This window comes from Alosa sapidissima, chromosome 9, assembly GCF_018492685.1.
Source record: "Alosa sapidissima isolate fAloSap1 chromosome 9, fAloSap1.pri, whole genome shotgun sequence".
Lineage (NCBI taxonomy): Eukaryota > Metazoa > Chordata > Actinopteri > Clupeiformes > Clupeidae > Alosa > Alosa sapidissima.
The window spans coordinates 17,426,504-17,569,015 of NC_055965.1; the positions used below are offsets into that span (position 1 = coordinate 17,426,504).

The window sequence follows — 142,512 nt, forward strand, 5'->3', positions numbered from 1 at the left end:
GGGGACGTGCTGTGTGTAGTGTGTGCAAAGCTAAAAGCCTAAGTGCTGCTGACTCAAGTCTCAGTTTGCTGAGTGAGCAAGGGTGCTGCTGTTTCCCCCTCATAAGTGTGTGTGTGTGTGTGTGTGTGTGTGTGGGTTTGTGTGAAGGAGATTGGAACTGTGTGTGTGTGAGTTCCAATCTCCTTCACACACACACACACACACACACACACACACACTTATGCACACACATACACACAACCTAGCACCTATGCAAGTGTGCACGCCCTCACACACCCTGTCTCTCTCACACTTGCACACACGCACACACACACACACACACACACACTTATGCACACACATACAAACAACCTAGCACCTATGCAAGTGTGCACGCCCTCACACACCCTGTCTCTCTCACGCATGCACACGCACACACACACTAAAAATCTCGTATCATTCTCTAGCCTAAACCCCTATGGGAGTTTTGAAAACCTCACCCAAAAAAATCCCCTTCCTTAATAAATAGCCCCTCCTAGATAAAAATAGCCTCACACTTAAACACAACAGATACTTAATAGCTGAACTGCCCTGTTAAAAATAGACCACCAGCCCATCGCAATTCAGACACACACACACACAAACACACACACACACACTCATATGTATGTGTACATGCTGTCATCTCAGGATGGGTTTTTGCTGGTGTAGGAGTTCACATGTCCTGTAAACACAGTGCATGATGGGAAACATTGCTGTTGTTTTTAATGGCACAGCGAGGTCAGACTCCCCTGAACGCCTGTAAGAGGATGTTCGCTTGCCATAATGCCAAGAAATAAAATGGCTACTACTGTAAAATAACTTTCTATTTGTTCCTCGTAGTTTCCCCCCTGAGAGTTGTTGAGTAACAGTATTGTTGAATCTCGGATGTCAAAAATAATATGAAAAGGAAGAAGTGTGTTTGTGTGCGTGTGTGTGTGTGTGTCTTGAGAAAAAGAGAAAAGGAGTATGTTTGTATGTTTGTTTGTTTGTTTGTATGTGAGTGGGTGTTTGTGTGTGAGTGGGTGTTTGTGTGTGAGTGGGTGTTTGTGTGTGTGTCTGGAGAGAAAGAGAGGAGTATGTTTGTGTGTGTTTGAATGTTTCTTTTTGTTTGAGGGGTTGTTTGTGTGTGTGTGTGAGTGGGTGTTTGTGTGTGTTTGGTTTGTGTGTATGTCTGTTTGTGTGTGTTTGTATGTTTGTGTGAGTGAGTGTTTGTGTGTGTGTGTGGGTGTGTCTGGAGAAAAGGGAGGTGTGTGTGTGTGTGTGTGTGTGTGTGTGAGGCTGGAAGATGCTAGCTTGTGACACCCTTACACACTAGCCTGGAGCTAATGTGTCAGAGTGACGCTGTCATTCAGATGATTCAGTCTAAACAGCTTGACTTTTGCTGGTGCACTTCTCGTCAGCACTGTTCGGTTATGTACTTCAGAGGGTGAGAGGGTGTGTTTGTTATTGTCAGCGAGTGTGTTTGCGTGTGTGCTTTTGTTAGTGACACTGTGTGTGTGTGTGTGTGTGTGTGTGTGTGTGTGTGTGTGTGTGTGTGTGTGTGTGTGTGTGTGTGTGTGTGTAAGAGGAAGAGTACTGTGTAAACTAGCAGCACAGGCCTATTGTTTCCTAACACTCGCTACCCGGACACATTACAAAGCAAAAGCAACACAGTCGCCCCAATTAGGCCGGCATTCTGCACACACAGATCTATCCAGTTCCTGTAGCCCTGGAGTCATGTGGACCTTCCGACACACATACTCACTCTCTCTCTCTCTCTCTCTCTCTCTCTCTCTCTCTCTCTCTCTCTCTCTCTCTCTCTCTCTCTCTCTCTCTCTCTCTCTCTCTCTCTCTCTCTCTCACACACTCACACACACACACACTCACACTCACCAGTGTTGTGTGGTTCGCCCACGGACGACCGTGGTCACCTGTGAACGACCGTGGTCACCCTCGGTTACAAGTCATAAAAAATACTTTAATGATATTCGGGTCATATATATATATATATATATTAGGGCTGTCAAAATAACTGATTCATTTCGATTAATTAATTTGAGAAAAAATAACTGATTAAAACAATTTGTGCAGATTAATTGATTCTGTATGACCTTTGACCCCGAGTTCTAGTCAGTAAAAATTAGACTGTAAAATGGAGAGAGAAGAAAACGTGCTGGATCATTGATTAGAACATTTACTTTTAAAAAACGACCTGATGGTGTTGATAAAAATAAAGTGTTGAAAATGAAGTCCTCTGTAATGTCTGCAGCAAGGAATGTGCTCTATATACATCAATGCAAAGAAATAAGTGTTGACATTGAGGGGAGTGTTTGTGTGTGTGAAAAAAAAAAACTTCTTCCCGAAGCACTTTTGAATTTATTTCCTCAGCATATTAGGTCATATCATAGATTATTATGGCAATTATTTGAAGAGTGAAAATAATAATAAAAGAGCTTTTGAAGTTAATATCACAAATGCTGATTTATTTGAATTTAAATATTTAAAATACTTTCACAGCAAAAATGATATATGCGATTCATTTAGATTAATTAATCACAGAGTATGTAATTAATTAGATTAATTATTTTAATCGATTGACAGCTCATATATATATATATATATATATATATATATATATATATTAGGGGTGTAACGGTTCATGTATTCGTATTGAACCGAAACGGTATGGGCGTCACGGTTCGGTGCATGAATTTACACGGAGAATACAGGGTATAAAAAAAACATTAAACTCGAGTGCGTATTAATTAATGTCATGCGCAATTACTGTTAAGTAGCGAGAGTTACTGGAGTTCTTTAGCGACACCTAACGCTAATCTGTAGCCTCGCCTTAGCTCTGAAGCTCTGATTGGCGCCTATGTTTTTTTTGTCAGGTCGTTGGTCGAGTCAGTCAGTCAGAGATAGTAGCACTAAGGTGGCGACACACATTAGGATCCGCTGGTCTCGCAAGTTTGAGAACTTCAGTTACAGTAGTACAGGCGAGAGAGTGGTGGATAAGAAACTGTGTGTCGGCGTTGTTCAGCAGTTGTTGGGTATGTGAGTGGAAATATATGCTACACATGTTCGAAGCAATCACCCAGATGATGTAGGCTACCAATCACCGAAATGAGAAAGAAAAAAAAAACTTCCCCTGCGCTTCACCAGCCTTTGGATACACATACAAATAGAGCCAAAACCTATGGCTTAAATTAAATGATTTCGTAATGACAGAAAGCCATGTAAATCGCGTGGTAATTACCTTTATGTTGGGGTAACTTGTAACTTCTCACATGAGGAGCTGGTAGTGTTAAGTGCATAGACAGTAAGTGTCAACGCTAACCAGGCTAATAAACAAACCATGCTACGGTGAGTTAACGTCGAAGGGCAAAGTAATGTGACTTCTAGTTGTAGTCTGTTTATGAAATGAAAGGAGCAATTTTGTTTTTTAAAAGAAGGCAAAATAGTGTGATATTTTCAGTTAGTAGGCTAGATTATTACTGTACACACACTGAAAAATATTGAGGCAAATTGTAGACCCTTCCATATACAACTAAACACAGATGTTGAAGGTCTTGCTTAAGTGGATTTTTAAAAATCATTATTCTATGTAATTTACAGAAATAAGAGATGCTGTAGGCCTATTTTAAGTTTTATAGCTGATTGTCTTATTTTGTTTACAACTTACAGATGGAGTCTGGGTACTTATTGTACTGTTTAGCCTACATCTTACACACTTCAGGCTGTTGCAGATAGCTCAGGGAAGAGACTGTATGACACTAGGTGGTACAGCCTGATACATGCACAATAAAAAAAAATTGCTTTCTGCATTTTTGGTTTTGCTTTTCCCTCCATTGTACCGAACTCGTACCGAACCGTGATGTCCGAACCGAGGTATGAACCGAACCGTGACTTCTGTGTACCGTTACACCCCTAATATATATATATATATATATATATATATATATATACGCTGCGCGTCGGGGTCCGGTTCGCCCTGTCGGGACTTATTTTCCCAGTAATGACCGGCGTTCTATACATTATCCCTTACATATTATGGATTATTACCTTTTATTTTACATTGTGTGGGGTAGGTCACCAATGACTGGGCCTTTTATTTTGAAACCGCTTTTTATTTTGAAACTATTCCTACCGCACCGTTTTCAAACAGAACAGACATTAACATGAACATAGTGAAATGAAACAACACAGAATGATAATTTGAAACAATACAAGAACAACAAATTGGAGGGCTAAACATTTATATTAATACACGGTGCATCCACACATGTCCATGTCAATGCACGGTGCCTCCAGCAGTACACAGCAGAAGCTGTGTGGTTGTGCTGTGGCTGTGTTGTCTGAAGCTCTAAAATGTGCTGACTCATTCTGAGTTTGTCAGCAACGGTCTCCTTGTTGGATTTGTTTCTAAACCCCCTCCCTGCCTTTTTTCTTTCTCCTCTTTCCTCATTTCAGGCAATGGTGGCCTGTTACCCAGGCAACGGGACTGGTTACGTGCGGCACGTGGACAACCCGAATGGCGACGGTCGCTGCGTCACCTGTATTTATTACCTGAACAAGGACTGGGACGCTAAGGTGAGCGAGGGCTAACGAGGTTTCGGTAGTCTTGCATTTCCCCTTTGGCTGTGTGTCGCAACACGGAACCACTTGAGGTCATAATGGGTTCAGTTTCCTTGGAGACTGTGCTTAAAAATACATGCCCTCCCTGTAATGTTTTTTTAGGAAAGGCTTTCTATGTAGACTCCCTATCATCAGTGTATAGTCAAGCTGCTTCTTTTATTTGAACTGTTAACAGAAAAAGGCTTGTGGACATGTGTAATATGCATGACGAAAAGCATTTGTCACAGTCACTCTCTCTTGTTTCTCTATTTTTGTCAAAAGGAAAAGGCAAACAATTTTAATATATTGACATTAAAAGCAGATCTGGCCTCATACAAACTTTCTGCACCTGTTGAACGTGCATGATTTTCATAAAAAACATATTTTCCCGCCGACAGACATGGAAGGTGAGCTACCAGTATAGTTCCAGGTCAAGGCTATACATTTCATTAGCGTTAATCAAACCGTGAACTACACTCATATCCATTTTCTAAATAAAACCTTTGTGAGACGTTCTTTTAGCTTAACGTGTTGGCTACCCTCTCCCCACACACACACACACACACACACACACACACACAGCCACATGCCGTAAACCCCTTCATCTCAATGCCTCACTGCACTTCAAGCCCCCTTCCTCGCAAGCTGATTAGACCTACAATGGATTGGTGTGGTCGGTGGGGGCGAAACATATCCCTCTGTAAACAACTAGTGTTCTAATCCCCTTACCTCCCCTAACACTAACCATGTATGCCCCCTCCCTCCTACACACACACACACACACACACACACACACACAAAACCACCCCTTCTCCACCGTCCCTGTCCTGAGCACATACCACCCCACTGCAGAATTAGAAACAGGAACATGGACAGTAATCATCTCTACTGACCTCTCACACCTGGCCGTCTGTGCCCTCTGCTCGGTGTTTTCATCGTGCGTTTTAGCTCCTTTGCACTGACTACATGTCAAAAGGTGCGTTTGTTCTTTGGACTCTTTGGACTGTCTACTCCCCAACCACACTGTGCGTCGTGGGACATTGTTTACCACAGTCACATACATCTAGTGCTCATAAAACAGAAACTGAAAATAACCTATGGGATGCATTTTTGATCATATATCGCTCCATAGCCATTGAGATAATTAAGGTCTTTAAGATGCGTTTTGGGGCATAAAGGACTGGACTGTGAGATTGGACTGCTTCTCTAAGCAGGCTTTATTTTCCCCGTGGGCCTACTCTGACATCCTGTGTAGCCTTGTTGTGCGCTCGCTCTCAGAAGATGTTTATGGTTGCACGTTCAGACAGATTAGCCATCTAAACTTGGTGCCATTTGACAAGAGTTGATTAGCGTATTAGCTTGTCTGTTAGCTGCTAACTGGTGGGCTATTTTGGGCTGTGTTGTCATCTTCAATATCCAGCCTAAGAGGTCAGTGTCAATGTCTAGGTCTTGTTCATTGTCACCTGGTTAGCACATAAGACACACAGTCCACACAGGCTCAATCCCAAAGTCTGAACTCACAGACTCACGGACTTTGCTGCGCATTCTCGCAAAATTCATAAGTGTTTAGGGCTGTCCCAGTGTCGCATTTCAGAGGGAGTAAGGGTTTGAGTACACACTTACCGAGCCCTTTCCATGAGTCTGCATCGGTGCAAACTTCACTTAAGGGAATTAAGTATAGTATATATTAGGGCTGGGCGATAAAACGATAGCGATATGTATCGCAATAGACATGTACTCGATATCAATAAAAATGGGTTCAATAGAACATTCAATAATTAAAAGCAACACACACCTCCCGCCTTACGTTGTCCATAAATAAATAGGCTAAATATATCTTGCATTGTAGCTAGTATGTGCAACTCTACCAGAGTACACAATAGAAGTAGGCCTACCTCAACACAGACTCTCAATGAGTCCTTGCCCCGTGCACTCTCTCTCTCTCTCTCTCTCTCTCCCTCTCAAACTCAACAGGCGCATCCCTCCTCAGCATGCACATGTAATCCAAACATTCACAATCGTGCAAGACGACTGGCTAAATTGCTATTAAATCCGGTTAGCATCATTAGCACGCTGCACGAATTTGTTCAAAACTGCTGCATTCAAATTGACTGCTAAATTCTAATCATCTCAATCCCGATGCAAATGGAAAAGTATTTTCCAAGACTCAAACGGGCCTGTCCCAAGGAGAAAAAGTATTCATTTGAAACTTAAACACACGTGGGGAAACTGAAGTCTAACCAGTAGACTATGATAAACTAGCAAATTCAGCTACTTTGTTTACAATATTTCAAGGCTTCAACCAGTGCTGCTCATTCAGGTAACCAACAGACACACGTGCATGGGCACTTCAGCCGTAGATGTGGGCATGGGAGAGCAGTGCTCAACCACTTGCCCCGCCCACATTTTTCCTTCTGGTAGGGGATCGAACCGACAACCCTTTGGTTACAAGCCCGAAGCCCTAACCAGTAGGCCACGGCTGCCCCCACAGTCCAAAGCGTTGTGACGTTTACCGCGGAGACGATAGGGAAATCCAGAAATTACAAAGGTAACCAACAGACACACGTGCATGGTGCAAGTGTCCGCAATGTCTTTGTTATTAAACCTCGCCAAGGTGCATGTGACTCATGAAGTGTCGTCCCAATCCCATTTATACCTATATGAGTCCATGTGGCCTCACACACTCACTCACTTAGCACCTGAGATCAATTAAGTCTGTGAGCCTTTAGTCCCTCTTTATCATTATCACTGCACTGAACCTTTGATAAAATTTTTGCATTTAATTAATTTGCATTAAATATTTGCAACAAAAAACAATTTGCCATTTTTAGGTATGTTTTGGAGGTAGGTTTACACACACACTGCATCAGGCAGCCTACTTTACACTTCTCAATCTGCAGTTCAGTTTTAGGTTCACCAAATGTTCCAGAATCACCAAATGTGGTGTTTGAGCTCAACGGAGCTTCCATGCTCTTGAAGGACAGTGTTTATGTATGTTTCCCATTTCAATATTTCCTTCATTACATACAGTCAATGATGAAGCAATGTTCCACTGGACCAACAGTGTGCGTAGATAAATAAATAAATAAATAAATAAATAAATCATAATAGTATGAATTAAACGTTAGCATTAGGGGGGGAAAGCTGAGAGAGAGACTGGGAGAGGAAGGTGTCTGATTGGTCCAAAGCTGCAGTGGCATGTACTCAATGACATTCCAAGGCAGACGGCCAATCCTGGGAAAGTATGTTTTCTTCACATACGTATGACTGCTCCCCATTGAAGCCTTCCGCATGCCACTCGAGATTAATCAACTTTACTGGATTACCCTCCAGACGATTATCTTCCTTAAAGAACAGGATTTTTAAACTGACTTTGTCTAGACCGCCACTAGTGCATTTGAAGTGGTAAACATTTGCGGCTGAACAAGCTGGGCTGTGTTTATAAAATGCGTTTGTTTTGTCCAGAATGACATAACTCTGTCAACATGGGTCAGTGTAAGATTTCACACTGTGGGAATTGATGGCAGTTAAAAAGAACAAATAGTACATAGTAAGTGCAAAGTACATACAAGATCTGCAAGCCTGCATAATGCACAGTGCTGCCTAGTGCCTACACAATAGCAGATTCACCAAGTGCGGTTCAGCCTCTGCTTTTTTTGCTCCAGATGTCCTTTTCACCTTGAAGTGGTATCCCTTTTCATTTTATGCTGTTTGTTATTCTTAAGGAGCTTGCACACTGCTCCAGCAAACACCAACAAACTCCAACATTCTAAAGTTCTATTCTACATTCTACAGCTGTTGGAAATAGTCTTTAGAATGTTCATAAAACCAACTGCCAGTCCACACTGTGGTGTCTCCATCCAACAAATGCCAACAAAGACAGACGACCGGCCCACACTGACCCAACTGTTGGTGTTTGTTGGAGTTTGATGCCGTTTGTTGGAGCAGTGTGCAAGCTCCTTTAGACATTGTGGCATTTTAAGAGGGCTTTTTTTATCCAGTGGTATCCATTTTACCTGGACATGCTTTTAGCAAATTGAACCTGTGACCTACACATACCCCCCTGTGGTATGTGCATAAAAGGTACATAAGACAAATTCCTGTTAGTTGTCAATAGAATCATTGGCATTTACTGGCTGAGGTTTATAAAACTAATCATGTAATGGAGGCTAAATAGATTTTCGTGTAAGTGTGTGTGTGTGTGATTTCTCATGAACTTGACATGAGCTGACATTATGTGCTTGTAGTGATGCTTTGATAAATGGGACTCCCTGAGTGATGTTCTCATGCACACGTACACTTGCACATGTACACACACACACACACACATGCACACACACACACACACACACACACACACATGCGCTAAAACCCACACATCCCCTTATTCTCTTGGACCTTCCTCTGCTAATTTAGATGCCAGCATTGTACATTGTAGAAGTGTGCTGTTGGGCCTTTGCTGGTAGTGGCGGTGATCTTTTGTTTGTGTGCGTGTGTGTTCTCGATCAATCGCGCTGCTGTTGCTGCATCTTCCCCTGGGCATACATGTATGCCACGGGAGTCTCACGCAAATCACCGCTCGCTCCGGTTATGTAAATGTGTGTCGATCGTGCATTGTCGCTTCGTTATTTTTGCCTTTGGGCAGGAAAAAGCATTCCACTTCTACCCCCCCACCCACCCCCCCCCACCCCCCTGGCATTCCTCTTTGTTTGCACATTTGGGAGTATGTCTGTTGTTAAGTGTATGAAAGTATGTTAGTGAGATGCCTTGCTCTCTCTGTCACGGTCTCTCTCTCTCTCTCTCTCTTTCTCTCTTTCTCGCTCTCTCTGTCCCTGCTCGCATGTTGCCTCTCTGTTGTATGACCCCTAGATGCATATAGGGTCATTCAGTGTGAAATCACCCAATTTCAGCACAATTTGGCAGGTGACCCTCTCCGAAAAAATCTGAAAAAAATCACAGGTGTTTGTAGACCAAATCCATGCATAGATCTTAAATAGTATATCTGTATAACTAATCGTTGCAAAACTACAGCCCTTTGAAACTTCAAGTAATTTTAAGCATTGTGGTCAACAATCCTTTTTGTTCAACTTCCAACATTATTGGCTCTTTTGGTATTTCACACACATTAGTGAAACTATGTGAATAGAAGTACATTTTCCTGTTGAATTAAAAAATCCAATCGGATCAGACGTATCTTGTGTACTTTCCCCTCTGGAAAGCTCTGAAAATGGCTATAAATTCATAATGTGAAAGACATCATCACCTTTGAGGGCTTCTCATTCAAAAAGTATGTGACACAAATTCATCAGATTTTTTTTCCTACTCATCTAAAATTCAGTTCATCAAGGCATTTCACTTGATGAAGATGACCATGTGCGTTTCCATCACAAGTATTCATAACAAGGTTTGAGGACTCGTGGATCCAAGAGGCAAGGCCATGGAGTTGTATAGATATGACTTACTAACGAAAGCCAAAGCGACACCTTACTAACGTAAACCCAAGCTCCACTCTTGGCCTCTTTCTCACCGCAGGCGGTGCGGTTTCATTGATGCCCTAGGTACACTTAAGAAACTATGTAGTTGATAAACTATGAACTTGAATGTTGATGACCGAAGCCAAACACAGTCAGATTACCAATGAGAATATCCATAATCTAAATCTGGTTAATGCATGTTTTGGCATTTTGCATGGTATTAAATGGTGATATTCTTTAGTTTCCATGTGTGTACTTGGTACGTGTAAAACTGAGAATGCAAGATTTGACCACCAGAGGTCTCGTGTGTCCGACATTTGAATGAACTAAAAGACAAATTTGGTTAGGACACGCTGTCACAGTAAAGAGGTGTCCCACTACTTTGGTTTGCTTTGCAGGACCATGGAGGCCTACTGCGGATCTTCCCAGAAGGAAAAGCACAGTTTGCGGATATCGAGCCCAAATTCGACAGACTTCTGTTCTTCTGGTCCGACCGACGGAACCCCCACGAGGTCCAGCCAGCCTACGCCACACGGTCTGTGCGAATAGCTCTCTAATGACCGCTTTACTACACGTAGGCCTACGCCACTAGGTCTGTGCTAATAGCTCTCTAATGACCGCTTTACTACACGTAGGCCTACGCCACTAGGTCTGTGCTAATAGCTCTCTAATAACCACTTTACTACACGTAGGCCACTGTGCGGTCATCTGCATTGTATTTGTTGACCGGCACCATGGTGTGAATGTCTGAAACGGTACCTTGTCTGTGCAGGTATGCCATCACGGTTTGGTATTTTGATGCCGATGAACGGGCTCGAGCTAAAGAGAAATACCTGACAGGTAAGGCCTCATCCAGACCGTGTGTGTGTGTGTGTGTGTGTGTGTGTGTGTGTGTGTGTGTGTGTGTGTGTGTGTGTGTGGTATCTCTTACAGGTAAGGCCTCATTCAGCCCAGCTGGTATAAAGCACTTACTGGGGCGTGCCACATTGGTCTAATGGGAGCTCTAGTGTGAATTAGGGTGGAACTTATCATATGTGGAAAATCTATTCCAAATCGATCTTTAGATGCATTCTCATACAGAGCATAAGAAAGGATGATTGTTGAACAAACAACCTCAGCTCTGCATATCAATGCCCTCAGTATTACTTGAGCATTACTGTGTTGTCATAACACCCTGAGAAAACAAGTTAATTGAGTTATGATTAAGTCGTGAATTACTAACACAAGTCTATCAGTCCATCGGATCTGGTTGGGCGCAGTCAAGTAGCCCAACACCTGCTTCAGTTATGGCTGACTTCGCAGCACCCACATCCGGTCATGAACAGACTCTTGCTATGTTTCTCTGCAGTGGATCATGCCATTTGATTGATGCCATTGAGGTTACCTCTGTTTGCTACAGCAAAAGTGTAGCTGTATTCATGTCCTTATACTCTCTCTCTCTCTCTCTCTCTCTCTCTCTCTCTCTACATCCTCCTTTCCCTCGCTCCAGGTGCAGGAGAAAAGGGAGTGAAGGTGGAGTTAAACAAGCCGTCAGAACCCAGCTAACGAGCAAGGGGAGGATGCTATGGGTGGGGGTGGGGACTTATCTCTCATACACACACACACACACACACAGACCCTTAACACACCGTTACTTCCTACCTCTCACGAAGGACGTGGGGAGCAGGGGAGAAGAGGAGAGGACAGTTGGAAGGGGGGATGGAGGAAAGACTATTGATGTTTTTTTTTTTTTTTGTCAAACCCCCATCTATTCGCTCCTGTCGTCAGCAAGCTACATTTTTTCACTCTTTTGTTCGATTGTTCGTTCGTTGGAGCGGACTAACAGCAGAAGCGGTCTCGGGACTTTCACCAGCTCATTTTCAAGGACAAGGCTCACCGTTGTGCTTCTTTTTTTTTGGGGGGGGGGGGGTGTTTTGTTTTGCTTTTGGTTCCCCCCCCCTCTATAATTTTGCTTCTCAAGTGAAGAACATGGCCTGAGAGCGGCCCTGGAAAACATTGTGCATGTAATGCATATGTGTGTGCGTGTGCGTGTGTGTGTGTGTGTGCGTGTATGTGTGTGCGCTTGTGCGTGCATATGCATTTGATACATCACACTGTACGTATATCCATATTTGCTAATCTCACAGGAATCGAATGAGGAATCTTGTACGATATCAACTAGTGGCTGAGATTGCAAACCTCACTTGCGGTTATTTTTTACACCACCCGACACACTGTCCACTTGTCCATCTCGGACCTAAAACCTCCATCCCTCCCTCCCTCACGCTCTTGTCTCTCTCTCTCTCTCTCTCCCTCCTTCCCTCCCACTCTTGTCTTTCCTTCCCCTGGTCTTTCTCCATCCTTCTCCTGTCATCCGCCCTTTCAAAATCCCTTTACTACCACTCGCTCTCAGACACTATGGCTGTGTTATCTTTGCCAGTCTGTTTTTTTACCCAACCCTGTTATCTCTTCTCCTCCCCTTTGTGCTGCAGACTGTTTTCTGGAACGCGTTTCTGATGAAAAGGTACCGTTTGACCGTAAAGGCTTGCCAACTGCGGCACCTTTGTCACATGAGCAAAACTTAAAGGTTTTTCCCCCCCCACACACACACACACACACACACACACACCTATGCTTACACATACACCCTCCCTCACACACATCTGCGTGTGCACACATATCTGTGCACACAAACCCACCTGAGCACCTGAAGTTGTGACGAGTTGAGTTTCTCGCATGTTCCAATTTTTTTTCTTTCTTTCATTTAGCGGAACAAGTGCTTTTTCTTTCCACAATTGCAAGCTGCGTGGGGAGTGTTTGTCTGTGGTCTCTTCTCTCTATCTTTTTTTCTGTTCTTTCTCTCAGCTTTTGACTTTTTTTTTGTTTTGTTTTTGTTTTTGTTTTGTTTGTTTTTGCCTGAGTGGCGGCGTTGCTGGAGCTTCCCTGCCAGTGATCAGAGAATCTCGTGTCTGTTGTTGCAGACGTAATGTCTCCGTTGTCTTAAGAGAAAGTACCGGAAAACCAAAACTGACTACATCTACCTGCCTTGCAGCTCTGGATTTTAAGGAAAAAAAACAAAAAATAAACATTTGCAAGGTTTGTAATGTGCATTTCCGACTCCGATGTGGTTTGTTTTATGATGTGGTTTTGTGGTCTTCGGCGCCCTCTTGTGGATAAACTGAACTTTTAAATTTTGTAGCTGTCGAAAGTGTTGATAAAGAGGTGGTAGTAGTTCAATTCAACATTTGTGTGTTAAGAAGGTCTATCTTAGCCTGGGAATACCCATACGAACCTTTGGCAAATTTGGGACTTGCAAAAGAGGCCATTGAAGCCCATTTCCAGTGTCCCTAAAACTTGGGCACGCCAATTCATTGGCTAATCCTGCATGAACATGTATTTCTTTGGAACTGAGTTAAGAACTGCATTTAACCCCTCTGTTTACGTGAATGCTGCACTTCTGAAACAATTTAGTAAGAGTCTAATGCACTAATTTAAGTTTAATTTCACTGCTAGTTACACCCCTGCTAGAAGTCGTAAGTCAATTAACCTTTTCCAGACCCACTCTCAATTCTAATTGAGAAGGTCTGCGTGCTAACCAGGCTAGGTCTGTCTGACAGTCGTGAACATCATTACCACTTTTCAAAAGTTCATGTAGTTGCCTTTCTTTATTGTTGCCCCCCAACAGTCGCAGATTCTCCCAGTGACGAGGGCAGCAATATCTAATAAGATAACGGAGTAGCCTCTTCTGTAGGATCAGTCCTCAGTTTCTTCACTCATCAGTTTACTGTACATTTAGAAGGAAACAAATCATCCCAGTAAATATAACAGCCTTGTAATAAATAAACTCAAACATGACCAAATGTATATTAGATACATGTATGCTATTGGTTTAGATCACTCAAACATGACCAAATATATATTATATAAATGAATGCTATTGGTTTAGATCACTCAAACATGACCAAATATTAGATAAATGTATGCTATTGGTTTAGATCAGTGTTTCTCACAGTGTGGTCCGGGGACCACTGGTGGTCCGCAAGATATCCCAAGTGGTCCGCGAGCAGACGTGATAAAATATAATATAGATGAGTTGTTTGCAATATTGAACCAACTAGTATGTAAATCCAAACAGTTCTACAACACTGCCTGTGTAAGCTATGCCAGTTTAAATCATATGAATCATCTGACACAATAAGCATGGTGGTTCATTGAGTAGGCCTATTGTGTCATATACTAGTAAGTGTACTCTTTTTTTTTTTTTTATTATTATTATTGGTTAAGTGGTTCTTGGTCTGAAAAAGTTTGAGAAACACTCAAACAATGTATGCTATTGGTTTAGATCACTCACCACACTCATACAGTCTGTTGATCTTCACAATGTCTGTCTCTGACATGTCAGTCCTCTGACCGATCTGCACATTGGGATCAGGAATCGGGGTGATGGTATCCTTGCCATAAGATGTCGAAAAGGCAGTTCTGTATCACACACACACGCAAAATAATCTGTCAACAGTGGCTCACTCAGAGGTATTATGAAGCAAAACTATTGAGCCGACCAGCTAACAACCAATAGACTCGCCGTGCAGACATCAAAGCCAAGCCCAGGCTGGAGGTTGCTGTTGCTATTTCTGCTGTGCTAGGCTGCATCAGGCGTCAGCATTTGGTCAGTGGACCACAGTGACATCATTGTAACCTAGTTATACCTGGGGCCCCTCTGTGGTTTGATAGTCATATTTCAGCTCACCTTCCGTAGTGCATGACGGAGCCGTAGTCATACTTTGTGTTCAGGTTATTAGTGTCCTGTTTCTCAAAGTTGTAGGAAGCACCTGTGAATAGAAAGTGGGATTGCTCAATATGAAGTTTTCTATAAACACAAAAAAAAGTCAAAACCGCCATCCCAATTGGAATATCACAATCAAAAGTATGAGAAAAGGTGATTTCAAGAAGGATATGCGATCTAATGTTTTGTGAACTTTTGAGCTTAAAACCAATGATTTCAATAGTGTTTATAATAAAATCCAAAAGAAAGGATATTTTCCCACCCTGTGGGACGTTCTCCCAGTTGATCCTGACATACTCGTCCCGGTCGCTCCTGGTGTGCTCGTGGTGGAAGCCGAGGGCGTGAAGAAGCTCGTGCTGAACGATCCCGTGGTAAATGCAGCCATTCACACTCAGGGAGACCATCTGTTTGCCACCAGTGCGCCCAATGGACGACCAACACCTGTGGAGATCAGATGGGACGACACACCAGAAGGCGTGCAAACTTGTTAGTTGGTGTGTTAACCTAAGTTAAAGGAACGCACCAACCGAATATGCAGTATGTATATGTGTGTGTGCATAATGCCGTAATGTTCTAATCTTTTTATCCATATACTGGTAATACAGGTGTTGAAACATGGGCTACATAATTATACAGTACGGAAACATTAGGAACAAACAAAAAATCCACCTTTGTTGCATTCCTGCCATGAATTCCAAACTGTTCCACGGCTGCACTCACCCAGTTTTGGACTCAATGCTGAGGTAATGTACTTGTTTGTTGTAGGGCACAAATCGGATGCAAGTCTTCTCATGGAATGCCTGCATGGCCTTCTGAATAGTAGCTCTCTCACTGGCACCTGTGGCAAAGGGTGGGAGCAAACACCAATGTGTTAAATATTATAGTACAATCATACCTGTAAACAAGTATTACTGTATGTATATTTGTCCAAGCACTGTCACATAAGAACATCCTACAACCAATGTATGAAAAAATCTACAAAACTCCAATGGTTAGAACATTAAGTTCTTTGGGTACAAGGTTCAATCATCCACAAATATTATATTTCTGTTTTTGCAACTCACAGAAGTAGTCATTGATGATATATGGTACTTCCACATGTCCTGATGGTAACTTAATCCACTTGCAGTCAAGGAACGAGAAGCACTTCATGGCGTTCCTCCCTCTCGGCATGGCAATGTCTCCCTCTACCAGTAACCCAGAGATCCCTTTGGGGGTAAAAAAAAACAAAAAAAAATCAGAATTCAAATCAGGGGTTTTCTTTTCTCTTCCTCATTAAGAGTGCAATCATAGTCCAAAGAGAAGCAATCGTAAGCGCCATGGCCTACCTCGGTTTGCATCCAGGATTCTTGAGGAGATGTCGACAAATGCATTCAGTTCTGCAGGTGGAACACGAAATACACAAAGTTATCCTCTTTTGGCCAATCAGCAACCAGGTCAGTATAGCCAATAGTGTGCAAGTTTAAATGAAAGTGAATCCGAGGACAAACTTACCCTCTGACTGGTCCTGTTAGTGAGGAGAACACATATAGAGTGAGTTCAGGGGTATTATGACATTGATCATTATGTTAAGGGTCAGTCACCACGCTTCTAACAATTTGATGATTTAAGTTACATTTGAAATGGAATGTATAAAATATGAGACAATTACAAATTAAGTGATTAAGATCTGATCTATGAATACAAGGTATTATATACAGTACGGTAGTGTAAGAACACCCGTGTGCAAGACTCCAAGCACTGTGTCTGTACAGGTTGTGTTAGAATGGATCAGGTAAAACGTTCAATGGGATGGAACAAAAACAGCCCCTCCGGGTCTTACCCTTTGAGCCAGAGCCTGAGAGAGGCCCAGCAGCAGAACCACAATGGAGGCCAGTTTCCTGTACATGCTGTGTTTGTGCTGTCTGGAGATGCAACTGCAGATGACCCTTCACCAGGAGCTGTTGAGAGAAATTGTGCCTGGATCGCTGCCAAGTAAGAGCTTATATATTGGTCTCCTCAAGGAGTATCTACTGGTTTAGGTTAACGTCAACATCAAGCACTTACATATACTTTTAAATTGGGGGGGATTACCTGATTATGCAGATCAACTGTGCCCAGGTTTAGACAAGGACATTATGACTGAGACCAAAGGAAACGTGACCTACAGAAGATGGGGACAAAGCACTTTACTCATCTGTCATCATCAGATTTAAAATGTACTCAATCTTAAGACAGACACCTACTGTTATTTAGGCCTTCAAGTAGTGTGTGTGTGTGTGTGTGTGTGTGTGTGTCCCTTAAAGGTTTTTCAGTAACACCTTTGTTTGTGAAGCTCCCTCTTAGCAAGCAAATGTCTTCAGTACTTGGAATTAAGGGCTAGTGGTTTGTACAGTATATTTTACTAAGTTAGTCAACCAGCCCGTGTAATGTTACATTAACATTAACATGTCTCTCCAGAAGAGGCCCAGAGATCCCTTTTGAGAAGAAAAGGCCAGGGGGTTTCTCTCACATATTTAGGGTATTAGTAGTAGTAGTAGTAGTAGCAATATTATTATTATTAGAAGTAGTAGTAGTAGTAATATTATTATTAATATTATTATTATTATTATTATTATTATAGAATGTCAGTTCAAGGCAATAACAAAACACAAATGGTTCAATTTCAACTGGTTACATTTAATCAATTTATCTTATGCATTATTCCATATCAATTCAACACAAAAATATTGTTTCGACACCATCATTTAATTTTGTCCAGTCTCCCATATGTTTGATCATATGTACATTATGATTTTAGCCTGATATATTTTTGTTGATGAAATTTTCTTATGGATAGACAGCCTTAAAAAAAAAAAAAATTATACACTGAAATATGAGGAGATTTCTAATATCTAATTGGAGTTACTGTCCTATCCAACTTTGCAGAAGTTCAGTCCATGAGGAAATATATGCTGAAGATGTTTGAGATAGTTAGTTGTCTTATTCAAAAGCTATACCCTCTTGAAATTGGTCTAACAAGTGATTTTCCCATAAAAAAATTTGTTATGTGTGTGGATGGACAGCATGAAGTGCAAATTCATTTTCTTTTTTTTGCAACAGTATGCTAAATAGTAGTCAACTTAAAATGTTAGCCAAATGTTTTTTTTTACCATTCCCTCAGGACATGTCTGATGTTGGAAAGAAATAAAACAAATGTCAACATAGGGAGTCAAAATGGTAAAATGTATTACCCTTCTTGAAGAAGAACATGGTGCAACCCCGATTTCTCTGTTAATGGGAATTATATGCCACCCTGTAATCGACAGCTTAAAAAATATTGGATCTTACTTTTCTGTTTTGTCATCCCCATGAAATGGCTGAAAGTTGGGGGGAAAAGGCAACTAACTTCAGTGCAATTCCAGGTCCATATTTCACACATTTAAACAGTAAAGTTCAGCCATTTACATTTATAGAAAGAGAAGTAAAATGGCAGGAGGAATGAGAGTCAGTAGCCTATCCTTGCTCTTATCCTTGCTCATCCTTGCTCCCATCCTTGCTCATCCTTGCTCATCCTTGCTCCTATCCTTTCTCCCATCCTTGCTCCCATCCTTGCTCTTATCCTTGCTCCCATCCTTTATTCTTATCCTTGCTCATCCTTGCTCCTATACTTTCTCCTATCCATGCTCTTATCCTTGCTCATCCTTTCTCCCATTCTTGCTCTTATCCTTGCTCATCCTTGCTCCCATCCTTTCTCCTATCCTTGCTCCCATCCTTTCTCCTATCCTTGCTCATCCTTGCTCCCATCCTTGCTCCTATGCTTTCTCCTATCCTTGCTCCTATCCTTGCTCCTATGCACTTATCCTTGCTCCTATTATATCATCCCCATGAAACGCCTGAAAGATGGAAAAAAAAGTAACTAACTTCAGTGCAATACCTGTCATTCCATGTCCAAGTTTCACACATTTAAACAGTATAATCAGTCATTTACACTTGCAGAAAGAGAAGTGAAATGGCAGGGGGAATGAGAGTCCATAGCCTATCCTTGCTCTCATCCTTGCTGTTGTTAGACTAGCGTGAAACACTGAGTAGCTTACTCAAAGATTCTGTCCCTTCAAGAACAGGATTATGCAATATCCCTGCTCGCTCGCCTTGAAACTTGACCCACATGCAGGGTATGCATTTTTCTTCTTGCTGTTGCTGTTTTTTTACTTTGGAATGAGTCACCCTCTTGTTGTACCAAATAAGTACCACCAACATTGTTTTGTATAACGATGTATTTTGTCTCATCTTATCTATTTTGGAAAGAACAGTTGTATGGAAAACATTTATTTTCTTTATAACTTGTTGATACAAATACTTGTCAATACAGCAGATATTTTTGTATACAGCCTGTTAAACAATTGGACATTTAAACAGCAGTCCATTAGATTACTAGTGAGCTGATGCACTCTAAATTAATTCTGCTTAATGAAATTATGACAGCACAGATTGAAGATGGATGTTTTATTTCACTTTAGCAGTTTTAGTGCTTTCCGTACATAGAATGACATACTGTAAATATCTCAATTTTATTAGAGAAAATCATTCACATGGTGTGGAAGAAGTGGCCACTGAAAGTATTGTGTCTGTTCCCATCAGTGTAGATGCCTCTACTCACATGCATCTCAATGTACACCTGGTCGGATGGTTCCAACAGAAGAGTGACCGAGTTAGTCGTAGTGTCGTCCTTTTTAGGTCCATTATCTGTGCAGAGACATCCATTTCCCCGTTCTGCATCAGCTTTACCCCAGAAGCAGTTTTCCGCCGTGTGTTGAAAACGACAAAGGTGAAAAAGTAGACCCCTTTCACGGCAGTTGAGAATGTGCCTGTAAAAAAAAAATACCAGAAAAAGATTGAAAAAGCATCCCAAAAAACCTAACCCCTCACTGCTCCTCGAGCGCTTTTTTTTCCCCAACCTTCTCGGATGTGTTCCCAGTTGATCTTGACATACTTGTCCTGATCACTTCTCGTCTGCTCATGGTGGAAGCCGAGGGCGTGAAGAAGCTTGTGCTGAACAACACCTCGGTAAACACAGCCATTCACGCTCAGTGAGACGGTCTGTCCGCCAGTCCTTCCAACGTATGACCAGCACCTGCATAGATGGGACACATTTCGATCACATACAGTAGGCCTAGGTCGATCAATGTATCTATCCAGTAATCTGCAAGCAAGGAAGAGCAAGGAAGACAATGAATTTAGATATGGGTGACATGAGCAGCCACCAAGAACACCATTTTTTGAGAGACAATATGGGTGGTCCCGAAAAAAAGTTTAATTTGCACACGCAGTTTTGTAGCATTTGCGCGATTCCGTCTTCTCCGTGATGTCGTCTTCTCTCTGCATTAACTAATTGATGTTTGAAAACTCACATAGTTGAAACATTACTGGCCAGTGTAGTTTGTAATCTGAGCATATATTCATCTGCACCAACATAGCACCATGTTTAATTTATTTATATATATATATATATGACACATTATTCATTCCCACAACTTACAAAAAGCATCAGAAATATTGTATGGCACTTCCACAAGTCCCGATGGTGACTTCTTCCACTTGCAATTACTGCACTTTCTGGCGTTCCTGTGTCTTGGAGTGGCCATGTCCCCCTCCATCAGGAACCTAGAGATTTCTTTGGGGAGAAGAAATTAGGGGTTTCTTTTCTCTCTTATATTGATTGTACACTAAGCATCTAGAACAGGGGTGGGCAAACTTGGGTTTTGAAATTGAATTTCAAAACCCAACACACACACACACAAAATTATAGTGTATAACACACACACACAAAATTATAGTGTATAATTTAGTATGAAAAGTATTTGTTTTAAAACATTAATTGCTTAAAAAATACTGCTAATTTCATACTGTTTAACAAATGTATAAATTCTGGACTGTAGCTTTAAGACAAACGTTTATTTCTCAATGATCTTCTGCCTGCACTATGGCTAGTGCTGTAACTACGGCTGTGCCCTCTCACAGTTTATAAATGGTCAGTATTGGGAACTACTGTTGCCTCCATGATTTCCTTTTAAAAGTTTCTTATAAGAAGGAGATATCAATTATCAACAATGACAAGCCAGCTGGAACCTGCCGCTCTCTCTCCCTCTCCCTGCAGACGCGTTCCCAATTAAATGGATCGCATAACGTTAACGTTAAATCGGCTGCAAAGGAGATAACTAAGAGTAGGCCTATCATCTCTATTTAACATGATGTTTTGACATTGACATATAAAAGTCCTTAAGTAAACCAGTATTTTTGGTTACAATACATATACTGGTTTGGGTAAGAACTTTTATGTTGAAAAATCTACATGGTGGCCATATTGGATTTTTTTCATTAGTGTCGCTAGCTTCACACTGCTGGGGTTCAGTGGTTCACCAAAGCTTCATTTGCCCATCACTAGACTAGAGCAGTGTGTGACAAAGAAACTCAGAAGGTGATACACTTAACCCCCGTGCTGGACAGGTCCTGGTGATGAGGAGGACATCAAATGGAGTGAGTTCAGAGGCATGAGAGTTGGATAATAACAGTTTGTTAGTGTCAGTCAATAGACTCTCCATTAATACTTTGCTACTGACTATTGAGTGGGAAAGGTAAATACGGATGGAAATAAGAAATAACATAGTAGTGTAAGACAATAGCAAAACAGAACTTGTAAACTTGTAAGACTTCAAATTCTGTGTCTGTAGACGTTGTGCAGGTCCTCTAGGTCTTACCCCTTGAGCCAGGGACTGAGAGAGGCCCAGCAGCAGAACCACAATGGAGGCCAGTTTCCTGTACATGCTGCATTTGTGAGATGCAACTGCAGATTATATTTCACCAGGAGTGAAGCTGTGTCTAGACCACTGTCCAGTAAGTGTACTGTATATATAGTGCCCTCCTAAAATTTCTTGTTTGATTGCTGTCGATGCAATGCTGTAATGATAATGACAATAATAAACAGCTGGTTCCAAATAAATTGATTGAATTATGATATACAAAAGTTAGAGTTGCTGCATCTCAAAGCTGATAGCCAACCATTCTGATAGAGGGTGTAAAAATGATTATCTACAGTATGAATAAATCATTAAAATGTCCTGTTGCCTCCCATTGGAATCTTGCCAGGTATATCTGGTAGCTGTTTTAAAATACAGCACTTGAGTCCGTAGGTTACAGTGATTTTAGAACAGCAGGTGTGTGTGTGTGTGTGTGTGTGTGTGTGGGGGGGGGGGGGGGGTAGGCACTCATAACAACTCACTGTAACCTACTGTATCCAGCTTGGGCTTATCGCTTAATTAACCCATGGACAGCATGTGTGCTTGTGTGTGAATTGTGAATTAAAATGGAAGGTCAAAACGTGTAATACTGAACAAAACTTAAGTTGATAGATATGTCTATCACAACATTAGAATAATATTGGTATTACTATGCAGTGGCCGTGCTGAATAGACTTGTTAGATAAGAAGACTGTGGTGTGTTGGAAACAAACTAAGTCCTCAAAAGGTCATGTGCATCAAAAGCCCTTGCTCTTTCAGAAAAGGGGAAATATTGTGTTGCACTTTTTACCAGCCAGTTTGTTCCTGCTCATGATGTTAGAGTGATGGGCAGAGTCGTGTTGAAAAGCATGTTTTGAAATGTAGAGAACAACTTACACTTAACACACAATAAAGAACAGGAACTTTGTTAATGACGCCCAAGTGAGACAAAGGTATTGTTATATCCACGTCATGTTAAGGTTATGAAGGATTTGTTTTGTTTTTATTTTGAGTAATAGCGATTCGTTTTTAAGAATATGGATGAAGTAAGAGTGAGGCGGGTCATGGAGAGAGAGAGAGAGACAGAGACCAGAAGGAGAGGGCAGCTCACATGGTCTGTAACTTGTAATTTAACGTATGCTGAGGCACACCTGCTACATTGCTAAACTTGTACAAACAGTTATGCACATACTCTGTTGAGCACACAATTACTGTAGGACTATTAGTCCTTAGTCCAGGCCTAATGATTCAAACAAGTATCGCTTCAGGTTTATAACGCATCAAGAAGGAAAGGCAGCTGAATCCGTTGATTCCTCTCCCCATCTCTCAGTTGCAGGTGATTTAAATGAATAAACGAACTGTCTATAAATATAGTGCAATGGTTTTTACATGATTTAAAGACACAGAATACACCAATACAATCTTGTTAAGTGTGCTTGCAAGCACACTTATTGTTCTTCTTAAGTTTTATTAAGTGTGCTTGCAAAGCAGCACACTTATTGTTCTTCTTAAGTTTTATTATTATTATTCCCATCTCCCTAATTTTTTGTCAGCTCTAGCGCCTAGGCCCTTTGAGACAGAGACACCGTTCCAACTTTAAAACGTCCGGTCAGTACCGGTGTAAATTGGTCGCGAAGATGACATCAGGTGGGCGTGTCGTTCGTCCGCCATATTGGATTGAACAGAAAGCGAAACTAAATTTTCACAGGTCACAAATTTGGTCCGAACGCCACGAAACTTGACGTACATTATCCTTGGACCAAGCCTCACAAAAGTTACCGGAAGGATTTTTGATTTTCGAAAGCGTTTGCCCGTCACAGCCAAACGAAATCGGCGGCGAAGCTCCGAAACAGGAAGTCGTCCATATCTAAGGAACACTGTCACATATCGATACCAAATTTTGTGTTTGAACTCGGGACTCCAATGTGAGGGTGCATAAGCTAAAAAAAAAAGAGAAAACATTCCAAAAGTTTCCAGCATTTGGCAAACCACTATCTATCACCTATCACCTTCGCAGTTGTTCTGGTACATCTATCACAATGCCTTCCAAGTACGCACAATGTCTCTGGGCAGCCACAATGTCTCCGGGTAACCTTGCCCAATCATCAAATCCTTGCTCTGCCATGGGATAGTATGGACTTACGAACTGAAACAGGAAGGAGAACAGTAGCTAGATATAGCTTACATAATAGAGTTGTTTTCACATTGACGGAATTCAAATAAAATTTTTCATTATTGTTAAATATCATGATGGGAGAGTATTATTAAAAATGTTACAAGTATGCAAATGCCTATGTTTACGGGCATTTAGGTTTTACTGTGTTGTTTTGTTATAAAGACATGCAAGGCATTCTGGGCCGTAATGAACAGTGGTCGGCAGCACTCCATAGGCTACGTATTAATATGAATAGGTGTTTCTGTAAACCTAGGGACAGTAAACAGCTATCTCTGTTACAAAAACAAGCTGGTAATCGCTCATTGAAGAGGGAACTATGATAAAAAGATTGTTTTCCTAAAAGCATGGAGTTGACGAAAGAATAAGCAAGCAATGTCACGTTAATGTTAAATAGCCTACATCTGAACGCTAGGTGGCAACGTTGTATTACATTTCACTAGTGTACTTGAAATACGGTGTGGTGAAGTAAGGAAGGTGCAAATATTATGCAATTTATCATGGGAAATTATTGGAAATGTTATTTCTTGTTTATTCTAATTGCAAACCACACACATCCATTCGTAATCACTCGTACACTTTTAATACCTTGAAAAGATTCTCATTTCGTTTATTTGATGTTGCCTAGCAACTCAGTGTTCAGAGCAAAGATTCTAGAACAGAGCTTCAGAGAGACACGTTTTGAGTTCGTGGCCAAGTACCTAAAATATCGGTTTCCATGTGTATGTGCGGGATGGTGTGCTTCCTTTATGAAAGTAAGTGTTTTATAGAGTTACAGACATAATGAGTCATGTTGTAGTGGCTTCTGTTATTAGAATGCTAAGCGGAGATTTAACATCATTCATTTCTTGTGTGGCTAGAAGCTAGCTAGCTATGTCATAGGGAGGAGAAGTTGCTGTAACGTTATGGGATTTATGTTGCTTAGCGTAATGCCATGGTCATTTGATATGAGATGCTTGTACTCGTAACTTCGTCACTCGTAACTTTAGGACTCCTATTTTTTTTTTTTTACTAAGAGTAATTCATGAAACATTTTAGCCCTAAAAGTAGCGCCTGAGTCTGTGACAGCTTAAGCGAGGACTCCTAATAAGACCGATTCACAAACAATGTTTTGTGGTGGCATTTCACGTTGCGATGTTTTAAAATGCGTCTAACAATCACGAGGGAACAATTTTGCATTGTAGGCATAACTAAGGGATGCAGTAACACCACCAACAACAACCAAAACTAGCCTACTCATTGTTTACATGTACATTAAATGTAACGTTTCATTGTGAATCAAATTAAAAGATTCTCCTCTTTGCAAACGTTGGCATAGGCATATGGTGACAGATTAATTTAATAATGTTGCTGCGTGAATCACGCTAAGCGCGAATGAAGTGGCCACTTCTTAATGGGACTCACTGTATGGAAGTAGGCTAAGTAAAATAGAGATGTTTAAAATAAGATAAAGTTAGGATATGCCCGCTTGACAACGGCAGAGATAACTGGCCTTTGGCCATAGCAACCATCCATTTAGAACGACTGGCCTTCATAGCAACCAAGGATCTTAGCTGTGATTCATGTAGCTACAGTATGCATGCAATGTGATGCAAAGTATAGAGTGTCCCAGTGACTTCCGTTTTACTTCCACTACAAGGGACCTAGCTTTCAAAAAACTATGAACGGGAGTTAATGGAGAGATAACAATTATTTTTTGGTCCAGTTTGAATTGTGCCACGAATTTCACATACAGTATGATGTGTGTGAATTTAAAAGATAATTTTTCACGTCAAGAAAGTACTGTTGTTCGATAGACTTCAAAAGTTATGTTGGTTTTGTGCGAATCCGCTCAGTGGACTAGGCCTACATCTCTCGTCTCGAACGATGTACGTCACCAACGTAATTAACGATAAGATTAGCTGTTATGCTAGTTAACGGTTGCATCTTGCTGCCTGCTATGTCACTTAACAGTACAGTCTAATGTACAGTCTATGGACGAATACAACTTACCTGATGTGTTTAATCCTCTGACTCATGGTATTTTCATCAGCAAGGAAAGCCCAATTAAGACCTGTTGCTGGTATGCTTGTACAATCTAGTGTGGCTGTGAATGAGCTAACGTCACTAGCGCGACTGATGGGTTTGTAGTCGTTGGAATTACGATCTTTCACAATGCTGTAATTCAATAGTTACGAAACAAACTGCAAATGTCTTTACATGAAAAATCATGGGTATTCATTCAAAAATCATATGGGTAATTCAAGGCACAAGTCAACCGGGACCAGAAAATAATTTCTTTTTCGCCATAGACTGGCGTTCGAAAATTTTTGAAAGATAGGTCCCATGGAGGCAAATGGAAGTGGCGTCACTGGGACACTCTATAGAAAGGTGATGAAATCCGGCATCTTTTGTGTTTATTTTTTAAATGTATTTGTCATGTCTTGATGTCACGGGCACGCTGGTGACTACGCCGCTCCACCCAGCATATTTTGTCTTTTTGTTATTTGTTTTTGGAGCGCTTTGGGTTGCACTCTGTGCATGTTAAATGCGCTTTAAAAAATAAAACTGACTTGACTTGACTTGACTTGAAATATACAGAGACAGGTCAAGAAATATAGTGCAATGTAGACAGTAGTATACAGTTGATTTACAGAAGGTGGTTTAGAGTAATATGAATTAAATATAAATATGTGCAGTGTATTAGCAGTTATCTCATACAATAAGTAGAATAATGTATGTAGATGTAGCAGTAACATTATAATAGTAGAAATAATAATATAGATATATGCAGTGTATTAACAGAATATAATAAAACAGAATAAATATGGATATTCAATATGACAAATATATAACGGATATGTACATAACATACAGCTATGTGCAGTGTTTCCCACAGAATTTAATTCTATTTGTGGTGGTAGGTTTGCAGAATTAACTTGAATGCAACCGTTTTTAACAAATTAGCGCAGCATGGTTATAATGCTAACCAGATTTAAGCATAATTTAGCACAACCTGGAAAATCATTGTGTGGTGGTCAATGTTGATATTGTGGTGGGCCACCACAAATAAGTCAATGTATGGGAAACACTGATGTGCAGTGTGGAAACAGTAGACGTCTGAAGAAGGGTGATTACCCGAAACGTCACGGTAAAATAAAAACAAGTGGGAGCAGAAAACCCTGGTTGAAGCGGACTTTTTCTCTTTTTTGTCCAGTGTGGAAACAGTGTCATTGTAGTGCAGAAACGACATTATAAGAGTAGTAAGAATAAGTCTATGTGCAGGATGAATAGTATAAAGATCAGTAGAATAACTATGTATAAATGTAATTAAAGTAGGCCTATGTACACTTGTAAATGAATAGAAAACTATGGGTGAGAGGGATAAATTAATTTTATTTAATCGTAAAAGTAAATTGCAATTAAAAATCTTTCCAGTAGGCTTTAATGTCACGCAAAAAGTACAACCAAAGCTGAGCTTGATCAACTAGAACGTCTAAAGAACCAGAACTTGAGTGTAGTTTTTTGCTGGGTCCGAGGCCATGTTGGTCTGAGGGGAAATGAGAAAGCGGACAGTGCTGCTAAGCAAGCCCTCAATAAAGAAGTCACAGAATGTCAAATCCCTGCCCCAGACCTTAAACCTATGATGAACTCTTACATCTCAGATAAGTGGCAATCAGGGATTAATGTACCAACAACAAGCAAGGAATGTGAATTTTGGCACATTTTCATGATCCACTGGGTCGTTATGGGCCACACAAAATACGGTGTTGCTAAAATTACTCCTATTGTGGCTATTAGAGACATGCGTTCATGAGTATCCAGCTACATTCAATGAGTTAAGTAAAATACATTCACACACACAAAAAAAACATCACTAATGTTGTGGACATTCCTTTATTCTGAGATACATCAATAGGCTCTCAAAACAATCCCAAACAGACATAAGGTCTTTATAGAGCAAATCCATATAGATTATTTGTCAAATAAACCAGTAAAACAGAATTAGGAGATGGAATATATAACATTCACACTCATAGCTCATATAAAAAAAAAAAATAGTGAAAAAGTATCTTCATTATTTATTTTTGCAGCCAATCACTGCTGTTATTTTATTGATTTGATTTTAGTCATAGAAGCTAAATTCGAAGGCAGGCCACAGATAAAATCGCATTCACCCCGCAAGGCAATAGTTGAATAGAGCTTTTGAGGTATTGCCACTGCTCCAACACTGAAAGGCACTGTTAGAATGCTTGGATCAAGCCAGGTTCAGCGTAGCGTATGTCAATGTCTGCTCACGTTGGTGACCGGACCAGGGCAAGCACACTTTCGCAGTTCCCGCCGGAAATGCAATCTAGTTTTCTTCAGAACTGCAAGTACTGGTGGATCCTGCAACAGTGAAAGAGGGAGACAAAGTGACACTGACCTGCAGCACCACCTGCAGTCTGAGTAACAACCCCACCTACATCTGGTACAGGAACTCACAGCCTGTTAATGATCTACACGCAACTGACAACAGGCTGGATATAGACTCAGTCAGCATTGAAGATGCAGGAGCATACTCCTGTGCTGTTAAGGGACATGAGATTCACAGTTCACATGGAATTAATCTCAATGTCAGATGTAAGTATGTGAGATTTCTCTAGTCTTTTGTAACACAATTCTATAAAACTAAAAAAAATATTTTCTGGTATCTCATATCGATGACACTTGCACTAGACACAACTGCATGACAGTTCACTTAAAAATGAATATATTGCATCCAATTGTGAAAAGTTTGCATGTTTAGTTCTTTGTTAGCGCAAAACAATTGAAGTCTTAAAAAACACTTCTGTCAGATGGGCCAAGAAACACTTCAGCATCAGCCCATCCTTCTGGAGAACCAGTGGAGGGAAGTTCTATAACTCTGACCTGCAGCAGTGATGCCAACCCACCAGTGCATAACTACACCTGGTACAGGGAAAATGAACATCACTCTACACCGGTTGGGTGGAGTCAGAATTACAGCCTTGTGGACATCAGCTCTGAACAGAGTGGACTCTACTATTGTGAGGCTGAGAATGTGATTGGACAGAACAGATCTTCAGTGCTGCAGATAAATTTAACCTGTAAGTGTTGAACACAGCTTTGATTAGAAATTAAATATCAAAATGTACACCTTAATGTTTAGGTTTTATGAGTTAAATACATAAAGTACAAATTCCTGTATTCTGTATTTTTTTTCCATTTCAAATATGCAGATGCCCCAAGAAACACCTTAGTATCAGTCAGTCCCTCTGGTGACATAGAAGAGGGCAGTTCAGTGACTGTGACCTGCAGCAGTGATGCCAACCCACCGGTGCACAACTACACCTGGTACAGAAGGAAGCATGGGTCAGAATCCACATGGATCAGACAAAGACAAACGTACAGCATCACTAACGTCAGTACTGAGCACAGTGGGCTTTACTACTGTAAGGCAGAGAATAAACATGGAGCCAGCCAATCCAATACAACATTTCTGGATGTGTTATGTGAGTACTGTTACATTCTACTAGACTGTTTCAGTACATACAGGAATTAAATCCACAAATCAGAGCACAGAATCCATTTTTATCGATAAAACATACAGCTGATGAGACACCACCTGTCATGCTTCCTTTTTTCACTGTGAACATCTTCCAAAAACATCCAGACAGTCATGAAATCAAATGTATTTTAGAGTACATACAGTAACATGATGTTGTAATCAATCTCATTGATGAGGAGTTTATTGATCAGATGGAGATTGTATTACATATACGAATGCCTTGAAATATCATTAATATGTAAGATTTTTATATTCCTTGTGCACCAGACTCCCCCAGGATGACCTCAGCATCCCTTGTCCCCTCTGGTGACCTTCAGGAGGGCGACTCAGTGACTCTGACCTGCAGCAGTGATGCCAACCCACCAGTGTACAACTACACCTGGTACAGGAAGACTGGAGATGAAACAGCTCTTCTGGGCACAGGGAGGATGCCCAACCTCACTCTTAACCTTGTTCCTGGTATGGATGGACTTTATCACTGTGAGGCTTGGAATAAAGTCGGCTTGAAGAACTCAACTGCAGTCAGAGTCTTTTTGCCAGGTCCAGTGCAGTTTTTTTTTTACTTTCATTTGAAATAGTAGAGTTACTCTGTCAGTAGAGTAGTGGTGTTTTTGGCAACATTAAAACACATTTTATCTTCCCTATAATTATGTTGAGGTGCATATTTGACATATAATATGATTTTGTGGAACATCAGTGCATTTGTAAATGTCTCTCTTCAGCTTCAGGCTTGCACAGCACAATACTCTTTAGTGCCTTGGGGGCCATCTTGGCTGTAACTCTCCTGCTGGTCATTGGTATTGTATGCTGGAGGCAAGTAACAGAGAAATACTTTTAATATCAGATTAATGTCAATCACAGCAACTTCTGATTACAGAAAAAATAGTCTGCAAATAGTATTTTATAGTTTATAGTTAGAGTTTTTCTATCTATCTTTTAACATACACGTCACAACTACAATATTTCAAAATGTGTTGATGTGTTTGGAATATAGGCGACAGAAGACTAACTCAGCCAAAACCGTAAAAAAAACACTCACAGCAACACAAAGGTAAGCATTGCACTTACACATATCAACACACAGTGAATTGACTAGTAAGCTTGGTAGAGGATTGAGATGTCTGTCCCAAACCTCCTCACTAAATCTTGGCCCATAATATACAATAATATAAAATGCATCATGCCAGACAACCAGAAAAATGCTTGAGGAATTTTCGCTACTATTGTCACTTTGACACTTTGTCTTTCACAGGAAGTCTCCAATCTTGCCTGCTGTGACACTACCATGGACTGTGGCACTGGCCAGATAGATGCGGCAGATCGTAAAGATGATGATGATGATGATGAAGTCCAGTACGCCAGTGTCCAGTTTAAGCCCAACAAACAGCAGGAAGTGCCCAGCCAGGAAGAGGACATCCAGTACGCCAGCGTCCAGTTCAGCAAGTCCAAACCAGAGTCTACAATCCCTGAGCCGCCTCTGTCTGGCATTCCACAGGAGGAGACCAAGTACGCCTCACTGAATCTGCAGGGACTCAGTGCTGCCCCCCAGTGAGTATTTACCCTCATTACAGAAACCTTTTACACAGAAGAGACAACATGAGTTATTCTGAGCAACTTCAGCTTGTTTTAATTTGTTATGAGGATGGTAAATTGCACTATGGGGGCTGCTGTATTTGCACAAATGCTGTCAGAATCTGAAGGAATGAATATGGCTGGAGGTTCTACATTCTTAATAGCAGCAGCTTATCTGTCATTTAATATAAACCTTGTCCTGTCTCAATCTGAGTACATTTTCCAACAACTAAATAGAAAATACTCATGTTTCAATGTCTATGGTGTCCTAAGACACACATTAGCCCATGCCAATCTCTGGCAGCAATACATACTGTACGTCACAGTGAAATTCTCTGATAAATCCGCACGCTAAACAATTCAGACTTAAAAGCTGCCACTAACTGAGATGTTCCTTCTCCACAGAACAGAGGCTGAATCTGTGATCTACAGTGCCATCAATACACATTCCAAACCATAACAGCAAGAGAGCACGGTTTGAAGAAGACTACAGCCTGATTTTAAAATTGTCTGATGATAACTAGTGTTTGCAGTGATGTGTGTATTTATTAATCAAATGTAAAAAATAAATCTATTCTATTCTTTTCTATTATATTCTAATCTAATCTATTCTATTCTATTCTATTCAATCCCATTCCATTCCATTCTATTCTATTCTATTCTATTCTATTCTATTCTATTCTATTCGAATCTATTCTATTCTAACTTTAAATGGGTGAAACCAGAGCCATATAAAGGTACCTTTATATGGCTCTGGGTGAAACCATTGTCAGTGTATTACTGAGTTTATTGATCAGGTGGACAATATGTGCATGTGTACATTCACACACTGTCACACTCAGTAGAAAGTGTGATATGATTATTGTTATTCTGCAGTTTTGTGAGCATGCATGAGGTGTAAAAAATGTTAGAATATTTGAACAATGGGCGTGCTGAATAGACTAGTTCGGTATGAAGATTGTGGTGTGTTGGAAACTGTGGAGTGTGCGTGATGAGAGGGAGACAGACAGAGGACAAAGCCCCTCTGAGGGAAACATGTTAATTCATGAGCCTCAAAAAGAGCCTCTGAGAAAAAGAAGAAGAAGAAGAAGAAGAGAAAGAAGAAGAAGAGGAAGGGAAAGAGGAGGAAAAAAAGAAAAAAGAGAGTCAGAGATGTGTCAGTGTGTGTGTGTGTCTATGTGTGTGTGTGTCCGTGTGTGTGTGTGCATGTGTGTGTGTGTGTGTGTGTGTGTCAGTGTGTGTGTGTGTGTGTGTGTGTGTGTGTGTGTGTGTGTGTGTGTGTTGTGTTGTGTTGTGTGTGTGTGTGTGTATGTGTGTGTGTGTGTGTGTGTGTGTGTGTCAGCCTGATTTCCCCTCATCAGTCCCTCTGCTGTTCATGTTTCAGATGACCAGATGAAGGCTGCACAGCTTGTTGGAACTTTCCTGCCTCCATTTTCTTACATCTTTATTTTCATTTATCTCTACCTACAGGAATATGCACATGTTTCAGTTTGGTATTTTCACCCCAAAGTGTTCTGCTGAATATGCTTCAAAACTCTTATGTGTATGTGTCACCTAATATTAATTTCTATACAAACCAAGACGGCAGATTCCTAAAGAAACGCAAGCACCCATACCAAATATCTGTCCATTTTGCAAAACCCTGGCTGGGTGTAGTGTGACTGACGGTTCCCAACCAAAAGAGATTAGTACTACAAATATCCTGTCACTCAGACGCAAGCCTCTTGTCAGGGGATTCACATGTACCTGTGGGTAATGCTCACTCATGTCCGAGTAATGACTAAACAGGGGAATACAGCATGATGACTCAGCGACTGTCATCAAAAAAAACAAAATGCCTCATCTCATCAATAATCAACTGGACACGGAACAGCAGCCAATCGGCCACATTTGCTATTAGCGAACTGACAAAGGTCATGTGCATCAAAAGCAGGGATTAAAGTGAAAAGAAAATCGTTTGACTGAACTTTTTTCAGGCCATAAGTCATACGTTGTTCATATCTACCTATAGAGATAGCACCCCTTTTGCAGTCGCGACCTATTGGTTTTTAATGTACAAAAAGATGCAAACAGCAAAGTAAAGGGAGTATTCGCCTTATTCACACGGCGGCCATTGTTTAAACCAAAACGAGGCTACAGGGTACACTTACTATATATTTAATGCCACTTACAGGTGAATGCATAGAACATAAGGGCCTGTCCACACGGAGACGCTTTTTAGGTTAAACGCAGAGGTTTTGCTTAGTCTTGGCCGAGCGTCCAAACGAATCCTGTAAGCGCACTGCCCGAAACCGCACTTTTCTGAAACCTGGTCCCAGAGTGGAGAAATCTGAAACCGTAGCCCGTTTGAGTTCGTTTAGACAGCGAAACCGCACATCCTGCTTGCGTATCGATGATGTCATCGCCACACCTCAGCTGCCCTGGACTTGCACTTATAGTATTGCCTAACAATACTAGTTTTCATACATAACATTACCTACGATTACACTCCGTAAGATAAATATCACAACTGGTGCTGCGCAGCGCCGATAGCTTATGACTTGGTGGACTGAACACTGTTTTTCCCGGTGTTTTTTTATGCATTCTAGCTACTGTCAGTGACGCGAGAGAACTTAAGTTATTAGGAAAGTGCAGTGTAAGTTTAGGCTACATTAATTTGTGCGTAGTGCCAGTGTCATTCATTTATTTTACATGTCTTACAACATATATACTGTACATGCATTCACAGTCGAGTGAAATCAGATATAAGCATACAAAGACGCTTAGAACTCACGTTAAGCCGATGGTAGCACACTAAATGCGAATGCACGATTTGATGCAGGCAAAAGTATTGACTGTTACTAACAAATGTTTTATAGCAATATTATAAATGTGGCGACAGAATAGCCTAGAACTTGGGTAAGCCTTGCGTTTAGTAGCCTAATTGCGGTGATAGCCAAAACTAATGTGAATCACGGACTATCCTACAACCAAAGAAAGTAAAGGTGATTAGTAGGCCTACCTGCGTTAGCCAAATAAAGGACGGGACTGCACCCTTCACAAACCGTAAAATAAAGTTTATTAGTTTTACAGTTGACTACAGTTGACAGTTCACCATCAGTCCACACAAACAAATCTGGTTTCCTTGCATTAGCCATTTCGCCGTAGCCTATTCTTTCTGTTTTTAAGGCGCAAGTTTTGCAAGTTTTGGTGAATTTCTGTAAAGACACAGTGCCACCTATAGGCCTGGGGTATGAAGTAACGTGTTGAGTCGTGTTGAGATGGATCCGTTTGGACGCAAATATTCTGGATACGGTTCCAGGGAAGACGGAGGAAAAAAAGATCGGTTTGGTACGTGTGGACTAGGCCTAACAATCCTATGGTTTGCATACCCTGTAGCCTCGTTTTAGCCACCAATGGCCGCCATGTGAATAAGGCGAATTGAGAGTGTTCTTGATTGAGATTGAGTTTTCCTGATGAACAAAAATATATTTTAGTACCATCCCTGACCATTGCTGATTAGCCATTGCTGTTCTTTTCTACTGCAGCAATATTGTAGAAAGGCTTTAACTTACACTCTTATTTAATTACTTCAGGCCAAAAGTGTTTAAAGGGGAGATTTTTTCTTGTTAATATGCAATTCAACACCAAGTAAAATCTATAAAATCAAGTTTGCAAGACTTCCCATTTCCTCATCAAAGTAACGAAGAACATTCTAGATATTGTTCATATTTCCATTTGTTGCCTCGTCCGCATTTAATGAAAACATGGTAATTTTTAGTTTTACAGACAACTCAGTTTTCCAATGAGCAGCAATACTGTGTGTGCTCATGCAGGAGGTCTGCACATTTGATAACGACAATCTGGAGAGGGCGCTTTTGTCTTCAGCAACAGATTGTATAAGGTTGACAAGAGGTTGTGATATGGTGAGAGACAGGTCGTGTTGCGCTATGAAAGAACATGCGTAGCCTGCTTTCTATACGTAAAAACGGTCAGCCATAGATAAACGTAGCCAACCTCTGTCGTGGTGGCTAGTTGCACCAGGTAGGGAAGATGTCCTGAAGTGCACGAACGTTAACCTTATGGCGGTCTTCTGATTGGTGGCGTGTTAAAACGTTTTCCTATTGCATCCATAAACAATTTTCTTGCAGCGAACCGCACAAAAGCAAACCCCTGGCACTCTAATTTCTTTACACCATGGCTTGTTAGTTCTCCCCCGTTTCCAACAGCCGCCCATCTCCATTTATTATGACCGCCGTGCAGTGGAGCGGCGGTCATATAGGTTTAGTCAGATTTTTTTTTCTTTTTTTTTTTTTCCGCATGCCCAAATTTCCGTCAATGATTCCCGGGACACTGAAAGACCGGGGTACACGAAACTTGGTGGGCATGTAACCCCACATGGATAGCATGGAACCATCGTTTTTCGTTTTGATCTGTAGCCCCCCCGCTGGACTGGACCCCCCGAAAGGAGGGTAGGGCAGACACAGTTTTCTGTGAATATCTCGAAAACCGTAGGGTGTAGGAGAACCATTTTTTTTTGTATGTTGATCTCAAGGGGCCATGTCAACCCATTCCATAACCACTCATTACATGTATAGCGCCACCTAGTTCAACACAAAAAAGTAAAAATGAGGTGTTGTAATTGAAGGTATCTGTGACCTAACATAGTCAAAACTGCACGAAATTGGAAGTGTAGGATCATTATGACACCCTCTGTATGCACGCCAAGTTTTGTGGAATTCCGTTCATGGGGGGCCACACAATAAATTAATTTATATTACTATACACCAACTGGCCTGTAGGTGGCCGGAGACAGTTTTCTGTGAATATCTCGAGAACCGTAGGGCCTAGGAGGTCGACCTTTTTTATGTATGTTGGTCTTAAGGGGGCATGTCAACCCATCCCATTACCACTTATTTCATGTATAGCGCCACCTAGTTAAAAATTAAAAAGCAAAAAATTAGGTGTTTTCATCACAATATCTCTGGCTGACAAGGTCAAAACTGCACGAAATTAAAAGTGTAGGATCATTATGACACCCTCCGAATGCATGCCAAGTTTTGTGTACTTTCGTTCATGGGGGGCCTTACAATAAAATAATGTATGTGTACATTTAGTGACGTACACCAACAAGGATTCCCGGGACACTGAAAGAACGGGGTACACGAAACTACTGTGATGTCATAATCGCCAATGTTAAGTCTATGGGGAAATTTTTAGTAGTTTTTACAAGGATACAAGGATACAAGGAAGTTTATTGTCACATGCATATAGTTACTGGAAATAAGAAATGCAGTGAAATTATGTCTGGTGTCAGCCTATTTGTGCAAAGTGGGGGGGTAAAAAGTGCAGTAGAAGAGGGGTTTAGTAGATTAAGTGGCAAGGGCTGCATAAGAAAGGTGGGGGAGGATTGGAATTGGGGGGGGGGCACCAACAAGGAGCACCCAAGAGCAACAGGGGCAAGGAAAAACTCCCTTACCAAGGAAGAAACCTTGGGCAGATCCACGGCTCAAGGGGCTACCCCAACTGCCAGGGGTCTTGGTGTGTGTGTTGGGGGGATGACAGGGGAGATGGGATAGTGTACCGTGTATGTGGGGAGAGGGCAGTGTGCAATATGTGTGTTGGAGAAGCTTCCTCATGAGACAATGTGCTGTGTATTGGGTGGTTGGGCGAGGTGCGGAGACTACTAGCAGCGTACACCGACATCTTCACCGCAAGAGATGAGGACTGCACCCAAACGAGCCTGGTCCAACACGATATCGACACCGGAAATGCCCGGCCCATTCGACTTCAGCCTCAAGACAAGCAGCTGAAGAAAAGATCAAGGAAATGGCCGCGGCAGGAGTGATAGAGCCAAGCAGTAGTCCCTGGGCTGCGCCGGCTGTACTCATCCGGAAGAAGGACGGCTCGTGGCGGTTCTGTGTTGACTACAGGCGCCTTAACCAGGTAACCCGGAAAGACTCCTACCCGCTCCCCCGACGATGCGCTGGACAGCATTGCCGGCTCCTGCTGGTTTAGCTCGCTGGACTTACGCAGTGGCTACTGGCAGATTGAGCTAGCCCCAGAAGCTCGGCCGAAGACAGCGTTTACCATCGGGCAAGGGCTGTGGCAGTTCCGGGTACTTCCAATCGGCCTATGCAACGGGCCAGCGAACTTTGAGCGGCTGATGGAGCGTGTCCTGGCGGGCATTCCACGAACATGCTGCGTGGTTTACCTGGACGACATCCTGTGTCATGCAACAGACTTCACCGGTGCCATAGGACATCTGGAAAAGGTGTTCGACGCCATACGGGGTGCTGGGCTCAAACTGCACCCGAAAAAGTGCCACCTGTTCCGGAGGCAAACCAGATTCCTGGGCCTTGTCGTGGGGGCCGCCGGAGTGGCCACCAACCCAGCTAAGGTGGAGACGGTGAGACGTTGGCCTGTTCCGCGCAATGGTGCTGAGCTGCAGAGCTTCCTGGGCCTGGTGTCATATTACCGGCGTTTCATCCGGGACTTTGCTACAGTCGCCAGCCCGCTGCATCGTTTAACGCACAAAGGCCAGCTCTTTGAGTGGCTGCGAGAGTGCGACGCAGCATTCCGGCGGCTGCGGAGGGCGCTATGTGAGGCCCCAGTGCTCGCTTTCCCTGACCCTCAACTGCCGTTCATCCTGGACACCGATGCCAGCGACGTGGGCGTTGGCGCCATCCTCTCTCAAGCAGGCGAGCCCGTGTACTGGAACAGGTACATGGGGCAGTGGGGGCGGCTCATTTTGGCATTGCAAAAACTCTTCGTCGGCTGAGAAGCCACTTCTATTGGCCGGGATGCAGGCTGGACGTTGAACTGCATGTTCACTGCTGTGACGCCTGCACAGCGAAGAAGGGCCCCACTCGACGCTCGCACGCTCCGCTGCAGCAATACGCAGTCGGGGCTCCCATGGAGCGGGTAGCCGTCGATATCATGGGCCCACTGCCAGTCACAGAGCGGGGAAATCGCTACGTGCTCGGAGCTATAGACTATTTCACTAAGTGGCCTGAGGCGTATGCAGTGCCAGATCAGAGCGCCCAGACGACAGCGGACAGACTGGTCACTGAGATGTTCTGCCGGTTCGGGGCACCGGAAGAGCTCCACAGCGACCAAGGGCGGAATTTCGAGGCAGAGGTGTTTGCTGAGGTTTGCCAGCGCATGGGCATCCGGAAAACGAGAACGACACCTCTGCATCCACAAAGCGACGGGCTAGTGGAACGGTTTAATCGGACGCTAGCAGTGCAGCTGGCCATATTGGCCGACCGCCGACAAAAGGACTGGGACTTACACTTGCCCCTGGTGGTCTTTCGTGTGAGACTGATTAAGCGTCGGAGAGTTGTGGCTCTCCACCGTGATCGACTGGCCCCGTATCGACCCCTGGCCTCAGCTGAGGGTCGTGGAGACTTGGACACTGATTCTGTTGACCTTGGTGACAGTGGAGCTGTGGCTCTAACACCGGTCACCGTGCAGCCGTCCCCGGAAGTCACCTTGTTATGTATGTGTTAGCTGGTATAGTCTTTCTTTATGTTGTACCTCATGTGTTTACCCCGTGTATTGTATGTGACTACCCTGTTTGTGTTTAGTGCTTGTTTAATTGATCTCCTTTGTTTTGCCTGTGTAATGACGTTCGTGTGTTTTGGTGCGTAACCAATAAAACCATTCTTTGCAAGATTGTTACAATACTATTACCACATATAGAGTACATATCATTATACAGCTTATTCTAGCAGAATCATGTCATCCTCAGGTAGGCCTAAGATAGGCTAGGCCGTCTTTCTACCTGACAGGGCCTGGCCTCATTTGCAACTACATTTCGGCTGATCCATTATAACCACTTTTTTGGCTACAAGGCAACAATTGGGCTATTTGGCGACGCAACGCAAAGTGCTAGCCTAGTCAACGTGTGTTAACGTGGTATGAAAGGTAGGACTAGACAACGATAGCAATGTTTACCGTTCAGGCCTGTCTGTGAACCCTTGGCTTGGTAGCCCACAGTGTCAAAGTCTCTCTTAATTAGCCTACCTTCAGTTCACGAAATCGACATCACTTGCCACCTCTGTATTGGATTACAACCTTAAATTCAACTTACAATGTCTACTTACCTCCTTATAAAACGTTTAAAACATTCTTGCACACAACCGGTCTCGGTTCCTTGCTTTACATTTACTTTCGTTTTCCTTTGTTCCGCGTTCATCACGTGGGGAACGCTAGAGTGGGAGGGGGAGGGGAGCTGCTGGAACACGCTACGTCTTCAATCATGTGGTTACTTGGGCCTACATCTTTTCTTTTACTGTCCATCTATGGGCTTCACGCATCGCATCACATCGACTTCCAAGAATGAGCGTGGCCATTTCTATACCACTAAAAATAAGGACACTTTGTGGCATTTAATGAGGCAAGAATAGAGAATAGTTAGTGTACCTCCAACTGCAGTATAATTTTGTCAATGATAATCTGACTCTTAAAAGGAAAGCACGACCCTCGATTAATTTATCAACATAGACTTACAAAAACACAAGTAGGCCCATGCTGCATTTGGTTTAAATTGGTCTGTAAATTGTAAGAAAATATACATGCAACAAATACATAAAAGCAGATTTTATACATGCAACAAATACATAAAAGCAGATTTTACAATTTTGGTCAGTATAATTTTGAATTGTGAAAATGTGCAGTAGCCTACATGTAAAGTATAGCAGTGACAAAAGTGAAATGCTTTTTAAATTAATTTTAGAATCCTGTTTTGTGTATTCTTGAAAAAGTCTCAGCTTTAGTGTCCTACCACTATCATCTGCTTTTGCCCGCAAGAAAAACAATCTCTCGTTTTTGGAAAGCTAAATGTTGGCATCATGAGAAAGATGAATCTCATTATAAAATGTGACAACCCAGTAGTCTAGCATCCCGATTCCTGCAGTGTAGGCCTACCCTACAGATTGTCCTGCAGTAGTAGGCTACTAATGTAGGCACATTACTCATCCCTTTCTGCTAGTCCACCATACAGGACACATCAGGGAGAGAAGTAGTGGGCAACAGTATCAGAAGTCCAATCTTTCGATTCTGCCCGTAAACTAAACCTGATCATTTTGATCAATTCATCAAGATCAAGCCTCAATGCTATCTCTCTCACATATGACAGAGATGCTCTTCGAAATCTTCCTCAGCTAATGTGCCCACATACAAATCCTCACAAATGAACAGAAGGGAGCAGTGTAATTTGCTCAAGTAGCAGTGCATGCCTTCACATGTGAGTGCATGTGTACACACACACACACACACACACACACACACACACACACACACACACAATGCATCTGAACTTAGTGGCGTTCACAAAGCAGTCTGCACTTGTCACTGGCTGTCTGCTGGTGCATTGAGTCCTCTTGCATAAGCACAAGCAGAGCACCTCTTTGTACGAGACAATGCAGAAGGGCTGTAAACCGCTTTTGTTCGTCCCACAGTGTGAGCCTCCGTAACGCCTGTCTGTCCTTACCGGTGGTGCTGGTCTCTCCCTGAGCCTCCATCCAGCCGCCACAACCTGCTACACTCCACCCTCTGAGCCAGCAGCCTGGGAGGGGAGGGCGAGAGGTGTAGGTTTGCTCGTCTCCCTCTCCCTGAGACAGCACCCTCTCTCTCTCTCTTTCTTTCTCTCTCTCTCCCTCCCTCCCTCCGTCCCATTCTGCCTTCTCCCTCTCTCTCCCTCCCTCCTCTCTCTCTCCCTCCCTCTCTCTCCCTCCCTCCTCTCTCTCTCCCTCCCTCTCTCTCTCTCCCTCCCTCCCTCTCTCTCTCTCCCTCCCTCTCTCTCTCCCTCCCTCTCTCTCCCTCCCTCCTCTCTCCCTCCCTCCGTCCCATTCTGCCTTCTCTCTCTCCCTCCTCAAGCTTCATCACCATCTGCCTCTTCCCAATTAGACACATTCCACAGTAGCTGCCAGCTTCATGCCAAGCCAGTGCTATTTGAATGACCTAGCCAATAATAACTGTCAAACAGATGGAGTAACTCAGTTACCTTTATTTACACATGTAAGTTATAACGTATGTTCAGTTCAAAAACAATAACCCTTAGATTGTTACTCTCACAGGTATGCCTGAAGCTCAAGTCTCTGCATGAAGTCTCTACTATGTTCTCCCATCTGAATAGGGCCCCTTAATCAAATAACATAGCTTATGTTATGTGATATGTCTTAATTGAGCCCCTTAGTCAAATGGCATGGTTTATGTTATTTGATATGTCTTAATAGGCCCCTCCATCATACCATGGGCTATGTATTCACCCCTGATATCTGAATGGGGCCCCTCAGCCAAATAACACGGCCCACACTATGTATGATAATCATACTTAATACATAATTGGCATCTTTTTTCACAGCAACATGCCTTAAGTCAAGTTTATTTATATAGCGCATTTCATACACAGAGGTCATTCAATGTGCTTTACATAAACAAAAGCAAACAGTTAACAAATAAAAGCACAGAAGGGCAATATAGTCAAAGAATACTTCAAAAGGTAAAGATCATAAGAAAATAAAAGTTGTAAACAAGTAATAATGTACACATTTGAAGAAGAATTTGAGTAATGTAGTCAGCTCTTTTAGTATTTGTGAGAATCCTAGCTGCTGCATTTTGTATCACCTGAAGCTGTTTGATAGTCTTTTTAGGAAGGCCTGTGAACAGTCCAATGCAGTACTCTCTTTTTTATATCAGGATATTAAATAGTACAGATGCATTATACTATATGTTATATTCTAATCATCTGGTGTTTCAAGGTAGGCTATTGAAATGTTATTTAATAAAATGTCTAACACCCCCCCCCCCCCCCCCCCCCCCCCCATCCAAAAAATAATAATAAAAAGTTGAGGTTTGTATCGAACCGTGGGTCAAAAATCGTGATACAAACTGAATCGTGAGGTTGGTGTATCGTTACAGCCCTACCTACTGTATGACACTGTAATGTGAAAAAACATAAAGCCCAAATCAGCACATTATGCACCGAATTTGATACTGTAATGTTAATTTGTAACATTCTTTGTAACCTACATGTAATTACAACTCGGTTTACTGTCGACATCAAGCAATATGCTGTTCCACCTTGTAGTGGCGCTCAACCTTAATGCAGCCCTCAGAAGTGCTTAGCTGCAAAAGCATGTAACTCAGTGGCAGAATTTGTGCAAGAGTTGTTTACATTAGAAATTATGGAGTAACTGCTCCTGAAGCACGGAACTGCCTCCAGTGTACAAACATGACTTAAGTCAAGGGAATGTGCCAGAACATGCTCAGGCTGAAAAGGGCTTAGTTGCACATTTTTTTCACATGCACCCTTAGACACATGGGAGAATTTGCCCCTATAACACAAGGAATAAAGGGGAAGGGGAGTTTCAGTGTTAATCATTTGTTTTCCTATTTTTTAGTTGTTCCTTGGTTTATTTTTTATTTTCATTGCCAAGATTATTAATAGAAAAGACAAAAGTAAAGAAGGGTTAAAGTGTCACACTGTTGTCCACATTTTTGGGGTTTAGATAAGTGTAGGGATGCTTCAGCGTCTTGTTGCGATCCTCAATTCGACCAGACAACAACTTTAGCCACTCCTGAAAATCTTTGATGCAACGGCAAGGAACTTCCTCGTCAAACAGTTCTTCTGGAAAACATCCAAGAGGGTACTGCAGAGAGAATGTGATCACTATGTGTATTGATATTGAAAATTACAGACTCAGATAGCCAAAGTGAAGTAAAATAAATACTTAAATGCTTATTTTGGATATTTTCTCTGCCCTTGTTTGAAATGTCATTTGTACTGTAATTGCATGTATTGGGTGATGCAAACCCAAAACCTGTTTATTTCTTAAGTAACCTTACAGCTTGGCACTTCAGAGGGCAGTATTAAATCAACACTAATAATAATGGTAGACAAAAGGCATTTAGATTGTGTGTTATATTACTGTATTATTTGTTGTTTTCTTAAAAGATGATGCACACACTCACATGGTCTGTTGAATTTATGCTGAGCACTTTCAGGATAGCCATGCTATTTACTGTTGTGCTCACATTAGGTAAGGTTTCCAGGATAGTGTCCATCGTGGTTTGGCCTTTCTCTTTGGGAGGGGGCTTTCTGAGAGCAGTGGGGTAGTTGGGCATCCAGCCACCAAAGTCAAACTGCATGGGGCAATTTAGATCAATTTAGACAAGATCAAAGAACCTAGGATGACAAAAGAAAAGAACTACAATAGATCATTATCTTAAAGAAGGCCTTTCCCATTGTGGCCTCTATGCTGATTGTAATTTTTCTTACAAAGCGTCATGGTAGACATAATAGAGACAACATCCAACAATGGTCTGGCATTTTTCCTTTGGAGAGGGGCTTTGTTGGGGAACCACCCACCAACGGCCAGCTGAAAAAAAAGTGTTTATTTTATAATCTGAGCCAAATTGATTCTCAGACCTTTATAATAAATTACCTGTCCATTGTTGAGAGCAGCATGCTGGGCTGATACAGTGAAGATCACCATGGTAACAAACTTGAGGAGATCTTCCATTCTCTGAAAAGACTCAGGTATTCCTAAGAGAAATAAAGACAGACATGTGAATTAATAACCCGCAAGGACAAGATCACATCTGTCGGACATCAGAACAGAGTAAAGTGCTTTAGCCAGGCATGATCATGCTAGAAAAAAATAGTTTAATTCCTTTTAGTTTAGTTCTACAAATCAACACATTGTGAAGAAATAATCACACCTGTGTTGCTCCTTCCCAGGAATCCATTGGTGAAAATCTCTCTGATCCAGCTCTGCAGTTCTGTGTCCTTCTGCACATGCTCATCAGATGTGTAGTAATGTTGCAAGACTCCTGTTACATACCTGCAGATGACCACATGACCAAATTTGCATCTACTGCACTACTTATAGTAGTAAATGTATGTACTCTGTGTTTTGTTGACCCCCATGGCTCAGCCCTGCCCTTGACTAGACTCGACCCCACAATATCCGTTTCTACAAAATTTAGCTGTGAGGTTGCTAAACCACCATGGTGACCGCGGCACACTGTAAATCATAGGTCTTTTGCGCCGAGCCTGGCGGCAACCACAACACAAATCTGCGGGACATTTCCTCAACCAAGAGCAACCTTGCGGTGAGCGCAGTGCATGCTGTGCACAATGTGAAGCCCCCTTGAAGGGGTTTTGTTGTGCTTTGCTCAGCGCAGTGGCAGGCCAGTTCTTGTGTGCACAAGCCGTTGACAATAATGGATTTCACAGCGCAGCGCTACCGCTTGCGCGTACAATGTGAAGCCCCCTTAATGCGACAGGACGGAGGTTCACACAATGCACATACTGCAGCTACACACCAGCTGGCAGCCATTACACGTACCTGTAGATGATGTTCCACAGTTGTATGCCATCATCTCTGTAGTAGTAGTTGGGGACGTCCTCCAGGCCTCTCTCAGAGATGTTCTCAGGCAGACAGAGGGAGCTGTAGGTCAGGGAGGAGGTTCCACGCCTCAGCAACTTATCCAAGGTCACATCACATTATAATCAGTAATGAAGTTGAATATTATAGTGATACCACAAATGGTATGGCATAAAACAACTAAATGTGGCTATAGGACAAAACAGTTCACAGTGAAGTTGAAAATACATGGTGCATATCTACAAACTAGTCAGACACAGTATATTTGTACTATGTTGTATGTTTACCCTCACAAAGACTCCCTCCTCGGTAATCAGCAGATTTCGTGCCATGATATTGATGTGGAGTGTGTAACGAGTATGGGGAATGAGGAGCTACAAGGGGAAAAAGTGAACAGCTGGTCATTACACTTTGATGTCTATATCATCCCATTAAAATAATTTAGAGAGTTTAACTAGATCAGCAACAGTTTGTGTCACATGAGGTCACTGTATGTTATAGCATATAAAATCAGATAACACATCATGTTCCACCTTTCATTTGTATTTTCATTACAAATAACAGATAACAGGCCATTTCTCCATTACAATTTCAAAACCAAAAACAGGAAACAAGTCGTTTTCCGATTGTGGTGTCACCATTTGCATTTCATTGTCTCTGTACTTGTAGCCTACTCTGCACATTGACAATAAATTTGAATCTAACCATTTCAAAATGAAAATCAAATAGCTGTGAAGTACATGGACCACAAATACACTGTGTTTGTTTTAATTGTGGGACAAGTCATCCTTCCATACCTTGTAAAGGGGGTGTATGGAGGGGAGGCACCGCAACGTTGCCAAGGTGAACACCTCAGCCAGCACGTGAGTTCTCAGCAGGTGGAAGTCGACCTCTTGCACGCAGTACTCCGCGGCCCGTACACAGATCTTAGCCAGCAGCCAGTCATGCTTGGAGTCGGTAGGCAGGAAGATGGGGTTCTCAGGTCCAGGTGTTTGCCCTAACTGTGGAGAAATGCCAGACATGTAGAACTGCTACACCAGTACTCTGAATGTGCATAATATGGCCAGTGCCTACCATTTAGCCGAAGTTAAGGGATGGCTGGCCTTCGGTAAAATTGCCATTTTCCGCCTCATTGCTGTATTTATGGTTGTGGTATTTAGCTGACGCGTAGAGATGGTATACGTTCCTGACCAAACCCCACCCCTAATCCTAGGCTCCCCAATAGAATATGTTGGGCCGGTGGTAGCATCGTGGTTAAGGAGCTGGGCTAGCATGCAGTAGCCAGAAAAGTTGTGGGTTCAATTCCCAGCTTCCACCGGTGTGCCCTTGAGCAAGGCACTTAACCCTGAACCCTGCTCTGGGGACAATGTAACAATGCCTTTGTAATATAATTGACATACAAATGTTGTTGTTTGGAAAAAGTGTCTAAATGAATACAGTAATTTCCTGTGTATTAGCCGCATAGTGTATAAGCCACAGGGTACTGTTTTATGCAAGTTAAAAACAACACCAAAAACATATTAAAACCATATTATTAACTGCCCCCGTGTATTAACCTCAATGTGTAAACCTTGGCCAATAGTTGGGAAATTACGGTAATGTAAATGTAGAAAAAAAGGCAAACCAGAAGCCAGAGATCCCAGAGCACCCAGCTCAGAGAGGTTACCCATTTCCTTGAGGCTGGTCAGGTGGAGAAGAAGGAATCTAAGATGTAAAGGCTCCCCTATATTTAAAGCTTGATTAGCATTGTGGTGCACATACGATACCTCCTCCTGTTCACTGTTCACCTCTTCAGATCTTAGTGTTGTTCAGGTGTGTTTACCTGTATGGCGATGGGCAGCATCAGGCCGTGATGGTCGAGGTGAAGCAGCACCAGAGGAGCGGTGAGAAACTGCTGTTCACCGTTCACCACATTTCCTATGACTCCATCCAGCATCTTGTAGTCACACAGGAATATGTTTCCTTTCTGGATGGATTAGGTTTAGTTAAGGAGAAAAAACAACAAATAGACAATGTTTTATTATTATTTAAAATCACAAGCTTGAAAACCAAGTAGTACACATTAAATCAGAAAATGTATGTCAGTACTGTATTTTAAAGGTGCCATGTGTAAGAATTGAGGTAAAAATATCCAAAAAAATGAGCTACACGCATCATAAGAAGGAGCAGAAATAAGGATGATGATGTCATTAAAAAAATGACAAGGTATAGTGCTGAAGAGATATCAACCTGAATTAGCATGCTAAATTACTAGCCACAGCCCGACAGGTGTCATAATACCAGTTTCGGCCATGGGAGGCGGTATGCGGGCAACATAACAGCCAGCCAAACTGCAATACATGTGTCTCGGTTGTTACTCTAGGGTAGACCAACTCACTTTCTGGAGGTATACTGCCCCCATCTTTTATGGAATGTGGAGTATGAATTGATTTTTTGGCGGACATTACACATGGCACCTTTAAGTTATTTTGGACAGCATGCATGCATCTGTGTAAAAGTGAATCCATGAAGGACTTCTCCTGCTAGACCGTTGAGTGACTCTAATGCCTACTTTTATTTCCGCCTCTAAAGTGCTTTTTCCAAGAAGACCTTTGACCACCTCCTCTGTGACGGGGAAGTTCTTGGGCAGCTTTGAGCAGCGCTGGATCATCATGGGGTTTAGGCCATTCAGGAACTGGTAGCCAAAGAACTCGTCCTTATCCCAGTTCTTTCTAACATAATCTGCAAATGATGCCAAGTCAGAAGAACATATGCTCTGATAGACAGGTCAGTAGTACTTGTTATTTAACTACAGAAATTCTGTACAGCTCATTGAAGCGCTTGTTTAAGATAAGTACCCAAGGTTTCATTTGTAATTCCGCAAATGAGGGCATCAAGTTCTTTAATGCTCTTCCACGAATCTCTGCAACGAGCTAATCCATTTAGCTGCAGAAGAGCTAACCTAAACACAAAGAATTGGTAGACCGACCATTAAAAAGAATGTAAGGTACAAATAGGTAAAAGTTAGAAACTGTAAACATATATTGGCTTGTTTACCAGGACTTTCATAGAAATTAAATTATATTTTGAACAGCACGGGAGTTTTTGTCTTTCTTTCTTTCCTTCTTTCTTTCTTTCTTTCTTTTTTTCTTTCTTTCCTTCTTTCTTTCTTTCTTTCTTCCAAATTACTTACTGTTTTCCTCCTGTGTAGAAAATCTCAATTTCCTTTGTGAAAGAGAACTGGAGTTCAGCAGGCAGAGCAAAGGGAGAATCAAAGTTGGTAATGCGGGGCATGTCCTCATCGTACACATGCCACCTGTGGGAGGAATATGCAGACAGTTGGGAAAATATTGAATTTAACATAATTTAATCAAGATATTTGGTGTGTTGTCCCCAAACCTATATGTATCCTGTCGATTTTCTAGCTGCTTCCTCCTTTGTTCTTGGGCTACTTTGTTGGTGTCCTGGAACACAAGCAAAGCTGAAATAGAACAGGATATGTCAGTCCAGAGCCTGGTAGGGACACAGCTTTGGAAATGGAAACAGGAAATTACATGATGCTAGACAGTTATTGTTAGCAAATAAAAAATAAAATTGTAGCCTCCTATAGCTATTTGAGTGGAATGTGTTGCAATCGATTTCAAAGCAGTTTGCAGTAAAGCCAATCTGATTTATTGACTACATGTTGGTGCCCCCTCTGTTCCTTGGGGATCAATAAAGTATCTACAATATCTATCTATCTATCTATCTATCTATCTATCTATCTATCTATCTATCTATCTATCTAAGTTGCTTTGACACTTTCATGTGAGTGTCAGATAAATCCTCCTTGGTTTCAGCCAATCAAATGATAGCATGTCTAAACTGGTTTTCCTGCAGAATACATCAAAATGATGAGGCTACAACTTCACAACACACATAATACGAATGAGTTTGCTAAAATATTGGTAGGGACACGCATCCCCATACAAACCTACGCCACTGGCTAGAACTGAGATACTGAGGACAAGCTTCAAAAGTTCTGCATCTTCCGCAGTGAATTTGAATTAAATCACGTTGTTTTAATATTATGCTGCAAGGTGTTGTAATCTTGTAATATTACACATTTCCAGTATATTATTATTAATTCCTGTTTATTTCCATTAATTCCCATACATGCTCGTTAATTGTCATGGAAATTTTACAACTCTGCAAAATTCCCAGAATTGTGCAATCCTAGTCCACTTTGCCGAGGACTTGACATGGTCTCTAAACACCACTTTTCTGTTCAGGAAAGCCCAAGAACGGCATTTATATCCAACTACCAGCCATCGAAGATGTCCACTTGAAACACTGCATTCGGTGTGGGTGTAGCATCACCTCTCTCACCCTGCAGCCCACTGTTACCAACCCCACTCCCACTCGTGTCGTATGGTCATATAAGTATAACATTCATAACTTTGTGACATAAGACGGACAATAAATACTTAATTGGGGAGACCTCTCCTAATAATTGTGTTTTGCCATGGCACTGCGCCTTCTGGTATCTGGAAAAATTGGCCGAGCCACCTTCAAGGTAGCCTGGTAAGCCAAACTCAGATCAATATCTGGTCCCAAGCAATTGAGAATCATTTACAACAATAGCATGGTGACTGGCGTAGACTTAAAGTAAACTTTGAAATCATTGGTCCAGCTCCAGCCTAACCAATCACATTAATCAGAGAGATTCCTAATGTTTCTTCTGCTTTGCCTAAACTTTACAAACTGACAATAAACAGCAGCCAGCAAACAATGGATGTGGATAAACTACCTTTACTGTAAATAAAATTCAAAATGTTTATGCTTGCAGGAGCTGCTATTCAAATAAATACTGTATTAACAATGAAATTAAGTCATTTGAATAATTTCCCAACCATGCTGGCTATGTGCAAAAGGAATTTGTCTGCAGTATGTGTGTGTGTGTGTGTGTGTGTGTGTGTGTGTGTGTGTGTGTGTGTGTGTGTGTGTGTGTGTGTGTGTGTGTGTGTGTGTGTGTGCGTGCGTGTGCGGTACATTTACAAGACATCACCATTGAACTCTCAAGTACAACAGTAATTGTGAAGTCTGCCCCTAGTGCCTACCTTTGGCAGGTCTTAGATCAAGACTCTCATTACAGGCCAGCCAGCGGTAGCATGGAAACAAAATCTCATCCCCTTCAGGCGTTGTAATCACGATCTTATCGCAAAACCACTGGTTGTTAAGACCCAAAAATGGCTTGGAATGGAGTTTGACAAGTATGAGCTCCCCCAGGGCCTCTTTACACTGTACCTCGAATGTCTGTTCCTGTAAAGACATATGAAAAGCGATTTTAAGATTGTAAAGCACTGGAGTTGTTTTGTTTGTTTTTAAAGAGGCTATGTGGCAGATATTTATACACGACGGGTTTGATGTGATGTCAAAAATGCCTGTGCTCCATGTTGTCCAGGTATCCACTGAAGTTAGCATGCAAAAAACCTAGTGCCACCATGTACCACATGATACTGCAGTATTAAATACAATGCAAGTCATTGTGAGAGTGTCGCGTGGCTGCGCTCACAGCCAAAATAATGAGACATTTCCCCTTTAAAACATCAAACATTGACCTAAATAACAAAATAATGTGAAGAAACAACTGTTTTGATGTGATGCCCACATATCTACGGAAGATATTGCAAACCAGCTATAGCACCTGCTTGAATCTCTTGTATTACGATGCTGTAGATATACATCATGTTATATAATGTATATATAATATATTTATAATGCAAATCATACATACATAATTAATAATATACATAATATATTTATAACACAAATCATACATACATAATTAATTCCACATAATCAATTCCAACCTTTGTTTATCATCCCGCCATACAATGTTCATACACATATTTTCCATGAAAAGTAATGGTCTGATATTCAAAAAGTCAACTAGACAATAAATTATATTCAGAGAAGATGCATTGGACAGTTAACCAGGAAGTCAATCAGCAGTTGATAACAACTTCCTGCAATAAGGGTGGTGATGATTACTTTTGAAATGTAATAGGTTACAGACTGATTAGTAAACAATAGTGGCACACATTTAAATAAGATGACCCACCAAAATGTCAGTGTATACTGCTGTTTGTAAATCTTAAAAAAACAAACAAACAAACAAACAAAAAAAAACAGAAAAGTACATGCAGATATAATCCTTTTGTACACAATGCAGCACTTTGCCAATTCAGGAACATACTGAACATGCCTACTTTTTCTCTAATTTTCATGTAAATGTATTCAGTAATTTTCGGTGTAGAAATGAATAGATTTCTCATCTCCTTAAAGATACACTATACAATATGTTCACCTTAATATAACTTCTCAAAGCCAGTTTGATGTTAAACAAACTTTTTAATCGTTCGCCTAGCATAGCCACAGAGCATACTGTAGCTGCGTCCATAACGAGAAAACCAGCAATGCAACTTCAAGAGACATCTCGCAAGATTCGTGAAACACTACCTTGTCAGTAGATATAGCTCTTTGAAGATAGTTTTTGCCTGTTGCTTGCCCCTCACCTCCACAACAAAAGCATTGTCATTGTGTACAGGGGGAACAAACCATGAGAAGTAGACTATTTACAACGGCAAAGTAAAACATAAATATATCGTGACTCTAGGAGGAGCTCTAGAGTCGCCAAAAATACCTGAAACTGCATAGTATGCCTTAAAGGGATGCCTATATATGTTTTTTTTATCTTTCTCATAACTACTGGCAACCACACAGTGAACATCTGTGCCTAGTTTACAAAGCTGTTTACAAAACAATCCAATGCGAAAAAAATATGTGTGATGGAGATTACAAGTTTGGTAGGGCGTGAGCAAATGAGCAGCAGCTCATAAATATGTAATGAGCAGCAGAAACAGCACACTCTGAAAGAGACTAAAACAGAGGGTAATAGAGGTAGGTAAGAATCTTTTCCTACAAGCTATTTCCAGCAAACAACTTCAGAAATATGTTTTCTGGAACTCATAGACCTATTTTAACTTGTTGAAAAATAGTCATAATATGGGCACTTTAAATGAGTGCACTTACTGATCCTTGATAACAGGGCGCAGAGAAAAGGCTCCTATCTACACATATTTCATTGCTCTCGTCCTTGAGACCTTGAAGTTGAATGGAGATATAGCTCATTGTGCCTGCAAAGGCCCAATTTCCTGTGTATGTCTTCACTGTGTAGATCACCATGGTTATTCTGAAAAGTAATGGACATTATTAATTAAGTAATGTTTTTTATACAATAAAATAATGGTCATTTGATTACTGTCACAGATGTGGCCACTGAATAAGGAAGACCATTCTTACTGACAAGGAGAACTGAAGTGAGGATTCCATTGTTACTTTGTACACTAAATTGCAGAACATACAAAGCATGACCAAATTGCATACTGGATTTACAATTACCGGTACATGAATTGTCAATGAATTAATTCCATATAAAACTCAAAATTGTTCTCACTATCAAGATCAATTAGGTCAAACTCTATGAAATTACAAATGAGTTGTTTCACTAAGCTACAACAATAACAAGTCTATTTCTACTCCACCCTCCTTTACTGTTATTAAGGTCAAATTCAAGTCGCCCACAAACACAAACCAAGTTTTCCTTGTCACTGAGGTATCTACAGTACAGTGAATTTAAAGAACACCAGGTCAGTGAAGCCTCCATATGGCACTGCTCCTGTATCAGGCCAAACCATTATATCCAACTATCAACAGAGTCTAGCTGTAGAGAAGCTCCTAGTTGTTACGCCCATGGTGTAAATGCAACAAGAGGGTGGAGAATGTTGAATAATGTTGAACTAAATGTACTAAATTATTAATATTATACACAGTTATTATTGCAATAGTAAATGTATACTAAATTATTATGAATATCATTATTATTATTTACAGTAAGAAGACAAACAACAGAGGAAATGCTGGCCACTAATGCTTACCAAAATATTCTGAACAGCAGAGTTGGTGCGACTAGCTCTCTCACAAAACAGCTCTGGCTTACGAGCAGGACTCTGAGACAAACATCTGCAAGGAGGGGATGAGTAACCTTGATTTTATACTACAAGTACACCTGCACACAAGAGCACACCTGCAGGGAAGCACACAAGGAAACACACTACTGGCCCAAGGGGAGGATAAGGGAAAACCTAGTCAACTGGATGGGAGGATTTTAACTTCCTTATAGTGCCATTTACATACAGGATGGTGTCCATGCCAAGATAACACCACCTTCCTATGTTCCCAAAGTCCTATATTCCCAGGGTTCTATGTTCCCAGGGTTCTATTCTCAGGGTCCTATGTTCCCAGGGCACTATATTCCCAGGGTCCATGATCCCCAGTTCAATTTTATATTGAAAAAAGGACTCACAGACTTTCTTTGATGAGTGTTCCTTCTAAGTTTGTAAGGGTGTAGGGCTGTCCCACTGGGGAATTGTTAAGTGCATCTTTGGTGTTTTGGGTCAAATAAAACACTTACAGTTGAAATACAATTGGCATATACAGTAAATGTGCCTGTGCAATATTAGAAATTTGTCTGATAGGAAGGATCTAATTATTATGGAATTGATGGGTAACACCTTGGTAAATAATTTCATGCTGATGATCTGGCCATTTTCTCTCCCAGCAGTGCTGGCTTTCAGCAGCTACTGAATATCTGCTCTGAAGAAATATGATGTGATGTTTAATGCCAAAAAGAGTGCTGTCTTGATATGTAGGACAAAAAGGGGACAAAGATCTTTGTTTTCCAGACAGAATATCTGAATCACTACCTTACAGATCAGTTATCTGATGATGAGGATATATACAGGCAGCGTCACAAATTATATGCCCAAGCTAACATGTTGGAAAGAAAATTCTGCATGAGCACGAATGACATCAAAATGAGCCTGTTTAAAGCATATTGCACTCCTTTGTATTCTGCTCCCTTATGGACTAAGTTTAAAAAGACATGCAGAACCTTAAGGTTGCTTATGATGACTGCACAAGGATACAACTCAAGAAACCCAGGTGCACTAGTGAAAGTGACTTGTTTTGTAATGCAGGGGTCAGCACCTTCCAGCCATTATTGAGGAGTCTGCAAATCTACAAATTAATTTGTCGCCTGAACGTCTCCCAGAACAACATTGTTATGTTGCTGGCAAATCCTAGATTAGTGCCATAATGATAATCATCACTATGGAAACACTTTTTAAAGTGTATTTTATAGAAATGCAGTGTTGTTGTTTTGTTTTTACATTTCTGTATATGGTTATCTTTTAATTGTATATTGTAGGTATGTCATGTTTGTGTCTTCTGAATGGACCTTGAGTCTGGCAATAAAAGTTGTTGTTGTTGATGATGATGATGATGATGATATGAAAACCAGCATTGGAATGAGTACAAAGAACACAAATCCATCATGTCATTTATAAAGCATACTGTACATACAAACATAATGTCCTGGGAACATAGGACCATCTAACTGGGGAACACAGGGCCCTGGGAACATAGGACCATCTAACTGGGGAACACAGGGCCCTGGGAACATACATGTTCCCAATATCTACCATGTAAATCTGGGTAGCTCGGTAAAACCTGTTTTTTCACTCCGTGATCTCAAGAAACGGAGAGCTATGTGAAAAATCACAGAATTTCTCCTTGAATGAACAGCACTTTGGCAAACTGCCATTGCTAATAAACGTTCCATATGCATAAATTGACACTGGCATTGACAAATATCTGCCTGAAGCTTTCAAACAAGGAAATGTAACATGATATTTTCACTTGTTTTTTTTCCCCGAGACTGAGTCAGACATCTGAGACTTCTTATGAATGTCAGGCATCTTGAGGATCTGCATGCCTGTATCTAGAGACACTTTCCTCTGCACTGCGCATGTGTGTGTGTGACACACATTCACACAACCAACAATATGGGATGCATGCCAACATGCAATCTGCAGTTACATAAACATTTTAATACAGCAAATAGAATAACTAGATGTACCGCAGAGTGGTACAAAATATGACAGCGCCCAGTCCAGCACATTTTTTCTACAAATATAAGTCACGCTTGTCAAATTGTGCTCACTTCCTACTTTGTTCCTTTTTTGTGTGTTTGTAATTGAGTGTGTGCAGAGTGTGTGGTTGTTTTTGTGTATATGTGTTTTGTGTGTGTGTGTTTTTTTTTTGTGTGTGTGTGTGTGTGTGTGTGTGTGCTTGTGTGCTTGTGTTTGTGTATGTAGGTGTGTCTGTGTGTTCATGTGTTTATGTGCGTGTTTGTGCGTGTCGTGTGTGTGCATGTATGTGTGTGTGCATGTGTAGTGTGTGGGTGTTTACGTGTCTTTGTGTGTGTGTGTGTGTTTATGTCTGTGTGTCTTTATGTATGTGTACATAAATAAAGCAAATCAGGGAACCACCTACTCTTTGCAATAAGTGCCATGGCATCTTTAACAACCTTGGTGAGTCAGGACCTCAATTTAACATTCATGCAAAGGAAAACATCTGCAGTACAGTGTCCCTGTCACTGCAATAGGACATCGGGATTGATATTTGTTTGGTGGCTTCTGGCCACAGGGAAGAGTGCCACCTATTGGCCAGCCACCAACATCACTTCCAGCAGGAACCTACTCTTCCAAGGAGGTTTCTTATCCAAGTACTAACCAAAACATGATTACTTCATAGATTTCATATGTAAAATACATTTTATACAACCCCACCCCCATCTTGCCTGTTCATAATTCTGAGAAATTCTTGAACTGTGTGCATGTGTGCGTGTTTATATGTGTGTGTGTGTGTATGTGTGTGTGTGTGTGCGTGCGTGCATGTGCCTGTGGGTGTGCCCGTGGGTGTGCATGTGCATGCATGCGTACATATCTCTGTTGGTGTACGGTCACTAAATGTATACATAAATTAATCTATTGTATGGCCCCCCATGAACGAAAGTCCACGAAACTTGCCATGCATTCAGAGGGTGTCATAATGATCCTACACTTTCAATTTCATGCACTTTTGACCACGTTAGGTTACAGATACCTGCGATTACAACACCTCATTTTTACTTTTTCGTTTTTAACTAGGTGGCACTATACATGAAATGAGTGGTTATGGAATGGGTTGACATGGCCCCTTAAGATCGACATACAAAAAAAAGGTGGTCCTCCTAAACCCTACGGTTCTCGAGATATTCACAGAAAACTGTGTCCCTACCCTCCATTCGGGGGGTCCAGTCCAGCAGGGGGGCTACAGATCAAAATGAAAAACAATGGTTCCATGCTATTCTTGTGGAGCTACATGCCCACCAAGTTTCGTGCACCCCGGTCTTTCAGTGTCCCGTGAATCCTTAACGGAAATTTGGCCATGCGAAAAAAAAAAAATAAAAAAAAGAACAAAAACAATCTGACTAAAAAAGTGGCATTAGGTGACTGTATTTGTGCTGAATAGTTTGTGTGTGTGTTTGTGTGTGTGTTGGACATTGTGTGTATGTGAGATGCATGAGTTGCAGTTTCCTATTAGTTATGCATAGTACTGGTGCCTCCACTGGACCCCCTCACTTTGTCCGTATTCACTGATCTTGTGAGCCTCTACATCTCAAAGGATTATTTTCAAAGTTATACCTGCACATTTTAGTATTTCTATGAAAAGTTTACTTCAGAGTATTGCACACATTTCTACAGAACTAGGAAAGATGGCTTTTAGCTACACACACACACACACAAAACATTGCTCAATATCGCCTCCAGTATCATTCACGCTACTTCACCATGGATGAATGTATTAATAGCATACGATGATAAAAAGTAGAAATTTTCACAGCTGATTTACCTGCGGCCTCATTTAATTAGGCATTTTGTGTCATGCTATTCGTACCCTGGTGCAATTAGAAGTGAATTATATTTGTACCCCAGTGCACACAGCAATGTGTTCAATTAGTACCCCGTCTGGTACGAATATCAATGTATGCTATTCGTACCCCGGTGCACACAGCAATGTGTTCAATTAGTACCCCGTCTGGTACGAATATCAATGTATGCTATTCGTACCCCGGTGCACACAGCAATGTGTTCAATTAGTACCCCGTCTGGTACGAATATCAATGTATGCTATTCGTACCCCGGTGCACACAGCAATGTGTTCTATTAGTACCCCGTCTGGTACAAATATCAATGTATGCTATTCGTACCCCGGTGCACACAGCAATGTGTTCAATTAGTACCCCGTCTGGTACAAATATCAATGTCTGCTATTCGTACCACGGTGCACAATTTTGCACCCCTATGCATTTATTCTGGCATATTGATCAAACAATGTAATAATAAAAAAGCAACATGTGTAATAGACACTCTGAATAAGGTATGCTGTTTGCATCAATGTATAGTTAGAAGTGGATGCTATTTACACCCTGGTGCGTGAACTAGCTAATTGTTGCAATCAAAACTTCCGTTTGAGAACCGATTTCTTGTTCAAATTGCGTGCCTTCTCTCCAGAGATGTTGGTGAACATGCGCACTTCCTCTGCCAAAATGCATCATGCAGGAATCAAACCCCGGTCACCTACATGCTAAATCATGTCTGTAACCACTGTACTATCTACTTCCACAACTTGATGGTGTTTGCAGGTAAACTTATAGTTTATAGGCCTGAGCATCATATTCACGAAATTTCTGTTAACTAACAAACTGACGGTTGTATGTGTTCACTGAACCAAGATTATGAAAACAAAACACAACTTTTCGATCTAAAACTTAATCTGAATAGATATTAGTGCCGAAACCTTTCAGAATTCTTCACTTTCTGCTGATGAAAAAACAAATGTCCACCATGTTTTTGTTCACGTGAGCAACGTCTTTTTGTTATTATGTCATAGGGTGTGAATAGCTCAGCTGTGTGGCCAAGGCTATTTGTACCAGGGGTGTAAATAGACACTCCGTAGTATTAAACATAAAAGAAACCCCCCACATTAAACATTGTAGAAGATGGTGGGGGGAAAGCAAGAAATAAGAGAATAAGATTATAATTATTTCCAAATACTTGCAAATTGTATTATTTGTGTGAAACATTTACAGAAATTATTTTCCTAATTAGCCAACTCATATAAAATCACTGGCGAACCAAAACAGTGATATTGTACCACATTAGTTGCATATGCAACAGAGATGTCTAAAGATTGCTGTAGGTTACAGCAAAGTCCTTTTAGGCAAGTCCCTCCACTCGGCGGCCATATTGCAACGCTTTTTGGGCACTTGTCGGGCATCTATTTCGGCAGAAATGCGCGTGCGTAAGGCTTCGACACCAACCTTGCTCCAGCAGCGAGATCACAACACATGATTGGCACGATGTCTTCACAACACACCACATGATTGGCTCAATGTATTTGCGTTACAAACGAACCCATTTCTATAGAGGGTTTTTTGAGTGCTGTGTCTTCTCATTAGAACGTCTCTGGCTACACTCTTACCAACGAACAACGTACGAAAGACATTCGTATCAAAGTACCTTTCGGGAAATGCGTGATCTACTTTGTTTCGCTGTGAGGTGGGGTGAAGCTCAGATGCAAGTAAGATGTGGGCGGTTTTTTTGGTCATAAAAAGGAGGGAGAAAGAAGGGGCAGTGCTTAGTAGTTTTCAACAAGGTCCTCTCTGTGGAAACTAGAACGAGTTGCGAGTCATTGCCACTTCATATTCGTGCAACTCTCATTCTCAATAAGTCGGGAAGATGTCTGGCAGAGGCAAAGGAGGAAAGGGTCTTGGAAAAGGTGGCGCAAAGCGTCACCGCAAAGTCCTTCGTGATAACATCCAGGGGATCACCAAGCCTGCAATCAGGCGTCTGGCCCGCCGTGGTGGTGTGAAGCGTATCTCTGGTCTCATCTACGAGGAGACCCGTGGTGTGCTGAAGGTTTTCCTGGAGAACGTGATTCGTGATGCCGTCACCTACACCGAGCACGCCAAGAGAAAGACTGTGACCGCCATGGACGTCGTCTATGCTCTGAAACGCCAGGGTCGTACATTGTACGGTTTTGGTGGTTAAAGATCAGATCTCTCTCAACGTATACATAAAGGCTCTTTTAAGAGCCACCCAACTCCTCATAAAAGGTTGTCTTCCTGTATTTATAGGGTAATCTGAATTATGGAAAGGCTAGTCCACTTCCATGCAGTTGCCTGACAACAATATCACACGACCGAGACTGGGGCATTTACGATCTCATGATATGCTTATAGTGCAATCATCATCCCATGGTAGTCAAGAGAAAGCCATGTATTCATATGAAAATCATTCCAAAACAACCAAGAAGCGCCAGAACAGTTGTTATAATAATCTATCATAAAGTGCGACCCATGGCTGCGCTATAGAACGACATCAGATACACTCAGGGTTCACAAATGATCAAACAAAATAAAATACATGCTCAAAAGTCGCGTGTGCCATTACAAAGCCTTATCCAAGTTGGTGTCATAACTAGGGTTTTAATAATCTGTCAGGTTTGACAGACAGGAACGTCGGGATGTATGAAAGAAAGAGATGTAGAAAGAGTTACTTTTACAGTAAAGGAGTGTTTCCTATATTTTACTGTTCACTTGTAATTTCCCTTTGCACAATGCTGTAGAAGCCTTGTTTTTTATACTGTAAAATGTCTATCAAAACAATGGCAGTAAAAACAGTGCAGTAGAGAACAGTTTTTTTCTTTTTTTACCGTCGAGAAAACATGTAATTGTGATATGTAACGCTTAATGATTTTTTTGGGACTTGGTATTTGCCATACATTTCGAAGAATTCCTTTCATTCAGAAGAAAAGTGAGGGAAAAGAAACAAAAGAAGGTGGTGTAAACCGATGGTCTGTGGGTGGTACTAACCTTCTAGATTCTGCCCCTTCGGTTCAAAACGACCAACCGTGTCTGGGTATTTGATTTCGGAGGGAATTCTGGCCGTGGGTGTGAAGTGACGCAGTCCTCTATTTGCATAAAACTTGAGACATATACCGGGTAACTTGAGGACAAGTCAGATTATCGAACAGACAGTCGAGACATCAACATGCCTGATCCAGCCAAGCCTGCGCCTAAAAAGGGCTCCAAGAAAGCCGTGACAAAGACCGCCAGCAAGGGCGGCAAGAAGCGCAGAAAGACCAGGAAGGAGAGCTACGCCATCTACGTGTACAAAGTCTTGAAGCAAGTCCATCCTGACACCGGTATCTCTTCCAAGGCCATGGGCATTATGAACTCCTTCGTGAACGACATCTTCGAGCGTATTGCTGGAGAGGCTTCCCGCTTGGCTCACTACAACAAACGCTCCACCATCTCTTCTAGGGAGATCCAGACCGCAGTGCGTCTGCTTCTTCCCGGTGAGCTGGCCAAGCATGCCGTGTCCGAGGGAACCAAGGCCGTCACCAAGTATACCAGCTCCAAGTAAAGCTGGATGTTGAGCGCGCTTTAACCCAAAGGCTCTTTTAAGAGCCACCCACGTTCTCTTTAAAAGTAATTCCAATATAAACACTGACTACACTGCATTGATTTTCATTAGATATTACCTGAAATAAAGCTTACAACGAATGTGTTAAAACACAAGTTGTGTTATTAAAACATCTGTGTCCAGATATGGACATTTGTTTTTAAGAGAGCAGTTAAGTTTTCGGCTGAGCAATCAAATGTGGATTAGGTAGAATTTCTATCCTACTCTTTTTGCACTGTATGCAACCTACCTTTTTATTTACCGTTGATCTTTCTCCACGGCTGCGTCAGTTGGTTAAAAGGAAGGTGCGTCAAGGAAGGCTGCAGCTGTGATGTGGTCTCATTTTGTGTATTTGCCTACTAACTAGTTTCGAATGTCAATAAATACGGAGTGTCGAGATTAAAGTTGACCTTTCTTCCCGAAATGTTGAGTTTAATCTCGTAGTCATGGCAAAAATGTCCCCATGGGTGGCTCTAAAACTCGACAAGCGCGGGATCACATGAGCGTATAGATGTTTAACTTGCTAGCATTGATCTTTTGCACCGGTTGCCATTACATTTAGCAATAAATATGCGACACCTACTTATTAGAACGTACAGAGCCATGCAGATATGTCAAAGAATAGTAAGATTAACCAAAAACCAATTAAACCAAGACATTGGAAACCAGCTTTTTTTCATGTTTGGGTGGCTCTTAAAAGAGCCTTTGAATATTCGGTTCCTGACTTCAAATCACTTAAGCACGCTCCCCACGGATACGACGAGCCAGCTGGATGTCCTTGGGCATGATAGTGACTCTTTTGGCGTGGATGGCGCACAGATTGGTGTCCTCGAACAGACCTACCAGATAGGCCTCGCTAGCCTCCTGAAGAGCCATGACAGCAGAGCTCTGGAAGCGCAGATCGGTCTTGAAATCCTGGGCGATTTCCCTGACCAGACGCTGGAAGGGCAACTTGCGGATCAGCAGCTCAGTGGACTTCTGGTAACGACGGATTTCTCTCAGAGCCACGGTTCCAGGCCTGTACCGGTGAGGCTTCTTCACGCCACCGGTGGCAGGTGCGCTTTTACGCGCAGCTTTGGTGGCGAGCTGCTTCCTCGGAGCCTTGCCTCCGGTGGACTTGCGGGCAGTTTGCTTGGTTCTGGCCATTGCTACGTATTCTTCGGAATTGAACAGCATGAACACGATTGCGGAACTTGGGTATATAAGGCCTACGGTCTCAGCCTCCCCCTGTGTACGTCAGGTTGTTGGTCTCCGCTGATTGGTCTTCCGAGTGCCGCGTGAAATTCAAAATACAAAGCCCACCCCCGTAATGGCCTATGTCATTGTGTTGATGGACTATTCATAAAACCAGAGACTTTCTAATGAGGAGACACAGCGCTCAAAAAATCCTCCATAGAAATGCATGGGGCTAGTTTGTAACGCCAGTATGGCCGTTGTCTACACATATCCCACCCCTTCCTCGACAAACGTCGACATGTGAAAACATTGAGCCAATCTTGTGGTGTGATGTGAATACATTGAGCCAATCATATGTTCTGTTGTGAAGACATCTTCCCAATCATTTGTTGTGAACTTGCCACTGGAGCAAGATTGGTGTCGTGAAGCCTTGCGCACGCGCATTTCTGCTGAATAGGATGCCCGATGAGTGCTCAAAAAGCGTTGCTATATGGCCGCAGAGTGGAGTGACTTGCCTAAAAGGACTTTGATAAAACCTCTTCATTTAAATGATGCTTAAAATAAATATACTGAAACATTCCATCGGTCAGTGCATATAGGCTGTTATAGAAACAAACAATTGACTTGAATTGGTAGTCATGTACAAACCAAAATAATGACTTAAGGTATAGCTTGTATTTGCTACGTTAAAGCCTACAAATAACTGCTTGTTTATCAACAGTAAACACCAAACTACCTCTGATATGCCTTATTTTTCATACATCATGGAGATAATGCAATTACATGACTGCGTCATCACCTTGAACTACAAGGCCAGAGAAACATCTTCATTATTAACAGTCCGGAGTGATAAATAAAATAAGTTTACATTCTTCAACCAGACAGATAGGCCGCCTACTTCTTGACATTTTGTGGGAAGGGTGGTCAGGTATTGGCAGAAAAACTTTATACATGTGTATGGGGGGTGTGAGTAAATATTTTGACGTCACAGAAAACAGGTCAATGGCGAAAGCATCTTGGAATGATTTTTTTTTAATGGGTATTTGGGTGGCCCTTAAAAGAGCCTTTGTTTCAGAGACTTAGAAGGAGCAGGTTTACTTGGACTTCTCAGTCTTCTTCGGTAGCAGTACAGCCTGGATGTTGGGCAGTACACCACCCTGAGCGATGGTCACTCCGCCGAGCAGTTTGTTCAACTCTTCGTCGTTGCGTACAGCCAGCTGCAAATGGCGAGGAATAATACGGGTCTTCTTGTTGTCACGGGCAGCGTTGCCAGCCAACTCCAGAATTTCAGCAGTCAGATACTCGAGCACAGCAGCCAAGTAGACCGGTGCACCGGCGCCAACACGCTGAGCATAATTGCCTTTACGCAGCAGTCTGTGCACACGGCCCACGGGGAACTGAAGTCCAGCTCTGGATGAACGAGTCTTGGCCTTTGCTCTGGCCTTGCCGCCGGTTTTGCCTCTTCCGCTCATTTTTTTAGTAGATGTTGAGAGTTCGTCCAAATACTCAAATAGTGAGAGGGGGCAAGGCATGTGTAGTTATACCACACCGGCGCGGTGCTACTCCGTGCCTCAGTGGCTAACAACACAAGAGTGAGAGCCAATCAACGTGTAGTTTGTTGCGTGACGTGACGTCATTTCAAAATCTATTTGGCGCGTATAACACTTCCACCTTACTTTTAGACCATCAGCTCAATCACAAAAAAAGTTACCACATGTCATAGCAGAAAAGTAATATCCCACGTAAAGTGACAGCGAAGTTTACAGAAGTTCAACTTAATACGCAGTAAACCAACGAGGCTTCCTGACATCATTTGTCACAGATACTGGCTATTACAATGTAACAAGCTGACATTGTTGTATTGCAAGGTTTTGGATACTTTGTTTCAAGTTTGGTTGCACCTGTTACATTAGGTAGAAATCATGTTGTGTTACCGTAATAAATTACCCAATATAATTTATTTTAAAATTGTATACACAACCCATTAGGCATAGGGGCAAGATGAGCCACCCCTTTTTCTGGGAAACACATTTTATCATGTGACAGCTTTTTAAGGAAGAGGGAAACATTCCTTACAATCTGTGGAAAGGTACAGCACATAGCAAATGTGGTAAACCGAAAAATGTGTAATATGTTTTGCTCTCCAAGTGGCCTCCATTCATGTCCAGAGTTAGGGTGTTTTAGAGAAAACGTAACTAGAACAACATTCAGATGCATTACTTACACCTTAATTGGTTCCGTCTTCAGCTATGATGTGAGGGCTGAACAAAATCATGAATGTTACCCTTGGCTTGTTGTGAGAAGCATGTTCTTTCAAGATGGCGGTTGTGGGATTAGATGAGCCACTAAGGCTGGGGTAAATTGAGCCAGTTAACTAGTACTTGTGTTGCATTAGTGAATTGCCTACACACTACGTAATACCACTCGCTTTTGTTAAAATGTCCCTCTCGACTAGCTTGTGGACTAATTCATTTGATCTATGATGCAGTAGAGGCCGCGCAATACGTCGACAAAGAAGTACCTTAGACCAAAACATGAGTCTCTGTCACTGCTTTTACGTGTTACAATGTGGATTTTGCGAATGTGTACTTTCCAATCGGGAGTTTTTTCTGCGAAACACAATTGACCAACACGAAACACACGGATACATACCACATACTGTAGGTCTAAATTATAGTACAAAGTTATGGGAAACATATGTGGTGTGGCAATATTTGCTAAGGCTGCTTTTAATCTATGACGCAGTAGAGGTTTTGTGAGCTATAGTGCGCAAATGCAAATAGAGTATGAATGTGTATTTGCAAACAGAATATGTTTTGCCTACCAGCAGGCACTGGTGGAATAAAAGCTTTCAGAGAGCATTTGGGTGGCTCTTAAAAGAGCCTTTCTGTACACATGGTGTAATAGACCATAAGAATGTGCGCAACATTTACTTCTTCTTAGGTGCAGCCTTTTTGGGTTTGGCAGCTTTAGGCTTAGCCACCTTGGGTTTCGCTGCCTTTGCTTTCTTGGGGCTCTTCGCTGCCTTCTTGGGTGCAGCGGGCTTCTTGGCTTTCTTCGGGCTCTTCGTTGCCTTTTTCGGTGTGGCGGGCTTCTTGGCTGCTTTCTTCGGAGACTTTTTGGCGGCTGCAGGCTTCTTGGCTGCTGCCTTCTTGGGCTTCTTTGCTGCGGCAGGTTTCTTCGCTGCAGGCTTCTTGGCTTTAGGAGCTGCCTTCTTTACCGGCTTTTTCTTTTCCACTGCTTGTTTCTTGTTCAGCTTGAAGGAGCCGGACGCGCCGGTCCCTTTAGTCTGGACCAGAGTTCCCTTGGTGACCAAACTCTTGATTGCCAGTTTGACACGAGCGTTGTTCTTCTCCACATCGTATCCACCAGCCGCCAGGGCTTTCTTCAGTGCAGCCAGAGAAACTCCTTTCTTTTCTTTGGAAGCAGAGATGGCCTTGACGACAAGCTCGCCCACACTTGGGCCAGTTTTTTTGGGTCGGGGCGCCTTTTTCTTAGGGGCCTTTGCTGGGGCCGCAGCTGGAGCTGTTTCTGCCATTGTTTCGTTTAGATTTCACGTACAGACTACTCGGGAGGCCGGAGAGAATGAATGACAGCCATAGCCGGTGGGCTGGACTTATAATACACATGAGAACCATTTAGACTCAGCAGAGTGAGAGCTGTCCCGGCCTCTCTGTGGCGAAGAAGTCACTTGTGTTTTCTTCACATACTTCTTTGTAAGAAATATGAGTATCGGCATGACATTTACAAACAAGACGATGTCTGTTGTGAAGAGCATAGCCTACTCGTTAAAATGAATATATGGGGGCCTGTGGTTGCCCTTTATCACTTTTGCAACAAACTGAGAACGTCGGACCTCTAGATGGAGAGGTTGCAGTCAGTCTTAGTTTTGTGAGGAAATCGTGCACATAATGATAGTAAAACCGCGCAATACGTCGACAAAGAAGTACCACAGACCAAGACATGAGTCTCTGTCACTGCTTTTACGTGTTACAATGTGTTTTTTGCGAATGTGCACTTTCCAATCGGGAGCTTTTTGGACACTGCGAAACACAATTGACCAACACGAATACACCACTAAATTATAGCACAAAGTTATAGGAATCATAAGTGGTGTGGCAATATTTGCTAAGGCTGCTTGTGCAGACATATGACCAAGAATGAATTATAATAGAATATATGTTTCTAACACACTGGCATAGACTATTCTTTGGACTGCCCATATGCTGTAAGTGATTGTGGGGAGGACATTACGCAGTTGCATTTTGCCTGCTCATTATGAGTAGGCAATCTATTTATCGGGTTTAGATAACATCTTGTACCATCTCTCCTGGACCCAAAGTAACTCTTTCATTAGCGAAGAACTCCTGATACAATATGTGTGTGTGTGTGTGTGTGAGTGAGAGAGAGAGAGAGAGAATGTGTGTGAATGTACAGAAGCACAGATAGGCTACTGTCCATCTGATCAATAGGTATGTGACTGGAGTCAATTTTATACACTGACCAATTTCTCACCTATTCATTTCTAATGGCCGACCATTTTTGGCCAGGAATACACATGGGTGTTCTGAACTGAAACAAAAACACCAACATTGTTATTAAAAAATGTGTTGTGTGTTCAGATGCCCTGTGTTAACAGAGTCATGGAGCCTCATGATAGTCAGATTAAATTAACAATATGAGTCTCTGGTCATTATGAGTAGGCAATCTATTAATCGGGTTTAGATAACATCTTGTACCATCTCTCGCGGACCCAAAGTAACTCTTTCATTACCGAAGAACTACTGGTACAATATTTTCAATTTCAATTTAATTTCACTTATAGAGCGCAAAAATATTACACATGTTTATGGCGCTTTACAGAGTGTTAGACAATGAGAGAAAAGAAAAGAAGGGGCGAGGAAAAACTGCCTATAATTGGAGATACATATAGAAAGAAACCTCGAGCAGATCCACGACTCAAGGGCCTGACCCATCTGCCTAGGGTCAGTTACAGAACAGTAAGGTCTGTATACATGATAAATGCAAAAGTTAGTCAGATGTAGAGAATAGAACATGGTGTTTAAAGCCACCTGATGTGTATGTTACAAGAGGTGGGATGGTTGCATATCCGGTATGATAATGCATGAATCCTATTTAGTGTCAAAGTTCAAATAGTCCATTGTAGGAAATGGAATTGTCCAGGGGGATTAGGAGTTGTTATAGGGCAAGTGGTGGGTCGCTAGGCTGTACGTACGGGCCAGGAATCCGGGCATAGGGCACAGTAATAGGCGATGATAGGGCAGTTGTAGAGATGGGACTTCAGGTGAGATGAGTGAGATGAGAGCCACACCAAAACACGGATGACTGATGACTGGTGATGGTATACCTCACAAGTGAGGTAAGGGGGAAGAAAGGGAGATGTAGAGTGGGTTAGTATTAAAGCAAAGTGGTTAATATCAATAAGTATATCAATGGTGCTATGTAGTGTTAAACCATAGTGAGAATAGGCAAGAGAGGGAGAGTTGAGAGAGAGAGAGGGGAGGGGAGAGAGGAGAGAGGGGGGGTTGTACAGCGTGACACATGAAAAGTCCATGACAGCACTATGCTATAGCAGCATAACTAAGGCATAGTGAAGGGTAGTGGACACCAGCACAGGTATGGTCAGTGACCACCATTGCACGCATGAGTGGGGTGCCAGTCACACGAGAAATTGAGTGTAAAGCAGTGAGTTGTGTTTACAGTTCCGCAAAAAGAGTGCTGTGCAGTGAATTGTGCCTACAATTGTGCAAAGTGTGTGTTACAAAATTGCAAACTGAGTGCAAATCAGTGTTTGTGCTTTTAGTTTTGCAAACTCAGTGAGTGGTTTTTCTATAAGTATTAATAGTTTTAGAAATTGTGCTATAAGAATCACAGTAAGCATTCAGAAAAAAACTGTGATAACAATGTTGGTGTTTTGTTTAAGTTCAGAACACCCATGTGTATTCCTGGCCAAAATGGCCGGCCATTAGAAATTAATGGGTGAGAAATTGGTCAGTGTATAAAACTGACTCCAGTCACATACCTATTGATCAGATGGACAGTATCTGTGCTTCTGTATATTCACACACATTCTCTCTCTCCCACACACACACAAGCAGCCTTAGCAAATATTGCCACACCACATATGTTTCCCATAACTTTGTACTATAATTTAGACCTACAGTATGTGGTATGTATCCGTGTGTTTCGTGTTGGTCAATTGTGTTTCGCAGAAAAAGCTCCCGATTGGAAAGTACACATTCGCAAAATCCACATTGTAACACGTAAAAGCAGTGACAGAGACTCATGTTTTGGTCTAAGGTACTTCTTTGTCGACGTATTGCGCGGTTTTACTATGATTGTGTGCATGATTTCCTCACAAAACTCCGTCTGACTGCAACCTCTCCACCTAGAGGTCCGACGTCAAGCTGGCTATCAAGAGTTTGGTCACCAAGGGAACTCTGGTCCAGACTAAAGGGACCGGCACGTCCGGCTCCTTCAAGCTGAACAAGAAACAGGCAGTGGAAAAGAAAAAGCCGGTAAAGAAGGCAGCTCCTAAAGCCAAGAAGCCTGCAGCGAATAAACCTGCCGCGGCAAAGAAGCCCAAGAAGCCTGCGGCCGCCAAAAAGTCTCAGAAGAAAGCAGCCAAGAAGCCCGCCACACCAAAAAAGGCAACGAAGAGCCCGAAGAAAGCCAAGAAACCCGCTGCACCCAAGAAGGCAGCGAAGAGCCCCAAGAAAGCAAAGGCAGCGAAACCCAAGGTTACCCAAGGCAAACTTCGCTGTCACTTTACGTGGGATATTACTTTTCTGCTATAACATGTGGTAACTTTTTTTGTGATTGAGCTGATGGTCTAAAAGGAAGGTGGAAGTGTTATACGCGACAAATAGATTTTGAAATGACGTCACGTCACGCTACAAACTACACGTTGATTGGCTCTCACTCTTGTGTTGTTGGCCACTGAGGCACGGAGTAGCACCGCGCCGGTGTGGTATAACTACACATGCCTTGCCCACTCTCACTATTTGAGTATTTGGACGAACACTCAACATCTACTGAAAAATGAGCGGAAGAGGCAAAACCGGCGGCAAGGCCAGAGCAAAGGCCAAGACTCGTTCATCCAGAGCTGGACTTCAGTTCCCCGTGGGCCGTGTGCACAGACTGCTGCGTAAAGGCAATTATGCTCAGCGTGTTGGCGCCGGTGCACCGGTCTACTTGGCTGCTGTGCTCGAGTATCTGACTGCTGAAATCCTGGAGTTGGCTGGCAACGCTGCCCGTGACAACAAGAAGACCCGTATTATTCCCCGCCATCTGCAGCTAGCTGTGCGCAACGACGAAGAGTTGAACAAACTGCTCGGCGGAGTGACCATCGCTCAGGGTGGTGTACTGCCCAACATCCAGGCTGTACTGCTACCCAAGAAGACTGAGAAGTCCAAGTAAACCTGCTCCTTCTAAGTCTCTGAAACAAAGGCTCTTTTAAGGGCCACCCAAATACCCATAAAAAAAAATCATTCCAAGATGCCTTCGCCATTGACCTGTTTTCTGTGACGTCAAAATAATTACTCACACCATACACACGTATAAAGCAGTTGAGTAAACACTCCTTTTCCTGCCAATACCTGACAACCCTTGCCCCCACAAAATGTCAAGAAGTAGGCGGCCTATCTGTCTGAGAAGTCTGGTTGAAGAATGTAAACTGTTCTTTCATTTATCACTCCGGACTGTTTAATCACGAAGATGTTTCTCGGGCCTCGTAGTTCAAGGTGATGACGCAGTCATGTAATTGCATTATCTCCATGATGTATGAAAAATAAGGCATATCAGAGGTAGTTTGGTGTTTACTGTTTATAAACAAGCAGTTATTTGTAGGCTTTAACGAAGCAAATACAAGCTATACCTTAGGTCATTATTTTTGTTTGTACATGACGACCAATAAGTCAATTATTTGTTTCTATAACAGCCTATATGCACTGACCGATGGAATGTTTCAGTATATTTATTTTAAGCATCATTTAAATTAAGAGGTTTTATGAATAGTCCATCAACACAATGACAGCCATTACGGGGGTGGGCTTTGTATTCTGAATTTCAGGCGGCACTCGGAAGACCAATCAGCGGAGACCAACAACCTGACGTACACAGGGGGAGGCTGAGACCGTAGGCCTTATATACTCAAGTTCCGCAATCGTGTTCATACTGTTCAATTCCGAAAAATACGTAGCAATGGCCAGAACCAAGCAAACTGCCCGCAAGTCCACTGGAGGCAAGGCTCCGAGGAAGCAGCTCGCCACCAAAGCTGCGCGTAAAAGCGCACCTGCCACCGGTGGCGTGAAGAAGCCTCACCGTTACAGGCCTGGAACCGTGGCTCTGAGAGAGATCCGTCGTTACCAGAAGTCCACTGAGCTGCTGATCCGCAAGTTGCCCTTCCAGCGTCTGGTCAGGGAAATCGCCCAGGATTTCAAGACCGATTTGCGCTTCCAGAGCTCTGCTGTCATGGCTCTTCAGGAGGCTAGCGAGGCCTATCTGGTCGGTCTGTTCGAGGACACCAATCTGTGCGCCATCCACGCCAAGAGAGTCACTATCATGCCCAAGGACATCCAGCTGGCTCGTCGTATCCGTGGGGAGCGTGCTTAAGTGATTTGAAGTCAGGAACCGAATATTAAAAGGCTCTTTTAAGAGCCACCCAAACATGAAAAAAGCTGGTTTCCAATGTCTTGGTTGAATTGGTTTTTGGTTAATCTTACTATTCTTTAACATAATCTGCATTGCTCTGTACTTCGTAATAAGTAGGTGTCGCGTAATCGTTGCTAAATGTAATGGCAACAGGTGCAAGAGATCAATGCTAGCAAGTTAAACATCTATACGCTCATGTGATCCCTCACAATTTTAAGTTTCGCGCTTGTCTACGTCGGAGTTTTAGAGCCACCCATGGGGACATTTTTGCCGTGACTACGAGATTAAACTCAACATTTCGGGAAGAAAGGTCAACTTTAATCTCGACACTCCGTATTTATTCTTGACATTCGAAACTAGTTAGTATAGTAGGCTAATACACAAATAAATGTTGTGGTCTCATTAAGTATAATAGTAGGCTATTACACAAATAAGTGTTGTGGTCTCATTTTGTGTAGTCTTCCTTGACGCACCTTCCTGTTAACATCATGTGGTGTGATGTGAATACATTGAGCCAATCATATGGTGTGTTGTGAAGACATCGTGCCAATCACGTGTTATCTCGTCGCTGGAGCAAGATTGGTGTCGTGAAGCCTTGCGCACGCGCAGTTCGACCCAAAGACTGTACCCGATGAGTGCCCATAAAACGCTGGTATATGGCCGCCGAGTGGAGGGACTTGCCTAAAAGGACTTTGATAAAGAGTAGGATAGAAACTCTACCTAATCCAGGAAGTACCATTTGATTGCTGGGCCGAAACCCTAACTGCCCTCTCAAAACAAATGTTGTCTCTATCTGGACAGAGAGGTTTTAATAACGCAACTTGTGTTAACACATTAGTTGTAAGCTTTATTTCAGATAACTATTTAATGCAATCAATGCAGTGTAGTCAGTGTTTATATTGGAATTACTTTTAAAAGAGAACGTGGGTGGCTCTTAAAAGAGCCTTTGGGTTAAAGCGCGTTCAAAATCCGGCTTTACTTGGAGCTGGTATACTTGGTGACGGCCTTGGTTCCCTCGGACACGGCGTGCTTGGCCAGCTCACCAGGTAGAAGCAGACGCACTGCGGTCTGGATCTCCCTGGAAGAGATGGTGGAGCGCTTGTTGTAGTGAGCCAAGCGGGAAGCCTCTCCAGCAATGCGCTCAAAGATGTCGTTCACGAAGGAGTTCATAATGCCCATGGCCTTGGAAGAGATACCGGTGTCAGGATGGACCTGCTTCAAGACTTTGTACACGTAGATGGCGTAGCTCTCCTTCCTGCTCTTTCTGCGCTTCTTGCCACCCTTGCCGGCGGTCTTTGTCACGGCTTTCTTGGAGCCCTTCTTAGGCGCAGGCTTGGCTGGATCAGGCATGTTGATGTCTCGACTGTCTGTTGGATGATCTGACTGTCCTCAAGTTACCCGGTATATGTGTCAAGTTTTATGCAAATAGAGGACTGCATCACTTTACACCCACGGGCAGAATTCTTTGTAATTTCCCTCCGAAATCAAATACCCAGACACGGTTGGTCGTTCTGAACCGAAGGGGCAGAATCTAGAAGGTTAGCACCACCCACAGACCATCGGTTTACACCACCTTCTTTTGTTTCATTTCCCTCACTTTTCTTCTGAATGAAAGGAATTCTTCGAAATGTATGGCAAATAGGCTACCAAATGCCAAACACATTAAGCGTTACATATCACAATTACAGGTTTTCTCAGTCCCTTTGGGGCATTTCTCGAATTATGGTTAACCATGCATTCAACAAATCTACGGTAAAAAAAAAAAAAACGAAGGCTTCTACAGCATTGTGCAAAGGGAAATTGCAAGTGAACAGTAAAATATAGGAAACACTCCTTTACTGTAAAAGTAACTATTTCTATACATCCCGACGTTCCTGTCTGTCAAACCTGACAGATTATTAAAACACTAGTTATGACACGCGACTTTTCAGCATGTATTTTCGTTTCGCTTTGTTTGATGTGAGGTGAGTTTTCCCTTATCTGATGTCATTCTACAGCGCAGTCATGGGTCGCACTTTATGAGAGATTATTATATCAATTGTTCTGGCGCTTTTTGGTTTTGGAATGATTTTCATATGAATACATGGCTTTCTCTTGACTACCATGGGATGATTGCACTATAAGCGTCTCATTAGATGGCAATGGCCCAGTCTCGGTCGTGTGACAACATACTATACTTATGTCAGACAACGGCATGGAAGTCGTTTATTTATAGCCCTTTTATAATTCAGATGACCCTATCAGAGACTTTCTAATGTGGAGACACAGCACTCAAAAACTACTCCATAGAAATGCATGGGGCTAGTTTGTCACGCCAATATGGCTGTTGTCTACACATATCCCATCCCTTCCTCGGCAAAACGTCGACATGTGAATAGATTGAGCCAATCATGTGGTGTGATGTGAATACATTGAGCCAATCATATGGTGTGTTGTGAAGACATCGTGCCAATCATGTGTTGTGATCTCGCCGCTGGAGCAAGATTGGTGTCGTGAAGCCTTGCGCACGCGCAATTTGACCCAAAGACTGTGCCCGATGAGTGCCCATAAAACGTTGGTATATGGCCGCCGAGTAGAGGAACTTGCCTAAAAGGACTTTGATCCTATAGATACAGGAACACAAACTTTTATGAGAAGTTGGGTGGCTCTTAAAAGAGCCTTTGTGTAGACCTATACGTTGAGAGAGATCTGATCTTTAACCACCAAAACCGTACAGTGTACGGCCCTGGCGTTTCAGAGCATAGACGACGTCCATAGCAGTCACAGTCTTTCTCTTGGCGTGCTCGGTGTAGGTGACGGCATCACGAATCACGTTCTCCAGGAAAACCTTCAGCACACCACGGGTCTCCTCGTAGATGAGACCAGAGATACGCTTCACACCACCACGGCGGGCCAGACGCCTAATTGCAGGCTTGGTAATTCCCTGGATGTTATCACGAAGAACTTTGCGGTGACGCTTTGCGCCTCCTTTTCCAAGACCCTTTCCTCCTTTGCCTCTGCCGGACATCTTCAAATCTTCTTGAGACTCAGAGTTGCACGAATGTGTAACGGCAATAGCTCGCAAATCGTTCTAGTTTCCACAGAGAGGACCTTGTTGAAAACTACTAAGCACTGCCCCTTCACTCTCCCTCCATTTTTATGAATAGAGTGTGCGCGGGCAGAATATACGTCACCAAAAAACGCCCACATCTGAGCTTCACCCCATCTCACAACGAAACAAAGTAGGACCGACATATTTACTTTGCATACAGTGAAAACACAGAAAAAGGCCGTATATATGTGTGTGTAATGGATGTTTTTGTGTGGAAGCACAATTATCCTACATCAAGCCATCCACATACTTTGTTATTTTGTCTATTAGATGTTTGGGATATATTTTGTTCCACTTTTCTAAGCCATTCCTGGCTATGAATGTAAGCTTTTCCATTTGTAATACGTGTTCTATTGTGTTATACCATAGATGTAATTCTGGCGCTTTTGGTTGTTTCCATAACCTTGTCAGTTGATTCAATTCTGTAAGACGTAGCATATTGCAGTTTTTCTCAATTGCAAAACGCAAATCCTGAAACCTTGCTCAATTTCTTACTCTTTTTTCTGATTGCTTAACCACATTTTTTGTAACTATGGCTTTTTTTTGCAAAACTTTACACACAAATAGGAAAACCTTTCACCCAATCAGCAAAACATTGTAGTTCTCTTGCAAAAGCTAACACACCTTGCTTACAGTTTTTTTCAACTGCTTACACACTAAATCTTTGCTTGTCACACAATTTTCTAAACATGTCTTCCAAACATCATAACCCCACACAGAATCTGAAAAACCATACACTAATTCTCAGTGTTTGACTCAGTTTTCAATTGACTAAAACACATTTTGCAAAACGCCACACACAATTTTCTACCTAACACACAAAAATCTAACAGGAATTAACTTGATTTCGTTTTTCAAACAAAACCCATCAAAATGCCACACTAAATCACCAGTGCATCACTCTCTATTTTCACATGTGTAAACACTCTTTACTTTACTGAACACCATCCAATCATTGCCTTAGTATAGGTCTATGAATAGATATACTCTCTATATAGGTATGGACCCTTTCAATCTGCTCCTAGAGGATTTCCGGTTGAAATATTCAGAACCAATGCAGATACTTTGAAAATTACAGTAATCTGACTTTATCTTACAGTAATGTTCTACAAAAAGTTGACTTTATGTAAAATTTGTCTTTTTACTCTATTTTTGTTTGTCCCCATGTTACAGTACCATTAGCTCAATACATTTTTCTGTGCCTCCAGAAATGCCTTAGGAACGCTTAGGATTGTTTGTTTCTGCAGTTGAAATGGTCTATAGGCCTATAAATACATACTGTACACGACCCCCCCCCCCCCCCCACACACACACACACACACTTGTCTTTGGAAAAAGCAAAGCAATTTGATAGTATAGTCAGTCATTTCCATCTTCCAGCGTTTTCAAAACTCCATGTACATCTGGTGGTCATTGTATTCTGCTTTGCTTGTTTTCTTGTTAGCTGTAAAATACTGTATTCGCAACAGCAAATTTTTTGGGAAAAATCACTATTTTTGGTGTCAATATTGCTTGCATTTTTACTGTGTATTTAAACTTCTCTTTGTTGATACCGTAACTTTCACTCTTGTATGGAAATACATATAGAAAGCCTAAGACAGAAGAGCTTTAGGTTTTGAGCAACAGTGTGTACATGATGTATCCAAAATGTCATATTATGAAAAAGTGTTGTAATGTGAGGCAAATGTTTGGTTTAAAGATGTGTTTGCGACATTTTGATTGTTGTGTGTCATTTTGCAGGAGATTTGAGGCATTTTGCATTTTGTGTGAGCAATTGTGGATTTTGAGTGTGGAGTTTTGAAAAATAGACACAGAGTTTTGAAAACATGTGTAAACAGTTGTAAAAAACTGTAACTCTTCACACCTTCGTAAAAATGATGTTTTCGTATCAAACAGTAAACACAAGCCATCACAATAGTAAGCACATAATGTGCCAACAACACACTGATGGTATGAATAAAAAACACATCTGGCTTTTGCTTTCTCTGTGCACAAAGTTGGCACAGTAAGTTTGAGGTCATACTTTTGTCATAGTTCTGTAAACATACAGGGATCCAAACTTTAAGTATTAGTGTTTATTTACACACATCAAAACAAACACAAGTGTGTTTTTCCAAGTCAAAACACAAAATAGCATTTCACTGAGACAAAACAAATCAGTCTACATCGGGTCGTCTCTCTCAAAATTTTGTCTACATCACATGCAATGTCCTAGTCCAAGGCACCAGGGAAAATATATTCTGGAATGCCGTATCCCGGCCTGACATGACAATATCCCCACATGTAGACTGATTTTTTTGCCTGTAAAAGAGCTATTTCTTTCTCTTCTTACCCTTCCTCTTCCCCTCCCCATCCTCCTCTTGCTCCTTCTTGTCCTCTTCCTCTAACTTCACCTCCTTGTCCTTGTCATTCTCTCCCTCTCACTTTTTCACCTCCGCATCCTCTTCCTCCTCTTTTTCCTCCTACTTCTTCACATCCACGTCGTATTCTTCAGCCTCCTCTAATTCTTACTCTTCTCACTCTTCCTGCTCCCTCCATTGTACCCATTGTAAATTACATGTGCCTTATTTATAGTGCTTAGGCTGATTGCAAAGTGTACTAATTATCTAAAACAGTTTTCACATGAGAAAGTGTGCCAGAGAGTTGGCAAAATAGTGAAAATAATAGCCATACATGTGTATAGATTTGCTAGGAGTGTGTTGATCATTTGGAAATTGAGTGTAAAGCATGAGTTGTGTTTACAGTTGTAAACTGTAGAGTGCTGTGCAGTGAATTGTGCCTACAGTTGTGCAAAGTGTGTGTTACAAAATTGCAAACTGTGTGCAAAGCAGTTTTTGTGCTTTTAGTTTTGCGAACTCAGTGAGTGGTTTTGCTATAAGTATTAATAGTTTTAGGAATTTTGCTATAAGAATCACAGTTGTGTTTAAGCATTCAGAATTTTTTTTAAAGAGGACATCCTGGGCTTTCTAATGATATATCATGTGATTGGCTGGGTTGCTGGGAACTTCCTCTTTCTTGTTCTCAAAAATGGTTGACATCAAAACAAGCACATTTTAGGGAATGAGGAGAGATAAGTCAAATAGTGTCTTCTTATTAAGCATTCATTATGATGGCAATATATGGTCTTGTTAATGAAAATGTCAGGAATCATATGATTAATTTTGAAAGAAGTTAAGTTATTTACATTTTGAAATAATATTGACGTTATGGATGTCCATTATAATGGACACCAGGACCAAAATATTTTGATTTTTTGGGAAATTTCGGAGATCATTTGTATAGGATGAATGAGGCGGGGGCGGGGGCGGAGGCGGGGGCGGGGGCGGGGGGGGGGGGGGGGGGGTCAGATTTGGAGCTCTCAGGTGATGAGTGAGTGAAACAGAGATGAGGACTATGAACCTGTGCCTCAAAAAGATAGCGAGGAAGAGTAAGACTAAAAAATGAATTATCGCAGATGAAAGAAAAACATGAAAATGAAATTAACAATCCAGAAAAAAGAAATACAACTGTCCAAAAAGGCAAATAAAGTAGTCTAGAAGGATAAATAACATTTCCCCTTACATTTGGTTACGTTTACCCTTAATTTAATACCACTAAAAGCATAATTTGTCCATTTTTGTCTATTTTCATGGCTACCTTTTCATAAAACGGTCCTTTTGTCCACCACAGGGGACATGCTATAAAATTGAAAATAAAAATACTTCTTTAAAAAGTAAAAATTGTAAGATGTTTTTTTTTTAAATCATAAATAGAAAGGAAATCACAACAAAAAATAAATTGTTGGACACTTTTTTGTCTTGGTTCTCAGGAGACTATAGATATACTCTGTGTAGGTATGGACCCTTTCAATCTGCTCCTAGTTGGTGATTTCCAGTTGATATGTTCAGGAGACCAATGCAGATACTTTGAAAGGAAAATTACAGTAATCAGACTTTAGCTTACAGTAATGTTCTACAAAAAGTCGACTTTATGTAAAACTTGTCTTTTTTACCATTTTTGTTTCTCCCCAGGTTACCATTAGCAAAGTCCTTTTAGGCAAGTCCCTCCACTCGGCGGCCATATACAAACGTTTTATGGGCACTCGTCGGGCACAGTCGTTGGGTCGAACTGTGCGTGCGCAAGGCTTCACGACACCAATCTTGCTCCAGAGGCGAGATCACAACACATGATTGGCACGATGTCTTCACAACACACCATATGATTGGCTCAATGTATTCACAGGACACCATATGATTGGCTCAATGTATTCACATCACACCACATGATTGGCTCAATGTATTCACATGTCGACGTTTTGCCGAGGAAGGGATGGGATATGTGTAGACAACGGCCATATTGGCGTGACAAACTAGCCCCATGCATTTCTATGGAGTATTTTTTGAGTGCTGTGTCTCCACATTAGAAAGTCTCTGGTTATACGCGCCAAATAGATTTTGAAATGATGTCACACAACAAACTACACGTTGATTGGCTCTCACTATTGTGATGTCAGCCACTGAGGCACGAAGTAGCACCGCGCCGGTGTGGTATAAATACACATGCCTTGCCCTCTCTTAGCATTAGACTATTTGGACGAATTCTTTGTATCTACTGAAAAATGAGCGGAAGAGGCAAAACCGGCGGCAAGGCCAGAGCAAAGGCTAAGACTCGTTCATCCAGGGCTGGACTTCAGTTCCCCGTGGGCCGTGTGCATAGGCTGCTGCGTAAAGGCAACTATGCTCAGCGTGTCGGCGCCGGTGCACCGGTCTATTTGGCTGCTGTACTTGAGTATCTGACTGCTGAAATCCTGGAGTTGGCTGGCAACGCTGCCCGTGACAACAAGAAGACCCGTATCATTCCCCGCCATTTGCAGCTGGCTGTGCGTAACGACGAAGAGTTGAACAAACTGCTTGGCGGAGTGACCATCGCTCAGGGTGGTGTGCTGCCCAACATCCAGGCTGTACTGCTACCCAAGAAGACTGAGAAGTCCAAGTAAACCTGCTCCTTCTAAGTCTCTGAAACAAAGGCTCTTTTAAGGGCCACCCAAATACCCATAAAAAAAATCATTCCAAGATGCCTTCGGCATTGACTTGTTTTTTATGACGTCAAAAATATTTACTCACACACACCATACACATGTATAAAGCAGTTGAGGAAACCGACTCCCTTTTCCTGCCAATACCTGACCACCCTTGCCCCCACAAAATGTCAAGAAGTAGGCGGCCTATATGTCTGATAAGTCTGGTTGAAGAATGTAAACTGTTCTTTCATTTATCACGCCGGACTGTTATTTAATCATGTGGGCTGTGAGATGTTCCTGGGGCCTCGTAGTTCAAGGTGATGACGCAGTCTTGTAATTGCGTTATGTCAATGATGTATGAAAAATAAAGGATATCAGTAGTGGTAGTTTGGGGTTTACTGTTTATAAACAAGCAGTTGTTTGTAGGCTTTAACCAGAGACTTTCTAATGAGGAGACACATCACTCAAAAAATCCTCCATAGAAATGCATGGGGCTAGTTTGTAACGCCGTTAGCCTACTACACATATCACACCCCTTCCTCGGGAAAACGTCGACATGTGAATACATTGAGCCAATCATATGGTGTGTTGTGAAGACATCGTGCCAATCATGTGTTGTGATCTCGCCGCTGGAGCAAGATTGGTGTAGTGAAGCCTTGCGCACGCGCATTTCTGCAGAAATGGATGCCCGACGAGTGCCCAAAAAGCGTTGCCATATGGCCGCCGAGTGGAGGGACTTGCCTAAAAGGACGTTGGTGTAGGTCATCTCCCCTTGACAGGGTTTCTCTATGACAGAGTTTTTTTAAGGCCACACATATGAAGAAAAAATGTGTTTGCCATGGAGTTAAACTCAACATTTCGGTGTGTATATATAGTAAATACAATAGGTTGCAGTAAATACACAAATGACACCAGCACAACACAGCCGCAATCTTCCTTGACGCAGGACTTAACTGACGCAGCCGTGGAAAATGGCAAATAATAATAAAAAAGAACACAGCAAGTAAATTAAATTCAGTCCAGCAAACTAAATGGATTGTCCATATCTGGACCGAGAGGTGCAAAACACAAGTTTTGTTGGTTTCAATATTTGTTTTCAGAGCCTAAGCTTTATCGGGTAATTATTTCATTCAAATGTTTGCAGTGTAATCAGTGTGGTATTGGATTTACTTTTCAAACAGAACGTGGGTGGCTCTTAAAAGAGCCTTTAGATTAAAGCGCGTTTGGATTAAAATCTGGCTTTACTTGGAGCTGGTGTACTTGGTGACGGCCTTGGTTCCCTCGGACACGGCATGCTTGGCCAGCTCACCGGGAAGAAGCAGACGCACTGCGGTCTGGATCTCCCTAGAAGTGATGGTGGAGCGCTTGTTGTAGTGAGCCAAGCGGGAAGCCTCTCCAGCAATGCGCTCGAAGATGTCGTTCACGAAGGAGTTCATAATGCCCATGGCCTTGGAAGAGATACCGGTGTCAGGGTGGACCTGCTTCAAGACTTTGTACATTTTGTACACCTTTGTACATTTTCAACACCTCTCTGGAGCAAGCAGTCATCCCATCACTTTTCAAAACTGCCACCATCATACCCGTGCCAAAGAAATCATCACCATCATGCTTCAATGACTACCGTCCTGTAGCACTCACGCCCATAATCATGAAGTGCTTCGAACGGCTAGTCATGTCACACATCAAAGCCACCCTACCCCCCACCCTGGACCCCTTCCAGTTTGCATACCGAGCCAAACGATCCACGGAGGATGCAATCTGCTCTGCCCTCCATCCAGCCCTCACCCACTTAGACAATAAAGACTCATATGTGAGAATGCTGTTCATAGACTTCAGTTCAGCATTCAATACCATAATACCACAACAACTCATCAGCAAACTGGACAAGCTAGGATTCAGTACCTCCCTCTGCAACTGGCTGCTGGATTTCCTGTTGCAGAGACCACAAGCAGTACGTGTCGGGGACAACACCTCAAGCACTCTGACCCTGAGCACGGGGGCCCCTCAAGGGTGTGTGCTCAGCCCTCTGCTCTTCACACTGCTAACACATGACTGTACAACCACTCACAGCTCCAACCATCTGGTGAAGTTTGCGGACGACACAACACTGGTGGGCCTCATCACTAAGGGCGATGAGGCTCACTACAGAGAAGAAGTAGACCTGCTGGCTAAATGGTGCAAAGACAACAACCTCCTGCTAAATGTCAGCAAGACCAAGGAGATTGTTGTCAACTTTCAGAGAGGCCACAAACAACTGCCACCACTGTCCATCGACGGAGATGCTGTAGAGAGACTGAGCAGCACAAAATGTCTGGGGGTGCACATCAGCGACGACCTCTCCTGGACCACCAACACAGCATCACTGGCGAAGAAAGCCCAGCAGCGCCTCTACTTCTTGCGCAAATTGAAGGCGGCAAGTGCCACGCCCCCTGTCATGACTACATTCTACAGAGGGACCATCGAGAGCATCGTCTCCAGCAGCATCACAGTGTGGGGCGGAAGCTGCACAGATCAGAACAGGAAGACCCTCCAGCGCACTGTTAACACAGCTAAGAGGATCATTGGAGCACCACTCCCCTCCCTGCAGGACATTTACACCACCCGCCTCACCCGCAAAGCACTAATGATTGTCAAGGATACAACCCACCCTGCACACGAACTGTTCAGCCTCCTGCCCTCTGGAAAGCGGTACAGGAGCCTCCGCTCCCGCACCACTAGACTGGCAAGTAGCTTCATCCACCAAGCAATCAGGATGCTGAACACTCTACCCACTCTCCCATCACTGACAGCCCCCCCCACCCACCAGCCAACCAGGAACCTAGGAAACTAGGATCCTGTCTACCAAACCCCCCAACACCGCCATGTGGAACTGCACTGTGACTGCGCAGCCAAACGTGTTGCTGCTTCACATCAAGCCTGATATACTTGAATTACTGCATACTGCATATCAATGTAAATATACAGGTCACACAAGCACAAGTTTAAACTTCATGTAACTGTTAAGACTATAGAAATATACAACACAACTACCTCTATTTTTTTTATATATATATGTCCTATATTTCTATTTTGATACATACATGTTCTATATTTCAGTCTTGCACTTTAATTTAATGTTTATTGTCTATGGCTATGTCCATAGTATGTCTATGTCTGTATTTAAAGCATGTCTATGTCTGCATGGGAAAGTAAGAAACGAAATTTCAATTCTTTGTATGACCAGTGCATGTAAAGAAATTGACAATAAAAGCCGACTTGACTTGACTTGACCTAAATGGCGTAGCTCTCCTTCCTGCTCTTCTTGCCGCCCTTGCCGGCGGTCTTTGTCACGGCTTTCTTGGACCCTTTCTTTGGCGCAGGCTTGGCTGGATCAGGCATGTTGACGTCTAGACTGTATGTTCGATAATTTGACTGTTCACTAGTTACCTGGTATATTACGTTTTATGCAAATAGAGGACTGCGTCACTTTACACACCTACAGCCAGAATTCTTTGTAATTTCCCTCCGAAATCAAATATCCAGACACGGTTGGTCGTTTTGAATCGAAGGGGGCAGAAACGACAGATCGTCGGTTTACAGTAGACCACGCCCCCTTCTTTTGTTTCATGTCCCTCACTTTTCTTCTGAACGAAAGAAATCCTTCGAAATGTATGGCAAATACCAACTTCATACCAACTGCGCAAAAAACATTAAGCGTTACCTATCACAATTACAGTTATTCTCAGTCCCTTTGGGGCATTTCTCGAATTATGATTAACAATTTATTAATAAATCAACAAAACTAGCCTAAAAGAAAAAAAAACTGTTCTGCATCGAGGAAAACCCAGGCTTCCCATGAGCCAAGGCTTCTACAGCATTGTGCAAAGTAGGCCTAACAGTAAAACTTTCTATACATCCTGACGTTCCTGTCTGTCAAGCCACGTGTATGCTTGACAGATTATGACACCAACTAAGTTGTTTAAGACTTTGTACAGGCCACACGCGACTTTTCAGCATGTAAGCCCAGTGGCGTCGTTAGACCTGGGCATTCGGGGCTATAGCCCCGGATCCTCTGGGAATAGCCCCGGATCTATGGGCCGTCAACAACAACAACAAAAACTCGAATCGTGAATGAAATAAATAGCCCCATAGAAGAGACTTTTGTGTTTGTGTCCATTGTGTGCATTAACAGCAGCGCAAGAAAATCTGACGTGATCTGGGCAGGTTTAGAATCATTTGTTGCAAAATGTTGCAATTTCAATTTCGTGCTTCTACTAACTAGCCTTAGCGAAATAAGTGTACAGAAGGACAAATGGATATTAGAGCAGGGACAAGAAGTGGAAACTCACAGTGTGTCATCATCTCCCGCAACCCAGGAGACATTTCGATCAGCTCAGTTTAAATATATCGTGATTTACTATTGAATCACATGCAGTAAATATGGTAAACCTGACCTCGTTTGAGGGGGCTTCCAAGCAATGCATGTTGGGCTTGATTTTTACAGAATGGAACTTTTTCTTTGGGCAAAAGTTTGTGATAGCCTACACAACCCAAATGCATTGCTTTCAAGGCACCCATAGCCCATTAATGGAAGGGGATGACGTCCAAATGTTTATCCCGAGACCAACGCTCACACCTGTGCACTTGACAGAGGTGCATGACGATGTTTATTCTACAGGCTATTTTAATGTCATATTTTGGGTGTTGTATGTGGTGTACTTTGGCAGAAGAGACGTTCTCCTTACACGGTCTTTAAACATCAAAATATTCAGAATGCCGTGACGTGAGTCATTGCAATTGGCAAACAAAATCTCTCGGGGGTGAAACCCCCGGACAAAAAGGTCTCTAAGTTCTGGGCTCTAGCCCCGAATGTTTTAAATAGTTAGCGACGCCCTGTAGCCTATTTTCGTTTTGCTTTGTTTGTTTCTGCAGACGATTTTGTTTGATCATTTGTGAACCCTCTGATCCTATATGTGTCGCACTTTATACATATGAGATATTATAGCAACTGTTGTGGCGCTTCTTGGTGGTGTTGAAATGATTTTCATATGAATACATGGCTCTCATAGCTATCATGGGATGAAGACTGCACTATAAGCGTTTCATGAGATGGCAATGCCTCGTCTTTAAAATCGTGTGACTACTTACTTGTTGCGATCAGGCAACTGCATGGAATTGGTTTGTGTATAGCTTTTTCAATATTCAAATTACCCTATACATACAGGAACAAAAGCCTTTTATGGGAATCTGGGTGGCTCTTAAAAGAGCCTTTGAGTATTTAAGTCGAGAGAGATTTGATCTTTAACCACCAAAACCGTAAAGTGTACGACCCTGGCGTTTCAGAGCATAGACGACGTCCATGGCGGTCACAGTCTTTCTCTTGGCGTGCTCGGTGTAGGTGACGGCATCGCGAATCACGTTCTCCAGGAAAACCTTCAGCACACCACGGGTCTCCTCGTAGATGAGACCAGAGATACGCTTCACACCACCACGGCGGGCCAGACGCCTAATTGCAGGCTTGGTGATCCCCTGGATGTTATCACGAAGAACTTTGCGGTGACGCTTTGCGCCTCCTTTTCCAAGACCTTTCCCTCCTTTGCCTCTGCCGGACATCTTTCAGATTTTTTGTGGCTGGCTGAGTTGTACGAATATGAAGTAGTACTGGCTCGCAACTCGTACTTATTTCCTCAGAGAGGACCTTGTTGAAAACTACTAAGCACTGCCCCTTTACGCCCCTGATCCACTAGCATGCGATGCGAACACCGCGACGCAGTATCCCTATTAATTTCTATGAGAAGCGAATTCCGCACCCGCATAGGACTCTGGGTATGCGGTGCGACGAGTGCTGTGGCTGCGGCGCGTCAAAAAGTTCAGCAATCCCCAACTTTATGCAAATGAATCCGTCCATCGCGAGGCGAGTATCCAATAGTAGAGCAAAACGCAGGGGAGGTCCATCATCACGTAGCCTAAACAAAACCTAATTGTCCGGTAGTGTGGTTACCGCCAACGTACAGAAACATGTCAGATGAGAAAAAATAATCATAGCAGTGTTTACATTTCCGTGTTTGTATGATGTGTGGCTAGAAACCTACATGGATAACTTCATGATTGAAATGTCTGCCCAAATTGCAAACTAATTTATAGATGTGACTTTCCCTCGGTAATTTCAAAATAGTAGAGGGAAACATTTTGTTTGGTTGTTTACTAGGCTACCTGCTCTTGCCCTGCCGTTACCACACATCTACAAAAGGGGACGCCCATCAAAGCGTCTTCATGGAGGGTAGCGTCATGATTTGGGGAATTCGCATCGCGTGCTAGTGGGGCGTTACTCCCTCCTTTTCCTTTCATGCATGAAGTGTGCGCGTATGGCAAGCGATTTTAACATTTACCCGCTAAGTTTGACTATCTGGAATTAACATTGTAGATATCAACAACGTCTTTCTGACTAGTCGCAATTACATTTTGGATAGTTGGAATTGTCATTCAAGATATCTGTAACGTAATTGTGACTAGTCGAAACGTCAGATAGAGATATCTGTAATTTAGTTTTGACTAGGCAAAACTGAATTACAGATATCTGTCATCACGTCATTGAAAACAACATTCAACTCGTCACACATCTTAAATGGCAATTGCAGATATCTATGGCAAGCAATTTTAACATTTACCCGCTAGACTGGATATGTATTGCAGATATCTGTAATTCAGTTTTGCCTAGTCAAAACGAGCATTTTAGATATCCGCAATTGAATTCTTCCTATCCATAATTGTCATTTCAGATATCCACAAAGACATTCTTCCTAGGACAAATGACGCCACATTTGCCATTCATTTCTATGGGGTTTATCATTACGGATATCTACAATTCAGTTGCAGATATCCACTATGTAAATTACGGATATGTACAATTTAATTGTAGATATCTGTAATTCCAGTTATAGATATCTACAATTTGATTCTGACTAGTCATAACTCCAGTTGAAGATATCTTTAATTCACTTCAATTCAAGATATCTACATGTTCCTTTTCAGATATCTTGAATTAAGTTTTGACTAGGCAAAATGACATTGCAGATATCTGTAAATGGAATTTTGACTAGTCAAAATGACGTTGTAGATATCTCAAACTGGAGTTAGGGATAGTCATAATTTGATTGTAGATATCTATTATCAAGTTATAGATACCTTGAATGAGTTTTGATTAGAGATATCTGAAATTGGAGATATCTATAACTTTAATTCAAGATATCTATAATTACATTTTGACTAGGCAGAATGAGAGTTTTGACTAGGCAAAATGACGTTAGAGATATCTGTATTGCTATGCAAATTAGGCCCGCATCCAGGGCTGTAGTCAAGACCACCTTTGTCGAGTCCAAGACAAGTCCAAGACCAGGACTAGTCGAGACCAAGTCAAGACCGAGTCCAAAGAGGTTCGAGTCCAAGACAAGACCGAGTCCAAAAAGGTTCGAGTCCGAGTCAAGACCGAGTCCAGGATAGGAAAAAAAGTCTTATGCATGACAGTATCAAGACAATCATTTTGGGTTATTATTATTATTATCTAAAAGCAAAAACAGTGTGAACACACCCAGGATTTGTAAGTGTAGCCATTCCCCTTCTCCAATATTATTATAGGGCTGTCAAACTATTCAAAATATATATTTTGAAATGAATTAATCTCGATTAACCGCAATTAAAAAGTTCCTAAAGACTATAGCTAGTCCACAAGCTCTAATATTGTTTGTACCACATGTATTGCACAATATTAACAATGATAAGCATGATATTAAGTTGGTATAAACAGTTTTCATTCCTTTGGAAATAGAAGCATGTAATGACATGATGCTAGCTAGACATTTTCTGTTTGCAATTAAAAGTGAATGATGAGCCTGAGCCAGTCACCTAGCTATCTGAATGGAATGTGTTTCAATCGGCATAATATGTGCTTCATGTAAACAAATTATTGAAGACTTCAAGACTCACCAGGTCCATTACACAAAGGCAAAGACATCTCTTCATATTTTTGTCCATTTTTCAAATCACAGTGAGTGCAGCCTACATGTCATACATGTTTATAACTGGTCAGTAGTGGAAATCGGATAAATCCGCAATCTCCTCTAACCTCGTCTTTGTTGCCTTCCTTTAATAAGTTTCTTATATTAAAAAGGAGATATCAATTATCATCAACAACTCCAAGCCAGCTGGAGCCTGCCAATCGTTTTCTCTCCTTCTCGTGTGCGCTCAGACGCGCTCTCAATTAAATGGAGTACGTTCAAGTTGGATCTTAATGGAGAGGACCCGAAAAGTATCGTCTTTATGTAACTGTTGCTGTTGGTGCATTTTGACATTGTAAACGTTATCTAACAAGAGTGAAAAGCAGTTTGCAGTAAAGCTACTATTTGGCTAAATGTTGGTTCCTCTTTATCTTCAGCTAACTCCACAGACAGTAAAATAAACTCAGGCTTGCGGTTTTAGGTTTTGCGGCTTCCGTTACGTGACATCAGCCCCCCACAAAGGTAAACACTATTGAGTGTTTTGTAACGCATTATGTATTTCAAAATGAATCGCGGCGATTAACACGTTAATTTTGATGGCCCTAAAGACACCTGGACTCGGTCGAGACCAAAAGCCATATTTGGCAAGACCAGTGGCCGAGACCGAGACAAGACCAAGTCCAAATACTAGCGAGTCCGAGACAAGTCCGAGACCGTAGAAAAACGGTCTCGAGTCCAAGACCGGACTCGAGTACTACAGCCCTGCCCGCATCCCACTTCAGGCGGGAGAAGAGCGTGTTGTTGTTCAAATCATCAAATCACATAGCACCTGTTAACTGTTAACTTTGTAATTAGCACTAATTAGCACCATGTCAGAGCAGCCAGAGGGTGAAGGAGTTTTTAATAGTCTTTTTAATGCTGCAGCCTATGCAAGACATCTTACCTGTGGGTGTCGTCTAACTAAAAAAATAGGGTGACAGCTTGTACCAAAACATGTCCGCAAAAGTCTTAACGGGAGCCCTTTTCAGAATTGGCCCCACTAGTACTACTAGCCGTGGCCTACTGGTTAGCGCTTTGGACTTCTAACCGGAGGGTTGCCGGTTCGAACCCGGACCAGTAGGCACGGCTGAAGTGCCTTTGAGCAAGGCACCTAACCCCTCACTGCTCCCCGAGTGTCGCTGTTGTAGCAGGCAGCTCACTGTGCCGGTATTAGTGTGTGCTTCACCTTACTGTGTGCTCACGGTGTGCTGAGTGTGTTTCACTAATTCACAGATTGGGATAAATGCAGAGACCAAATTTCCCTCACGGGATCAAAAGAGTATATATACTTATACTTACTTAGGAGATTTTAAATCACTGCTCACTGGACAAACCCCTCAGGAGCTTTAATCAGTACGTCTCCTGCCCCACCAGGAAAGACAGGATTCTGGACAAGTGTTATGGGCCCATAAAAAATGCATATACATCAATTCATTTAGGTCAAACAGAACTACACAAGCCTTTTATTGGCCTGACTTTGCACTAGTATTTTATTGACTGTCTATGCACAATTTCAACCAAATTTTGCTGCTCTTATTTTTTTCATTATTATATGTGCCCTCTTATTTACTTACTTTTTTGTTTACTTGAATGTTATGTTTGTCTGTGGACTTAAATTGGTAAAATATGTCTTGTCTTCACCGTGGGATAGTGAGAAACGTAATTTCGATCTCTTTGTATGTCTGGAACATGTGAAGAAATTGACAATAAAGCTGACTTTGACTTGACTTTGACTTTGAATTCCATTACCCCCCCTCGGCTCAGCTGACCATAACTGTGTTCTTGGTTCCATCATATCGGACATGTCTTCAGAGGGGGAAGGTGACAACTAGAACCATCAAAGTGTGGTCAGAAGAGGCCACTCTCACACTCCAGGGCTGTCTGAACAGCACTGACTGGGAGGTGTTTATTGAATCCTCTAGAGACATTGATGAACTCTGATGTGGTCAGTTCCTGGATAACTCACTGTGAGGACATTGTTGTTCCTGTAAAGTCTGTTAAAACTTACCCAAATAGTAAACCTTGGGTGAGCACACACCTTAAAGTGCTACTAAATAAAAAGAATCATGCTTTTAAACAGGGAAATTCTGCTGAGTTAATGTCTGTACATAAGGAAATTAAACGGGAAACTAGGAGAGCTAAATTATCCTATAAAAGAAAACTAGAAGACAAGCTTAGCAACAATAATATGGGTTCAGCATGGGACAGTATTAGGTCTTTGGTCGGTCTGACTGACAATGTGAAGAAAAGGGTCTCACTAGATGGGTTCACCTCAGATGTGGTTCTGGCACAAGAGCTAAACAAATTTTTACTCCAGATGTGCATTCCTTTAATAACGAAATAATGATGCTGAAAAATATAGCACTGGAATCTAAACATCAAGCTTCTCCTCCTTTTGATGTACATTCTGTTGTTAAAACTTTCAAACACTGCAAAAGAAGAACAAGTGCTGGTCCAGATAATATCAGTAGTCAAATACTTTCCAACTGTGCTGATCAATTAGGCCCTATTTTTAACTATATCTTTAATTTAACCTCGTCTTGGCAGAAGGTGCCTAACCTGTGGAAAATGTCTACTATAGTCCCTGTTGGCAAAACTAAACATCCCAAATCATTAAATGACTTCAGGCCTATAGCCCTGACTTCATTAGTTATGAAGTCATTCGAAAAAATTGATCAAAGCCAAACTGCTGAAAACTACTGAACACCTGATGGACCCACTGCAGTTCACATATAGGACCAAGAGAGGGGTTCAGGATGCCACCATAACTCTGTTGAATTACATCTATAAACACCTTGAGAGTCCAAAAAATCATGTTAGATTGATGTTTGTTGACTTCTCATCCGCCTTCAATACTATTCAGCCACACCTACTAATCCAGAGACTAAGGGATAACTTTGGTCTGGAAGGTAGTATTGTTGGCTGGATTTTCTTACATTGAGGACACAAAGAGTCAGAGTAAATGGCCATTTCTCTGATCTATCTAACATCTACTGGCTCACCTCAAGGGTGCGTTCTCTCTCACCTGCTGTACATAATGTACACAAATGATTGCTGTAGCAATTTTGAAAACGGTCCATATATTGAAGTTTGCGGATGACACAGTTATAGTGAGCCTGTTAAATAGCACGGAAACATCGCATGGTCCTGTGGTTGATTACTTTTTAAAATGGTGTCAGGAATCTTTTTTATCCTTAAATGTTTTAAAGACAAAGGACATGTGCATTGATTTTAGAATTGTGCAGCCTTTTCCGGATATCGTAGTGATTGATGGTCAGACAGTCGAATCTGTAGAGTCTTATAAGTACTTAGGCACTTTTCTTGACAAGCTGACATTTGAGAAAAATACTGACTCTATCTATAAGAAAAGCCAGCAGAGTCTTTCTTGTCTTCGAAAACTCTCCAAATTCCAGGTTGACTACCCTGATGACTATGTTTTATCGTTCTTTTATTGAGTCTGTTATTATGTTCTCCTTTATTTGTTGGTTTCAGTCCTTGAGGGTAAAGGAGAGGAACCTGCTGAACAAGGTTGTTAGTAGCAAAATTATTGGGCTTGGACAAGAAACTTTACAGGATCTCTACAACAAACAGCTATTTAAGAAAGCAAACTCCGTCTTGTCTGACTGTTCTCATCCTCTACATCAACAGTTTCAGTTTCTACCATCAGGTTCATTGCTCAGACTCCCAGTTGCTAAAACAAATAGATTCAAACACTCCTTTGTTCCTTCTGCTGTCTCCCTTCTAAACACTAGGAGGAAAAGGTAGTTTACTCACCTATGACAATGATGTGCACCATGTTATTTATTATATTATGTGTATTTATGTATTTTTTGTAATGTTGTGTGCTCGTACTGCTGCAAAACTAATTGCCCCACTGGGGGACAAATAAAGGCATTACATTAGTACCATCTTTGTCCATATAAGTTTCCTCCACAGTATGTCCTCTCAACACACAGGCTTGTCCCCTCTGTCCTATGTCCCCTCACCATTATGTTCCCTCTGTCCTATGTCCCCTCACCATTATGTTCCCTCTGTCCTATGTCCCCTCACCATTATGTTCTCTCTGTTCTATGTCCCCTCACCATTATGTTCCCTCTGTCCTATGTTTCCTCACCATTATGTTCTCTCTGTTCTATGTCCCCTCACCATTATATTCCCACTGTTCTATGTTCCCTCACCATTATGTTCTCTCTGTTCTATGTCCCCTCACCATTATATTCCCTCTGTTCTATGTTCCCTCACCATTATGTTCTCTCTGTTCTATGTCCCCTCACCATTATGTTCCCTCTGTCCTATGTTCCCTCTGTTCTATGTCCCCTCACCATTATATTCCCTCTGTCCTATGTTTACTCACCATTATGTTCTCTCTGTTCTATGTCCCCTCACCATGATGTTCCCTCTGTCCTATGTTCCCTCTGTTCTATGTCCCCTCACCATTATGTTCTCTCTGTTCTATGTCCCCTCATCATTATGTTCTCTCTGTTCTATGTCCCCTCATCATTATGTTCCCTCTGTCCTATGTTTCCTCCACAGCATGTCCCCTAAACATTATGTCCCCTCTGTCCTATGTTCCCCTCAACACTATGTCCCCCTCTGTCCTATGTCCCCTCTGTCCTATGTTCCCCAAAACACTATGGCTCTGTTAGAAACGGAAGGCAGCGGTTCGCTGCCTCGAGAGAGAGTTGTCTCACTAGACATGACTTTGTGGAATGAGCGTAGCGCTCTAGAATCTCCGGTTAGTAAACACAGGAACGTTAAAATAAACTACCATAGGCTAATGGTAGAAAGTAACTAACAGTGGTTCCAGCTGTTGTTTTACTCTCTTCCGCTGTTATGATCCTTCTCCATTTGGCAAATCAACATTTGCCACTATGGACTACAGACAGAGACTTTCTAATGAGGAGGCAGAGCACTCAAAAAATCCTCCATAAAAATGCATGAGGTTAGTTTGTAACGCTAATATGGCAGTTGTCTACACATATCCCACTAGCCTGGCCTCGGCCTGCCTACGTACTGTTTCCAGGCTAATATCCCACCCCTTCCGCAGCAAAACGTCAACATGTGAATATATTGAGCCAATCATGTGGTGTGTTGTGAAGACATTGCGTCAATCATGTGGTGTGATCTCCACGCTGGAGCTAGGTTGGTACCAGGGGCGGAGCGGGGCACTAAAATCCACCGGGAAAATACTGACCACACCGGCCCACCCTTCATAAATTCCAGCATTGAATATGAACATATGTTTTTGTATAAATCAAAGAAATAGCATTGTATAGGCTACATTTGGAGAAAGGAACTATGAATAGTGCTAATTGGTGTGTCCCCTCTGACCTACGTCCCTTACGTCTTATGTTTCCTCCGCAGTGTACGTCCCCTTACGTCTTATGTTTCCTCCGCAGTGCGTCCCCTCTGACCTACGTCCCTTATGTCTTATGTTTCCTCCGCAGTGTGTCCCCTCTGACCTACGTCCCTTACGTCTTATGTTTCCTCCACAGTGTGTCCCCTCTGATGTTCTTTCAACATTATGTTCCCTCCATCCTGTTCCTTCAGTCCCTTACCCCCTATGCTCCCTCCACCCCAAAGTTCCTTCAACATTAAGGGCCCCATCCTAACATTCTAAAGTGCATCGTCACTCGTCAAAAGTCTATTCAAATTTAGTAGGATGTCCAGTTCACATTGGGAGGGGTTTTGTTATCAAAGTCAAAGTCTGCTTTATTGTCAATTTCTTCACATGTCAAGACATACAAAGAGATCGAAATTACGTTTCCCACTATCCCACGGTGGAGACAAGACATATTTTACCAATTAGGTCCACACACAAACATAACATTCAAGTAAACATGGAGCGCATGGCGCAAACGTGGAGCGCATGGCGCAACAAGGTGTTCCTAGCTTTTTTAAATCAGTCATATGGGTGTGTTTGGGGCGTAACATCATTTAAACCAATGAGAATGACATCTCACACAACGGCGCAAAGTGCAATATGTCAAATAAATGCATCTGTATTTTGGCATTCAACGGCGCATTTGAAGGAGGCTGCTTGCGAGACCGTATGAAATAGTCATTCTTAAACCATGCTTTACTAAAACCTAGCATAGCCTTCACGCATTTGCACTCGTCTATTATTTGAACTCATTGGCAAAGTGAAACTAACTTCACCAAGGTGTCAGTCAACGAAGACAGTTATATGCAGTTACAGTTATATGCAGTTACTTTCACTATTGACTGACAATGGGTTACCATGGAAAACATACAGTAGGCTGGAAAAAGCAACACTTACCCTAATATTGCTCAAATGACTGAATAAAACATTTATCCTGCAGAGGAGTTGCTTATATCGCTCCATACGGGTCTCTCGCCTCTCCCCTAATCACTTTTAACCGTTATTACCAATTTGCAAATGATGGTGAATAACTACTCATTATGACATGTACAGTATTTCGTAATATCTTTATTGTAATTATGTTTCCCATTGTGCAATTTGTAATGCTTTGCATGGACGTGCGCTGGTGTGCGTTCATGAATGATAGAAGGATGGTGCGTGGACCTGCCAATATGACTGTTGACATGCGCTCTTAAAATAGCATATGAACAACTCACCATTGACTTCTGACCAGGTTTAGGTGGTGTACGATAGCTTTTTTTAGACAACGCGCCAGGCCCCTCCCTAGGTTGTTAATTGCCACACCCCTGGGCGCAATGTTTAAAAAATAAACATGCAAAATACCGAATTAAACTTTGCGGGGGTGAATAACGAGTTTTACGCCATTCGTTGGTGTGCAAAATACAGCCCTAAATGAAAAAAACTGAGTAATCTAAAAGTAATCAAACAGTTACCCAGTTCGAAATTACCCACAATATGATAATAAATCATTATAAGAATTGCCATACCCAATATCTATGTAATTCAATTTATTTTTTTATTTTTTTTTGCACAATGTGACAACTCCTCCACAAAAAGCAGAATGCAAAGTATTCTTCAGATGGCAATGCTGTTGTCCACATTTGTGGGGTTCAGAAAAATGTAGGGCAGCTCAAGCTCAGCATTCCTCTTCTCAATGTGGTGTTTCAACTTCTCCAGGTCCTTATTAAAGTGCTTCATGAACTTGTGTGGAACATCACCCACAAACCATTGCTCAGGGAATTTACCCAGGGGATACTATGGACAAAGTTAAATAGCATCAGAGGTATGTTTGGCCTGCAGTCATTGTGATTACTTGTGAAATATTTGAAAACACTCTTAAATAAACACTTCTACGACGGAGTATTAGGGCCACACATGAAGAAAAAAAATATTTTTTCCATGACGAGATTAAACTCTACATTTCGAGAATAAAGTTGAAATATCATGTTGACTTTAATCTTGACGTGTCAACATTAAACTCAACATTTTGAGAATAAAGTTAGAGAGAACGACTGCTCAGGACGATTGAAAGGGAGGACGAATGAAACATTGCAGTTTTCTTCAAGTGCAACAATGATTAGACATAGGCCTATATCATGTGAACAAAACATAGAACATATTAACCTCCACTGCTCAGCCAAATACTTTCCTGTTAGGTCCTTATCACAGAGTTACAGGCGATAAATGCGATAGTCAAAAGTAAACTTCATTAGCGGTTTATTTATTGTAGGCTATTATTAAAGAGTGTTGTTCATCTAAAGGTTCAACTTCATGCTTGCACTAGACTAGGCATACTAAGTGCTCTCCCCAATCCTAGACTTTCACATTGCTTGTTTGTTTGTAATGGATGCAAAACAGCCTATTGCTGGAGGGACGAATAAAGCCGTCCTCCCGACCAGGCAACCCCATGTATTCTACATGCACACAGGCATAAATAAAGTAGGCTATGGACACATATTCCCTCACGGGATCAAAAGAGTATATATACTTAGGCCTATACATATCTGTGTTAGCCTATACAGTATTTATTGCTGGTGAGACATGGAGAAGCAGTTTTAGAAAAATTAGTTTTGCCATGTTAACCTATGGAGAGTGACGGCCTGTGGGTCATGAAGGGCAGTTATTTCGATGTGCGGTGGCCTTACGTAAAACAGACTGAAATAACATTTTGTATAGAAACATTATATCATTGGATACATGTATTATTCTAGCTATATAAATGGCATAGTGCATGGTATTCCATAACAGCGAGATACAGTGCTTCACGATGACAGCAAGTAGCCTACCTAGTTAACAAACAAGACTCAATCTGAATATATGCAATCTATCTGAAATAACACCTATGAAGCCTATTATTATGGTTGTCAAAGGTCCCCCTTTGGTGGGTATGTAGCCCCACTAGACTTTTACGGAAAAATTATGTTTCGTCCCCGGGGGCCACTCCCCCCCGGTGCTGGGCCCCCGATCCGCAAAAAAAGCAGTTTTTCCAAATTTTATGTGTATGATTGACCTGGCATTCTCTGGGGGTATGCCAAGTTTCGTAGAATTTCATCCATGGGGGGGGTCTAAAAAAAATTAGGTTATGTGTACATTTAGTGACTGTACACTCATTGGCCTGTAGATGGCGGTGCACGCACACATACATACATACATATACACATGCACACACACACAGGCACGCACATACTATCGGTATTAGAACGGCCGATACATAATTACAAATTATAGGATTAAAAGAAAGCCAAATATTCATCATCATCATCATCATCATGGCTGCATTTCCAGTATTGGCGATACGTAGTTTGTCCACTAGATGGCGCATCGTTGCAGTGAGACGTTTGTAATTTTGTTGGAAGTTAAAAGTGGGTTGGAAAAACAATGGACGCTTCCTACAAGGACTGTAGTTTACCGCAGAGAACGGCTAATAAGGATAGGACGATGTTCACATGAAATGTAATTCCCATTTCTTCTTAAAGCCAAAATAAATTTGAGGATGTTTATCGGACATGCTTGGTTTTTACTGCAGGTAGGTTAATCTTATAATATCAATAAAGACCTAGGTACAATAATGTTACCGTTAGCGTTGGTTGAGTGATGGAGGCCAATTTGATTGATTGCATTTGTAGAAAACTTTAAATGCGGTTTTACCTAGCAAATTGATAGCAGCACTGTAAATGTATCTTTCGACTGTCATTTGTTGCACGTGCTACAAAAATCATTCTGTGCAATGGAAGATTTACCAACGTTACACCGGTCTGATACAGTTTTGCCTATACATGCGTGAGACTGAGACGCCTGTTTATTTGTTTTAATTGCGTGCAGGGTGTGAGAGGGGAATCGATGTGCTTGGATTCCAGCTTGGTATTTGTAGTCTGTAAAATTAAAAAGCACGTGTGTGTGAAGTATCCAAACAATGACACCTTCATTTCATTATGGCTGCTTTAGCAACACACCTTAAGCTACTGTGTAGTGGGTCCTATTTAGAAGTGGCTACTTCATTCGCGCTTTCCTTGACTCATGGAGCTGCGTGAATTTTATTACAACTTTTCGCCATGATACGGCAGTTTAAGTCCGCTTGATACGGTAAGGCGTAAGCCATTGGTTTCCAAAGGAGATTTTATTTGTGTCGCCAGCATAGCCCATTGACAATTTATGTTGTAAATAGGCCTACCTTATAAGCCTACCTGTAGCTTAGGGAAGCTAACAGCTTTCTATTAGCATCTAGTTTGTTAGTTACAGTTTTGTCATAACTCCCTGATGCATTTTTGCATTTAGAATAGCCAGAGCGTGGATATCTCAATCGGAAAATTAAACAATATCGGGTGCCTATGGACTAGGCTGGGTGAACCCAGCCTGATCTGCCCGCTATTTATTTTTTGATTTCTTAAAAGATTGAGCTTGGTCTGATGAAAGCCAGACTAGCCATGGACCTCAGTTACACAATGCAAGGGAACATGAATCAGCCTATATTTGCACGAACAATAACGGACAACAGCTCTTCAACTTTGGCCCGTTAAAATGTGTATAAACAGTCGAGCGACGCATTTCATCAAGGCCCATTTGGACATGTCAGTTATTTGCACCACTGGTTAGATGTAAAACAGCATTTCGTTTCAGACTACTGTTACTTAATTTGTGCATTAACAATAACGTTTCAGACTACTGTTACTTAATTTGTGCATTGACAATAAAGTATCACGTGAACTAAAGATGACTAAAATCTTATGTAGAAGAAGAAACATTCACAAAAAATCCATCCAAAAATGACCTTTGTTTTTGATAGCTGTTGAAAACGGCATGGAACTGACAGAGATGTTTTTGTTTATAAATAAATAAATAAATAAATAAATAAATAAATAAATAAATACAAACATTATGCTGATACCTTTTGCTTTTCCCAAATACAATGTAGCCTACAGGTATAAGTGACCTTTCATCAATCCAGTTGCAATGGATGAACTGTGATGACCTCAACTTTATTCTCGAAATGTAGTTTAATGTCGACATGTCTACTTTAAAGTCAACATGTCGAGTTTAATCTCGCCATGGCAAAAATATTTTTTTTCTTCATGTGTGGCCCTAATACTCCGTCGTACACTTCAGCTATACACAGTCATTATGTAAATAAACCAAAGGGCAGATAGTAGGCTAATTTTCATAATTGTAACCTAAACACAAAGGTGAATACGGACCCATTGCTAGGCTACACTGTAGGTAGGCCTACAAACGTGCTTTCAAACAATAGCATTACTGAACTATCATACCTAGTCAGATGTAGTTGTGGCTCAGATCTAGTACAAAGAGACTCACGTGGTCTGAAGAATCTTTGCTAAGGAGCTTCAGGATGGACATTATGTTCACAGTCGTTCCCTTGTCAGGCAGGGTCTCCATGATGGTGTCCTCCGTGGTCTGGCCTTTCTCCTTGGGAGGGGGCTTTCTCAGCGCACTAGGGAAGTTGGGCATCCAGCCGCCAAAGTCAAACTGGGGGGAATTTGACATAAGAACGTTAGACGCACTACAAAAGAACGGCATCATATTTCCGTCTTGTTGTTAAATTACCTGTCCGCTATTGACCGACGCATGCTGGGCTGACGCAGTGAAAATCACCATGGTGACAAACTTAATGAGATTTGTCACTGTATTAAAAGACTGTGGTATTCCTGAAAAAGGAGAGGGAAACAGCATTTAAATAATGTTGAACAAAATATCACGGAGAACCCATGCCTCTTTATTGATGCAGTCAGCGATTGTGCAGAAAGTTGTGTTTAAGTTTATATTTACAATTATTAGTAGACACTTTTTTTCAAAACAACATACACTATATTTTAACCAAGGATTAAACACCATGCAGAGATGTAGCTCACCCCTCCCATAAGCAGAGGCGGACAGAGTAGGCCTACACAGCTTCATTACTTGAGTAAAAGTACAGATACCCTTTGCTAAATTTTACTCAAGTACAAGTAAAAGTACAACAGTCAGATGTCTACTTAAGTAAAAGTACTAAAGTACTTGTTTTTAGAAGTACAAGTGTAGCCTACATTTTCTAAATATTGCATTACTACTGCCACAGTGCTTACATGTATGTACAGAAACATCCTACATGAAGTTGTGTTGATGTAAAAGGAATTGAAAGTAAAATCAAGTCATTTTCATCTTTTTACCATGTTGCCAAGGATGGGCAGTATTTCTAATACATGTATTTAAAATACGTATTTCAAATACGAAATACTATTTTGTAATTGAAACACTTGAAGCTAAAACTATCATTAACTTGTTCAGAAAATGTAAATAGTCTGGCGAGGTGGGGCCACGGGTTGGCACATTCCCGGGATGGACCTGCTGCGTCTTCATCCATTGTTTCGTCTCTTATCTAAATCTGACCATGGAGTTGACTTTGGCGGAAAGCTGAAGGTGATTGCTGATAGGCTGTCCCAATCAGTGGTGCCTGCACAATCCAATCACGTTTGAGAGGGAAACAACAAATTGAGGGTTTCCTTTTTTTAGTAACGGGTACTCACGGTTATGGATAGACATGTAGTGGAGTAAAGCGTAAAATATTTGCTCTCAAATGTACTTGAGTAAAGTCATGAGTACTCTCCAAAAATGATACTCGAGTAAAGTACAGATCCCTCAAAATTGTACTCAAGTAAATGTACTCCGTTACTGTCCGGCTCTGCCCATAAGTATTTGCAGAGAAACTGCTTATAGGGTTTTGTTTTTGTTTTGGGGACAGGCCCACTTGGTTTGTTTCCAGTTTGTTAAGGTTTTTTTTTTTACATTGTACTGACGGAATGGCCAGCTAGCTGATTGTGAGGAGATTGTTGAATGCAACAAAAAAAAAGTTATACACCTGAAAACGTGTACGATCGCTGACTGAACCTTTACCATATTAGTAGAGTGAACATTGACACAAGTGGATAAGTCACCACTTTGGTTTGTAGTTGGAACATTAGAACCTACCAATTAAGAAATAATTACAAATTACAAAAGTAACCTTGCCCTACTGAGTCACTCATAGGCATTCCTAATTTTGTACACTTTGGATACCTGGTGCTCATTTGGATATCTTGGGCTCACAGGGTGTGATCTTTGATTCAATAGTGTGTACTACTGTGCAGTATGAACATGATGAGGGCCTCAAACTCACCTGTGCATTCCTTTCCCAAGAACCCATATACGAAAATGCCTCTGATCCAGCCCTGAAGCTCTGTGTCCTTCTGAACATAATCATCAGACTTGTAGTAGTGTGTCAGTACTCCTTTGACATACCTGCAAACAATCACATGGCCTTATGTTAGAGCAGCAGCATAGTATGGGCCCATTGCCCAACCAAAGTGAAACAGGCTAGACCATTTTTCAAAATATCTGGTCAACAACCAAATGGCTTAGACCTACAGCCTGTAGACATTTATGTTTTCTTTCTATGTTAGTTTTGAAAACATCTTCAACTTTATTTGCGTCAGATTTCTAACAAGCGGTCCACGAATATATAAATAATTATCACTTGGTAATCAATTTCTAATCTTACCTGTAGATGATGTTCCACAGTTCTATGCCATCATCTCTGTAGTAGTAGTTGGGGACATCCTCCAGGCCTCTCTCAGAGATGTTCTCAGGCAGACAGAGGGAGCTGTAGGTCAGGGAGGAAGTTCCACGCTTCAGCAACTCGGACAATGACTTTCCGCCCATTCCTGAATACTGAGAGTCGTATCGTTAACAGAGACAAAACCGAGCACCATAAATCTGATGGAAATGCCCCGCCAAAGTAAATCAACAAACAATGAAAAAGTTGAATTATCCATGAGGTCAAAGCGTCATTGTGCATGTTTTTAACAATTTTACGATATATATATACGAAGTATAAGTATATATACACTTTTGATCCCGTTAGGGAAATTTGGTCTCTGCATTTATCCCAATCCGTGAATTAGTGAAACACACTCAGCACACAGTGTACACACAGTGAGGTGAAGCACACACTAATCCCGGCGCAGCGAGTTGCCTGCAACAACAGTGGCGCTCAGGGAGCAGTGAGGGGTTAGGTGCCTTGCTCAAGGGCACTTCAGCCGCTTCCTGGTCGGGGTTCGAACCGGCAACCCTCCAGTTCCAAGTCGAAGCGCTAACCAGTAGGCCACGGCTGCCCACTAGTATGTATATGTGTATGTATATATATATATGTATATATAGTTAGCTAGGTTCAGTGCCTGTTGCTGGTGTTTGTAAGGCAAGTTACTTGTTATAATACATTTGCTAGGGCAAATTAAAACTAAACTCAAGAATACTGTTATGATGACATGACTTCAACAGCAATCCCAACACAACATAACACTCTGTTGTTGACTGGCTGGTATATCATAGAGATGCTGTAAGAACAGACATGCTGAACTGAAAAAAAACAAAACAATTATGGGCCATTCCACAGAAAATTGATTTTTTGTCACATCCATAACACCAGTGAAATGCCTTGGCATTTGTATGATGTGAATGATAACATTATTTTTTTGTGCATTTTTTCTCATTTACATTCTTCAGCCAAAAATAGCAAATGCTCAAATTTCATGTAATCATTCACATCATACCATACCATCACATTTTATTGGCGTTATGGATGTTACAAAAATGTAATTTTCCATGGAATTGCCCTATATTGGATTAAACGTAAGAACAGTATCGTTAATGCCTGTTGAACAATGCTGTATGTACATACCTTGGTAAGGACCCCATTTTCAGATATCAGCTGATTCCGGGCCAGGATGTTGATGTGAAGCGTGTACCGGATATGCGGAAAGATGAGCTGCAAGGGGGGGAGAAACCCATAAATGTACATATGAATATGTTCTACAATTACCGATAGTCTTTCAATGATTAGATTGTTTCCCATGATTCCCCACCCGTTTTCCAGGTGTTATACCTTATAGAGCGGGTGTATGGAGGGTAAGTTCCGTAATGTTGCCATGGTGAACACCTCACATAGCAGGTGAGTTCTCAGCAGGTGGAAGTCGGACTCGTGCACGCTGAACTCCGCGGCCCGCACAAAGATCTTAGCCAGCAGCCAGTCATGCTTGGAGTCGGTAGGCAGGAAGATGGGGTTCTCAGGTCCAGGTGTTTGCCCTAACTGTGTAGGGGAGACATACATGTTAGTGGTGAAAGTATGAAGTTGGAAGCAACATTCTGATGAATGAATGCGACCCTAAAAATGCGCATGCGCAGGGCTTCACGACACCAATCTTGCCCCAGCGAGCGAGATCACAACACATGATTTGCACGATGTCTTCACAACACACCACATTATTGGCTCAATGTATTCACATGTTGACGTTTTGCGGAAGGGGTGTGATATGCGTAGACAACTGCCAAATTATAACTCAAACCGGCTCCTCAACATGTGTTTTAGATCCAATCCCTACTACATTCCTCAAAAAAGTATATGATGGCTTAGCTCCCTTTTTTCTCAAGGTAATAAATACCTCATTAGAAACAGGTATATTTCCAACTGCTTTTAAAACCGCTGTTGTGAAACCTTTACTTAAAAAGTCAAATCTTGACCATACCAATCTGAGCAACTACAGGCCTATATCAAATCTATCGTTTTTGAGCAAAGTACTTGAAAAAGTTGTTTGTAATCAGTTAAATACCTTCCTCAACGAAAACAGTATCCTTGAAAAATTCCAATCAGGTTTTAGATCAAATCATAGCACAGAAACGGCTCTAGTAAAAATAGTCAATGATCTCAGACTAGCTACCGACTCAAACAAAGTCTCAATCCTTATTCTTCTGGATTTGAGTGCGGCATTTGACACCATTGATCATAGCATCCTAATTCACCGCCTTGCGAAGTGGGTGGGTCTCTCTGATAATGCTCTAAACTGGTTTCAAACCTACATTACTGGCAGAGATTTTTATATCAGTCTAGGAGATCATGTATCTGAAAAACAAGACTTGCCTTTTGGTGTGGCCCAGGGGAGCTGCCTTGGTCCCCTGCTATTTTCTCTATATATGCTTCCATTGGGAAACGTCATAAGTCAACATAATGTAAACTTCCACAGCTACGCAGATGATACCCAATTGTATCTTTCTGTGGAGCCAACTAACCCAGATGGCCTTTGCTCCCTCACTGCATGCCTAACCTCCATTAATCAGTGGATGAGCAAAAACTTTTTGAAACTAAATGATGACAAAACAGAGGTACTTCTGGTTGGACCAAAACTAAAGCGAGATATTATTCTTAGTAATCTGGGGAACTTGGCACACCAGGTCAAACCAAAAGTAACAAGCCTCGGTGTCATCTTAGATGCAGAGTTAAGTTTTAAGCCCCATATCAGTAAAGTTACTCAGACAGCCTATTTCCACTTGAGAAACATTGCCAAAGTGCGGCCCTTTTTAACTCAACAAGATGCAGAAAAACTAATTCACGCCTTTATCACTAGCAGGTTAGACTACTGCAATGCACTTTTCACTGGTCTTCCCAAAAAACATCTAAAGAAATTGGCACTCATACAGAACTCTGCGGCTAGACTTTTAACTAAGACTAAGAAGAGAGAACACATCACCCCTGTGTTGGCTGAACTGCACTGGCTCCCTATTTCCTATAGAATTGATTTTAAGGTTATGTTAATTACTTACAAAGCTCTGAATGGCATAGCACCTTCATATATCTCTGAGCTTTTAATATCTTATCAACCACAAAGGAAACTTAGATCATCCAATTCTAATCTTTTAATCGTACCCAAAGTGCTCCACAAACAAAGTGGAGAAGCTGCGTTTATCCATTATGCCCCCAAACTATGGAACACCCTGCCTCTGTACATCAAGCAGGCGAGTTCAGTAAATATTTTTAAAAAAGATCTGAAAACATACCTGTACAGGAAAGCTTTTAGTTAACTCATCTTATCCTGTAGACTACATTTTCAGATTATTCTACATCTGCTACTATTGGAGGGCGCAGCCAGCCAAAAGCAGATGGGCTCCCCCTATTAAGTCAGGTTCTGCTCAAGGTTTCTTCCTGGAATATGGGAGTTTTTCCTTGCCACAGTTGCCATATGGCGTGCTTGTGGGGGGTAAGAGGGTTAAGGCTGCCAGTCTTATGACGTCATTTTCTATATTTTTGATATGTTGCTGAGTATATCATAAACAGCAAAGAAAAGTGATTGATAATGACTGACTATTATTGTGTTACATGCTTCAAATGTAAAGCACTTTGAGCTGCATTCTGTGTATGAAAGGTGCTATACAAATAAAGCTTTATTATTATTATTTATTATTATTATATTGGCGTTAGACAACGCCATATTGGCGTTACAAACTAACCCCATGCATTTCTATGGAGGATTTATTGAGTGCTGTGTCTCCTCATTAGAAAGTCTCTGATCATACTTTGAATAACAGCAGAACAGTCAAGTGGACAAAAGGAATGCATCAGAATGAAATCCTGCAAGATTGTCACGATGAATTGCAATTAGAAGTACAGTACGGTAATTCTCTCTACAAAAATGGTCTGTTATACATGGCACCAAATACTTGGGTACCAAATACAGTGGAGAGAGAGACGGTAAAGAAAAAAAGTATAAAAGACAGTCAGATGCTCAATTCTCGTCAGATGCTCAATTCTCGTCAGACGCTCAAGCACCTTATTCGTACGTGATCTACAGTATGTGCACCGCCATGACAACCAATACCGTTTTAAACTTTCGGTAACATTAACAGCTGTCGACAGCGAATGCTGTGGAAATGAGTAAAAATGAGTTCCATGGCTGGTTGTACAAACAACTCAAATAAGTTAAAGGATTTTTTTTTTAAGGCAGGAGTGTTTTATACATGGAGTCAGAAGTTGTAAATAGTAAAGAGTATAGAGTCATTTGTACGTTATGAATCATGGGAAATGTGTCGGTTGATGAATATCATGGATAAGGAAGGTAAAATAAATGCAAACTGTTTACCTGTATGGCGATGGGCAGCATCAGACCCTGAGGGTTGCAGTAGAGCAGGACCAGGGGAGCGGTGTGATACTGCTGCCTGTCATGGACTACATTTCCCACAAGCCCATCCAACATCTTGTAGTCACACAGGAAGATGTTCCCTTTCTATAGGATTGCGAGGCAGATTAAAATGGGAAATATATTAATACATCCACCAATTCTCACTCTATTCTGTTAATCCTAATTCATTCTGAATATGTTGTAAATTGATTCACCAAAACGATCAAGAAGTGAACAATATTGTGTGTGATTAATTATATCTGAAATATAGAATTGAGTGTTTGTGACCAGTGTAATTTTTACAATTTTATGTGTTGGCCTTGGAGTGTCCTATAGGGATGTTTAAACACCCTTAAGATTTGTTTTAGTTACTGTGAATGTATAAACTCTTAGTAAGACCTTAAAGGAAAAAGATGCTATGTGCATGATTAGCTGATTACATGCAGTGCTAAAGCACTGAAGCCTTTAGAGGTCCTGACTGTAACCTGCTGACAAACGCATACCATCATCTCCTGCTCCAAGCTTCTACATTTCACAAGTCTTGCAAATATCTTTAATATTTTGCTTGTTGATACAGTATATAATCTACCTCAATCTCATGCTCCAGGTTGCTCCCATTCAGAGAGTCTTTGACCATCTCCTCTGTGACGAGGAAGTTCTCGGGCAGTTTTGAGCAGCACTGGATCATCATGGGGTTAAGACCATTCAGCAGCTGGTAGCCAAAGAATTTATCCTCTTTCCAGTGATTCAGGACGTATTCTGCAAGACATGCTGTGTCAGAAAAAAAAAAACACTACAGTGCTTTTGATGTGCAAAAAAAGCAACTCAGCTGCCCTTCATGTTATGGCGAGTACCGTAGGTTTGGCTAGGTGAAAAGGATTCTGACATCATTTTTTCCAGCTTGCTCAAGCTTCTCCACGATTTGGTACAATGTACATACTTCTTTAACCCCAACGCACATAATCTACAGAGGGAACAATGGCAATGGAACAGTTTGCAATGGCAGGGTAAAATATAAATATTTTCTGACTTCTAGATTCACCAAAACACCCAAAACTACATTAGATACTTTTAAAAAAAAAAGGTAGTTATGCGGCATTCTAGACAACTTGGATGTCTGAGGTCAAACTCCAGTTGGGGCAGATCGACTTACCCCCGAGTTCAGAAATGATAACTCAAGTGGTGTTCTATTGTACTTTTCCCCAGTAGGAGGTCAGAATGTTTGACCTCCAACTGCTCCAAGTTTGTCTGGAATGAAATTGGGAGAATCCAACTACTGTGTGTGGTTCTAGGAATCTTGCTACTCTCTGCTTTCTGTGGTGGTGCAATGCGTAGCATGACAGTACATCAAAGTAGGCGTTTGTGCTTCTTCTCACGTTCTCTCACAAAGCTTTTACAGTAAATAGGTGATCACTGCGAGACTTCTGCATTCTAAGCTATAGCCTACTCTTTCTTGAAAGAAATGTCGTAGGCCACTATTGATGGCAACCTTGACAGGGACAACAAGGAGGCGGACATTGTGCCCATTGTGCTACCCTATCCCACCCATAGTGTTATATTTATTTATAAATGTATTGTAATTACACTTATAAATTGCCATTTTCTACTGCTCTTGCGCGAGATTTGGGAAAAGACTGTAAAAGTCCTGGCAGAAAGCGATGCATAAGGATGTAGTCTAACGACGCCCAGTTCCAGGAATGCACTAATATTTTGTTGGGTTCCAATTTGCAACAATTATTACTTAACACCAAGTTGTAAACACTTAAATTTTATAAAAAAATTAAATAAAAAACTTTGGACATACAAAAAACTTTTTAAAAACTTTTTTTAGGAGGATGGTTTCTTACTCAGTGGCTGCAGTGGAGAAAAAGTCAACAAATTTTTTGAATGAGAACTGGACCTCTGCAGGAAGTTTGCAGGATGAATCAGCGTCGACTGTCTGAGGCAAACCTTCAGCGTATACACGCCATCTGTGGACACACAACAGAGACACGTCATAAACTGGATACTTCTGTAATTACAATACCCAATATTAGTGCACAAGTGAATGTACATGTGCACTAAAATTAGGTATTGTAAGTACAGAAGTATGCAATTTAAGACATATGTCACAGCGACTTAAACCGGACAGAAAGCTATTGTGGATTTTAACATTTCAACACAGAAACATTCATCACACACACACACCTTCATGCACGGACATAGCTATTCATGCACACACACACATGCCCCTCCTCCACCCCCATTGTAATCGGTCCCCTTTAGCGTATTGTCTTGTCAAATACTGTCTCTATTTGTTTCATGTTGTTTGTGTTCACATGCTCTATCTAGAATTTCAATAATCTCAAATAGTCTTTGTATACTGTACGATCCGTTACACTTAGTTGGGTTTTGTAAGGTTTGTTGGGTCTTGTTAATATGTTTGGAAAAAACTCAATAAAAAAAAAGAAGAAAAAAAAAGAAAGCTATTGTGGATAACAACAACAGCTCTTCTGGATGATAACAGTTGTGTCCATTTTTAAAGGACGTCAAGTGTTTCTGCAATGCAATGTCTGTTTCTGTCACGGTCCGGCCCAGAAACACCACTCCCTAGTCCGTGACCCGTCATACCTGGGAGGGGTTCAACCTCATTAGCCTCGGCCGTGTCAGGAGGAAAATACCAAAGTATCTTGCACCACCAAGGATTAAATTATTCTTGGTTTATGCCTAATCAAGGATTTGTAGATTTAGGTTTTAATTTAATTTGAGCTATGTTGCACCACTTCATTTTAAGCTTGGTTTAACAAATCCATGATTAAAACCTTAACCTGTGATTAAAACCTTGACCGGTGGGTTGCATCAACCAAGCTTTAAATGTAAACCTGATTAACTTTAAACTTCATTAATGGAAAAACCTTGATTTAATCCAGGTTAAAACTTAACCCATGTTGGTGCAACCTACCCTTTGGCAGATTATTGTGGCTTTCAGAGCGGATTCTTGCAAATGGTCCTGCTCCTGTTGGATTAACTGTTTTTTCTGGCCAAAGGCTACAGGTACCTGTGTATTTATCTGCCTAACGATACACAGACCTCTCTGCCTCTCTTGTCTTTGGCGGTCTGACTGGACCCTGCCTGTACCTCCGCTGTGGTTTTTGACATTTTTTGAGTTGCCTATTTGTCTTTTCTGTTACCTAATGATTCTCCCTGATCTGCAGAGTTTGTGTTTGTCTACATTTAATCTACTCTCTGTCTCCGAGTCTTCTTTTGGGTCCGCAGTCTATACCTGGCCTCACCGGCCTTGACCGTTTCCAATTCTAATAGAGACATGAGCTCTGTGAGTGTTCTGTACTCAGGAAAACAGAGAACAATCACAGCCCTTTCCCTTCACTAAATAGATTTCACCATTTAAAGAACAGTGTGCAAAGTATATGTTGGTTTAGCACTTCAGAGAGCAAGCCTTTTCCATTTATTAAAGAGATCTCTCAATAGACTGACCTGAAGTTGTTGTGAGCCTCGTCCAGTTGTCTCTGCCTCTGTTTATAGGCTATCGGGTGAGTATCCTGGAATGGCAATTTCCCTTGAAGGTCAAAGACACAGAGATGATTTTAGAATGCTGGTTTTTACTGGTTATGAAAGGACACATAATTTCAGTCACGTCGCTAGGTCTGCTTTTCGGTTTTTCAGTTCAAGGTCTCTATGTGTGAATGACTAGCTTATTCACTGATTACTGGACACATTGAGTTATTGAGTGGCACCCATAATATTCTGGAAAGTCCTAAAATTGAGCCAGAAATGTGTTTGCGAGTCGCTTTCTCAAGGTAGAATGCAGTAAAATGATGGTGATGAAAAAGAAATGTGTTCTGTGCCAGGTAGAATTTTAACCCTTGTATGGTGTTCATAACATGTTATAAAATATTATTTTTGTTACACAGCACATGTTCCCAGGTCTGGTGGATAAGAATGTATGTAAAAATACTTAACATATGTTTACTTTACCTCAATTACCAATGATGGTCCGTATGGTCCGTATTTGCCATTTACATATGGTAATAATCACATTTATTATCATATGATCATTTTTGTTTTTTGTGAGACAATTAGGAAATTCCATTATAAAAAGGTATAAAAAGATTTTTGATAATTATGGGTGACTATTTTGTAGAACTTAATTAGAACAGGTGAAAGTGATTTAAATGTAACAATTATGTGACTTTGTGTGGGAATAGCAGGACTGGTGCAGAAAGAGAACACTTCCGCACACAGACACACACACACACACACACACACCAGGCCCAGTTAGGATGAGGACACAGTTAAGATAGCACCTACAATTATTACACTTGCAGACCTGACCTCATATGTAATATGTGTGTTGAGGGGGGGGTGTACCTTACAAGGGTTAAGCACATCATCTTAAATGGAACATTCAGCAGTGATTCAGCAGTGTAACAAAATACCATAACATGGCAATAAAGAATAAACATGGGTCTTACCTGAAGCAGGTCTTAAATACAGCCCTGCCTTGGAGCTAAGCCAGCGGTAACACGGGAACATAAGTTCTTCACCCTCTGGTGCCTTAACAGAGATCTTGTCACAGAACCACTGGTCTTCAAAGAGCCTGACGTCAGAGTGCACTTCCACCATGACAAGGTCCCCCAGTGAAGCAGTGCAATGGATATGACATGGAGTCATCTGCATGATTAGACATATTAGAACATACTTCCCCCATCCTAGCATCTTTACACTGGCTACCTGTTAAAAGTCACATTGACTTAAAAATATTACTTCTAATATACAAAGCCATAAATGGCCAGACACCTGAATATATTAAAGATCTCCTAGTCCCATACAACCCACCTAGACCGCTACGATCACAGAATATTGGACTTCTTGTAATTCCAAGAATCTCAAAAACTTCAACCACCTCAGGGATTTTTGCTGTGTCCTCTTGTGACTGGCACCCCAGTCATGCGTGCGACGGTGGTCACTGACCATACCTGTGCTAGTGTTGACTACCCTTCACCATGCCTTATGCTGCTATAGCATAGTGCGGTCATGGACTTTTCATGTGCCACACCATACAACCCCTCCTCTCCCCTCTCTGCCCTTCTCTCTCTGCCTATTCTCAACTGTATAGCGCTCTGGCCGCAAACAGTTTGTCCAACGACCCACATGCTGTCACAGTAAGCTGGGGAGAGCTGAGCCGAAACACAATGCAAGGCACCACAACCTTGGAATTTACAAGATTCTTTATTCTGTACTTGGACAAACCGTGTGTAACACAACACAATAAGACTAATAACCGACAAAGACTGAGAGGAGACAGAGGGTTTACATACACAGGGGTAACAGGGCACAGGTGGACAATGATCAAGGTAAAACAAGACAGGTGGAAACCATAATTAAACTAAATAAAACAGACTAATTAACAGAAAGACAGAGGACTGGACGAGACCAACAAGACAATAACGGGGAACAGGTGTGGAAACAGAAACGGAGGGAAAACTAACAAGACAGGAAGCACAGACCAAATAAGGAGATGGGGCGGAGACAAAGACAGGTGACAGGCAGGTACCACAAGAGAGAAATGGCCCAACATGTTACGGGAAGATTTCAAAAGAGAGACTGGCACTCTTGCACTGTAGTAACATTTGTATGGTCTAGGTACCGTTGCATAAAAAATGGTTGTCATTCACAAGACTACTTTTACTTTTATACTTTAAGTACATTTCTAAGCCTATACGTTGTTACTTTTACTTGAGTAAAGAAGTTAAATCAGTACTTCTACTTTTACCAGAGTATTTTTTAACACAAATATTTATACTTCTACTTGAGTACGGGAAGTGAGTACTTTTGCCATCTCTGGGTGGCAGTAGTTGGTCGACTCCATGCAACACAGATGTGAAGCAATTGTAATGCAACTAGATATTAGTGCAGTGATTCGAAGTAAAGGAAAATCTTGAGACATTTTTCAGTTCATGCAGTAAATGTTTGAGTTTGTAAAGAAAAATGCAAACACTGCTATTTTTTTGAACAGCCTAACATTCCTTTTTCTTCACTTTCTGTAAAGGTATAACACAAACTTGATCAATTTTGGTCATGTTTTGATTTGAAATTGAATGTGCAGTGTTCCCAATGCATTGATATTATGGAAATAACAGCTATTCTAAGGATTTTGATACACACACACACGCACACGCACACACACATACATACATACCGGTACATGCATACATATATTCTTCTATATTATTCTTTCTACTATATTATTCTATACTACTATTATAATGTCACTGCTACTACATTGCACATATCTGTACATGTTGTTCATACAAGTGTTCATAATACATTTATTCTGCTCTTATAATGCTAATACACTGCACATATTTATATTTCATTCATATTACTTTAAACCACATACACTGCCTACACTGAACTATATTTATTGACCTGTCTATACATTGTATATCACATTGCACTTTTTTGCTTTTTTGCCCTTCTGGTTAGACACAAACTGCATTTAATTGTCTTTGTACTTGTACTCTGCAAAATGACAATAACATTGAATCTAATCTAATCTAATCTAAAAAGCACCAAATGTTTTTATTACGGCATATACAATTCATTGCACAAATAGACTCACCTTGTTGGAATGAAGAGTACTACCATGCACTTTAACTTTCTCACTCGCTCCTTCAGTTCCGTGGAGTAGAACATAGATGCTGTAGATGGTTTTGGCAAAAAGCCGGTCACCAGTATACAGGTTCAGTGTGTAGGTCAACATTTTTATTTTATTCCTGAAATACATTTTGTTAATTTTCTGATACGATCACCTAAGAAAAGGTAATGTATGAATACATCCAAACATAAACAAAATAGAACATTGTGAAAAAGAGAGGGAGATATTTCACTGATATACAATATAACTGAAAAAAACAATATAACTGAAAATGACTTACCTTTATGGACCAAATGAGAAGATGGATCCTCTTCTGTGTGAGCTGAAGAAACAAGTGACTGTGGTCAAGCAGTGAAACCTCAGGAGTGAAATGCTTTACTTTCTAGCGGACATTTTATACTGCTGACCCTGGCTGGTAAGCATGTGGGAGTTTGAGTGTCATGGAATACTATTGTTTACAACCCTGGTTCTGAAGAACAGTATATTGGCAAATTATTGAGAAAATGATTGTCCACGTTATCATGAGGTTATTTAAAAACAAATGCAATTTTTCTTTTTTTTTATTGACACAGTGGGTCAGTATTTGTCAATGAGTAACCAAACTGATAACCACTTTCATTGACCTCTGTGCCATTCATCCCTAACCTTGTCATTCATACACTTGAGTTAAACAATTGATTTTTGCCTTTCTCTAATTCCTTCAGCCATTCTCCGAGTCTGGTGATACCACTTTTAGCTCCAGCCTAGCATAGATCATTAAATTGGATTAGACCATTAGCATCTGACCTGCTAGCATCACGTTTAAAAGTGACTAAGATTTCCGGCAATTTTCCTATTTAAAACTTGTCTCCTCTCAAGTTAGAAAGAGTAATAAGACCAATGGAAAATGAAACGTGGTGATTTTCTAGGCTGATTTGACATGGAACTATACTCTCATGCAGGCGTAATAATCCAGTCACTAACCAATTCTTCTGCTGCAGCTAAACCTTGTTGCTGGAAGTTAGCCTATACGGGACTATTTTCAGGTGCTGCATTATATCATTGTGCCGATGCGCCCATGTTCCTTGATTATTACGCTGGAATACTAGAAAATCGCCACGTTTCAATTTCAAACTTCAATCACGCCAATCACACAGTGTATCGAGTCAGTGTACGGGCTTAACATAATGACGGCTAGTGGGGGGCCTTAAAGGAACCATAAGATTGTGGGCAAAACTGGTACTGCAATCACTTTCAAATTACTGTAGACTGGTTTATCCCCTTCCCCCTCGCCCCTGACTCGAGATTGCCAACCCAGATGCCGAAACACTACTGACTTTGTGATTAGTAGATAGGTGGAGGGTGGCGCATCAGGCCAAAACACAACATGACATGACAAAACACAACATCAACATCAGTTGAGGGCTGCAACTTCACTTTTTAAATGACAATATCCTGGCCAGACTACTGTTGTCAGTGATATAAGTATTTTAAATGAACATGATTTCTTAATGTCTAGTGACATTTCAGGGCCATTTTATGATTAATTGAAATACATTTCTTACATATGGTTCCTTTAAGCACATAAATAGGTCTTCTAAAAGTGCCAAATTTGGCACAGATGTAGCTCAAGTTATACTGAAATGATTTAGCTAGGGCGCCGGAGCCAGCGACCCTCAGGGCCAAGATGGCGGCCAAATCCAATATGGCCGCTACCCGAAAAGGGTTCCATAATTTTTTTTTTTTTAGTATATATTTTTTGGCCTTTTATGAATTTAATTTACAGGACAGTAGAGAATGACAGGAAGCCAGTGGGAGAGAGAGTCAGGGTGGGATCCGGAAAGGACCACGGGGCGGGAATCGAACCCGGGTCGCCGGCGTATGGTGCAGGTGCCCCAGCCAGCCGCGCCACGGCTGGGGCCGGGTTCTATAACTTTTGAACCACATAAGGTACAAATACAAACTTGATGTCTTTTTCATCTTAATTGATCATGGGAAACACATAGGAATGTTTATATTTATGACCCAGTATATCTGGACCACTTAATCCTCCAATTCCAATATGGCCACTGTCCAAAAAAGCAGTTTTGACTGTAGACTGCCAGCGTCCTCTTCTATGCAGTGGTATGCTGGGGTAGCCTGACTAGTCACACCCACATTAAAATGTAGGGTCTGGGCACTCACCATTGGCAGTGCTCAGTCTGAGGGTCGGGATAATCGGTTGTCTTTCACATTCCCTCTGCACGCAATAGGACAGCGCTATGAGTCCCATGTGTTTTTTCCACCAGCGGAGCTAGTTGGCTAGTTCAAACTTTTGCCAACTCAAGCTCAACTCGTGTCACGCTGTTCACAAACAGCAACATCCATCGTCTTTGTTTTCAAGTATCAGGGAATTCAAGCCAAACCGTTGCAACTCGCTGCCATCAATCATTGCGTTAAGCCCGCCTAACGTCTCTATACACAATTTGATTGGCCTGATAAAAGTTTCATTTTTCCAGTTCACAAGCCAATGGAGAGTTGCTAGACTAGCCCTGCCGCTAGGGTGCGTCTAGATTTCTAGGCTAATGCTGAGGAAGCACAAAAAAGAAGGATGCGGGGCGACTTGACAGGCTGGTAAGGAAAGCTGGCTCTGTAGTGGGAGCTGAACTGCATCACTTCACTATCTGACAAAAGGACCCTGAACAAACTGATCAACATCTTGGACAATGAGTGTCATCTACTCCACAACATTATTGTTAAGCAGAAGAGCCTGATCAGCTGGAGACTTTGCTCACTGCCTTGCACAACAGACAGACTAAGGAAGTCATTCGTCCCCAGGGCCATTGAACTGTTCAATGCTTCACTTAAAGGAAGAGGAGAAATAGACTTCTCCGCATAGTCTGTCTGCCTCTTCACCACCTCCATGTCTTGCTTGAACTGTCTGTCCACTAGCCACTTTTTACCACTGTCTTCTGCCTCACTGTTTGCGTGCTATATTAGCACATATGCAGAACCCCTCCCTCCATGCCACAGCCGAAATGTGACCACACTTATACCTTCCTTAATATAGTTATATAGATATATAGACTTATTCTTGCACTGTTGCACTGTTTGACTTACTCATTTGCACCATCACCATGACACTCATTCACACAGAGCACCTTACCTTACCTTACCTTATGCACACAGAATCACAGGCTCAGTCCCTGCCTCAGTCATTGCAAGCGTATCCTGTTTGATTAATCACCCACTATGTGGATGCTGTTTTTTTAGAATTGTGTTATTTAGTATAATTTGTATTTTAGTATATTTAGTATTTAGTATATATTTATCTTCTACTGTCCTTATTGCTTACTTGTGTTTTTATATTATATACTTTTAATTACTTTCTGCTGTTAGTGAATATGTGTGTGTGTTGTCTGTATGCTACTGTGACCTTGAATTTCCCCTGGGGATCAATAAAGTATCTATCTATCTATCTATCTATCTGGAGTCAAATTGACCCCAAGGATAACATGAGGGTTAATAAACAAGTTGCGTGTGTGTGTGTGTGTGTGTGTGTGTGTGTGTGTGTGTGCGCGCGCGGTGTCCTTTAAAAGACTCCTGTCATGCAAAGTACGTATTAACAGTTTACAATATACCTCGGAATCTCAGTATCTAAAATGCACCACACACACATTAGGCATGCAATAAATCCTTCTCATGGAGAATAAAGAATGTCCAACAGGAAGAGGTCCAACATTTGATGGTAGGCCCCAAAAGAGGTGGGAACAATGCCCTTGTAAATAGGCACAGTGCAATTTCAGGCAAACACTTTAGGATCAATCTGCACATGCTATTGGTTATTGAAGATTCACACCATTGAACAGCACCTAAATGACATCAGGCAATCAACATACACAGTCATTAGTTGCCAAGAATCAGAACGCCGAGACACTCTGACATTTAGGGGAACTTCTTTGTTCACTATTTTTCCTTCATCATTAACCCTTAGAACCCTAAGCTGTTTTTAGGGCATTTTCACTACCTTTATTCATAAGGATTTATTCTGGTCATTGTAAGTGCCACACACGTATTCACGTATTCATGTATTAGTACTAGCATTGATTTTATTTTGATTTTTAAAGAATTAAAATATAAAAATCATATTATAAAAATTCTTATATTTTAACCTGTATCTCACCACAGCAAGCTCATAGCTCTACATGCATTTCATGTGTGTGTAGGGCTGACTGTCCTGAAACGGGCAATATAATTGCCATGTTGGAGGGATACTCTGGGGCTGAGCAATTTACAGAAATATGTGGTGTGTGATTTACGGAAATAAATGCCATTTTTTATTTAGCGAAAAATGACTATTCTGCGCTCCATATCTGTGACACGAACTGATCTGACCTGACTTGACCCAAGTTTGCCTGTTAGCATGTGTGACTATGGTGTATGCACTCATGATGATTCTCAACTTTTTACTGCATTGCCATGAACAAAGTAAAGGCAAAAAAGGTGTTTCTTTGTTGAACAAATTGGGATGCAATGTGAGCCTTGAATTGGATGCCATGCAGGAATTTGCTAGGATCTCAAAACCGGATTATGAACATGTTTTGCCATAGAGAAACACACGATAGCGTTGGATTATAAACATGCTTTGCCACAAAAACAGACAAAAACGTGGGTTAAGTCCAGCTATATGAAGTTCTGATTTTGCTGTCACTTCGTCTGTTTTATAACCCAGAAGGATGTATTTGGTATCAAATGATAGCTCTGTGTCTCCTCTTTCATCTAACATGCGTGGCATATATATCCGATCACGGGTCCGCGAGTAATTACTCCGAGAGTAATGGGTGTGCAGCGTTGGTTTGTGTACATGAAGTTAATATTTTGCAGTCACTTCGTCTGTTTTTATAAGCCAGAAAGATCGATATCCATGGTACCAATGGATAGCCCTGTTTCTCCTCTTTCATCTGATATGCTTGCTATATCTATGCGATCACGGGTTCGCGAGTAATTCAAACGAGAGTAATGGGTGCGCAGGTGAACGCAGAGAAGTATAGACTGTAAATATGATGCAATTTGATTTAATTTCATGATTTTTTTTAATTTTCATACTTGATCGTACAGACAAGTGCGTAGTCTCTTTGGAAAGCCCCACTTCTTCTCTGTCATGCAATAAAGGTTTTATCTCGTTGCGATGAACAGTCGCGGAGCAATGTAACAGAGAAGAAAGGGTGTGTTTTTTGACGCACTTTGCGTCAATCGGGTTCTAAGGGTTAAGTCTATAATATTTATATTTCATCCATCAGTATTCTTCTCTACAAATGTCTTATTGCCCCAGAATTTTTCCCCAGAAGTTTTCAGGTGTATTCTTTTAGGAAAGCCCTTCATTTTATTGTCAAATGTATGCTTGGAGTTTTTCTTGTTGTGTGTTTACCAATACACATTTTCACTGTTGACTAGCCAACATGTAGGATTGACAGTGGCTCAGTGGGATAATGCCTTGTACTGGTGATCCTTAGGTTGAGAGTTCAAATCCCACTTGAAGCATTAGTGTTAGAATACTGTTGGGTTGTGGATGTTAGCATACTACAATAGAATGCTGTTGAGTTGTGGAGGTTAACACACTATAACATTGCAGCTACTTGTCAATATGGACTTGTAGTGCAAGTATAACTGTATAATTATAGGCTGTTTATCTTATTGACTCCGACACAGCTGTAGCCTATAATTAAGTGTAACGGTGGTCAGGCGGTGAAGGGACTGAGACCAAAACGGGCTTTTATGACATTTATTCCTTTGGAAAAACCAAAACAACATATGCCTTCAGGCACTGGCGTACGTAAAACAGCATCCAATGCAAAGCATAACGCTTCCGATCGGGTACGGCAACAACACATGGACAAAAAGTAGCAGAGCTGCAGTACACCGTTTCTCCAAAGGGGGCTCCAAAACACCAATCTCAATACAGCTGCTTAATTACGGCGAAAATCACATACAAACACTAAACTACATTTATAACTCTGTTACACCCACCTCCCCTGAATTTCGCCAAATTCGAGCAGCAACCATACAGTATTTCTGAAGGCAAAAAGTACACTACTTTCTAAAACTAGACAGAGGGCCACCAATTACAGGACAGCCAACCACAAAGGTATCCAAAAAAGGATGAAGTGGAAGAAGAGGTGCGCAAACTCTCCAACCAACCACTGGCAGTAGGGTGCCTTATACACCCCACAAGACCCATATACACTGTGTACTAAAGCCACTAGGAAAAGAGAAGAAAACAAAACAAAAACAGACAAAATTCTCCATAAAGCTAATCAGAAAGCTTGGACCACATAACATGTCACCAAACGTGTGTATGACCTCAACTCTAACTGTGTCTAATCATGAAAAATCTGAAACACTGACCTGCAGATAGCCTGCATAGACGGATGTGTGTGAACAATATCTTGCCTCGACATAGTTTGAATTAGTCTGTCAACTGGCTTGAGAATACGACCAAATCTAGACCTCACCTGTGTGGATGTACTAGGATTGTCAGACTGTGAGACATAAGCTACTGTGTCAACATTGTTCATGTCATTAGCTTTGTCTGTCTGTGTCACAACAGTCTGTCCATCAGTCTCTGTGTGTGTGAGTCCGTCTATGTCACAACTGATAGTCTGTCCATCCATGTTACTGGCAACATCTGTACTAACATCAGTGCTAGTCACAGGTCTAGAGTCAGAGGTGACAGACTGGTCTCCTGTCTGGTTTTCAGACATCTCCTCTGGGTCACTCCGAGAGACAAGAGGAGCTGATCCTGTCCCTCCACTGTCAGCTGACTCAGCTTGTGAGTGTTCCGGGAATGGTGATCGCGCAATCCACTCTACAGTTTGTCCCTCAGAATCCACTTGCTCTGGAACAGTTATGGAATCAGATCCAACTCTCTCTGTCTGTATTCGTCCCATCTGCGCTCCCTGAGATCCCGGGCTAGAAATCAGATCATCACAATCCTCACTCATGTCATCACGCAAAGAACCTTGTCTCACTACTGACGTAGAGTCATCACTTGGGTTTGACCGCTGAAAAGAAGACGAGACTGAGTCAGAGATCACACTTGTGTTTTCGACAGGCAGGAAATTCACCAACATTAACAGATTACGGTGGACGACTTTCTCCTGTCCAGTGACTGTGTCACGTATCCTGTAAGTGTGTGTTTCAGTGTTCCTGTCAACTACAGTGTACACAGTGGATTCCCAGCGATCTGCAATCTTTCTCTTTCCTCTTTCCTTCTTGTTAGCCACCAATACACGGTCACCAACGTCAATGGTAGGGCCCTTAACTCTCTTGTTGTAGATCTCAGTGTGACGGTGCTGTTCTTTCCTGACATGTTCCTGAGCTATTAACATAGCATCTTTTAGATCTTTCGTCAGAGATGCCACATACTTGTCATAACTGACCACAGCCGGATCATTCAGAACAGTACGGAAGAGGACATCAACTGGCAGACGAGGAGTACGTCCAAACATCAAATAAAAAGGTGGGTATCCAGTTGTCTCATGAACTGAGCTGTTGTACATGAATGTGAGGGTCTGAAGACGTCTCGGCCAGTTGGCTTTTGTGTCTGGAGCAAGTGCACGGATCATATTGCCAAGGGTCCTATTAAAACGTTCCACACTCCCATTACCCATAGGGTGATAAGGGGTGGTGTGTGATTTCCTAATACCAGAGACTCTAAGTAGCTCGCTGATCAGTTGACTCTCGAAGCTGGCTCCTTGGTCACTGTGGATACGTTCTGGAAACCCAAATACACAGAAAAACTTGTCCCAGAGGACTCTCGCTACCTGCTTTGCTGACTGATCTTTGCAGGGGAATGCCTGGGCCATTCTTGTAAAGTGGTCGGTCACCACTAGCACGTCGACCGATTTGTTCCTTGCATCCTCCGCTGACCAAAAGTCAATACAAACAAGCTGTAGTGGCCTGGTGGATGTGATGCTTTCCAAGGGTGCCCTGCCAGCAGGTTCGGCTGTCTTGCTGACGATGCAACGCCTGCAGTTGCGGACATAGTCTCTCACATCCCTGTCAAGACTAAGCCAAAAGAACCTCTGCCTGGCCAGCCCAAGACTTCTGAACTGACCCTGGTGACCGGCATCGTTGTGAACACCTCTCAGGACAACAGCTTTAAGTGACTCAGGGACTACGTACTGGTGACGCTTTGACTTTGTGGTCTGGTCTCTTGAAACTCTGTAGAGTATCCCATTGCTCACAACAAGCTTCTCCCAGTGCTTCAAGTATCTCAAGACTGTGACTGATTCTTTTACTCGCTCTCTCCTGGAGGGTCTGCGACGTCTTTCCACATAATACAAGACTCGAAAGAGGGCTCTGTCATTGAGCTGTTCATCACGAAGTTCCTTTTCTGTGTAAGCAGGCAGGGAATCCTGACCACCTGGGACCAACTGTGGGACATGGTGCAAAGCGGCAACAGCACGGGTTCTTGCTCCAGTCTCCCACTCACTGTGCGACTGCAGGACAGCAGATATATCGTCCATAGCAATGGACTGAGCGTGAACACACAAGGTAGCAGACATACTCCCAACACAATCATCACCTTGCCGTGGATTCCCATTACGGGCACTGGAGCAGCGAAAGGTGTCTTGAACAGAGTCACTTGTCAAACCTTGGACCTCAGAGAGAAGTGTGGTATAAGGCTCCTGAAGTAATCTGAGACTGACTCTCTCTTTCACAAAAGGCACACGGCTCAGGGCATCGGCAACAACATTCTGTGGACCTGGAACATACTTGATATCAAAGTTGTAGCCGGCTAGCTTGGCCACCCAACGTTGCTCACAGCAATCCAACTTAGGCTTTGTCATGATGTGAGTCAACGGATTGTTGTCTGTCCATACCGTGAACACATGACCCTTCAACCAGTGGCTGAACTTGTCACAGATGGCCCACTTCAACGCCAAGAATTCTAAACGGTGTGCAGGGTAATTCTTCTGAGACTGAGAAAGTGACTTGCTCGCAAATGCGATGGGCCTTGCCCTGGTTTCTCCCTCCTTGACCTGTGATAAAACGGCGCCAATACCATCAAGAGAAGCATCTACAGACAACATGAACGGGCGGGTGAAATCAGGGTGAGCAAGGACAGCTGTTTCGGCCAGTGACGATTTTAGTTTCTGGAAAGCTTGCTCCATGTCAGGGGTCCAGTCAACAGCACTCAACTTCCTGCTCTGAGACCTGTGTTTACTCATCAGCTTCTGCTTACTTTTTCGTTTCTGGCCTGACAACAGAGAGAAGAGGGGCTTAGCGATGGCTGAGTAATTGGGTACAAAGTGTTGGTAGTAATTGATCATTCCCAAAAAAGACCTGACCCGTTTCGCTGAGGGAGTCACACCGTCTGCTTCCATTAGGTCAGCACTTGTCACATTCATGATGCCCTCAACCTTACTGGGATCAGTTGACACACCAGTTTCATCGACTATGTGCCCAAGGAACTTCACAGACTTTCGGAGGAAAAAGCACTTCTTGGGGGCTAACTTCAGGTTGTGGCTACGCAATCTGCTAAACACCACCCCCAAACGTTGCAGAGCAGTCTCTTCATCAGGAGCAAAGACAAGCAAGTCATCTAAGTAGCAAAGCAAGCTCAAATAGTTCTGATCTCCAAAAATGCTAGTCATCATGCGCATAAAACTGCCAGGGCTATTGCAGAGACCTTGTGGTAAACGATTGTACTCATACAAACCCATTGGAGTGGTGAAGGCAGAGTACTTTTTGTCATCTTCATGCAATGGCATGTTATAGAACCCAGAAGTCAAATCCATAGTACTGAAAAGAGCGTTTCCCCCAAGTGCTGCTAGGCAGTCAGCCTGATGAGGGAGAGGGTGAGCATCTTTAAAAGTTCGCTTGTTCAACCAGCGAAAGTCTGTACAGATACGAAGATCCCCATTCTTTTTCCATACGAGGACTAATGGAGACGCATATTCACTGGTGGACTTCCTAATGATTTCTCTCTCTTCCATCTCATTCAACACTTGGCGCAGCTTCTGATATTGACTTGGGGGCACTCGCCTGAAAGGGAGTCGGAATGGCCTGCGATCTGACAGGTGAATACGATGGACAAAATCCTTTGCCTCTCCACAATCCAGATGATGACGTGAGAAGATATCATTGTAGTGCACAACCAGTTCAGTCAGCTTGCCTTTACACTGCTCGGTCACATCACAGGAGTTTATGTCAATCTCACTTAATCCAACTGCCTTGAGTTTGTCATCAACAGAACATGCATCAATCTCAGAACCACTAGCTACTAGAGAACAACTGGCCATTGAGACCCCAGTGTGTGTGTCATCCATATCTTCGAGCGCAATGCAGGGAAAAACATCAGCTAACTTAGCGTTACGTCTCACCAAGACGGGTTTATCAGAAGTGTTGATCAGCTTTAACGGAAGCCATCTGTCTCCCCACAAAGACGTCACCATTCTCGCTACCAGGATTCCCCTTGGAGCTGAGCGACATGATGTGAGTTCGGCCATCACAGTGCTACCAGGAGATACAGCAGCAGACTTGGGTAGCTTTCCCCACATCAAGTACTCACGACCAGGTTCAAGGCACACAGCTGAGTTGCTTCTCACAGTGCCTATCTTGCAGGGAACTTCCTCACCTCTCCAACGGTCCACACCAGCAAGCATGGAGAGGAACTGTTCAGATTCTGAATCACCAGCAGGACAAGGGGCAGACACAGCTTTCCAATAGGCATCACACTGCTTATATTGACGAAGAACATGCTTGATAACATTAGTGCCTAATATCATTTCATCATGCTGGCCCTGGACAACAAGAGTAGGAACTATGATCTTGCAGCCATACACCTCCATCTGCAGATAGACAGCTGACTTAGGCATGACGTGACGGCCACCACAGCCAATGAGGACAACATCTGTACTGAACTGATCATGTTCTGTGAAAGCTCCAGCTTCTCTAAGCTTCAATTCCGCAGTTTCACTGATAGTACAAGCCATAGAGCCACTGTCTAGCATAGCGTTCAGGGTCACTGTATTACCAATCATCACAGGAGTATAGAAAAGACTGTCACTGCCGACAACTTTGTGTATATTCTGAAAGACAACAGTTTGAGCGTCATTACAAGCAATCTTGCTCATTGCGTAAACAGTTTCTGCATTAGAAAGATCTTCACTGCGGGAGTTTAAATCATGACCCATACTGTCTCCCTCTGAATATGAGTCAACTAGTTTCCCTTAGACTGAGGCTCAGGGGAAGACCTGGTGGGACATCCCACACGTGTGTGGCCCGGGGCAAGGCAGGTGAAACACAACTTCTCTGACATGCAATGGGTGATGGTGGTGTGTTTGCTGTCACCACAGACACGACAAGCTTTCTCACGATTACCACCCTGGAATCTTCCACCACGAGCACTGCTGCGCTGCTGCACTTTACCCATCATCTGCTCTAACATGGCCATCATACGAGACAGAATCCTATCCTCAGCCTCTTGAGTATTCTGTGATACAGCTGGTGTAGAGGCACACAAGGGGGGACATGGAGTCTGATGTGAGGCGTGGCTCTGACTTGAAACTGTGACAGAGGGGGGACGCTGCGGGTGAATAGGGACTGGAGCAGTAATGAGGGTGGGGCATTGAGTGTGACACTGCTCAGGCACAGGCTGACTGTATGCCGCTGGGTTAGACTGCATGTTAGCAAGGGTGGTGGTGTGGCTCTTTACCCGCACATCTGCACAGGCTCTTCCAGAGGCCCTTAGCTCCCTCTGATAATCATCAATTCTCAACTGTATGTCACGAGCACTCCACTCGTGAATGGGCTTACACCTAAAGATAGAGGAGAGTTCTGGGTCGGGACAATGCTTGACAAACATACGCGCCACCTCTTCACCGGAATTCTCCATCCGCCTACCTTGTCTGCTGAGGCCTTCATCAGCCAGATCAGCTGCTCTGTTCACTCTCAACCAGTAATCAACTGGGCTCTCACCAGGTCTGGGCAGGGTGGAGTAAAAATCTGCTAGTGGGAGACATGAGGACACATCACTGAAATACTGGAGGAGAATATCATAAATGAGGCCAGGGTTCTGTTTCACATCGAGAGTCTGATCACTACGCAGGGCAACCTTCACAACATCTCTCGCTTTGCCCATCAACTTCCCCATGATCTCTTCTGCCTGCTCATCCACAGGGCACCGCTGCTTTCTCAGATAAGCTTTAGTCATGTCGATCCAGTCCTGGACTGGATATTTGTCAGAACCGTCACCTCTGAACAACTTAGGCTCTTTGTCTGATTTTACATGTACAGTAACGTGTGAGTCTGTCTGTCTTACAGTACTAGTGTCAGTGCCTGTATGTGTAGGTGATGTGTTCTGCATGTGTGCGATGTGATGTGCAGGGGATGAGCCGCCCTGGTGTTCACTGCTAGTATTCACTACGCCAGCAGACATTAACTTGGCTACAATAGACTCACCAATTTGGGCACCTAACTGTCCCACCAAGCTTGTGAGGTGGTTAATGGCGGCAGAATCAATACTGCTGGGTGTGGATGTGAGAGGACCCTCCCCCATAGACTGGCCAACAGGAGTACAACCTGGATTCTGACCTGACCCTGTACCCCTACCGCTGTCAGCTAATGACTGGGAATAGCCTACCTCCCCACTATCCAACCCATGTCCAACAGTACCGCTATCAGAACCCCGCCATGCACCCCAAATACCCCTCCCTTTAGGAAGAACTGGACTAGCAAAATTATCTCCCACATTACTGTAACTATATTTCTCAGCCATAATGGCAAGTATCTGCGTTGTGTATTATCAAATGCAAAAAAAATTGATATAAGATAACAATATTAGAGAAAGTACACTGTAACTTACTGTATATCAAGGATAATAAACAATTCCCCACACTGGAATAACATAAACACAGCCCTATACTGCCTAACCATATACAAGGACAACTCTAACCACACTTGAACTCGCACACTTGAGCTGGACTTCAACGCAGCATCCACGGCGATCGGCGTCGGGCAGATCTGGGAGATCGACAGGTCACGGCACCAGTGTAACGGTGGTCAGGCGGTGAAGGGACTGAGACCAAAACGGGCTTTTATGACATTTATTCCTTTGGAAAAACCAAAACAACATATGCCTTCAGGCACTGGCGTACGTAAAACAGCATCCAATGCAAAGCATAACGCTTCCGATCGGGTACGGCAACAACACATGGACAAAAAGTAGCAGAGCTGCAGTACACCGTTTCTCCAAAGGGGGCTCCAAAACACCAATCTCAATACAGCTGCTTAATTACGGCGAAAATCACATACAAACACTAAACTACATTTATAACTCTGTTACATAAGTGTGCTTGCAAAGCAGCACACTTATTGTTCTTCTTAAGTTTTATTATTATTATTCCCGTCTCCCTAATTTTTTGTCAGCTCTAGCGCCTAGGCCCTTTGAGACAGAGACACCGTTCCAACTTTAAAACGTCCGGACAGTACCGGTGTAAGTTGGTCACGAAGATGACATCAGGTGGGCGTGTCGTTCGTCCGCCATATTGGATTGAACAGAAAGCGAAACTAAATTTTCACAGGTCACAAATTTGGTCCGAACGCCACGAAACTTGACGTACATTATCCTTGGACCAAGCCTCACAAAAGTTAAGGATTTTTGATTTTCGAAAGCGTTTGCCCGTCACAGCCAAACAAAATCGGCGGCGAAGCTCCGAAACAGGAAGTCGTTCATATCTCAGGAACACTGTCACATATCGATACCAAATTTTGTTTATGAACTCGGGACTCCAATGTGAGGGTGCATAAGCTAAAAAAAAAAAAAAAACATTCCAAAGGTTTCCAGCATTTAGCAAACCACCCACCTGTTTTTGATAACTATCACCTTCCACATTTGCAGTTGTTCTGGTACATCTATTACAATGCCTTCCAAGTATGCACAATGTCGTCTCTGGGCAGCCACAATGTCTCCTGGCAACTTTGCCCAATCATGAAATCCTTGCTCTGCCATGGGATAGTATGGACTTAGAAACTGAAATAGCAAGTAGAACAGTAGCTATATATAGCTTACATAATAGAGTTGTTTTCACATTGACGGTATTCAAATTAAATTTTTCATTATTGTTAAATATCATGATGGGAGAGTATTATTAAAAATGTTACAAGTATGCAAATGCATATGTTTACGGGCATTTAGGTTTTACTGTGTTGTTTTGTTATAAAGACATGCAAGGCATTCTGGGCCGTAATGAATAGTGGTCGGCAGCACTCCATAGGCTACGTATTAATATGAATAGGTGTTTCTGTAAACCTAGGGACAATAAACGGCTATCTCTGTTACAAAAACGAGCTGGTAATCGCTCATTGAAGAGGGAACTATGATAAAAAGATTGTTTTCCTAAAAGCATGGAGTTGACGAAAGAATAAGCAAGCAATTTCAAGTTAATCTTAAATACATCTGAACGCTAGGTGGCAACGTTGTATTACATTTTACTAAATACGGTGGCATTAGTGAGCTTCATAAGTAAGGAAGGTGCAAATATGTAATTTATCATGGGAAATTATTGGAAATGTTATTTCTTGTTTATTCTAATTGCAAACCACACACATCCATTCGTAATCACTCGTACACTTTTGATACCAAAGACTGTCATTTCGTTTATTTGTTGTTGCCTAGCAACTCTGGGAACAACAGAGCAAAGATTCTAGAACAGAGCTTCAGAGAGACACGTTTTGAGTTTGTGGTCAAGTGCCTAAAATATCGGTTTCCATGTGTATGTGCTGGATGGTGTGCGTCCTTTATGAAAGTAAGTGTTTTATACAGTTACAGATATAATGAGTCATATGGTAGTGGTCAACACAAATGTGCCCCTTCTGTTATTAGAATGCTAAGCGGAGAAGCATGCTAAGCAGAGATTTAACATTATTCATTTCTTGTGTGGCTAGAAGCTAGGGAGGAGATGTTGCTGTATGGGATTTATGTTGCTTAGCGTGATGCATGGTCATTTGATATGAGATGCTTGTACTCCTAACTTTAGGACTCCTATTTTTTTTTTACTAAGAGTAATTCAGGAAGCATTTTAGCCCTAAAAGTAGCGCCTGAGTCTGTGACAGCTTAAAAGAAGTCGCGAAGACTCCTAACTCACTAAGACCGAACAATTTTTTGTGGTGGCATTTCTCGTCGCGATGTTTTGAAATGCGTCTGCAGGAGCTAACAATCGCGAGGGAACAATTTTGCATTGTAGGCATAACTAAGGGATGCAGTAACCCCACCAACAACAACCAAAACTAGCCTCCTCGTTGTCAACATGTACATTAAATGTAACGTTTCATTGTGAATCAAATTAAAATGTTCTCCTCCTTGCAAACGTTGGCATAGGCATATGGTGACAGATTAATTTAATAATGTTGCTGCGTGGATCACGGTAAGTGTGAATGAAGTGGCCACTTCTTAATGGGACTCGCTGTATTGAAGTAGGCTAAGTAAAATACAGATGCTTCAAATAAGATGGTTAGGATATGCCCGCTTGACAACGGCAGAGATAGAACTGGCCTTTGGCCATAGCAACCATCCATTTAGAACGACTGGCCTTCATAGCAACCAAAGATCTTAGCTGTGATTCATGTAGCCTACAGTATGCATTCAATGTGATGCAAAGTATAGAAAAGTGATGAAATATACAGAGACAGGTCAAGAAATATAGTGCAATGTAGACAGTAGTATACAGTTGATTTACAGAAGGTGGTTTAGAGTAATATGAATTAAATATAAATATGTGCAGTGTATTAGCAGTTACCTCATACAATAAGTAGAATAATGTATGTAGATGTAGCAATAACAGTATAATAGTAGAAATAATAATATAGATATATGCAGTGTATTAACAGAATATAATAAAACAGAATAATTATGGATATTCAATATGACAAAAATATAACAGATATGTACATAACATACAGCTATGTGCAGTGTGGAAACAGTGTCATTGTAGTGCAGAAACAACATCATAAGAGTAGTAAGAATAAGTCTATGATGAATGGTATGAAGATCAGTAGAATAGAATAACTATGTATAAATGTAATTACAGTAGGCCTATGTACATTTGTAAATAAATAGAAAACTATGGGTGAGAGGGATAAATTAATTTTATTTAAGTAGGCTTTTCAGTAGGCTTTAATGTCACGCAAAAAGTACAACCAAAGCTGAGCTTGATCAACTACAACGTCTAAAGAACCAGAACTTCAGTGTAGTTTTTTGCTGGGTCCCAGGCCATGTTGGTCTGAGGGGAAATAAGAAAGTGGACAGTGCTGCTAAGCAAGTCCTCAATGAAGAAGTCACAGAATGTCAAATCCGTGCCCCAGACCTTAAACCAATACTGAACTCTTACATCTCAGATAAGTGGCAATCTGAATGGGATTAATGTACCAACATCAAGCAAGGAATGTGAATTTTGGCACGTTTTCATGATCCACTGGGTCGTTATGGGCCACACAAAATACGGTGTTGCTAAAATTACTCCTATTGTGGCTATTAGAGACATGCGTTCATGAGTATTCAGCTACATTTAATGAGTTAAGTAAAATACATTCACACTAAAAAAAAAACATCACTAATGTTGTGGACATTACTTTATTCTGAGATACATCAATAGGCTCTCAAAACAATCCTAAACAGACATAAGGTCTTTATAGAGCAAATCCATATAGATTATTTGTCAAATAAACCAGTAAAACAGAATTAGGGGATGGAATATATAACATTCACACTCATAGCTCATATTTTTAAAATAAATCAGTGAAAAAGTATCCTGACAAACAAGCAGCATTTGAATTCCTTAGTCATATTTCATAATTTCAATTCTTCTAGGTTACCTGATAGCCCAGTTTGAGAGGTGCAAGACACGTGACATTATTTATTTTTGCAGCCAATCACTGCTGTTGTTTTATTTCATTGATTTGATCTTAGTCATAGAAGCTAAATTCAAAGGCAGGCCACAGGTAAAATCCAACGAACCGCATTCACCCCGCAAGCCAATAGTTGAATAGCCCTCTCCTAGAGCTTTTGCGGTATTGCCACTGCTCCAACACTGAAAGGCACTGTTAGAATGCTTGGATCAAGCCAGGTTCAGCATAGCGTATGCCACTGTCTGCTCACGTTGCTGACCGGACCAGGGCAAGCACACTTTTGCAGTTCCTGCCGGAAATGCAGTCTAGTTATTTGTTATTCTTATAATATTTGTCATTTCTTATACATATTTAGTCGGCTCTTCCACTTGACAGAACAACTCTGTATCGGTTAAGGATGTCACGCATGAAACAATGCTGCAGAAACACGAAAATACGACTTTGAGTTTAGTAGGCTATAATTTTCAGTTCCTGTTTATCTATTGCACGATGAGTAATAATTTAAAGGAATCGTGTTGCAGTCTTGTAAATAGTGACCCTGCAAGATCCCTAGTCATTACAAAATCATAGTCTGTGACTTAAAACTCTACTACTTGTCTTTAGATGTGAGAGGGTCTGAGACTGTAGTCTTTCAAAAATCTTTTCCAGAGTCTGTCAGTGTAAGGAGGGCTTGAGGTGAAAGTACTGTGGAGAAATTGCAGGATTGTTTGGCTCTGCCACCTAACCACACCCAGTTTACCTGCTGGGAAACCCTGTAGCTCCAGAGCAGGGGCTCAGACCAGGATAAATTGTTTGCTCGCCCTCAGTTCACTCTTTTGTTCATCTCAACCCAGCACTCCAGTGTGTCCTGCTTTGTGTGCGTCTTTGAGTTAACGTAAGTCATCACTTTAATGACCCTCACTATGACTTTTGTGATGTTTATCAGTTTGTAGAGTAGCTCTGCCATCATGTGTAAAGTTAAGGTCTTTGTTTGTTGGTTTGGTGTGTTGGAGTCCCATGTGAGAGATGATTAGGTGATGTTGGTTGACTTGGGATGTCAAGTATTGTTTAGTTGTACCTTATATAGCCATATGATTTCAGTTTATTGTTCAAATGTCAATTGGTTTGTTTGTGAGTTGGGATCTGTACTGATTTACCCCATTTCACTGATTACTCCATTTTCTGTTTGTTTGCTCTTTGATGCAGCACACATACAAGTAAAGAACAAAAGAACAGATGAATTGAAACTCAAATAAAGTTCACTTGTGTTGCACCGAAACCTGCCATCTCCGTGTCATCACTTCATACCATTGAGCCTTCTGACCGAGGCTCTGCCTGCTCGCCACACACTCACTCTACCTCGACCCACATCGCCCCCTACAGTTCCTTCAGTTGGGTTGTGGAGGTTAGCATACTAGAATAGAATACTGTTAAGAATACTGTTGGGTTGTGGAGGTTAGCACACTATAACGTTACAGCTACTTGTCAGGACTTGTCGTGCAAGGCAAGTATAACTGCATAATTATAGGCTGTTCATCTTATTGACTCCAACACAGAACCCACCCCCACCCCCCTTCACCTACCGCCACAAATACAATTCCATTCTGTGGGAAACACTGCCTTCCATTAACAGACGCTTCATCTTATCCATGACAAATGCATAGTCCTGTAGAATAGAGTATTGTTAGAATACTATTGAGTTGTGGAGATTAGCGCACTAGAATACTACTGTTAGAATACTGTTGGGTTGTGGAGGTTAGCACACTAGAATAGGGTATTGTTAGAATACTATTTGGTTGTGGAGGTTAGCACACTATAACGTTATAGCACAGGGTAATCCTAATTTTATGCATAAAATTTATTCCAATCCAACTCAAAAGTTTTGAACAACACAAAGTGAAGGTTTTATCCAGATCAAAACCAAGAATAGATTATGTGATCTAATCCAATTTCAGGATCCTTGTTTCCCTTTGAACAAGCCATTTTCAAGATTTGATCCAATCCGGTAACTGAAATCCGATAACCGAAATCCGATCACGTTTCTTTTAAACAATTGGGCCCAAACAATCAAAGCATATGTAAAACTAAAAAGCTATGCTACCTCATGTTCGTTTGGCTCGGACCCCGTAAATCACCGCTTGCGGTTATATTTATTATTATTATTATTATTATTGATATTATAACTGCTGGGCCCAGGAAACGTCATGCAATGTCAAATTTCATTACTTTTACGTGACTTCATGCGTTCAGCTCTAACCAACAGAGCCCGACATTCTCCGAACACATCTGCAACCATTGTAGTCTGAACTATGTTGGTTGAAACCAACATGGTTCAAACTAACAAAGTACTATGTAAGTACGACGGTTTTGGGAAACAGTCGTAACTTACATGTTGGTTAGTTGAACGATGCATCGTACCACGTTAGTAAAAAGCTAACCTCCGTAGTTGTACGGGAAACGCACCCCAGGCGAGTACGGAGCCCCGGATATGTCATGGGGAAAAAAAATAATAAGTTGTGGCCACAAAATATTAATTTGTTCCCACAAAATAGTAATTCGTTCCCACGAAATAGGTAATTTGTGGCCACGAAATATTAATTCGTTCCCACGAAATAGTAATTTGTGACTACGAAATAGGTAGGCCTATAGGCTGTGCACTGGACAGCTGGATGAGCAAATCAAGCGCAACTCCTCAAACAGGAACAGTCGCTGTCACACAATGGACAGGGATATGGTAGAGTGCTATTTTAGGCTGGGAATGAAATACAAAGACATTTTGAAAAGCCTGGCATTGGAGGGATTCATTATTAGCGAGAGGCATCTCCACAGACTGTTAAGAGCCAAGTCGCTGCACCGGCGTAGGTACGACTTGAACGTGTCTCTCTCGTTTGTGTTTTTTTATAAGGCGGCCGTGAACATTTCCATTAAAACATGCATCAGATAGCTGGAGGTGAATCTTCATTCCCCGCCCCCCCCTCCTCATTCTCACTTTTTCCCCATCCTCATCTCATCTCACGCCTTCTACCCACACACCCATCACCGTTCCATTTCTTAGTTATTATTTGCATACACCGCGCGCTGATGAAATCATATATTGGGCACTTCTATCTTTTGTAAAACGTCGCGTCGCAGAGGTGCGCTGACCCGAGGACCTGTGCCGAGATAGATGGACGGTCAGGAGCAACGCCGAGGCTGATGGAGAACCGGGACAAATGAAACACTTGAATGAAATGAATGAATTGAATGAAACGTAATTTACAAAGACATTGTAAAACACTGAAAGTTAATATTTTGTCCTACATTTGTCCTCTGTCAAATACCGTTGCATTTACAGCTCTGAACAAAACCGTTCAAGAGTTATTTAAGGAGAAGTCGAACGTGCGTTAGGTTTCATTCGTCCCTCCTGGCTGGGACAAATGAAACAGCATGGGGGACGAATGAAACATACAGCTTAAATTATGTAAACTTCCCACAACTTCAATATTTGACAACATACCATGAATGGTACTTCAAGTATGTGTTATTTTAGATAGATTGCTGCTGGGCTATATATCTTGGTTCATGTCTGTTAACAACTCATTGCCGTCATGGTGATGCGCGTATTTCGCGGTTATGGAAATAGCATGCACTATGCCATTAATATAGCTAGAATAATGCATGTTTCGAATTATATAATGTTTCTATAGTACAAAATCTTATTTCACTCTGTTTTTATGTGGTTAAAGCCACCACACATCCAAATAAGTGCCCTTCATGACCCACAGGCCGTCAGTCTCCATAGGTTAACATGGCAAAACTCGACCCTACCTGATAGCCCCTGATATTTGCATCTTTCTAAAACTGCTTTTCCATGTCTCACCTGCATAAAATATAGAATAAACACAGATATGTGTGCATTGACTTAGAATAAATGGGGTTTACTGCCTGGTCGGGACAAATGGGTGTTTCAATCGTCCCCCCATAGAAATTTAGCATTATAGGCTGTTTTGCATCCATTACAAACAAACATGCAATGTGAATGTCTGGGATTGGGGAGAGCACTAAATGCTCTACTGAATAAGCATGAAGTCAAACCTTTAAATGAAAAACACTCTTTAATAATAAAAAAATAAATAAACCGCTAATTAAGTAAACTTGTGACCATCAGAAATCGTTTATCGCCTGTAACTCCGTGATAACAGGACGTAACAGGAAGGCATTTGGCTGAGCAACGGAGGTTAATATGCTCTATGTTTTGTCCAAATGATGTCTGTCTATCATCGTTGCACTCGGAGAAAACCAGAATGTTTCATTCGTCCCCCGTTTCCATCGTCCCGGTTGTACCCTACTGCAAACCAGAGAATTGAGAGCTGGTGGGGAGTGATGAGAAAAGACACGACAGGCTTTTCTACTGGCGCTCGATTTGCTCACCCAGCTGTCCAGTGCACGTTAGATTATACATATTTCGTGGCCACAAATTACTATTTCGTGGGAACGAATTAATATTTCGTGGTCACAAATTAGTACTTTGTGGGAACGAATTGCTATTTTGTGGCCACAACTTATTATTTTTTTTCCCAAAGACATATCCGGGGCTCTGTAGGCGAGAGAGAAGAAAGACGGCCATTTTTCGCAAGTGCCATGTTATTTGTTTCTGGAGGAACTGAACTTTTAGAAAAGTGATGAAAAGTTAATGAAGACACTGAAGGTTTTCTTTGAGAACATTTAATAGAAGGACTGTAATTGTTGAATTGTGTTTGATGAAGACGGGTGCCGAATTCGTCGAGTTTTCTTTGTTGCATCCCTGTCTCGGTCAAGTTTTTTGTTGGATTTGAAAATCTTGGAAGAAGATTCATCAATCTCAATAGATGGTGAGCCAACCCATTTGATTTCTGTCATTGAATCCTGTCCACTGAAGGAGCCGGATGCCCTATCTGCTTGTGGTAGGATTGTACCAGTCACTCCACTGGTCATCACTCTTCGGATATCCACACACCGACTATTGACTTGACTAACTTGACTTTACACTTAAACCAAGGATTAGAAAAGGAACTCTCATTGACATTTAAGGAAACACAGCCAGTCAACTTAAAGGACAATTTCTTTTATTTTCAAAGGGCCCGTTTTATTTTCTTACATGTGTAAATGTATTTGCACCTGGTTCAATTATACATTTGGTTACTAAAGCACAAGTAACTTTAACCCTGGTGTGTGTCTGCTTATTGCACTTGAACTCCCCTCCTCACGAACCGAGAGCAAAGGTGTATTTACCCAGGAGTGGGTTACACTTACAGTACGTGGTCACGTATCAATAGCAACACAAAGCCAACCATATTCACATTATAAGACATCTCCCCTTTTATGCTTCCCAATATTCAACATAATACTCATGTGTCACCACACAAAGGGTGAGAACCAGAGGGGCGTAGGCAGGGCTTGAAAACGAAATTATTTTTCAAACGTTCCGTTCCGAACGGTTCAGATAGGCCTATGTTTAACGTTTTCGTTCTTGCATGCGTTCCGCCACCAACATATCGGTCCTGAACCGGTTCGGAACGCAAAATATTGTTCGTTCTTAAAGTTCCGGCAGTGTTTGGCGGGCCTATCAAGTCTATTTTTGTGGACTTTACCTTAGAATAGACGTAGGCTACTAATTATTTCCCCTTGATTTAGCCTATACCGTAGCTATGGCCAAAAATAATAAATCACAGGCGGCATCCAAAAACATTCAGATGGGCTATCCATCCCATAGCCTACAGACTTACTGTAGGCCTAACCTATGCCTATAAATAATTTCTTATCAAAAATATTTCTGGATACGTGCTAAACTCCTTACCTGGTTGTAGCCTTTTGGAGTTTTATCCATATGGAGATCTTAAGGCTTGCGCTATAATTCCAACCCTGTTTATAAACGTCTGTTGCTGACAAGGCCTCTCTCAAATTTCCTGTTTAACTCTTCTAGGCTACATAGAATAGGCTATAATTGCGCAAACATTTCAAATCCCGACTTTAAAACGACAAGGCGTGGACAGGCAAAATAGGCTATTACGCATAGGCTACAAACAATTTCCAAATCAGTTTCAGTAGCCTACGCCAGTGTTTCTCAAACTTTTACAGACCAAGGACCACTTAACCATTAGAAAAAACCTCACGGACCACATAGCTAATAGACACAATAGGCCTACTCACTGAACCCACCTTGCTTATTGTCTTTGCACCTTGCTTATTGTGTCAGAGGATTCATATGATTTAAATTGGCATAGCTTACATAGGCAGTATTGCAGAACTTTGGATTTACATACAAGTTGGTTCAATATTGCAAACAACGCATCTATATTATTTTTTACAACAGCTCGCGGACCACTTGGGATAGCTTGCGGACCACACTTTGAGAAACACTGGCCTACGCTACGAGCTGGCCTAAGATCCGAAGTGGCAGACGGATAGGTTACACTACAACAGCAAGACAAAATATACCCATTTGGACCAAAGGTCCATTTATTCGTTTTTTTTTAAATTTCAAACTGCAGAAATCAAATTATTAAGCTGTTATATAGAGAACGAAAAAAAAACCCGTTATTAACCGGTTTTGTGGATTTCAGAATAACGTTTCTGTTCCGGAACAGTTGAAGACCATTTTGTTTTCGTTTCCGTTTCCGCTCCTCGTAAAATTCCGTAAAATTCCGTTCGTTTTCGGTTTTCGTTTTCGTTCCTTGAACCGGTTCGGAGCCCTGGGCGTAGGTGACATTTTTGGGATACATGCATCAAATGAAACATATTTATGAGCAAATGGACAACATATTTTTTAAAGTAATTTTGGCCCTCCTAGTTGGTGAAATGTCACTTACGCCCCTCTGGTTCCAAGCCCTTTTACAAGACATATTCATACAAGCTGATCTCATTTTGAAAGGCATTGAACGGCTTTATTCATGATCTCATTTTCAGTTATATTTACTTTGGTCTTCAGTTATATTTACTTATGATTTGGTATTCACTTACTATGTATTGATAAGGCTATTACAGTAATAGAAAATACATCTTTTTAAATGGCCACACTATTCTCCACATTTTGGGGGCTCAGATAGATGTAGGGAAACTCCAGCTTCTTGTTCCTCTCCTCAATAAGATCAGACAACTCTCTCAGATCCTTCTGAAAATCTTCAATGAGCTTGCAAGGGACCTCTTCATCAAACAGTTCTTCTGGGAAACTTCCCAATAGGTACTGGAATGTTAAGAGCGTGGTGTAAAACCATTGCAGTTATTAATAAACAAGTTGATAACAACATGTATGACAATACAAGTAACAATAGTTCATATTATATCAGTCCCAGCAGAAACACTATGCTAAGGCAACAGTTTGCAAAATGTCTGACATGATTAAAGATTTTCTTTGAACATAATCAACATAGTTTGTTTTTGTGTCTAAGACGGAAACCAACATCCAGTATAATATAATGGAACATACACAAGAAAGATATTCAGAATTTTAAAAAGATGGATTTTTTTCACTTTTGTTAAATTGAATTTGCAGTTTCAGTGAAAACATGCAGTTTGATTATGAACAAAAACTCACCTGATCTGAAAATGCTTTGCTCAGCAGTCTCAGGACAGCCATGGCATTCACTGTCGTACCTATATCAGGTAAAGTCTCCAGAATGGTGTCCATTGTGGTCTGGCCTTTCTCCTTGGGAGGGGGCTTTCTGAGGGCAGTGGGGTAGTTGGGCATCCAGCCACCAAAGTCAAACTGCATGGGGCAATTGGATGCAAGAGCGTTAAGACAAAGTCAAACTGCATGGGCCAATTGGATGCAAGAGCGTTAAGACAAAGTCAAACTGCATGGGCCAATTGGATGCAAGAGCGTTAGGACACAAGTTAAAAAAAGGAAAATTGAATGTAGTTGTTGTTAAATGACCTGTCCGCCAAAGTCCAAATGAGGCATACAGTACATGTCACATTTGGGTCAGATATTTAAAACAAGGAAGTCCAGTGCACCACTATCGTAAGTTATAACATGGACAGTGTGTATGGCCTGTGTTTGTGGTAGGGAGGTTTTCCTTTGGCAGTTGGGGCCTCTGAGCTTATGTGTTATGGGTTCAGGTGTTGAGCATCTTTGCATAATGTTGATTCATAAAATAATATTGCTTGGTTTGGAGAGTGGTAAGGAAGCATAAAGGGAGGTTTTCCATTTCAGCAATTAGCCCCTAGAGGCCGTAGGTTACACTGACTTTAGAACAGCTTATAGCAGAGTGCCTAAAATCCCCCTTAGCTGTTCTAAAATCAGTGCAACCTACAGACTTGAGTGGCTTATTGCTTGTCTAAACCTTTTACACATATCTGGCAAGATTTCATAAAATAAAGTAGCCTTTTTATTGTAGGCTACTATGTCAAAAGCAACTTTAACGTTTGTTTGCCTTTCTAATAGGCTATCATTTGTTCACTTTCACGACATCCACTTCTCAATCTACTAGGGTATTTTAAGGCATAGCCCTAGTCTACGTGCAGTAAATAGTTCCGAGTATTTTTTTTTTTTAAGTGGAGTAGAACTACTAGGGCTACTATATGTTGCTGCTTCTTGACATCTTACTATGTAACCTATGATCGCTAAACTTTGATTATGTTTAATGTCGCAATCGGTTATCTCCGTTCAGCAGCGCTTGTGGTTCAGCTGTGGGCACGCAATTAGCGGCAGTGACGGGCGGTGATGAGCGATGTTTATGTAGCCTAATGAAGTGACAGCTTAGTAAATTCCACGCAGTAGGCCAATGGCAAAGCACAGCGTTTGCTGCATAGAAAAACTCAGTAGCCTATTAGCGCTTTCCTTGTAGCCCTGAGTGTTGGCCTGGTTGCTAGCTTCTTCAAACCTTGCAAACTCAGCTGGGTGTTGTTACAATTGTGGCGCACAAGTGCATTTGACCGGGATAAAATCGGCATGTCTCAGACTGACCGGCCGGTCGTCGGTCATGGCTGATCACGTGAAAATCGGCCGATTCCGGTCACCAGCCGATCTATCGGTGCATCTCTAGATGTAGGCTATGAATCTGATTGAATTTAGTATTGGCCATCCCCAAAATGCACCAGAATACAGGAAATCACATCAAACAAATTAAAAATTTTCTGGGGGAGGACCCCCAAACCCCCCGCCGCCCCCCCCCCCCGCCCACATATACGACAATAAGTGGGGGGCCCTTAATACATCTGGGCCCATAGGCCCGAAAGTTCCCAAAGGGGGCCCGAAATGCCCTCACCTAAGCTATGTTCCCTAATTATTGCCTTTATTGCTTTCCACCTGTGCCTTGTTAGTCTTGTTAAATATTGTGTATTTGAACACTGTCTTGTGCGCTTTGATGGATTATTATGACCGCCACGCAGCGAAGCGGCGGTCATATAGGTTTAGTCGGATTTGTCTGTCAAGGATTCCCAGGACACTGATTCCCGGGTACACAAAACTTGGTGGGCATGTAGCCCCATATGGATAGCATGGACCCATCGTTTTTCGTTTTGATCTGTAGCCCCCCCGCTGGACTGGACCCCCCGAAAGGAGGGTAGGGCAGACACAGTTTTCTGTAAATATCTCGAGAACTGTAGGGTTTAGGAGGACAGACTTTTTTTTTTAATGTTGATCTTAAAGGGCCATGTCAACCCATTCCATAACCACTCATTTCATGTATAGCACCACCTAGTTAAAAACCAAAAAGTAAAAATGAGGTGTTGTAATTGCAGGTATCTGTGACCTAACATGGTCAAAACTGCACGAAATTGGAAGTGTAGGATCATTATGACACCCTCTGAATGCACGCCAAATTTCGTGGAATTCCGTTCATGGGGGGCCACACAATAAATTAATTTATGTTAGTGTACACCAACTGGCCTGTAGGTGGCCGTACACAGTTTTCTGTGAATATCTCGAGAACCGTAGGGCCTAGGAGGACCACTTTTTTTGTATGTTGGTCTTAAGGGGCCATGTCAACCCATCCCACTTATTTCATGTATAGCGCCATCTAGTTAAAAATTAAAAAGCCAAAAATTAGGTGTTTTAATCACAAATATCTCTGGCTGACATGGTCAAAACTGCACGATATTGAAAGTGTAGGATCATTATGACACCCTCCGAAGGCATGCCAAGTTTCGTGGACTTTCGTTCATGGGGGGCCATACAATAAATTAATTTATGTGTACATTTAGTGACCGTACACCAACAGAGTTTTCTGTGAATATCTTGAGAACCGTAGGGCCTAGGATGACCCATTTTTTGCATATGTTTGCCTCCAGGGGTCATGTTAACCCATTCCATATGCACCCATGTGCACAAACAGATACACACGCACACACATACATTCACAGTAATCATACGTATGACACATCCTCACACAGTAGACATATGTACGCATGCATGCACATGCACACACACAGGCACATACACAAGCACACACACAAGCACATGCACGCACATGCACACACACACACACACACACACACACACACACAATTCAAGAATTTCTCAGAATTATGAACAGGCAAGATGGGGGTGGGGTTGTATAACATTTATTTTACATGTGAAATCTATAAACTAATCATGTTTTGGTACTTGTTGTCTAGCAGATACCAGTGAGAATTGAGTGTGCATAATGCAATTCAGTGAGACAGTTAGAATCATATATGCCTTGCAGCGTGACTTATTTTTGTGGAAAAAATGTGCTGGACTAGGCGGCGGTCATATTTTCATATCTAGTTTCATCTCTTGTCAGGTTTGTGCCATGTTCTTGTCTATTATGCTATTGTCAGTCTAAGAGTTTGTATTCTCGTTAAGTTTTCTGTAAAGTTTATGTGTGAAAGAAGACACGGTAAAATCTAGTTTAGTTCCACTTCGGCTCCACTGAATCTGCGTTTGGGTCCAATCTGCTATTCTGGCCTACTGGCCCTGACAATAAAAGACAACAAGGCAATGGCCTGCTCTATCTCAGTCAATGGGGGCTTTCTGAATGCAATAGATTAACTAGGCATCTAGTGTTACTAACTAGGCAACTAGTGTTAAACTGAAAAGGATCGGCCTGGGTTTGATTCTGAACACACTGGTGAGAGCCCATGGCGCTTTTGGATAAAAGTGTCTACTAAATCTCAGTTCACTTTAAAAGGGGCGATCATTTTATTGATGATGTACTGTATGTGGTGGAATATGCTGCTCTTTGTGCCATTTAATTGCCCCTTGGGGATGATTTGAATTTAATTTACCTGTCCATTGTTGACAGCAGCATGTTGAGCGGATGCAGTGAAGATCACCATGGTAACAAACTTGATGAGATCGCCCACTGTCTGAAAAGACTCAGGTGCGCCTGTGGAGGAATAAGACATTGACATGTAAATAAAAAATCTGCACAAAACACAAAACAACTCCATCAGCATAAAAGTGCATTTACATCTGTGAAACATCAGATGACGACAAAATGAACTGAACTCCATGGAGTCATGACAGGAATTAGTGGCCATTGATCCGTGTGTGTTCTGACATTCTAAATTCCTCATGAAATACCATGAAATTCCTAGGTTTTTCCCATGAAAGTGTTGGGTGACATTTATTAAAGTGTCTTAAAATATATTTTAGAGTTAGGTCTTTTTTTATTTGGAATTCCATTTTTTTATTCCTAAAAGACAGTATTACTGCACACACCTGTGTTGCTCCTTTCCAGGAATCCATTGGTGAAAATCTCTCTGATCCAGCTCTGCAGTTCTGTGTCCTTCTGCACATGCTCATCAGATGTGTAGTAATGTTGCAAGACTCCTGTTACATACCTGCAGATGACCACATGATTCAGTGTCAACTATTAAATATAGTTGTCTGTATACATGAGGTCATTGTTAAAGTGAACAATGATATAATATAATATATTTTTTTTAAACACGCACACATACACACACACAAATAAAGAGGGGGGGGGGGGGGGGTACAATCTGCAACCCTACTCTGACTTTCCAATGGTAAGCTTACTTGTTGATGATGTTCCACAGTTGTATGCCATCATCTCTGTAGTAGTAGTTGGGGACGTCCTCCAGGCCTCTCTCAGAGATGTTCTCAGGCAGACAGAGGGAGCTGTAGGTCAGGGAGGAGGTTCCACGCTTCAGCAACTCAGACAATGACTTTCCGCCAATGCCGGCATTCTAGGATTATACATAAAGAATTCATAAGGATAAAGTATAAAATAACGCAGTTTACCTAACATCATGATCAAATATTAGATGAAACTAAAATGATCCTTGTATACAAATATACTTGTATAGTATATCTCTATTGCTGCTGTCGGATGGAAACCTAGTAACTCCTTACTTGTGTTTTTTGTTTTGTTTTTTCGATGCATTGTTGAAATATTTTCACAAAACAAGTTTTTTTTCCTGAAAATGAATGAATTTGGACATACAAGGTTTCCAACCGACAGCAAGGATCATATCAACATCTATTTTTTACGGTTTCATTATGTAAAGCTGTATGAGTACCAAGGTAATGGATCCATCGTCGGAAATCAAGCGACTTCTTGCCAGGATGTTGATGTGGAGTGTGTAGCGGGTGTGGGGAATAAGGAGCTACAAAGTAAACAGTAAAAACAGTAAAGAGAATGTTCAGCATGTGGTATACGGACAGTTCCTAAAGGCAAATTAAAATAATAATATACTTGGAACTAATTAGATAGATAGATTCAGAGAGTACTAACAACATTTCCAAATTTAAATGATCAGCCCATGTGATGCTCTATTTTTCTAATCATTCTAGGATATTTTTTGTTCTTCCTGGAACACTGAATTGTTTGGTAATAGGCCTCACTCCAGCTAATGCATATGAGATTACACCCGCAGATTCAATACCTTGAAAAGAGGGTGCGGGGATGGGAGGTTCCGCAATGTTGCCATGGCAAACACCTCAGACAGAAAGTGAGTTCTCAGCAGGTGAGAGTCGAGCTCTTGCATGCTGAACTCTGCTGCCCGCACAAAGATCTTAGCCAGCAGCCAGTCATGCTTGGGGTCGGTGGGCAGGAAGATGGGGGTTTGATGGGGTCCAGCCATTTGACCTAACTGTGGAGAAATTACAAATCCATGAAACTAGAACAGTGTGACGTTTATACACAGTGCAAACAAACTGTTTTAAACTCTAAAAGATTAGATGTTTTTTTGGTCTTGCCTATTTCTCCTAAACATACTTGAGGTCAATTTCTCCTAAACAATTGAGCTCAGTGGATACCAAACCAAGACAGCTAGGCTTTGACTGTAACATGAATTAAAATGAATATCAATTTAAATCAGTGTCCACTTCTATTTCTAGTGCATGTATGCATTCCTCCATTTTGGTCACTAGAAAAACATCACAACATTTTGAAACTAGATGTACCACAGAGCGGTACAAAATATGACCGCCGCCCAGTCCAGCTCATTTTTCCACAAAAATAAATCAGGCTGAAAGGCCTATATGATTCTAACTGTCTCACTAAATTGCATTTTCCACACTCAATTCTCACTGGTATCTGCTAGACAACAAGTACCAAAACATGATTAGTTCATAGATTTCACATGTAAAATTCATTTTATACAACCCCACCCCCATCCTGCCTGTTCATAATTCTGAGAAATTCTTGAATTGTGTGCATATGTGCATGTACATGTTTATGTTTATGTGTGTGTGTGTGTGTGTGTGTGTGTGTGTGTGTGTGTGTGTGTGTGTGTGCGTGCTTGTGTGTTTGCCTGCGTATGTGTGTTTGTGCATGTGCATGCATGCGTACATATGTCTACTGTGTGAGTATGTGTCATACGTATGATTACTGTGAATGTATGTGTGTGCGTGTGTATCTGTTTATGCACATGTGTGCACATGGAATGGGTTAACATGACCCCTGGAGGCAAACATACGGAAAAAATTGGTCATCCTAGGCCCTACGGTTCTCAAGATATTCACAGAAAACTGTGTCTGCCCTACCCTCCTTTCGGGGGGTCCAGTACAGCGGGGGGGGGGGGGGGGCTACAGATCAAAACGAAAAACGATGGTTCCATGCTATTCATGTGGGGTTACATGCCCACCAAGTTTCGTGTACCCCGGTCTTTCAGTGTCCCGGGAATCCTTGTTGTTGTACGGTCACTAAATGTACACATAAATTATTTTATTGTAAGGCCCCCCATGAACGAAATGAAGTACACAAAACTTGGAAAACACCTATTTGTTTGCTTTTTAATTTTTAACTAGGTGGCGCTATACATGAAATAAGTGGTAATGGGATGGGTTGACATGCCCCCTTAAGACCAACATACATAAAAAAAGGTGGACCTCCTAGGCCCTACGGTTCTCAAGATATTCACAGAAAACTGTCTCCGACCACCTACAGGCCAGTTGGTGTATAGTAACATAAATTAATTTATTGTGTGGCCCCCCATGAACAGAATTCCACAAAACTTGGCGTGCATATAGAGGGTGTCATAATGATCCTACACTTCCAATTTCGTGCAGTTTTGACTATGTTAGGTCACAGATACCTGCGATTACAACACCTCATTTTTACTTTTTTGTGTTCTAGTGTGTAACTAGGTGGCGCTATACATGAAATGAGTGGTTATGGAATGGGTTGACATGGCCCCTTGAGATCAACATACGAAAAAAAAAAGGTCCTCCTAAACCCTACGGTTCTCGAGATATTCACAGAAATCTGTGTCTGCCCTACCCTCATTTCGGGGGGTCCAGTCCAGCGGGGGGGCTACAGATCAAAACGAAAAACGATGGTTCCATGCTATCCATGTGGGGTTACATGCCCACCAAGTTTTGTGTAACCCAGTCTTTCAGTGTCCCGGGAATCCTTGACGGAAATTTGGACATGCGAAAAAGAAAAAAAAAGAAAAGAAAAAAATAAAATCTGACTAAACCTATATGACCGCCGCTGCGCTGCGCGGCGGTCATAATAATACATTTTCTTTTTATTTTGCTACATTTCAAAAGTGTAATGTGTTTACCTGTATGGCTATGGGCAGCATCAGACCCTGAGGGTTGCAGTAGAGCAGGACCAGGGGAGCGGTGAGGTACTGCTGCCTGCCAGCAACTACATTTCCCACAAGCCCATCCAACATCTTGTAGTCACACAGGAAGATGTTCCCTTTCTGAGCGGTTTAGGTGTAGTGGAGAAACAATACATAGACAGTAAATATAGAAAAGAGTTTAGCATCAGACATAACATGAACTAGTTTCACAAAGATGAAAAAACAACATATTTGTGTTGGTCTCTTTTTTCTACAAACATTCATGATTGAAGCTACACTTCAATCAGTCCAGTCAAAGGGGCCTTTGTTGGCCATGCTACCTTTCCAGCAACTTGGATTAATCATTGGATTATTGGATTCATGCTTTTTATGCTTATGCTTTTATGCTTAAAAAAAGAGAAATATTTCCTATCAAAAAGCCTTTCAGCAAATTAAATGTAATTAGATATTTTCAGTTAATTTGCTTAATGCTTGCTATACTGTGCTCAAATCTACTTATTTTTCCCCCAAGCTAGACTGTTGACCAATGCGTTGCCTACCGCTATCTCTGCCTTCAAGGTGGTTTCTCCTAGAAGGCCTTTGACCATCTCCTCTGTGACGAGGAAGTTCTCGGGTAGCTTTGAGCAGCGTTGGATCAGCATGGGGTTTAGGCCATTCAGGAACTGGTAGCCAAAGAACTCGTCCTCGTCCCAGTGGTCCTCAACGTATTCTGCAAAGCATTCCATGTAATAACATTTGCAACAGATACAGCCAGTGCTATGTTCTCATTATGCAATTCTGAATAGCACGTCCAAGTACGATGATTACCAATGGTTTTGTTTGTGATGTCACAAAGGTTCATGCGCAGCTGGTCGATGCTTTCCCAGGATTCTCTGTTGTCAGCTAATCCATTGAGCTTCAGATAAATTAACCTACACACACACACACACACAATAATGATCTATAATTATGACCGCCGCGCAGCGAAGCGAATAGGTTTAGGCAGATTTTTTTAATTATTAATTTGTGTT

General features: G+C 41.8%; 16 protein-coding genes, 1 long non-coding RNA gene and 1 pseudogene across 19 annotated transcripts in view; 8 read left to right on the forward strand and 10 right to left on the reverse strand.

Moving 5' to 3' along the window:
• egln1b (egl-9 family hypoxia-inducible factor 1b) overlaps positions 1-13,177 on the forward strand; it is a 33,176-nt gene extending 19,999 nt beyond the window's left edge. Inside the window, exons 2-5 of the mRNA XM_042103694.1 lie at positions 4,471-4,590; positions 10,487-10,623; positions 10,861-10,928; positions 11,578-13,177. Of these exons, the coding sequence (XP_041959628.1) occupies positions 4,471-4,590; positions 10,487-10,623; positions 10,861-10,928; positions 11,578-11,633 (381 nt within the window). The 3' untranslated portion in view covers positions 11,634-13,177. The remainder of the gene's footprint in view (positions 1-4,470; positions 4,591-10,486; positions 10,624-10,860; positions 10,929-11,577) is intronic.
• Positions 13,178-13,729: 552 nt separating this feature from the next.
• On the reverse strand, positions 13,730-16,942 carry LOC121718635 (hatching enzyme 1.2-like). Its single transcript, XM_042103721.1, has 10 exons — positions 16,924-16,942; positions 16,673-16,790; positions 16,345-16,357; positions 16,179-16,229; positions 15,915-16,058; positions 15,571-15,688; positions 15,113-15,291; positions 14,815-14,896; positions 14,419-14,546; positions 13,730-13,859 (listed from the first exon to the last, which is right to left on the reverse strand). The coding sequence occupies exons 2-10, from the start codon at positions 16,736-16,738 to the stop codon at positions 13,849-13,851; spliced, it is 792 nt and encodes a 263-aa protein (XP_041959655.1). The 5' UTR covers positions 16,739-16,790; positions 16,924-16,942; the 3' UTR covers positions 13,730-13,848.
• Positions 16,943-27,107: 10,165 nt separating this feature from the next.
• Positions 27,108-30,084, forward strand: LOC121719277 (B-cell receptor CD22-like). Its single transcript, XM_042104751.1, has 6 exons — positions 27,108-27,111; positions 28,135-28,359; positions 28,575-28,844; positions 28,977-29,249; positions 29,573-29,826; positions 30,028-30,084. Exons 1-6 carry the CDS (start codon positions 27,108-27,110, stop codon positions 30,082-30,084), a joined length of 1,083 nt encoding a protein of 360 aa, XP_041960685.1.
• A 209-nt stretch (positions 30,085-30,293) lies between these two features.
• LOC121718693 lies at positions 30,294-31,437 on the forward strand. Its single transcript, XR_006033990.1, has 3 exons — positions 30,294-30,356; positions 30,558-30,853; positions 31,288-31,437. It is a non-coding gene; the product is annotated as an uncharacterized LOC121718693 (long non-coding RNA).
• A 10,851-nt stretch (positions 31,438-42,288) lies between these two features.
• Positions 42,289-52,367, reverse strand: LOC121718578 (polyunsaturated fatty acid lipoxygenase ALOX15B-like). Its single transcript, XM_042103625.1, has 15 exons — positions 52,212-52,367; positions 51,307-51,466; positions 49,332-49,533; positions 47,632-47,713; positions 47,426-47,548; positions 47,091-47,194; positions 46,805-46,974; positions 46,076-46,219; positions 45,051-45,254; positions 44,541-44,627; positions 44,215-44,351; positions 43,586-43,707; positions 43,309-43,409; positions 42,836-43,006; positions 42,289-42,513 (listed from the first exon to the last, which is right to left on the reverse strand). The coding sequence occupies exons 2-15, from the start codon at positions 51,457-51,459 to the stop codon at positions 42,334-42,336; spliced, it is 1,980 nt and encodes a 659-aa protein (XP_041959559.1). The 5' UTR covers positions 51,460-51,466; positions 52,212-52,367; the 3' UTR covers positions 42,289-42,333.
• A 727-nt stretch (positions 52,368-53,094) lies between these two features.
• LOC121718662 (histone H2B 1/2-like) lies at positions 53,095-59,651 on the forward strand. 2 transcript variants are annotated; one of them, XM_042103755.1, is made up of 2 exons: positions 53,095-53,110; positions 59,287-59,651. In XM_042103755.1, exons 1-2 carry the CDS (start codon positions 53,095-53,097, stop codon positions 59,646-59,648), a joined length of 378 nt encoding a protein of 125 aa, XP_041959689.1. In that variant the 3' UTR covers positions 59,649-59,651. The 2 variants fall into 2 exon arrangements, with proteins under 2 accessions (XP_041959689.1, XP_041959688.1); XM_042103754.1 differs by lacking the exon at positions 53,095-53,110 and having other exon boundaries at positions 59,273-59,651.
• On the forward strand, positions 57,957-58,279 carry LOC121718677 (histone H4). The gene has a single exon (XM_042103769.1). It carries the CDS (start codon positions 57,960-57,962, stop codon positions 58,269-58,271), a length of 312 nt encoding a protein of 103 aa, XP_041959703.1. The 5' UTR covers positions 57,957-57,959; the 3' UTR covers positions 58,272-58,279.
• Positions 59,652-60,294: 643 nt separating the features above from the next.
• On the reverse strand, positions 60,295-60,952 carry LOC121718649 (histone H3-like). The gene has a single exon (XM_042103740.1). The coding sequence runs from the start codon at positions 60,861-60,863 to the stop codon at positions 60,423-60,425; it is 441 nt and encodes a 146-aa protein (XP_041959674.1). The 5' UTR covers positions 60,864-60,952; the 3' UTR covers positions 60,295-60,422.
• Positions 60,953-61,910: 958 nt separating this feature from the next.
• On the reverse strand, positions 61,911-62,434 carry LOC121718650 (histone H2A-like). The gene has a single exon (XM_042103741.1). It carries the CDS (start codon positions 62,393-62,395, stop codon positions 61,958-61,960), a length of 438 nt encoding a protein of 145 aa, XP_041959675.1. The 5' UTR covers positions 62,396-62,434; the 3' UTR covers positions 61,911-61,957.
• Positions 62,435-63,792: 1,358 nt separating this feature from the next.
• On the reverse strand, positions 63,793-64,401 carry LOC121718643 (histone H1-like). The gene has a single exon (XM_042103731.1). The coding sequence runs from the start codon at positions 64,399-64,401 to the stop codon at positions 63,793-63,795; it is 609 nt and encodes a 202-aa protein (XP_041959665.1).
• A 3,483-nt stretch (positions 64,402-67,884) lies between these two features.
• LOC121718657 (histone H2A) lies at positions 67,885-68,313 on the forward strand. Its single transcript, XM_042103748.1, has one exon. It carries the CDS (start codon positions 67,926-67,928, stop codon positions 68,301-68,303), a length of 378 nt encoding a protein of 125 aa, XP_041959682.1. The 5' UTR covers positions 67,885-67,925; the 3' UTR covers positions 68,304-68,313.
• Positions 68,314-69,058: 745 nt separating this feature from the next.
• On the forward strand, positions 69,059-69,512 carry LOC121718653 (histone H3). The gene has a single exon (XM_042103744.1). The coding sequence runs from the start codon at positions 69,087-69,089 to the stop codon at positions 69,495-69,497; it is 411 nt and encodes a 136-aa protein (XP_041959678.1). The 5' UTR covers positions 69,059-69,086; the 3' UTR covers positions 69,498-69,512.
• Positions 69,513-70,322: 810 nt separating this feature from the next.
• LOC121718665 (histone H2B-like) lies at positions 70,323-71,107 on the reverse strand. Its single transcript, XM_042103757.1, has one exon. The coding sequence runs from the start codon at positions 70,884-70,886 to the stop codon at positions 70,512-70,514; it is 375 nt and encodes a 124-aa protein (XP_041959691.1). The 5' UTR covers positions 70,887-71,107; the 3' UTR covers positions 70,323-70,511.
• A 1,059-nt stretch (positions 71,108-72,166) lies between these two features.
• LOC121718673 (histone H4) lies at positions 72,167-72,601 on the reverse strand. The gene has a single exon (XM_042103765.1). It carries the CDS (start codon positions 72,541-72,543, stop codon positions 72,232-72,234), a length of 312 nt encoding a protein of 103 aa, XP_041959699.1. The 5' UTR covers positions 72,544-72,601; the 3' UTR covers positions 72,167-72,231.
• Positions 72,602-77,136: 4,535 nt separating this feature from the next.
• On the forward strand, positions 77,137-77,678 carry LOC121718656 (histone H2A). Its single transcript, XM_042103747.1, has one exon. The coding sequence runs from the start codon at positions 77,225-77,227 to the stop codon at positions 77,600-77,602; it is 378 nt and encodes a 125-aa protein (XP_041959681.1). The 5' UTR covers positions 77,137-77,224; the 3' UTR covers positions 77,603-77,678.
• Positions 77,679-78,867: 1,189 nt separating this feature from the next.
• Positions 78,868-81,004, reverse strand: LOC121717991 (annotated as a pseudogene).
• A 1,879-nt stretch (positions 81,005-82,883) lies between these two features.
• Positions 82,884-83,221, reverse strand: LOC121718678 (histone H4). Its single transcript, XM_042103770.1, has one exon. The coding sequence runs from the start codon at positions 83,216-83,218 to the stop codon at positions 82,907-82,909; it is 312 nt and encodes a 103-aa protein (XP_041959704.1). The 5' UTR covers positions 83,219-83,221; the 3' UTR covers positions 82,884-82,906.
• A 49,921-nt stretch (positions 83,222-133,142) lies between these two features.
• The window catches only part of LOC121718572 (polyunsaturated fatty acid lipoxygenase ALOX15B-like), a 13,240-nt gene continuing 3,870 nt past the window's right edge, over positions 133,143-142,512 (reverse strand). The window contains exons 6-15 of one of the 2 annotated variants that reach the window (XM_042103612.1): positions 142,310-142,413; positions 142,042-142,211; positions 141,479-141,622; positions 139,355-139,561; positions 138,989-139,075; positions 138,486-138,655; positions 138,168-138,289; positions 137,732-137,832; positions 134,076-134,246; positions 133,143-133,724 (exon numbers count right to left, since the gene is read on the reverse strand). In XM_042103612.1, coding sequence (XP_041959546.1) covers positions 133,545-133,724; positions 134,076-134,246; positions 137,732-137,832; positions 138,168-138,289; positions 138,486-138,655; positions 138,989-139,075; positions 139,355-139,561; positions 141,479-141,622; positions 142,042-142,211; positions 142,310-142,413 — 1,456 coding nt within the window. In that variant the 3' untranslated portion in view covers positions 133,143-133,544. The remainder of the gene's footprint in view (positions 133,725-134,075; positions 134,247-137,731; positions 137,833-138,167; positions 138,290-138,485; positions 138,656-138,988; positions 139,076-139,354; positions 139,562-141,478; positions 141,623-142,041; positions 142,212-142,309; positions 142,414-142,512) is intronic. The other variant, XM_042103613.1, reaches the window with a different exon arrangement.

Excerpts from the sequence above, each read along its gene's own strand:
- LOC121718635 (XM_042103721.1), bottom strand. The coding sequence starts at position 16,738 with ATGTACAGGAAACTGGCCTCCATTGTGGTTCTGCTGCTGGGCCTCTCT. Across the intron at positions 15,689-15,914 it reads TATCATCAATGACTACTTCT|GTGCCAGTGAGAGAGCTACT; the intron begins GTGAGTTGCAAA and ends CCTTTGCCACAG. Across the intron at positions 14,547-14,814 it reads TCCGTCATGCACTACGGAAG|AACTGCCTTTTCGACATCTT; the intron begins GTGAGCTGAAAT and ends TGTGTGATACAG.
- LOC121719277 (XM_042104751.1), top strand. Across the intron at positions 29,250-29,572 it reads AACATTTCTGGATGTGTTAT|ACTCCCCCAGGATGACCTCA; the intron begins GTGAGTACTGTT and ends CTTGTGCACCAG. Across the intron at positions 29,827-30,027 it reads GCTTGAAGAACTCAACTGCA|CTTCAGGCTTGCACAGCACA; the intron begins GTCAGAGTCTTT and ends GTCTCTCTTCAG.
- LOC121718578 (XM_042103625.1), bottom strand. The coding sequence starts at position 51,459 with ATGGTGATCTACACAGTGAAGACATACACAGGAAATTGGGCCTTTGCA. Across the intron at positions 47,714-49,331 it reads TGATCTAAGACCTGCCAAAG|CTTTGCTTGTGTTCCAGGAC; the intron begins GTAGGCACTAGG and ends GTTCTATTTCAG. Across the intron at positions 45,255-46,075 it reads TGCTGCCCATCGCCATACAG|TTAGGGCAAACACCTGGACC; the intron begins GTAAACACACCT and ends ATTTCTCCACAG.
- LOC121718677 (XM_042103769.1), top strand. The coding sequence starts at position 57,960 with ATGTCTGGCAGAGGCAAAGGAGGAAAGGGTCTTGGAAAAGGTGGCGCA.
- LOC121718649 (XM_042103740.1), bottom strand. The coding sequence starts at position 60,863 with ATGCTGTTCAATTCCGAAGAATACGTAGCAATGGCCAGAACCAAGCAA.
- LOC121718650 (XM_042103741.1), bottom strand. The coding sequence starts at position 62,395 with ATGCCTTGCCCCCTCTCACTATTTGAGTATTTGGACGAACTCTCAACA.
- LOC121718643 (XM_042103731.1), bottom strand. The coding sequence starts at position 64,401 with ATGGCAGAAACAGCTCCAGCTGCGGCCCCAGCAAAGGCCCCTAAGAAA.
- LOC121718657 (XM_042103748.1), top strand. The coding sequence starts at position 67,926 with ATGAGCGGAAGAGGCAAAACCGGCGGCAAGGCCAGAGCAAAGGCCAAG.
- LOC121718653 (XM_042103744.1), top strand. The coding sequence starts at position 69,087 with ATGGCCAGAACCAAGCAAACTGCCCGCAAGTCCACTGGAGGCAAGGCT.
- LOC121718665 (XM_042103757.1), bottom strand. The coding sequence starts at position 70,886 with ATGCCTGATCCAGCCAAGCCTGCGCCTAAGAAGGGCTCCAAGAAAGCC.
- LOC121718673 (XM_042103765.1), bottom strand. The coding sequence starts at position 72,543 with ATGTCCGGCAGAGGCAAAGGAGGAAAGGGTCTTGGAAAAGGAGGCGCA.
- LOC121718656 (XM_042103747.1), top strand. The coding sequence starts at position 77,225 with ATGAGCGGAAGAGGCAAAACCGGCGGCAAGGCCAGAGCAAAGGCTAAG.
- LOC121718678 (XM_042103770.1), bottom strand. The coding sequence starts at position 83,218 with ATGTCCGGCAGAGGCAAAGGAGGGAAAGGTCTTGGAAAAGGAGGCGCA.